This window comes from Zootoca vivipara, chromosome 10, assembly GCF_963506605.1.
Source record: "Zootoca vivipara chromosome 10, rZooViv1.1, whole genome shotgun sequence".
NCBI classification, from domain to species: Eukaryota; Metazoa; Chordata; class Lepidosauria; order Squamata; family Lacertidae; genus Zootoca; species Zootoca vivipara.
Window position 1 is genome coordinate 40,680,455 of NC_083285.1, and position 102,327 is coordinate 40,782,781.

The window sequence follows — 102,327 nt, forward strand, 5'->3', positions numbered from 1 at the left end:
AGAGGCTTCACCAAAATCGATTCCAGGGAAGAAGATTGTACAAGTAGGAATCTTATATCAAGTCAGGCCATTGGCCCATCTAGTTCAGTATTCTCCATACTGATTGGCAAACTGCTTGTGTTATGCTAATCTCCAACAAAGATATAGGAAATGCTTCACATCCCTTTTTTCTGATTACTTGGCAACAGTGACTTAAAGGTAAAGGTGCCCCTGACCATTAGGTCCAGTTGCGAACGACCCTGGGGTTGTGACGCTCATCTCGCTCTATAGGCTGAGGGAGCCGGCGTTTGTCTGCAGCTTCCAGGTCATGTGGCCAGCATGACTAAGCCGCTTCTAGCAAACCAGAGCAGAGCAAGTTTACCTTCCCGCTGGAGCGGTACCTATTTATCTACTTGCACCTGACATGCTTTTGAACTGCTACGTGGGCAGGAGCTGGGACCGAACAACGGGAGCTCACCCCGTCGCGGGGATTCGAACCACCGACCTTCTGATCGGCAAGCCCTAGGCTCTGTGGTTTAGACCACAGCACCGCCCATGTCCCAACAGTGACTTAATGTGATGTCAAAAACAGTGCCTCCATATCTGCCTAATAAGCCTTAGAACATCACCCCAGCATTTTGCTTCCTAGTGGTCTTTATACTTGTCGAATTGACTTAGCTTTTGGTTTTTAATGAAAACCTAAGAGCCCAGGCCTCCTGCAGAAATGAACATGAAAATGAACTCATTTAAAATTCTACCACAAAATGGGACTTCTGGTCTACTGCCAGTACAATCCTCGAGCTCCGAGGTTCCTGGCACCGTGAGGGAGGGGGAGAGCCACGAGAGCAACACGGGCCCCCAAAAGAACCCCAGATTGAGCTTTCTGGGGGCATGAAAGCTCGGCTGAGCCCAAAAGTGACTCCTCTGCTCACTGGCAAGCTCTCTTTGAGAGCTACAAGATAGAGCAGAGTTGCAGTCATGGGCGGCATTTTTGAGTCTACTGCTACCTTCACAGAGCGAAGCTCTGAGCCAGCAGCGGAAAGCGGTGGATTTTTCCAAAAAAAAAAAAAAAAAAAAGAAGGTATTGGACACCGTGAGTAAAAGAAAGAAATTTTTTAATTGAAAAGAATTGGTCACGGGAGGAGATTTAAGGAGGAAGTTGATCTCCCCCCATTGAGAGAACTGTAATGCAGTTAATTTGCCTGCAGCCAGAAAGACTGAAAGGAACCTATTAATTACCAAGCATTGAACTTAAAACCTTCCCCCTGAGGCAGGGTAAAGGGGAGAAGGGTTAAATTTATTAAAATCCCTGCAATTTTTTTTTTAATTTGGACTGGGGAAAGTCCTGCTGGAAACTGGAGTTGGGTTCCTGGAGGGATCAGCGAGCCGCAATTTGACATCACAATAGAAAGGAATTTGTTTACCTCCTTGAGGCTGAGAACTGTCAATTGTGAAGAGAGCGCAAAATATAATGCTGTGTATAAGAAGTTTGACAAATGTTCTTTTCATAAATGGACACAAGATTTTTAAGTCATGGAGGAGAATTAAAAATGAGACTATAACCAGATCGGAGATAAATTTGGTTTATGGTGCTTTTGGAAATATGAATCACGCCATCTCCTGCTCTGTTCCGTTCCCATGAAATCTGAGATGAACAGGATGCCTGTAGTCACAACATCAACTGATGACCTGGACTTTCAGAAGGAACTTTTGGAATTGCTTTTGGACTTGAGAGATGAATTATTGCAAAATTATATGCAGCTGCGTGAAATTGCGTGAAAGGAACCAGAATTGTCTGGACAGAGAAAAGGATTTAACTCTTTAACAGAGAATGAAGTCAAGCAAGAGGAACAATCATCAGTCTTGGACAGTGTAATTGAATTTTAAAAAGATGAGAAGATGCATGGAACATTGTTCCCCCAGTGAGAGGAGGGGAACAGAACATCTGTTTCATCCAAGGAGTCCCCAAAGAAGAACCAGCATGGAGTAATGTCCTCCCAGTGAGAGAGGGAGGGCAGGATCCATACTGGGGCCAGAACCTAAAGGGAATAAAAATGAGAAAGGGCTGGAAAGTGGAATTATTACTGGATGGTTTTGTACTACAGTATTTAAAGAATTGGGGAGGCATCAGGGGATGATTGAGGAAGAATGGTGGGTAGGCTGGGACAGGGCGGGAGTGGGGTGAGGGGTAATAATGGATGTAATTTTCTTGATTTAAATGGTCTGAAACTGGAATGACTTATGGAACTCGCTGAAGAATCTCAGAGACCCTGAGTCCAGGGGAAGGTGGGATATAAATGCAATTAATTAATAAGTGTTTGAAAAATATGTAACCCAGAGTCCCATTATCAGGTTGTGAGCTCATCACTATCCTGCAGCATTTGTAGGGACCCCTTAAGTAGCACATGGGCTTAAAGGATGAAAGCCATGTTGAAGCAAGCTGGGTAATTTTGAACCGATAGTCCTGCCTTAGTCTAACCTACCTCACAGGGGTGTTGTGAGGGTATGCAACACGGAGAAAGAACCACCCACAGCTCCTTGGAGGGAAAGTCGGATACAAATGAAATACCGGTAGATAAACCCTATGATGTCTACCTTGTCATGTACTGCCAATGTAGTGAAGGAAAACCCGACCTATCATTTGATAGGGACAAAGGCTGAAAAGTTTACCCATTTAGCAATTTGCCTGCCTAACAAATGATAGAGGACTTCAAATCATTTGCAATAAGCCATTCTGAATGTCGGCTCACTGGCTTCTCGTCTGATGCTTAGATAAACAAGGCATCTTTGACAATTTACACTACGGGCTACTTTGTCCTTCAGGGTCACTAGATACTTATTTGCCTGCAAAAGGTTGTAGCTTCAATCCCAGGAGAGACCTGGGTCTGAAACCTTGGAGAGCTTCTGCCTGCTATTGACAGTGTAGACAAGTGCTGAGCTAGGTGAGGAATGTGACAAGAAGCTTTTTGCACAAACGTCTTTATTTTACTAGGTTTTGTGTTGGCTTCATGTTTCCTCCTCTTTTATAAGGGAAAAATAAAGACCCTATGTAGACCATACTTGGCCACATCATGAGAAGAGAAGACTCCCTGGAAAAGACCCTGATGTTGGGAAAGATTGAGGGCACTAGGAGAAGGGGACGACAGAGGACGAGATGGTTGGACAGTGTTCTCAAAGCTACCAACATGAGTCTGACCAAACTGCGGGAGGCGGTGCAAGACAGGAGTGCCTGGCATGCTATGGTCCATGGGGTCACGAAGAGTCGGACACGACTAAACGACTAAACAACAACAACAACAAGACCATACTTGGAGAGGTGTAGGAGAGGAAGAAGCAAAGTGAGACAAATAGAAGGGAAATGGGGATGGCAAGCTGGTATACAATACAGGCTGTGTTAAATGCAGCTGTGGTGTCTGGAAGAGCATGGGGGCAGGGTCTGGGTGGCAGTAGCGGAGCTTCATGCTCTGGCACCGGGGGAGGAGAGCAGGTGGGGGCGGGGCTGGTGCTCGTTTGGGGGCATGGCATGCTGCCTGTAGGGGCGTGGTGCGCGTTCTGGGGGTGGGGACTGCTGCCTGCGGGGGTGGGGCGCCCAGGGCGGGCGGGGGGGCAGCCGCAATTGCACCCTCAGGATTGCGCTGCCTGGGACGGAGCGCCCCATCCCCCCCCTTCCTACACCCCTGCTGGGTGGAGTTCAAGCCCCCCTGGTCTGAATGTATGCCTAGAGACTCCAATGTGCAAAATAAAAATAAATCTCTTGGTAATAGGAAGTTCTGAAAGCAATACTTTCCTCATTCTCTGTGGACCTTACTTAGCCAAAAACACATTCTTCCTCCATGCAAGAGGCTGTGGGGAATCCCAATGTTTGCAGAAACACAAAACAAACAAAACCCCAATGGCGGAAGATCCCAAAACAGACCAATAGGAATTGAGCATGATCGGTGGCTAGCTTGTGGTTGGAGCAGTTGGGAACAGGAAAGGAGGGCAGGGGAGAGAAAATGCTTAAGGCAGTTCTTATCTAAATATAGTTGGAAGCTGCAATTTAATATTGTGCATGATTGCAGTATATATCAACAACAGATATATGTTCCACTTCTAGGGTATGTATTTTACCTAATATTGAAGTCTCATTACATCTGTGATAATGTCCAGAAGGGTAGCTGGGTTAGTCTGTTGTACCATCACTGTAGAAAGTAACAAGTTAGTTAATTCTATGATTCTATAGAGGAATGCTTTGGTGTTTTCTGCTTGGCAGGGGGTTGGACTGGATGACCTTGTGGTCTCTTCCAACTCTATGATTCTATTATTCTAAGGCACAATAAATAATTTATGTCTAATAAAAAGTCCAGACCCATTTTAAGGAATAAAAAGACTTTGTTTTTCCATCTGAATAGAGGGGGGGGGGAATTTATTAGTTTATATATCACGGGGGGACTAGAGGTCTTGAGATTTGTATTAGGGCTGCCATAAATTTGCTTGGATATCTTCAGACTAGCACACATGAGTGAGATTCTGCTGCCACCTAGTGGCTTCTATAGAGAATGCAAGAACTAATCAAAGCAGAGCATGAAAACTCTGCTGTCCTACCTGGTGCCTGCTGGTCTTTTTGTTCAGGTTCCAACCTGCTGGGGATTTTTGAAGATCTGGAACTTCACTGGAAGGAAGGACTGTTTGAATGTTTCAAATGTTTGAAATCTGTGTGAAGATATTCTCTCCTTTGCCTTAGTTCAAATAAAATCGTTCAGCAAGAGCCGCAGGTGCTCAGTCACAACGCGTCTATGCAATTTAAGCTGCCAAATGTCAAAAAGATAATTCCTGTTCTGTGTCGAGGAGTGATTACTATAGTCAAGAACACAAAGCGAAATCAGAGAGGCAAGAGGCAGGTACATCCAGCTGTGTACCCAAAAGTGTTTTCTAATTACACCAGAAACCATACTTTATCGCTTCTCTGTAAGTATTGTTCTGGCATAGAACCAAGTGTAGCCTTTCAGAGATGCTATACAAAGCCAGGAACTCAGCACAGCTGAAAGTGCGTAACTGTGTAGAAAACATAGGGTAGATTCAAGCCATCTCCCTGTGCCTATCATACGCTTGCTTTCAGAGCGACTGTGTAGTGAGACCCTTTTTCAAGCTAGGTTGCATAAAGGGGTGAAATTGGCTCGGAAGCTTTGTGATTGTCATGCTCTGGACAAGTTGCCAAAATCCAGCATCCTGAAAGCTGACCTGTGGGTGGTATTCCTCTCCTCTCACAGCTGTCTCTGTATTAGGGGTGTGGAGAAGCAAATTGTTCCAGTCTGTTCCGTGTATGCTCAATGTTACCTCGACAGTTGCAACACAACTTTTCTTGCTTGTTGCATGACTCTGTTGAAGATACAGAAAACGGGCTTGATTTGTATTCCACTGAAAGAGAAGGAGCATTATTCTTGCAGCCATTTCCTTGTTCAGTGGCTTTAAATACCCCTACAGTAACCAGGCATGTAAAGCCTATTCTGGGAACCAGATCAGGCCAGTCTGATCTGCACTTGAACCTGTTATGTCTAATATCAAGAACTGAAAGCCCTTCCCACAAGATAGCAACTACCTTTCCTACTGTAGAGATAAGTAAACAGCTGCAAAGGTAGCGAAGTTACTTGCTTTGGAGTAGTCTGCATCCCATTTTCTGCTGCACTTTCATTTTGTTGCAAGCAGGTGGTGTCATTGCATGGCATATTGGCCTACATCCATCTCACTAAATGCTAGCTTGGAAACCATGAGGCAGAATCCCAGGTGGGCACAGGCCAGTTTATTTGGTATGGAAGTAAAAGGGTAGATTTGATTTTTAAAAAAACTTTTCTCCCCCTCCCTAGATGTTAAAGCTTCTGGTGCTTATTTCACAGCACTGGCTTCATAATGACAAAATCAAAGTTATATGAATCTGGCAAGCCCTGGTGCTTTGTTTCATTGAAACGCGTCCAGCTGAACACAGGCAGGTCCTCTTCCACAGTTGGTCCATTGATGGCATAGGCTGCAAAGCTCGTAGCCATAGAGAGGTCTGATACCTGTGAAGGATCATAGGATAAAACTTCATTGTAAAAGGGAAGGGGGAAGTATCATCACGCCCCAAAAAAGTCTCAGAGCTAATCTCTCTCTCTCTCAACACCAGCACACTACTGGTCCAAAACTTATCTAACCTCTTTCCTTGCTCTGCTTCCGTTGTGCATGAAGAGTTCTGCACAAAAAAAGCAGTTTTAAAAATACCGTAAATGTGCCTTCAGCAAGATCCAGTGGGAAAGGGTAGCAGCATTCTTACCCAGGCCCGGATTAAAGCAACTGCAGGCCCTGGGCTATGAGACCTTGGGAGGCCAAAACTTAATAGCATCCAATCATAAGAAACAAAACCTCATTCTCTTCTTTCTCTACTATTCAATGAAAGTAGAACACTACTTATTTATCATATAACTCTATGAGAAGCTTTAAACCTCCACAAACTTTACTAAGCAGTAAATATGCACTTGTGTAACTGTTCTAGAGTCATAGACTCATATGTCACAGGTTGAATGTTACCAAGCAACTGAGCCTAGGTATCTGTCTGTCTTCTAACATTTTTTGGGCAAGAGTCTGAGGCCCTCCTAGATTATGAGGCCCTGGCCTGCAGCCGCCCAGCCCACATGTAAATCTGTCACTGTCCTTACCTTTGGGCTGCATATAATGATATACAGAGGGGGAAATGTGTGTTTGAGTGAGAGAAATAAAGAATGGATGAATGGATGAATCCACCCTCCCCACAAGCATCTAGAACAGGCCAGTTCTTCTGGGAGTCTTTACCTTGGAGTCATAGCAGCCAGCTGGCATTGGAGACTCCGGGTTCAGGTCTCCCCTGCAGCAAATGGTATTACAGGGATTGTGCCTTGTATAGGGATCTTTTGTGTAGTCTAGAAAACAAAGGAACCAGAGAATGAGGATTTAAGTGTTTGTTAATTTACATTTGTATCCTCCCGTCTGACCTCAAAGAGTTCAGCCCCTCACCAGCAGCACTCCTGTAAGGTAGGTGAGAGAGAGAGAGAGAGAGAGAGAGAGAGAGAGAGAGAGAGAGAGAGAGAGAGAGAGAGAGAGAGAGAGAGAGAGAGAGAGAGAGAGAGAGAGAGAGAGAGAGAGAGAGAGAGAGAGAGAGAGAGAGAGAGAGAGAGAGAGAGAGAGAAGCCCAAGATCACTCAGCCCAGGCTGATCACAGGGCTAAAAGGAGAGCAAAGGCAATGGTGACTCATAGGCTTGCATTTTGCATTGGAAACAAATGCTTCAGCCATTCTGTGCTAGATGTCAAATGCCTCAGGGGTTACAGTGCAAAATGCAAACAGCCTTGACTGCTCACAGAGTTAGGTATTTACAGACAGGATTTTAAGGCAGTTCAACTTGAGACTCATTCACACTGGGAGGTATTTTGACAACACTGTGGGGACTGCCAGACTTGGCATCAGTTTGGAGGGGATCCAAAATTTGGGGGTTACACATTAATGAAGCTCTCCAGACTGTCAGTATTTTGTGGGAGTGTGATTTGATTGCATACCAAAAAATTCCAGTCTGCACATTTAAAGTGGATGAAAAGCACTTTGTCACCCTAGCAAAAAATCTACTTAAAAACAACAACAAAGTTTTGGAAAGTGACATAGAAATGCTTTGAAAACTGTGGAATGAAGAAGTGTTTAATGAGAAGACATGTAAACACCCTCAAACAAATCAGACTGAATCTAACCTCTGTGTAAACTTTCTGCAAGCAAATCACAATGGATGCTGAATAAACCGAAATGTAAGGGACTAAACCTAAATATCTGAGTTGTTCTTGGGGGGGGGGGGCGAGGACATATTTTGTTGGATTTGGGCTCCCACCTCAAAATCTCAATGGGTTTTGAAAACTGTACCCAGGTAGTTGAAGTTCAACAACTTTCTTCCCTTGTCCCAGTTCGGTTCAGAAACCAAAATAGCAAAGGAAAACTCTTATGATTTCTTCTGAATTGCCTGAAAAGGCTAGCAAGCACACAGATGATGGCAGTGCTAATTCCTTGCAATGAGCCCTTTCACGTTGTGGAGAGATGGGATGGGAAATGTTTGTAAAATAGGGGTGGACAACCTGCACCATCAGCCTAGATTCAGAAGCCCCCTGCAAGTGATCATATCACATCTCTGACAAGAGTGATCCCTCCCTCCCCTGTCAGCCCACTGGATGGCAAGGAAGAGGGAAGAAATGGGTGGCAAGGACAAACAGCAGGCTATGGCAGAAAGAGAGAGAGAAAATTGGGATGGCTCCATCCACCATCAGCTTCTGCCCTGCCCTGCTGCTGGCATTTGGACCTCAATAATTACACCAGAGGAAATGTCATCCTAGGCAGAAAAAAGGTTCCCTGACCATATGTTAAAGGATAATTTAAAATGCCATACTGTTGTATCTCATTATGTGCTTCATGGTCTCCATGTCAGTCACTTTCCCTTGGTCCCGTCGGAAGATTTTTGCTCTAGGAGCCATCTCGTAAGAGAAGTCTAGGCCGTATTTTTCAACATAGTCTGTATATCCGCTCAGATTGTAGATATTTTCATGAAAAGGGACATTGTAAGAAGGCCAGTATCCTGTAAAAGTAGACACAAAAGGTATGGGGCATTGGAGAAGAGGTTTTGGACACTTCTTGAAAGTTCCCAAAGTTTTGAATTTGAAAGCTGAACTGCAAGAAACACAAACCGTCTTTCTAGAGCTTGCTGTCACTCACAAGGAAATAAATGAATGTGACAGAACTTACATTGGAAGGAATGTAACAGTTGTAAAAGCAAATTTCACTTGGAGAGGCTGAAATACCAAAGAATTCCAGCATTTACCAAAAAACAGTGGGAGTCTTTTGAGCATCATTTATTATCATTTACGCTGCTGTGTGCTGGAGTCACCTGCAAACATTACATTACTACATCACACACACTGCAAAAAAATTGTATTTTTGCACAAATACAAATCTGGAATTACTGGGGCATTACAAATTTCTCCTAGACTATTTTCTAATTCTCCCTAGTTAAGCAAAAGTGGTAACGTTCAGCAGAGACTAAACAAAAAAACAAAAAAAACCACCCAAACTCCAGAACTCCTATTGAAGCTTTTACCTTTACGGAGAATACTTGTCTGATCAGAATATTCCACAAGTTTTGGGATCTGTTCAATAACATAGAGGGTTCCTTCACCAAGACTCTCTTGCAATTTGACCCGGTTTGTATTCAGTACCATGTACTGGTTGTTATAAGTACCTAAAGTCAGTGAGGAGACAGTTAAACTTTTAACTTTTGGGACAAGAGGATTGAGAGAATCATACACAAAGAGCTTCCACTTCAAATATACCAACCAGAATTTTCCCTTTCGAAGGCTTGTGCCCAGGACTTTCCACAGTGGGCCATCATGTTGGCAATGCGAACTCTCTGCCATGCAAAGAGACTCTCAGGTACTACTTGTTTGAGAAGAGAATGGTTGTATACGCTGTTTGTGGTCTGCAACATGATCAAGCCATTGCCAAGTATGTAAAAGTCATCTAGGGATACCAAAAAACCTGAATACAAAATAAAAGGAGATGGTTTGTTATCCATAAATGAATGCTGCACAATGTTTATTCTGGGGCTTCTCCAGAATTCTCCAACAAATTTTGATGGGCTCCTGGATTTGTCTCTGACTGCTGCAAGGCTAGGGGACAAGCAGTCCTCCCTCCAACCTTGCTAAGAAAGGACACCCTCATAAACAATTTTAAAGGGAGAACTGCCACCTAAACAGTCAGGCATTCCTGACTTCATGGAATATTTGGCAAAAATGGACTATGGTCAAATACTAGGCAGTCAGTTCACAATATGGACATAATAACACACTGTTATGAGGCAGTCAATTGACTGGGATGGTATTTGTAAATTTAATTTATAAGCCACCTTTCTTGAGTGCAGTCCATAGATGTATAGCAGGGGAGAGGGGATGTGTCAGTTCTGCAAGATCTATTTCATATTTTAGTGGAACTCCAAGATCCACCGTCTGGAGCTAAGAATGAAAGGAACCAATAGCTCTGAACAGCTGAACACAGGGATTAAGGGAGTTCACAGACCTTCCACACAAAAATCCATCCCTGACTTGCCCACCTGTCTGTGGGAGTGCATCAGTCTAAGGAAGGATGGGGAAAGGGAAAAGAAAGACAGACAAGAGACTTTGACCTGCAAAGCTCTGGGGGAAAGAAGTGGGAGAGAGAGAGAGAAGAACTACCTCTGCACTTTGCCCAGGCTATTTTATTACATAAAGGAATTACATCACATAATTCAAAAGAGCCAATCAAATTCATCCAGCACCTCCCCACAGTTCCCACTTACAGATGGTGCCCTGCATGTGCCTTCGGGGCTGAAGGTGTATAATGCAAGAGTAGTAGCCACACTTGCCTTTGCTGCTCCACTTTGGGCTGCCCTGGCCAATCTCTCCTCCCTGGAGACCCTTCAAAAAAAAATTTACGCCGCCTTTTGAAACTTCCCACTTGTGTGAGTAATGTGGCTATATGTACAGAATTGAGGATCCCCTCTTTAGAGACAACCTTGTGGAAACGCGTTTTTAATTATTGGCTAACCCTTTGGCACAGATTACCCAATTACTATCTAGCCCAGGCATCCCCAAACTTCGGCCCTCCAGATGTTTTGGACTACAATTCCCATCATCCCTGACCACTGGTCCTCTTAGCTAGGGATCATGGGAGTTGTAGGCCAAAAATTCTGGAGGGCTGCAGTTTGGGGATGCCTGATCTAAACCAATGTTTATGGCGTGACGAGTTCACTAGTCCTTGGGCCAATAAAATACATGCTAAACTTTTGCTTTTTGGAATTCTCGCCCCTAGAATCCTTGAGTTATGATCTTACCACAGCAAAAAGATTCATCAATCAAAGATTGGATGATATAGAGATGCAACGCAATCTTATGCTTGGCGGGGGATCATGCTCCCCTCGTCATTTGGGCATCTCATGTACCAACCTATATATCTTCTCTCCCTATTGCCAGCCATCATTTTGCTTTTACTAAAGCACGTTTTAATGTTTTTCCTTCCAATGTTCTTTTGCATAGATTTTCCAAGGGTCGAGCCTCGGTTTTGTGTTTGTGCGATAATCGTTTGATTGAATACGTTCACCACATAGTGTTTTCTTGGCCTCTATATAGTGCTGCTTGGAGAAATCTCTTGAGTCCATTAGCCCAAAAATTGGTTGGGTATCTGGCAGAGGCCCATCTTGCCGCCTTATTGCAAGACACAGACCTGTTTGTAACCTTGCAAGTGGCAAAATTTTTAACTTCTGTCCTGTCTTATAAGAGACGTAATGGTCTCCTCTACGGAAACTGACACTCTTTTATTATATCCTATCCCTGATTTTGTATATTTCTTAAATATTTTATTTCTATCCATATTTTATTTTATTTTATTAATTGTAACCCAATTACGAGTGCCTTGGTTGCTTCTGTATTTTTATGAGCTTAAAGCTGAAATAAACTGATTTGATTTGACAGTTCCCACTTGGGACAGGATCAGGTAGCAAGGATTACAGGAAACTCAACTTTATCACCTATAAGGCTTCTACATTCCTACACATCAAAGCATGGAATAAATGTTGAGGCTAGATAAACAGGAAAGTGGAGAGAAAAGGACTCTAGAAATTCCTGAAAAGACTGAAGGAGAGCAGGCAGGAAAGCAGGTTTTTATCACCTCTAGAAATCTACTTCAAAGCCAGGAGCTTAATCTGCAGGATGCCTGACCAGGAAAGACAAATGGTCTTGTGTACATGCTTGCTTGCAAATAACTGACAGGGCTGCCAACGTGCCCTGTCCGTTTGTAACTAATGGAGACTAAAAGCAGCAAAACGTGCAGCCTGTATAATTCATGTCAGAAATCATATTCCCTAGGTGGCCCAGCTAGGAATCCATTACTCGACTGATCACCAGTCCAGGAATATTCGACTTGACCAGCACATTTGACCAGATTAGTTCATGATTTCTCATCATAAATTTTACTGAGATGCTACACCTGTCTTCATTTCTGCAGTCTAATTTAGAGTCATTTTGTTGCTGCTATTTTTAAGTGATTAGGAGCCCAGAAATCCTCCTAAATTATGACCAATCAATTAAGGCCCCATCACCTCGAGACTCTGACCTTCCCACAGCTACACAGGGCCTTTGTAGAACTAAGATTCCAACAGATGCCCTCAAGATATTTAGAAGGGAGTTATCAAATAATTCCCCATATGGATTGAAATGTACCGTGTTTCTCCTAAAATAAGACACGCCTATAAAATAAGCCATGGCAGGGTTTTCATGCCTTGAAAAAATATAAGACATCCCCCGAAAATAAGCCGTAGTGCCGTTCCGGAGGGCGCCAAGGAAGAGGAAGAGGCCTGTTGGGTTGGGGCCCGGAACTGCTGCAGCCCCGCCAAAACATCCAGCAGCGCGCGCCGCGTGGAGCCCCGAGCCAGCGGGACCCAGCAACGTCGCGCTGCTCTGGGGCCGGCGGCGCTCCCTTGCTGGACTTCGCTTCATGCGGGCGCAGCGCAGCTGCCGGACTGCTGGGCTGGCTCCCCCGCCTGGGTTCCTTGGCGAGCCCCGTGCCCGATCTCAGTTTCGCGCTCTCCGTCGCTCCCTCCCGGGCGCCGGCAGAACCTTTGAATCGCGGTCTTCTTTCTCATTCACATTTTGCCAGCCTCTCGCCATTGGCCGCGGAGATGGAAGGGGGAAAGCGCACGTGGCGTGTGTGTGTGAGTGTGTGGCGCAGTGTGGGGAGAAGCAGCGAGAGATGGTCCCGGAATTGGGGCACGAAGGCTTCCTCGGTGGGAAGCTCCCTGACAGCTAGACGCATGCAGTCAGGGGGCTTGTGCTGTGTCTGCGGGGCTGCCAACTTCCCGGCACCTTCCGGGTCACTTGGCCAGCCCAGGACGGAGCTCTGCAGCAACTGAGGCTCCCCTCCCACATCGTGCTCTTGCAGTGGAGCTGGCTCAGGGCTCCATGCGGTGCATGCTGCGGGCCCTGCTGAAGCGCCGACAAAGCGCCTAGCAGCGCCATGCGGAGCGCCCCGAGCCGCAGGAGGAGGGGGATTCAAAGCGGTGTGTGCTGCGGGCCCCGCTGAAGCGCCGACAAAGTGCCCAGCAGCGCCATGCGGAGCGCCCCGAGCCAGCGGGACCCAGCAGTGCTCTGTAGCACTTTGAATCCCTCTCCTGCTGCTGTGGCTCGGGGCGCTCTGCGCCGCGATGCTGAGCGCTTTGTCGGCGCTTCAGCGGGTCCCGCTGGCTCGGGGCTTCACTCGGCGCGCGCTGCTGTGCTCTTTGTCGGCGCTTCAGCAGCAGCAGCAGCAACTTACAGGTAATTAAAAAAAATAAAATAAGACATCCCCCGAAAATAAGCCATCGTGGGGTTTTTTGAGGAAAAAAATATATAAGACGTGTCTTATTTTAGGAGAAACACGGTATATATGGATGCAATCAGGTAGAGGACATCACACACTATCTTCTGATTTGCCCCCTGTATACAATGCCCAGAGGAAACTTTATATTGCCAATTCTTAATTGGCTTCCAGGTCGATCCACACAGGAAGTGACAGTTGAATCCTAGCAGATAAACATCTATATATTACACACCAGGGAGCCAAATTTGCGCTGGCAGCCAAGAAGCTCCGTTTCAGCTATGTGAATGCACTCCAATTTAAAATTTTAATGTTGTCAATTTCTTTTTATGTTGTAAACTGCTACAGGCTATGTTGTATGATTTCCGAAGAAAGTTTTCCTTTTATTCTCTGCTGTCCATTGTAAAGGCCTTTGGCTATATAAAATAAAATTGACCAGACTGACTTACACTACAACCATCCAGCCATTTACCATACCAGATGTGACACAACACATTTGAACTTTGCACGGTTTGGCAGCATTGGCCCATTGTTTTGGCTTTGGATTTACCATACCAGAGAATCCCCTGACATTGGATGAAACCTCTGTAGTCCATATAGGACCGAAGAATATTTTATAAAATACAGTATTATAGAAAGATTAAATGAATGCTTTGTTTAAGTTAAATGAACAACATCAAAGTCACAATTCAGTTCCATTATGAGCTTCACAATGGGCTGCTTATGTGACATGAGCTTATAACTCTCTTACAGAGACATCTAAAAACTGCAGATGGCAAAACAGCTGACATGACAATTTCCTAGGTGTTCACATTCACTGGTTCCACAAAGGTCTCTAAAAGGTATCACACAGAGACACGTACACAGCCCTTAGAACTAATTTTGTAGGTTGTGATTCTGTAACAGGTATGTGCCCTGGAAAATAGCAGGGGGAAATCAGCATCACTAAGGAAAAGCACTTGAAAATGAAAACTACAAGCACCACCGACTCTCTGAAGTTCTGCCTAGTCAGCATTGTGTTTCTCTATTTGCATGGGCTTATGAGAATTTGATGTACAGTAATTGAAATTGCCTCTTGACACGGTTTATCTACTTCATCTGTAAGCCAGTCTCCCTATCGCTCACTCTCAAGGATCCTTGAATGAGCCCCATCATTCTATCAATGCAAACAAAAGTGTTTCTGATTGCATCTTCTGGATCCAAGCCATGTAGCTACTCAGCAAACCTTGTAGAGAACACTGGGGCCTTGCAGCCTCATTCACTACAGCCTTATTAATGAGAGGTGATGTTAGTGTTTCAAGCAGTTCCCCCAAAGGGCCAGACATGATCAAAAACAGGAGTGACTGACTGTGCTGAAAATGGTACAAGCATGAAATATAATAAAATACAGTCCCTATTGCGATAAAAAAATAAAATAAAAGCATGCTCCATTGTGGGATGTTGCACATGCACAGGTGGAAAGGCAGCAGGATGTGGGAAGGCTACAGCAGGAGTACTACAAGCACTACACAAAGTATTTCCTGACAAGTTTTAAATTTTGTGCATATAAATGTATACTGCAGCATTCATCCATTCTCACCAGAGCAAGTGAACAGAAATCTTTTACAAGTGCCAAGTGTTGTGTAGTGGTTAGAGTGTCAGACCAGAACCTGGGAAACCAGGATTCGAATTCCCACTCAGCCATGAAACTCACTGGGCAACCTTGGGCTCATCATTGCCTTTCAGCCTAACCTACCTCACAGGGCTGTTGTGGAGAGTAATTGAGAACCACGTATGCCACCTCGAGCTCCGTGGAAGGGAAGGTGGGGTATAGATGCAATAAATAAATAAATAACATAATAAGACCAGTGGCACATTCACATATGGATCCCATGCCACCTCTCTGGACCCCTTCCTTTTCTTATGTCTCTCTTCTTATACCCACATCTCTTCCTCTCTTGCACACAATCATGCATGTACAATATTGCACTGTTGTTAAAAGCAGGCACACTTAACAATCAAAACCTTATACTCAGCACATGCAAAATCTTGCACTCACAAAGTTTCTCCTTCACAAAGTTTGGAGAGGTGTCGTTTTGTCCCCATCCCATGAGATTGCTAACCAAGCAGAGGAATTTTGTACCAGCACCAGTTCCCCACGCAGTGCTCTGCAGGTCCCTAGCACACTGTTGCCCGCACTGTTCAAAAGGCTTCCAATCACCCTTGGAGGCAAGGAAGGAGTGATTGACTGTTCAAGCTGCCTTCTGCTTGCACAAACGTAGGATGCAAGGTATTTGTTTATTAATACTACCTTTTATGCTGCCTTTCAACCATATTCCCAGGGTGGTTTATAAAAAGATTACAGTACACACACACACACACACACACACACACACACACACACACACACACACAAAGCTACAAAATTATAAAAGCAGCATAAAGCAGTCGACAGGATTACAACTGCAGTTAAAAATAAAAAAATAAAGTATCTGCTTGGCGCCAAAATGACAACAGCAGGTAAAAAAGCCAGTTAAAAACATGTTGTTAAACATTTAGGGCATAGCTTTAAAGTTATTCCATCTACCTTTTCCTACACACACTAACTGGAATTAGTTCAGGGCCAGCGAGAGGCATCTTGAAATATTTTGACTGGAGAATGCAGTATTCTCAATAGGTGCAACACTACAAAAACACTATTAGGCACTTGGGTGGATTGTAATGGTTTGTGGTTGAAGCTTGTGTGGCAGACTTGAAAAGCAGATGTCAGAGGGTCATTGTGGCTACTCTGGAGTAACTCCGCCTGAGTCCAGTTTGTCTTCAAAGACGTTTATTGTGCTATTTATTTACAGTGTAGAGACAGCTTAAAACATGACCTCTCATCCCAAATCAGAATCCAGCAATGGCGAACATCTGTTCCTACGCCAGCAAAGTAGTCTGGGCACCCCAAAACGCCGCACCCTTGACCTGCGTTGCGGCGCTCTCCTTACATCTGGCGCCGGAAGGGGTGATGCCCTTTCAGCTTCCTCCCTAAGCGTCTGCCTGCATCCCTCCGCCCCCGAGCTTTCCCATTGTTCCTCACTCTGATTTCTCTCCCCCTCCGAGTCTCTTCCTCCCCCTCTGGCTGCTTCAGAACCACTGGTGCTCTCTGTACTTGACGAGGTGGACGTCAGGATGATGGGGGTGGCTCCCTGTATGGAGTCACCCTTACAGCAGGCTTGTGGTATCCAGTATCACTGGGCTGGTGCCAAGATCACACACACAGGTAATACTATCTGGGGATGTGAGTCTCCTTAGGGCAGCACTCACTGGTACTGGTTCAGTGAGGGTGAGGGAGATTATGTCAGCTGGTGGTCATGCTATTAGTTTGTATTAATCAAATTTTGAATGGTCTTCCCATTTTTATTGTGCTATTTTATGAATGATGACCTTTGGCTAAGCAATAAAGTTTTGGATTTAGTCTGCTGGAGAAGCACAACCTCCTTACCAGCCCAAATCCAAATCCAATTTGTCTAACCATTCAGCAAGCTTTGCTACGTATTAATCCGCAGGTTTATTCGGATTATAAAGCCTTTGTTGCCCTATCTGCTTTTGAATTAAAGTTCCTACAGGGGGGCAAACTTTATGAGATTCTACACAGCATACAGGCAAGACTCCTGCATTCAAACGTAACAAACACACAGAGTTCCATTCACACATCTAAGTTACCTGGGTAACTGCTGAATGAAGCACGGCCTGAGCTCGTTTGTGGATCATCAACTTTAAAGTCCCAATGCTTATAGATTCTCAAAGTGGCCGCATATGTGAACCAGCTAGAATGAGCAAATAATATGTTTTCATATCCAGGGAGGACCTAGCCAAGAGAAGTAGTAGCCATGTTAGTCTCATGCAGTCAAAACGACAGAGTCTTGTGGCACCTTAAAGACAGACTAATTTATTGTGGCATAAGCTTCTGTGGATTCAAGCCCACTTCTTCAGATGCATGAAGCGAAAGAGAAGGACAGAGGAATGATCTACCTTGTTGGTCTTTGGCTAGTAGACTCAAGAACAGATGCAGCACAACAGCAGCAGCACAACCAACATGGTTTAAAAAAATTAAGACACAAGTTCTGAGATATATTGGGTAAATAAAACAGCATGTCTGATTGCAACTTGTTAGCATGACTCCAGATAGATCAGTAGTCTTTGACATTTTTCTACCTAGGACCTACCATTATAGAATCACAGAATCTGAGAACTGTAGAGTTCAAAGGGAGCCTAAGGGTCATCTAGTCCAGTGTTTCCCAACCTTGTGCCTCCAGATGTTTTGGGACTACAACTCCCATCATCCCTAGCTAGCAAGACCAGTGCTCAGGAATGATGGGAATTGTAGTCCGAAAACAGCTGGAGGCACAAGGTTGGGAAACACTGATCTAGTCCAACCCCCTGCTATGCAGGAATGTCAACTAGATTGCAGATGGCGATCTAAACTCTGCTTAAAAACCTCCAAGGAAGGAGAGTCCACCACCTCTCATAGGAGTCCATTCCACTGTCAAACAGCTCTTAAGGTCATAAAGCTCTTCCTGATGTTTAGTCGGAATCTCCTTTCTTGTAACTTGAATCCATTGGTTTGGGTTCTACCCTCCAAAGCAGGAGAAAACAAACTTGTGACAGCCCTTGAGATATTGAAAGATGGCTATCATATCTCCTCTCTTTTCCAGGCTAAACATGCCCAGCTCCTTCAACTGTTCCTCATAAGGCTTGATTTCCAGACCCATTTATCATCTTAGATTAAAGGTGAGTCTTGGATTGGAAAAGGTTGAAGACTGATGATCTAGAGTCCTACTCACAAGCTGCAATCCGGCAAAGCACTGCTAACAATTCATCCAATTATTTTTCTTCTTTTAAAAGGAAATAATAATAATAAATAATAACAAAAATTTTATTTATACCCCACCCTCCCCAGTCAAAACCGGGCTCAGGGCGGCTAACACCAAAAAAATTACAATAAGACATAAAAGAAAAGAAAACAATTAATTAATTAAAATACAGATTAAAATACAATATTAAAATTTAAAATGCAGCCTCATTTTAAGTAGTCCATAAATCCAAACCATGAGGGAGGAAAACACAGGGGTCAGACTGAATCCAACCCAAAGGCCAGGCGGAACAGCTCTGTCTTGCAGGCCCTGCGGAAAGATGACAAATCCCGCAGGGCCCTGGTCTCCTGTGAAAGAGTGTTCCACCAAATTGGCGCCAATACTGAAAAGGCCCTAGTCCTAGTTGAGGCCAATCTAGCCACTTTATGGCTCAGGATCTCCAGAATATTGTTGTTTGTGGACCTTAAGGTCCTCCGCGGGGCATACCAGGAGAGGCGGTCCCATATCCCTGAATCGGATATTCCTTGTTACATTTTTGTAACCTTTTCAGTTGCCTGTCAAAACACTGTCAGTAGGGCGCATCTTAACCCTTCCATTTACTTATATTTGAATTCTTATGTTGCACATCTGCTTAGATTCCATATCAGAATACCAGAATGTTCCATATCAGAACGTTGTATATTTCCAAGATGTATATGAATAATTTATAAATCCAAAATTCTCTCTCCAATAATATATTTTAGTTTGGTATTTGCCATTTCTGTGAACACCAGTTTTAGTAAAATATGCATTTTATGCAAATACTGGTCTGCTTGAGACAAGGCAATTCTTAGAACTTGACTTTTCTTTCGAACTATTGAATATCCAGTATCTTGATTACACAGAATTTTTTTTTTACTGGGACACTTCTGAAACTTTCTCCCAGAATAAAGTGGGGCTATTTTAGAGAGAACAGACGACAATTATTTTTTTTAAAAAAACAAGTATAGTAAAACCAATAGTATGAGATTAAATTATCAATGCTATGTATGCATGAGGCTTAGAAAAATGGGGGCCAAAGTATAAATTCTATTTTGGGGTGCAGGTGGTTACATCTTTTCGTTTAGGCCAAAACGTAGAAACAGGAATGTTGTTGGTCTCACCTTAATCAGAGCAGAGCAATGGCCCATATTCCATAGGTACTGTGTAGAGTCTCCTGTCATTAAATTAGTCATTGCTGAACCTGAGAATAAGGCAGGAATGAGGTCAAGCAGATCTCCAACTGCATTTAGGAAATAGACTTGGAAGGCAGTGAGAGGCTGGAAGTAAAGAGAGATATTTGTAATTTTAGACTCAAGTTTGCCATGACAGTGGTCCCAACACAGTAACAGCTGTCCATGCCTGAATGACTTTTTTTTCAAGGAGGGAGTCTGAAGAACTAAGTCAAGTGACAAGTAATGAAGTTTTAGTTCTAGTGCAGAAATCAAAAATTAACAAATTACCAGGCCTGGATATAGTACAGGCCTGAAATTTCTTGAAGATATCAGACGTGAAACTGCCGTTTTTCTGCAAAAGGATATGCAACATCACCAATGTTGGCCTTTTTACTCAAGAGCTGAAAATCAGCCAATGCAATGCCAATTTTGAAAAGGGCTCATTGAGGAACTCGATTAACAATATGGCTGCCATGTAGATGGTGAACATGGTTCTGGTTCCCTCAGAAGAGGTGGCTGTCCGTTAATGTCAATTTTGTATCCCATTCTCTTTATACTGAGAATGTAGCTGAGAGGGTAGAACACATGCTTTACATGCAAGGAGTTCCAGATTTAATCCCTGGCATCTCCAAGTTGGGCCAAGAAGGACTCCTGCATGGCAGCCCAGAGAGTCAAGTGTTGACAATACTAAGCTAGAAGAACCAATGATTTGACTTCCCACAAGGCAGTTTCCTTTGTACCTATGCAGAAAGATGTAGTAGCACAAAACTTCCCTCTGCAGTTATTCCTGTTACTAGGGTAGGAGTGGTGGAGGAGGCAGAGGGAAGGTGGTTCTTCCCTCAAAAAATGCACAACTAGTGAATGACAGAACCAGGGCAAGCCTCCCTCCTTCAGCATGGTTGATGGGCTGGGAATTAGGTGCTCAAGGAAACCATGTCAGCAGAGGAAACTGTAGCTGGTAGCTGTGAAAACAGCAGATTTCCTAGTACTGTGGAATAATACAAGCTGAGCATGTAATATTATGCAACAGCTAGAACAGAAGAGGACGTACAGCAAGTCAGTATGTTTCTTCTCAATATCATTTTTAGAATTAGTTTTTCCTTGAGAAACAGGAAATCCAAACACTTTGCTAATAATTCTTGCAGAATTATCATGACATGGTAGAAGTTGGTTTCCTAATCAAAATTACTGTGTAGCAATGAAGTTTTCAACAACAACAAAAAATCCTCTCTGTACTGTACGCTTCTTCAGAACATAGCAGGGAATAAGATTGTTTCCCTAGCCTTCTTTAAGATTAAGAAGGGTAGAGAATTTTGTGGAATTTGAATATAAGAGTTTAGATGCAGCTAGTTAACAAAATACACTATTTGCCAAGATATTTGCAGGAAGGGGTTTAAGACGGCGACTTTAAACACTGAAATTATGAGATTAAGGAAAGCAACTGTATGTTATCTATACATTGTTTCTCTAAATATGTTCAATATTTAAACCCCTCATTTCTTTGGAAAATGCGACTACAGTGGAACCTCGGGTTGCGGACGTAATCCGTGATGGAGGCACGTCTGCAACCCGCAGCGTTCGTAACCCGCAGCGCTGCGTCTGCACACGCACATGACACAATTTGGTGCTTCTGCACATGCACAAGTGGCGAAATCTGGAAGTAACCCTTTCCGGTACTTCCGGGTTTCCCGTGGTACGCAACCTGAAAACACGTAACCTGAAGCGTCTGTAACCTGAGGTACCACTGTATAAAGAAATTCCTTCAGCAAAGGGTTATACTTGGGTCCTAAAATCTAGACTAATGACAGAGCAATGGATGCTTGACAGTGCATTGGAAAGGTGGTGCTTTGCGGTTATTCAAAGTTAAGTGAGGTATCTAAACAGATAGAATAATAGAATTGTGAAGTAGGGTGGGACCCTGAGGAACATCCAGTCCAACCCCATGCAATGCAGGAATATGCAGCTGTCCCATACAGGGATTGAATCTGCAACCATGGCATTATCAGCACCTGCTCTAACCAACCGAGCTTGACTAAGGAGTGTTTTGCATGTCAGAAGTTAAAGAGTTATTGGATCTGGCAAGCATGGGGTGCTGCAGTAACAACTGACCTAACAAAGAGACAGATAAAATAGACATTTGTTTATATAGGCATATGGATCCTTGAAAAACAAATATAGGTGATTATTGCCCAGAGCTTATTTTGTGAGAAGGCAAAGAGAATGGATTCAAAAGCAACTCATGGAATTCTGCCAGATGCTTCTGATGCTCAGAACAGGTAGAAGACAGTTTATATACTGCTTCTAACATAGTCATCCAGAATATGCAAAGACAGACCAGCTGTTGTAACAGATTTTATTTTATTCTCTCTTCCTGGGTACCATTTTGCTCTGTGCTGTGTATAATTTCACCTCTTCAGACTGCTGTGCCTCAGATGCTGAAGAGGGAGTATGAATGACCCACTTTAAGAACTGCAGTGCTTTTAAGTACTGTACCATATTGACAAGTAAGGCACAGAAAAGGCAAGTACATCACTACTACTGACTCGATCAATGCAACACACACACAAACTCTAGGGGAAGGTTGTGCACAACAACGTGTGGCACTGGCAAATCTTGCTACCGCTGGTATCATAAGAAAAACTGCTCCTAATTTTGGTACACACAGGGTTAAGTTAATTTGCCAAGTGAGGGAGAGAATGGGATGAGTCCTGTGTACACATTATTGTATACTCTGGCTCCTGTGCACTCTCAGTTTTTGAATCTGTGTACACATAATGTTATCCGTGATGCAGTTCTATCCTGTAGTTTCTTGTAAAATACTGTGCTTGACATCAAAATTACCTCCATGCAAATTTTGTGAAACATGCACTTTGTCTGGATGTGACCAAAGTCAGAGAATGAGGACAAAAATCCTGCAGAGGTGGGATATGTTTTTCTTTTACTCTGATGGTGTCCCTACTTCATGCTAGAACTTTCAATGGGAACACTTCTTTGCAAGATTGTTTGCATGTCTAATTAAAAGCCAACTGTTGCATTTCAGCAGGTTAAAGTTCTTTTGTTCAAGATCAGTGTGTTTTACAAAGTGAACCTATGTAGTCAGAATTAAGCACCACTGAGTTCAATGCACCTTACACCCAGACATTATGCACAGGGTGGTAGTCATCCTAATTAATACATTTGGTATTACATGTGTGCACACACAGACAGCTATACAATAATGGATCAACACTCCTAATTTCTGAGAATATTTAGGGATAGTTCATTTCTGTACCACAGCCCTTATCCCCAAAATGAATCCTCCCTTATACACACCTGCAATCTCACCATTTGTGATAAATCATTTAGAACACTCACATTGATGGACATCATGATCAAAAGTCACCCTATGGTGACTTCACCACCTCAAACATCAGCTCAGCTCTTTATCTGAATCCACAAAATACCATATTGGCCTGAATATAAGCCACACCTTTAAAATTCAAGGGGGGGGAGAGAAAGACAATACCCAAATATAAGCCGCTCCCTTAAAATTCCGTAGGCACTCACACCCGTTCCATTTTACCGTATGTCTGTTTCAGCAGTGATACCGTAAAAGCCCATTTTTGTAAGGTCATGAATTTAAGCCGCACTTTAACTTTTCACAGTTGGAATTTGGGGGAGGGGGAGGCTTATATTCAGGCCAATACAGTACGTGAAGGTTGCAACATATTTGTGTTAACTTCTAGTATAATACACACATGTTCAAAATGTATTTTATCCAGAAGCAAGGTCAATGTATTTCAACTGTATTTTTACTTCCAAGGTGCTTAATAGGATCACAGATCTGGTAGTGAAACAATTCTCAACCCTTTTCATTTCTTCTTTGTTTCTGTAGCTTACTTTCAGAGAAAACTGGAAGCAAAACCATTAGGGGATAAGTGCTATTTGTTTTAAATGCTGCTGATCCTGCCTTCATAAACCCTGGGCTACATGTTTTCTTGCAGTGCTTAGACAAAGACGGAAAGGTCAGTTAGTTATTTGTGTCTCTACTCTCACAGTGTGAAATAAAATGGCTGAGCTTGGCAATAAAGGTGAAAGCTATTTGTCTCCAGTCAGTTCTCAACTTGCTAATTCACAATGCTGCCGCCTCATTGATATCCCAGAGGGCTGCCAGCCCACACAACAATTATGGCTACAATGACAGCAGCTGCATGTAGTGTCACTTCCCTAGAGCATGTGCAGACAGACCTTCATCACCCCCACCCAAGTTTCCTAAAAGCCTAGAGTTGCAAACAAGAGTTTCTGGAATTAATATTAAACTCTGATACTGTGCACCAATTTGATACGGTAGCTGTAATCTAAATGGATTCTATGATGTAAAGAAAGAAGAAAGCAGTAAAAACATCCTTTCAGTTTTTGTGTGTGATCTAAACTCTCTTTCCTCTTCTTCTTTTTTAATTGCTTTCTTTTTATTTCAATATGTATAAAAATGCTACAGAAAACAAAACATATAAATAGAAATCACGCACATTCATACAAAGAAAAATGAAATACATCAACCCAAAAGAAAAAAGATTTCCTCCCCCCTCTCCTCCCCCCATCCCACCCTCTTCTTTCCCTCCATTCCCACCCACTTTCCCCCTCCTCCACCCCCCATTCCCTTCTAAACTCTCTTTCCCCTTCAAGTGATGAGCCTTACTGTTTTTTGCTGTCGCTTAGCCCACTCCACTGTTCCCATGTACAGCCCATCCAACTGGGCAATGATGTACCCCGCATGTCTCCAGAAGGGGTCATTCTTGTTTTTTTTAATTTGTTGTCTGGTCCACTTATCTTGTTTCCTGTGGAGAGGGAAATGTGACTTTAGAGTGCATTTTTTCACAGGCCAGATAGCCTTAAGTCAACTGGGATCCGTTGGCACTTGTTCCTGTGTAAACGTGCTTAGCTCGGATCACACTTTTATCAATTAAACAAGCATTGTAGCCAGCTGACAAAACTCAGGTTGTGTTAATAAATGTTATTTTGTTCAGAGATAACTAAATCAGGTACCCTTTCAACTTGTTTCACTTATAATTTAATATGGGAACAGTTCATATATTATATACTCTCAGGGAAATTTACTTGCCCAAGAACCAGGGCGGGGCGGGGCATTCACTTGCATCTCTATAGACACCTTGCACTGCCAACTCTTGCAACATCTCCCAGGATGCTGCTAGAGGACTGTCCATTTCAAACAAAAATCCACTAATGTTGTGCAACCTTAAAGATTTAAGAAATTTATTGTGGCACAATATTTTCCTGAATCAACTTTTTCAGCAAAAACAATAAAATACCACCACGGCGACCAAAACTTCTAGGCAACTTTTGTTCCTACTTGTGAACATAGCTGCCAAGTTATCCCTTTTTTTAAGGGAAATTCCCTTATGCTGAATAGGCTTCCTCGTGAGAAAAGGGAAAACTTGGCAGCTATGCTTGTGAAAAGAGCATTTTCTTTTTATAACATACCGCATAAAATCTTTAACTTTTCTCTCAATGAGGACATTCTTAACCAGCTGTGTATACAGGTTTGCAAGATGGTCACACATGTGTCTGGGGGGGGAAAAGAGGAGGGAAATGTTATAAATATAAATACCCACTAGACCTCATGGCCCTGGCTACATTTGAACTTATGTTCATATAGACCTCAGTTTTGTGTGGATACCTATATGGACATTTGGAGAACTTATATTAACGTGCATGTTTAACCCAAGAAGTATGTGCTGATGGTTACTGAATTCACATTGTGAAGTGATGGCTGTTAATTTTATTTTTTTGCTTTTAAAAAAAGTTAAATTTGAAAATAAAAGGTCAGAAAACTCCATGCCTCCTGACCCCTTGCTCAGCTGGTCTACGGTCCTTGCACCACCACCTACCCACTTCTTGTAGCAAGCAGGACTTTAGCTTTGGCCAACAACTTCTAGAAGAAGAGATGGGCGAGCAAAGATATTGGCATAGTAGGAGGGTGAGGCAACTATAACTTCTCTCACTGGTTCATAGCCTACTTCTGAAGAAACAAGCATAATATCTAGGTTGGCATGTTATCTCCACTTCCCACACATCCAGTAGAGCATAATGACACACCACTCAGTATAGCATTATAGCACACAACTGGAAGCACTCCAGGAAAAGAAAAGTACCATTAGCCATGCAACACCCAGCTCGTTGGAACTTGTCCCAATCCGCTGATGAAACCCAGCGGGAGCTAGAACAGCCCAGCTCAAAAGGTGTTCCTCATCCCTCAAATTATAGCTCAAACTATGAAAATGCATTTTTTTTAAAAAAAAACAACAATAGACCATCTGCTTCTAGGCCAAATATCCGGCATGTATCTCAAGTCATGTCATACGTTGTGATACATTCATAATGAATGGATGCTGAGCATGATATGACAGTAATGAATGTTGATATGAAGTCCCAAATTGGCCTTGGCAAGATGGGCCCAGAACACTGACCAAATACCCAGTTTATCCCAAGTTTCCCATGTGAATAAGGTACCACATTTCATCTAATAAGTTTGGATGCCTCTTAAGTGCTACCATGTCAATACAGATCATTCCCATCCCATCCCCTCTACCCATTACTTTAAGGCCAAGTGAACATTAAGATGCTTTGTCCAGCCATGTTTAATAATACATTTGATGCCATAAACCACATTCAGAAATAAATTGTGGATAATGTGTATTTTACTTATAGCTGATCACAGACAGATTTCAGGAACCTGAAAGCTATTATAGTACAATGTAGCTCTCTCTCAATGAACGATTACATCCCCCATATACTGTACCTAGAATTCCCTTCCAGCTAATGTTAAGCATCTTCAATATTAAATTTTATACATTCACTAAAACTTACTATTCGTGTTCCCTGATGTGTGACTCAGCTATTTATTATTTGTGTATTACAGATAATTCAAATGTACAATACAGTACTGTATATTGCTTCACATGGTTCCATGTTTGTTCACTGAATACATGTTTTATCATTAAAAGGAATATAAATTTGTAACAATAAATATACCATGAGCTCAGTTGTCTCTTCTTCTCTTCTAACATGTATACTTGTAATGCCCCCACCAGATGACTCCATTTAGTTTTCAGAGGTACTTACGAAGCAGTGAGATAGCCCTCCAAGTAACCTGCAGCGTACATGAGGTCTTCATTGCTTATGGGCTGGTTACCATAGCCCGATTTGATCTCAAGAACCCCCCATCCTGTAGACTGTACAGTGTCATTATAATAGCCATAAGCATCACCATTCTTATCCAATACATCCTTAACCTGGAAGGTCTTCTCAGTTTTCTGCCAATATACGGTGGCATAGTGAATATCTGTAAATAATTCAAAGAGAAAATTAGAAAAATAGAATACCATACTGCAAATGGTAGTCACGGAAAGTACTGGATAACTGATTTCAATAGGAAAAGATAGATCCATGGGTGGTTCTTTTATGTTTGTTGTAACATGGCCATCATTTTCCAGGACCTCAATATATCAACATTAAGAATAATTAGCTCCCCTAACACCCCCCAAAAGGAACAGTGGGTTCAATCCTAAGAATTGCAAAGAGAATTTCGATCACTAAATAGGACTTTCATACCTCCCACTTCCAATTGCACCCCCCCCCCCAAATGCTCTCCTAAAGACTCAATTTTTCAATTCAATTCAATTCAACACCTTTACTGGCATATATAAGACTATAAAAACCATATAGAAAGCCCATATGTGTTATAATTCTAAAACATACAGTAAAGAGGGAATCCTCGGCAATCATATTATACAGGCCAAACTACCCCAGATTTAACTTCAAAGATCCTGGTCAAAAATTGTACCATAACTCTTGTGAGAACAGGAGAGTCATCTCTCAGTAGAGACTGCACCACGTGTTGTTTATTGGCGGGGGGCCCCAAGCCACAGAGAGGACATTGAAGGATCATCACGGAAGATGTTAAAAAGACTCTGACCCATTTGTAGCACAAAAATGTAGAAAACGCATGGTCTTTACAAAAAAACAAAACCACTTTAAAGGATGTTAAAGCTCAGATTTGGAAGTATTTCCACCAAAAAGGCATCATCCATGGCTCAGCCTTGGAGACTTCAAAAGGAAATGAAAAAGATGTTTTTGTGCCGATCAGAGATAAACGCTCACATAAAAATGTTGAACAATAAATGTTAAGACCAGAGGATGTATAGGCACCAGGCACTTACTCTCCACACACAAATTCAGGTTTTGAATTATTCTCTTTGAACTATTTCTGGATGATTGTGTAATTTTATGCTGCTTCAAGGTAGGCCTAATCTGTCACACTGATAGCTACAAGAAACCATTTTGCCTGAACACTTTGACATAGCAAATAAAAAGCTAGTTTCTTTTACCACTATGAAAATGTTCCTATCTGATTGAAGCAAGGTAACTTACTTTCTCTGTTCTCAACATCTGCATTTTCCAATCTCCACGGTATTCTTGTACCTAATTTTCTCATTAGTATGCTCTTTGTTACTACAGCATTTCAGTTTCATAGCTTCACACACCAGGAAGCACATTTTATGTGACAAAACCACTTAAGAGCTTCTATCTTAAACATTGTGAAATATGCTACTATTTAAAAACCCATATATAAACACACACAAACAAACATCTATACTTGGAAATAAGTTCCATATGAGCCTTGCTTGTTCACTGACGCCCACAGAAGGCTTTTGCTAACCTTCAACAGCTATTTCTAATAATGAACTGTAGCGCTAACCAGATCTGTCCCATTTAACTAGGAATATAACCAGACTTCAGCTGTTATGCTGCAGGATACAATCTGATGTAAACCAAAGTGATAAACTTATTTGAATTGATACCAGGGCCGACCCAATACATTTTTGCATCTGAGGTGAACCCCAAAATGGCAGGGTCCTCCATGCCAGGGAAGTTGGGGAGAGTGAAGATTTAATTCAGTAACTAGTGGGGAATAAAGATTTGTATCAGGAACAAGAAGGGAGTGAATATCTACGTCATGAATTTTGGGGGGGGGGGGTGAGCAACGAACTATACTTGGAACAAGTGGTGGTAGGTAGGAAGGAATCAAATCAAATCAAATTTACCTGGTGGTTGAAGTGAGAATCAAAGACCATTTTGGGGTGGGGCGAGTGCTCTGAATCATGCTGGGCAGGTGCAGAACGCAAAAGAGCACAGAGGGCAGCCCCCTTCGTTTCTTCCCTAGGGGTGGGGGGAGACCAGCTGTGCCTCCTATTCACCAAAAGGCTGCTATCAAGGCAACATTTGGGGTTAGAGATGGAGTGGGGCTGCCAAGGAGGAATAAGATTCAGCCTCCAAGGAACATGCCACAGATGTCATTAACCCTGAAGCAGCACCATGCCTCCTGGGTGGGTGGGTCCTGATTGATACCTCTAGTCTCCATTGTAAGCCACAGCTAGCAGAGACAACACACACTGCAAAACCTGGATGATGCAGCATCCAATTTAACACACAACATTACAACAACAGAAACTCTGCAACTAACCTATTTATTTGAAATATTTCACTTAGGAAATACGCCAAAGGATAAATGGACATAAATCTGACATCAGGAATCACAAGACAGAGAAACCAGTAGGAGAACACTTCAATCTCCCAGGACATTCTATACAAGATCTCAAAGTAGCTGTCTTATTACAGAAAAATTTCAGAAACAGACTGAATTACAACTCATTACCAAGCTTAAAACAATGGAGAGACCTGGTCTGAATAAGGGCATTGGATTCTTATCTCATTATACATGATAAAGCTTTCTTCAGCCATCTCACCCCATGCTTTTTCCTGCAAGACCAATTGCAGTAGTTAACAGGTTTACCACTCCTATCAGCCAATCACCCATTCCCACCACCCTTCTGAGTACTACCTCTCCCCACCCTCTGACTATACATAAGGGTCTGGTGACCTCTGTTTCAGTGTATCTGAAGAAGTGTGCATGCACACGAAAGCTCATACCTGTTATGTATTAGTGACCTATGACAAACTTAGTTGGTCTCTAAGGTGCTACTGGAAGGAATTATTTTTATTTTTTGTTTCGACTACGGCAGACAAACACGGCTACCTACCTGTAACTAGTATTTAGGATTTTGTTTAGCAGAACAAATGCCATTCAAGGAGAGGTGTATGGAAATATGTCCTTGAACACAAAGAAATTGGGAGTCATCGTAGGAGGAACTGACATTCATATTCAGGACATACACTTTCCCAGTCCACAGGATTGCAGGCCTTTCTTTTAATTACTCTAGCTACCAGGTTGTAATTACTCTTCAACGCAACTCCTATTTAATAGCAAGTACAGGCAGTGATGCATGTGTGCCTTTGGATCCAGAAGGGGGTAGAACAGGGGCAGGATGTAATGGGGCTTAGCAAGCTGATGCGCATAGGGCCCAGGAATGGAACCCCCACACAAAATGGCTGGCACCTGTATTTAAGTTCAGGGTTTTCTTTCCAAGAAGCACTTCAGTTTATCAGGCCACAGCATTCCAAGAAACAATTTGATAACTTCTCCTTAGTAAGCAGTGTTCCTCAGCAACTTTTGTTAAATAGACCATGCACAGAACTTTGTTTAGTTCAAGCAACTCCAGCCTCCAACTATTTTAAGTCTTTTTTTAACTAGTGTTGCAATCTTTTTCTTATTCCAGAGAGAACGGTGAGGGATCTGGGTTGATTTTACACATCTCTCTCTCTTTCGTTCACTCTCTCACAATACACCAAACAGTGTATGATGATGTTTGTGGTTTGATTGTTTTGCTATCTTGACAACAATACAGTTGATTCTTAAATAAAATAGATGGAATGGTAATAATTTAACATAGCTTTTACATGAGAGCAAGCTCTCCCAGAAGTGAAAACAGTCTATGTCTCGAGTCCTGCCGCACCAAATTTGCTCCTAAACCAGGGTTGGCTCACTTGTGACCCTCTAGATTAGGGCTGCCATACATCCAGAACTTCCCAGACGTAGCTGGGAAACAACCGTTGTAAACAGCGGACGGAAATATCTGGAATGTCTGCAAAGCGTAGATTGTGGCCAATTTTCAAAAAATTAGCTCAAAAACTAAAGAAATAACTTGTGCCAATCAGAGCTACAGACAACTTCAGATTCACAGTAGCTGACTGAAAGTGAAGCTTTATTTGTTTCACTTTCATCACATACTTTCTCCAAGGAGCTCATGACTGTGCAAATTATTATTGTTGTTGTTTATTAAATTTGCATACTGCCCTTCATCTGAAGATCCCTGGGCAATTCACTACATAAAAATACAAAATAAGAAGACAAAATACATGATAAAAGAAAAACAAACCAATAACCCCCTCCCCCCAAAAAACCCACATTTTAAAAGCCATAGAATGTCAGTCAGCCAAATGCCTGGTTGAAGAGAAACGTTTTCTCCTCTTATATCTACCACAACAATGTCCCATTCTAAAGCTTGTGTGAAACATCACTCTCTCAGTCTGCTTATAATTGCTTGCAAGCATAACCTGATGTGTTCTTGCCTCCAGGCTTTCACCAGGCAAGATTTGAGCAGTTATAAATGAAAGTGAGGAAAGAAAGAAGAAAACATGAAGGAGAAGAGAAGAAGGCAAGAAAATGAGGTAAACCAACACCTGCTTAACCACAAATACCATGAGGTGTTTTGTCATTGTTGTTGGCTTTTTACTGAACTGTATTACTAAAAAGCCTCTTAACCTTTGGAACTTAAAAAAAACAACACACACACACAACACACTGCTGGCACAACAAACTAAGGCAATTAGATATGGGACGACTAATAAGGCCTCAGACACACAAAAACAAACACACTCAGCTTTGACTTAAAAGTTTTTTTATGGTAACATGCATTTTTGAGAAGATCTTCTAAAAAAAACCCCACCCTTATTTTAAAAATAGATTGAAAAGTTATCAATAAGAGAAAAATGAAAATAACAGAAGAAAATGCATCCAGATAAAACTAGTCTAGCCAATATAAATTCAAATCCCTCAGTTCTGCTTGTAGATGTAATGGTAATGAACTTATTGTTGTTATTACTAAATTCAGAGGGTCATTTTGTTGCCATTTATAACTGCACCTCAAGGTTACCTGATGTTTCTGTCTGGCAAAGCTGAACCTTCACACTGTTTACATATGGTTGGTGTCTGTTGATTAACTTTTATAGCTACTTCAACTTAACTACAATAAACTTTCTCAACATTTCCTGTGAAGGCAGAACTGTTTGGCTGAGCAATTCACGTTGCCTTCCATTTCAAAAATACAGATGATGTTGCTTCTTTTGGGCAACCGAAGAACAGCAAGCATACCCTTTTATTTTATTTTCTGATCCCCAAAACCAAAATTACTATGTGCGATAATAACAATTTATAATGTCTATCAGGCGTGAGAGGTCTATTTTCCAACCAAGAACTAGTAATTAAAACATTTGCCACCTTGTTTCGCTGACACAGCAATGAATGGCTGGGTAGGTTGAATGGTGGCAAATCTGTATTAACAGTCCATTTGTATTTTTTCATCTATTTTCTCTGGTACTTCTGTTTCAGAAGTGAATGCCTATTCACAGACAAGGGAGGGCCAGTTACAGAAGCCAACTCTGGTTCAGCCTCTGAGGCAATTTTAACTGGCACGCCAACATAATTTTAATCAACCCGTGTTAATGAGTTTCTCTTAAGAAAGATATTTTCATGTTGGAAAGAAGGAAGCATTAGGAAGCATCAGAGGATCTTGTCTCCACAAACATGGCAGGCTCTGAGGTGTAGGGAGCAGTGAGGCTGAGGCAAGCAAGGGCCCGCAGTCCAGCTCCCTGCCTGGCCAGGTGGGACTCACTAGCTTTGGGAAGAAGAAGTACAGTGGTACCTTGGTTTAAAAACAGCTTAGTTTATGAACAACTTGGATTAAGAACGCTGCAAACCCGGAAGTAGGTGTTTTGGTTTGTGAACTTTGCCTTGGAAGCAGAACATATTCCGCTTCCTGTTGAGTGTGTTCCATTTGTAAATTGAGTCCCCCGCGGCTATGGGAAAGCATGCCTTGGTTTAAGAACGCTTTGGTTTAAGAACGGACTTCCGGAATGGATTAAGTTCGTAAACCAAGGTACCACTGTATGTGATTCCTCAGCTGAAGGAGGCTTAGAACAGGTGAGGGTCATATGCATCGTCAAGCCCAGATGCTGCAATCAGCAAGCAAAGTATAAAAGGGAAACAGCTGAGGTGATTTGTCTGACCAGACCTCAGCATGGATGCGCCAGGATTTCTGAAGGACTGTGCTTCAGTTTGGACTTTAGACATGTGGATTGACCCTGGACTGGGGACTTGACATGCTGACTTGCCCCAAAGTAGGCCAGGGGCTCAGGAAAGTTGCTAATTTTGGCGTATAAAGCCCTATACAGCTTGGGATAAGGACACCTAAAACATAAGTTGAACCCTTGTATACCGAACTATATAGTCTCAGAGACCCCAGAGATATTGAAACAGCTGATTAACTCTTACGTAATATAAAACAAACCCACTATCTATATATATAAAAATGTAAAAATCGTGAAATTCCGTTTGACACTTTTCTCCGTAACCGCTTGACTGATCGTCCTGAAATTTTGACACAACGATCCAGGCCACTCCTAGAGCGTTGTTGGGGACAAAAATCCCTCAAATCGCACACCTGCCCAGGTGCAGACCTGCTTTTCCACCAAGTCAAACAGCGCCCTCAAGTGGCGTAGTACCCTCCTCCAACCCCTCCCTTCCTGTGAAATCTAAGCCACACCCACAAACCAAATGACATCATCATCAACCAAGCAAATCAAACCTCCAAAGCGGCCATTATCACACCACTAGGCTTTTCTTTTATGTAGGCCCCTGAGAGGCCGGGGGGGGGACCCACAGCAAACCAAGGCTTCCACTAGGGTTTTCTTTTATGTAGGCCCCTTACAGGCGGGGGGTGGGTGGGATCCACAGCAAACCAAGGCTTCCACTAGGCTTTTCTTTTATGTAGGCCCCTTACAGGCGGCGGCAGGGGGGGGGAAACCACCACTAGGCTTTTCTTTTATGTAGGCCCCTTACAGGCGGTGGGGGGGGGGGAAACCACCACTAGGCTTTTCTTTTATGTAGGCCCCTGACAGGCCGGGGGGGGAACCCACAGCAAACCAAGGCTTCCACTAGGGTTTTCTTTTATGTAGGCCCCTTACAGGCGGGGGGGACCACCACTAGGCTTTTCTTTTATGACAGGCCGGGGGGGGGAACCCACAGCAAACCAAGGCTTCCGCTAGGCTTTTCTTTTATGTAGGCCCGTGACAGGCCGGGGGGGGGGAACCCACAGCAAACCAAGGCTTCCACTAGGGTTTTCTTTTATGTAGGCCCCTGACAGGCCGGGGGGGGAACCCACAGCAAACCAAGGCTTCCCTATTCGCTTAGCATTCGCTATCACCATCAACAAATCACAAGGCCAATCATTACAATTCTGTGGATTATACCTAGAATCGGATTGCTTCTCACATGGACAACTATATGTTGCATGCTCAAGAGTCGGCAAACCAGATAATCTCTACATCTTCACAACAAATGGAACAACTAAAAATATTGTCTACCCACAAGTACTATCACATTAAAAAATAAATAAACAAACCCAACCCATAAACTAACAGTTCCTTCTCCAATGGTGGGGGCCAAGGTATGGAGATACATGGGGGAGGGGGCAACACTCCCCAGGGACAACAGAGGAAAGGCTATCCTACCGAAACACAGGAATGAGCTGGGGTGGAGGGAGGAGGGGCAGGATACGTCATGGATCGGGACAGGATTGGGGGGGGATCACAGGAAAAAACCACAGCAACGCGTGGCCGGGTCAGCTAGTTACCTTATATAAATGTATATTTGTAACAAACTACGGTAGTTTGATACACACTTATTAGAGGAGGAATGGAATAAAGAATTGGAGATCTCAATCTTGACCAAACAATGGGAAACTGTTAAGTTCTATAACTAGGATGTCAACCTCAAATTAAGACTCAAAAAACAAAACAAAAAACTGGACTCCATTATGCTTGTTTGTGAAAGGACTATCTAAGATGTCAAACAGCTGGAGATGTAACAGGGATAATGCCTCGTACAATGTTGTATATTGATACATTTTTGGCAGAAAGTAATAGAGATTATCAACACGAGTACAGTATATGAAACAATATTAAATTTGCCGAGAAAAATATCCTTTGAATTATCTACCCAATGCATAGAATCTAACAAAGGAACAATATGAAGGGACTCTCTGCACCCACACTTATGGCAAAAAGTCAGATATTGATGAACTGGAAAAATAAAAATGTAGCTCTCTTCAACGATTGGATTGAAGATATGTACAAACTCACTACACATGAACAAGTGGTGTACAAACGTAGACTTTCCATGGACAAATTCAGCAATATTTGGAATTCATTTTTATAAATATTGTATTAGGTTAAGGTTGGGTTAACTACAATAACATTTTTTTGGTAATGTACAGTATACAATTTTGTTTTCTACATCGGCACTATTTATTTCCCTTTTTGTGTGTATCTTATCTTACTCTGTACACTTGTAATTAAGTAAGACAAGAAATAGGTGGGGGAGGCCCTCCCTCAACAGATAAAGCCAGAGTATAAAGCAGAGAGTTTTAGTGTGTGGTGTAAGTTAGAAGTAAAGCAGCAAGCTGGAAACAAGAGTCAGAGAACAATCAATGTCTCATGTCTGTTTGAATCCAAAGCTGTGGCTATCAGGTTTTAATGCTGTGAACCTCTCCATTGCATGCTCAAGCTGTATATTTTTGTCAATAAACCAGGGCTCTTTTTCAGCTGGAACTCACTGGAACTTAGTTCTGGCACTTCTAAGGTTGGCGCCATTGCTGTTATAAGAGAACAAGGGAGGTGTTCACGGTGAGTTCCAGCACCTCTTTTTCTAGAAAAATAGCACTGCAATAAACCATATACAGTATTATAAAGACTACCACAGTCTCTGCTGTGCCTCATTTCGAAAGGAAACATGAACGCTGGGTAAGTGCCTAGAATCCCAGGAATCTCATACCACTTGGAGATTGGCATGGTGGGCAACAATATACTTCCAGCCTCTGCACTATCTGGAGAGCACGATAGCCTGTAGGAATACAGCAGCTGGCATACCTGGTGGATTTTTTTTAAAATGTACTTGTAGCCTGCACTTCATCAAATGGTGCCAGGGTAGGTTACAAAAAAAATCACAATTAAAAACAAGAACAGGGCACATCAATACAGGCTTGTGTTTTTTAAGGTACACTGCTTTATAGATAGATCTGCTACACCTTTATTTTTTTTAAAGCAGGGCTTCTGTGCTTTTAACACCTGCAGGCAGAAATCCAAAAGGTACAGCTTTTCTTCCTATGAAGACATACTGATGGAGAAAGCTGCACTTTTTGGATTTTTAAAGGCAGAGAAATAGCTGCCAGTATCTAGACTTAGCATAAATTTAATGTGGTTCAATTTCTATCCTTCCTCTAGATCTTTTTGCAAGGGCATGGACACTTTTTTTCTGGCAAGAATTGCACAGCTAAAAATATTCTGCATGTATTTTCCACCCTCTAGATATTCATCTTGAGAATGTGCAAAGTTACGCAAAGACACAAAGCGTGCACAAAAAAGGAAAAACAAGAAAAACTGCAAACCACCCTTAGACTCAAAGGGAATGGACAACAAATGAGACCTAAGGAGATAACAACATGCATTCCAGACAAGTCACAATCCTCCATTTGCAGCTTTTCCATCTACACATATGTTAAAGTGTGATAAACTAAAGAAAGAACTATGTTCAGCATGGTAGCACTACTTTGACACTTATTTTCAGCTTATTGTGGTAATCTTAACTCTACCCAGATAAATATACAAGTGCTTCAAATAAGCACTAACAAATGTACTTTTTTAAATCTTCCTTTTTGGTCACTTATGTTTTTTAAAGTGTTAGCTTTGATTTCAAAAACATGATCAGCAATCATTCTTCCCAAAATCTCTTTGCTTTTAAAACTTACGACAGCAAAGGAACTAAATGGTTCCCCTTCCCCATCTCCTTTTAGAGGAAACCATTTCTGAATTGCTGAATGGCCACAATTGCAGAACTTGCTCAGAGCTACCTGTTTCACTTTCTGCCACAAAAACAACACCCTGAAATTAAAGGACATGCTTAACATTTGTCATCTTCAGAAATGCATGGTTCCTTTCTGTTATTATTACATTATTTGTACACATTAAACAAAATTTTTGTAACCTTTCGGAAATTGGATGTACAGGCAGAAATGACTGATGGTGCCAAATCAGATATTTCACTGAGCATTTAAGTAGCTCAGCTAACTATCCATTTATCTACATTTGTACAACATTGAGTTTGCCAAATTCTGGCTTCAAAGCATTCCGTAGCTTTATTTATATTGGCTGGTCAAGGTTATGATTGCAATTAGATCCGCTAAAGAGGGGTAACTGGTGAACAAATAGAAAAGGGTTTCCTATCCTACTTGTGGGCTTCCCTGAAGTATCCAGTTGCTGAAGTTTAATTTTTCTGAGGTGCTGTGAAAGCACAACTTTTTCAAGACTACTGTATGACTTTTTTGCCATGTTCTAGTCCCACTGCAGTAATGTACACCCTTTGAAGCACTTTCTCCCCCTCAAAGAATTCTGGGCACAGTAGTTTACCCCTCACAGAATTACAGTTCCCAGCAACCCTTAAACTGTAACTCCAGAAATTATTTGAGACAACTAATGTGCTTCATGTCAACCTAGCAGTTCAAAAGCACGTCAAAGTGCAAGTAGATAAACAGGTACCACTCTGACAGGAAGGTAAACGGCATTTCTGCGCACTGCTCTGGTTTGCTAGAAGCGGCATAGTCATGCTGGCCACATGACCCGGAAGCTGTACACCGGCTCCCTCGGCCAGAAAAGCAAGATGAGCGCTGCAACCCCAGAGTTGTTCACGACTGGACCTAACGGTCAGGGGTCCCTTTACCTTTACCTTTACTGTGCTTCAAATATGCTTTAAAGTTATAGTGTGTACATAGTCTATGTCAGTGTTTCCCAACCTTGGGTCTCCAGCTGTTTTTGGACTACAACTCCCATCATCCCTAGCTAGCAAGACCAGTGGCCAGGGACGATGGGAATTGTAGTCTGAAAACAGCTGGAGACCAAAGGTTGGGAAACACTGGTCTATGTCTCTACTGAAGCACTAGAATCAAAGAGTTGGAAGGGACCCCCAAGGGTCTGTTCTACTGTCAAACAGCTCTTAATGTCAGAAAGTTCTTTCTGATTTATTCACTGGGTGCAGAGGAAATTCCTTCTGCTAACACTAGGTTGCATACTTTACACTCCCATCAAGATGCTTAAGTTTTCACACATCTCTTAGATACTAGGGCTGATAGGAAGAAGTTAAGAAAGCCAGGCTTTTTGAGTTGACATGCACCTGTATCCAAAAGGTTAGCATGCCCTTCAAAGGAAATACAAAGTGAGACATCAGAATAATCTGGCCAATGGAAATATGTTGATATGCCATAATATTGTGTATTAACTATTTTTTTGAAGACAGCAGCTCTAAAGGTGCGTCCAAGTTGTTTGGGAAATGTTAAATAAAGATTTAAAACAATAGAGACACGGGGGCGGGGGGATATGTTGAGGCAGAATAGATGGTGGTCACGTAAACGGTATTGGTTGAATGTATAATCGAACTCACTATGCTAGCTTGCCCATTCACCCATACCGGTAGAATTAATACACCAGCAGTACATATCTGCTGGTGTCCTGATTCTCCACACAGATGGGCCAATTTGCATGGTGGACCACAAGTGAGGTACAGTATATATGTGGCTGCTGTCACATCTCTTTCAGCTCTCATTAAAGCTGAAGGCTGTACAACATCGTTAATTCATAGCTCCAACTGATTCATGCAGTTTAATAATATATTCGAAGATTACAAGCACCATTGTTAATGCCATGTGATAGTTATGATGGCGATGTGCTGTAAAAATACTTTACATTAACACAGTACACTATGCTAATATTGGAATCAGTGGCTTTTCTTCTATTTTGCAATGCTTCTTTTAAAAGTACAGGAAACACAACTTCATCTACAAGGCAATAGCTAGTATTTCCAAGCTTTGATGTGGGCTCTTGAGGCTTTTTCATAATTCAGAATACAGAGTGCCCTGATGGTGTCTCACATCCCCTTAAGTGTTGTGTACAATTTGTTCTCCAACTACAGTAGTAGAAGGAGCAGTTGAGGGATGGAAGACTTTATGCAAGCTATGCAGGCAGCTTTGCTTAACTGCAGCTTATGCCCACATTTCTTTTTACTGTTGGATGCCCCTTTTTCAATCCATGTGACCTGACAGCCGCTAAGGTACGAACATTAAAAGTTACAACTGCAAGGAAAAACGCCTTTTTTATAGTATACAGTAATATTACCAAGATGGTGGTGGTGGTTGGAGATGTCTCATTTTGGGATCAATCAAATCACACACACACATCCTCTTATGACAAGACATTGGGTCTTTCTTGAGGACCAAAACAGCTGCATGGGTTTGGAGACCCTGCAGCCCCACAGCAACCTACAGAGATGCCATGCACCCCCGACTCCTCCAGGAGAAGCCCCTTTGCTTTTGAAATGTTGGAACCTGGGCAGCCTCGACCTATCAGCGCTCGGCGCCGTTTCAGCTCCGAACGAGCGGCGTCTCCGTGAGCATTTTTTAAAAATGTTGCATCTCTTTCAGCAAGGGCAGGCTCTGGAAAGGGGCAGCGGGGGGTGAAAACAAGAGACAGCCTGTTCCAGAAAGGTGTCCGGCTGCTCCTCCCTCCCTCCTTCCTTGGAACAGGGTTTCCCCTAAACGTATCCTAGTACCGAACCTGAGCAGGCTGTTCCCGGGGACTTTCCAGACACGCGTCTGTGGTCGTTCTCACCTGCTCGAGTTTCTGCCACGGCCCAGAGAAGGAAAAGCCCCCAAGAGCAGGACCACCAGCGGCTGGAGGAGGAGGAGAAAGAGGGCGAGAAGGAGGCGCCGCCGCCGCCGAGCCGGGCCATGCCGAATTGCGCTGGTGTGCGTGTGTTTGTATGTTTGCGTCTGTGTGTTGTGTCTCCGACTGAGGCGGCCCCGCGACTTGGCTAACTTTGCAGTCCTTAGTCAGGGCATGGCCCGCCCTCTGCCTGCCCCGGGGTAGCCACAACAGGTCCGCCCTAGCAGGCTTGGCGGGGTGGGATTAGAAAACTGGGAACGTCGCCACCCACCTCCTCTCCCGCCCCGAGCTTTTTCGCCTTTTTCATTTCTTTGTATATATTATTATTAGTTGTGCAAGGAGGCTGAAGGCCAGTCAGGCGCAGCTGTGAAGAACGCGTTTCTCTGTGAATGAAACACACGGTTTGTGGTTTCCCTAAACCTAAACTGAACGCGAAGGGATTCGCCCCGCGTGCGCTTTCGCTTCCCTGTGGTAGTTGCTAATCGGGGTGGATAAAATAAAGTGTTTTAAAAGTGGGTTACGCGAACCACTCCTCCAAACCCTACTAAGGCGTGCTTATGAGTCTCTGTTCGGGATCACATCATACAGAATTAGCTATTATTGAGGTGCTGTTAAAAGAGTGGTAAAAAATATGGGTACAGTATTTCAAGTTCTCCAAAGCTATTTTTTCAGGCTAGATACTCTTAAATAAGGCAAGCAAAACACACGCGCACAGATACATATGAAAGACTCAAATGCTATCTGACATGTTAGCAAAACTGGAGATTAATTTTAGGTGGTTAAGTGAGAAAGAGCCAGTAAAGCCAAATCCAGGTAGTGTTACCCATTGGCTGGAGAGCAGCCCACCCTCCCCCAAATTCCTATCATTAGACAGTGGGAATTCATCTTCTTACAATAGTAGAGTGGGATAACTTTCTGGAAAGCTAAACTTGTATTTTATGAGAAAAACAAAAATTGCAGGTAGTCATGCTCTGTAATACTGTATGTTAGGGTTGGAGTTTCACTTCTTTTAGGGTTGGAGTTTCACTTCTTTTTAAAATCCATTTTGTAACAAATTGAGGTCATTTCTAAATTTTATACACCACACTAGAAAACAACTATTGTTCCACCAAATTAAGTAGGGATTTGAAACCTCTCAGGTTTAAGACCATTGGACCATTCTTTGATATTTATTTACTTTACTTTACTTAGTTTACATAACAAAAGCATAAGTTCATTCCACGTATCTTTACAATTTGCCTTTTTTTTCTTCCCCCCCAGTCCTCCCCCCTCCCTTCCCACCCACCCCCCCCCCCCCGGATCGGGTGGACCATTCTTTGATTATCCAAATCCATAACTCACTAAACATGAAAAGAAAAAGCATTACTTTCTATAGATCTTTGTGTGTACAAACCTATTTTGTGCTGTTATATTGTAAGAGACCCAGCATTTTCAGTTGTCCAAACAGCGCATGGATTGGCATTTTCTGATAAAATATCCAAATCATGTGCTCTATGAAGAAAAGAGTCTCCTATCAAAGTTCCACTCTAAAGACACCAAACAATCTTGTGATTTAGTCCAGAGGCAAGATAAAATGATATTTTTGTTCCAAAGGTTTGTTTAGGTGGTGGTAATTTTAATCCCCAACTTCATGACAGTTAAGGAAAACAATCAACCCAAGGTCAAATAGATTTTCTGTTGTGGGGGAGAGGGTGCTGTTCTGTTCTCAGTTGCAAGGAGCCAAAATGGTGAATATATGAATGTACAGTAGAATGGTGTATAAAACCCATGGTTACCATTCTAATTTCCCTGTAGTAATCTCACATGTGGGTCAGAAGATCACTAGTTCAAGAGTGATCCACATTGGACTTATGCCCCAAACCGATTTTATTGGGAGCCTGTGGGAGGAAGAATGCAGTCTGCTACAGATGTTACCCATAGGAAGTGCTTGTGTGCCTTATTTTAGGTGTTAAGGATAAAAGTCCTACTAATAAACCGTGACATGTGTATGCAGTTGCTAATGGTTTTGTTTTCTTAAACCAAAACATGATTTTTCAGCTATAAATGTACTTTATTTCACAGCAAAGCAACTTTTCTTGTTCCACACTTCTCTAAATTACAAGTTCTTGGCAAGGAAGAAATAGATGAGCTATTACATTGCAGCTTCAGTTTATGATTTACAGCTGACAAATACAGATGAAAAAAATGTTCATCACATTATATGATACAGCTATGGAATTTGTTCAATTTAACTGCTTTCAGTTACTTGTTCCATTGCAGCCTTTGCCCATGATATTGAGGGTTACTGCCAAAGTATATTCAGATACGCTATCCAAAATGTCGTTTTTTCTTAGCATATTTATACCCATGGACTGTGGCTTAAATGGGTCTCTAATAACTGAAGTCTAACGTGACTATAAAACTTTACACTGGCTAGAATGTGACCCATAGTCAGTTTTATACAGTGCATGTACTGCTTGCTTATTTGTTTTATGTAAAACACTTCCTCCAATTCTCAAAGTGGCTTACAAAATATCTGTCGGATGCAGTCTTCCCATGCCTCTAAATTGCACCAGACTTCACTCCAGCTGTATCCATGACAATGTAGACTATAGCAAGAACTGGACTGCCCTCTGACATCCACTGTACCTTTATCATAGTGCAAAAATGGTATCTGTATTGTGCAGGTGTCTGCTTTGCTGTTTTCCTTTACTGCTACTTTAGCCCACAAGCACCAGACTGGATGTGAAGGGAGGTGCCCTCTGGGGAGCTGCCCTGTTTCCTTCCTCTTCAATTTTAGGAAGCAGTGTATCGGTAAAGCTTCCAATTCATCAAGAAGCATCTTGCATTGAGTCATTTGCAGTTTTGCCAATGTAGTAGAAGGAATGTTCTTCCCTCAGAATATTAACTACAGAGGACTCGCAAAGATAGGATCACATTTCTGTCCTCAATCCGGATGTGAGGGACAGGGGATATCGCGAAGTCCCTCCCCTCCTGAGTTCAAGCCCGTCCCCGAGCAAAGGGGAAAGCAGGGAGAGTTCCGATTCCAGTGGGGAAGCAGGAAGTCGTGTCCGAGGCTCAGGCAAGGTAGAGGAGCCAGGGTCCCAGGTGGGACAGGAAGGGGCAAGCAAGGGGGGAAGACCCATCCCTCCAACTCCAGAATTACGCAGGAAGAGGAGGGGCAAGAGGATGGGTCTGCCAAAGCTTTTGTGTTGGAGAAAGACGCGCCAAAAGCCATTAGGAGGTTCTGAAACCGACTGACAACATCGCTCCGTGTAAATAGCAATGACTTGAGCACTGTAAATACGCAGCACCAATAAAAGAATAAAATGCAGAGCTGCGTAGCGTCGTTACTCTGAAGTAGTCCACTCCGGCCACTGTGACAGCAACCTCCTAATCATTTTTGGGCTACTTCGGAGTTGCCGGGATGAGCGTGTCCGAGGCGGAGAAGTGGCGGCAGATCGCTGAGCAAGCCCAGCTAGAACTGCAACAGCTGTCGCTGCAGGCGCAGGGAGAATTGAAGGCAGCTAAAGAGGAGACTAAGAAGGTCCAGGACGACCGGCTACAACTTGCGGAACAGGTGAGAGAGCTCCAGGAAAAAGAGCAGCATTTAAGGGCGGTGGCGGTAGACCTCCAAAACAAGCTGGATGCAGAGAAAAACAAGGCGGGAGGGGCTCCCCAAGTCCAAGTGCTGCCAGGAAGGAGAGCAGGGACCCTTGTAAGCAAGTTCAATGGAGACCCGAAGGAGTTTCAGGGCTTTGAGACTGAGATCGTGTATGCTCTTGAGCTGCACCAGAATGAGTTCCCCGATGATGAGCACAGAGTAGCGTTTATTGTGGAACATCTCACCGGAGCAGCCAGGGAGTGGCTAAGACCATTAATCGCAACCAAGAATCCTTGCATGAAAAATGTCCAACAATTTCTAGAAGGTTTGAGGACGATGTATTCGTCCGATAGTCATTTGGACCAGACTAAGGAGGAACTGCATAATTTACGCCAAGGAAATATGACAGTTCGCGCATATTGGGCGAAATTCACCATGCTGGTGCACAGACTGGGGTGGGTTTTGGATTCGCCTCCCATGCAAGCTGCGTTTTACTTGGGTTTGAGCGAGGAGGTGAAGGATGAACTCTCGAGAGGTCCAAAGCCCAGTACTATGGATCAGCTGAGCAAAGCAGCTCTGGCGGTGGGGGTGAGGCAGGAATCCCGGTGGAACGACAAGCAAGCGACGCGCGCAAAGCGGGCTTGGTTCCCACGGTCGCAGGAGAAGCCACTCCCTCAACAACCCTTTCAGGCCACGCCTGGAGCCAGCCAGGACCAGGAGCCCATGCAGATTGATAGCGCGCGCGCGCGGGCTTTTCAAACCCCAGCGGCGCCAAGACGCAAGGAGGGAAGGGGCGGGAATTGCTTTCTCTGCAACTCACCCCAGCATCTCGTCAGAGACTGCCCACATCGCAGGGAGTGGCAAGGAAAGGCGGGAACGGTGGTGCCCTCCCCCACTGACGCAGCACCACAGCAGGGAAACGGGAAAGCCTGGCTGCAGGAGACAAGGGGCAGCAGCCAGGCACAGTCAGCAGACAACAGCCCCAGCCCGCCCACCCGCACAGAGAGGTGCAGAGCCAGCCCACCCCTCCCAGAGCAGGAGTGGTTCTAGAAGTGACGCTAACGCTCCCAAATGGCTATCCCCTGACGGTCCTCGCCTTAATTGACAGTGGGGCGTCCGCCAACTTCTTCTCGAGAAGCTTTGCAGAAGAGCACCAAATCCAGCTTTTGCAGTTGGATTTTCCTCTGCACGTAGCAACCATTGACGGCAGGGAGCTGCTGGGAGGGGCCATCACACATCAAACCCCCCCCATGAGAATGACGGTGGGAAGGCACTCAGAGACACTGGCGTTCAACGTCACCACCATCTCAGACCCCCCCGTCGTCTTAGGCATGAGCTGGCTGGCGCGCCACGACCCCTCCATCAGTTGGCACCAGAGGTGCATCACGTTTGGGTCAGACTTTTGTCTGGAACATTGCATGCAGCACCAACCAGGGGAGGGGCCTCCGATAGCCACGGTGGCCACCATGCACGTCAAAGGTGGTGAGGCGATACCCAAGCAGTACTGGGACCTGCAGGAGGTCTTCAGCGAAGCGGAGTCCGACCACCTACCCCCGCACAGGCCTTTTGACTGCCAGATCAACCTGGTGCCAGGGGCGACGATACCCCCAGCCAAGCTGTACGCCATGTCAGACCAGGAGCTGGAGGATCTGCGCGCTTTCATCGACAAGAACCTCAAGCGGGGGTTCATAAGGGAAAGCAAGGCAGCAGGGGGCAGCCCGGTCTTCTGGGTGGACAAGAAAGACACGCAACAGCGCCGTCTTGTGGTGGACTTTAGACGGCTGAATTCGGTGACAGAGCCCGTGGCTTTCCCCATGCCCAGAGTGGATGATCTCCTGACAGCGGCACGCAGGGGCAAGATTTTCACCAAGCTGGACCTAAGGGGGGCGTACAACTTGATCAGGATCCGGGAAGGAGATGAATGGAAAACCACGATGTTCACGCCTCTGGGCTCTTTTGAATATCTGGTGATGCCCTTCGGTTTGCAAGGGGGCTCAGCATGCTTCCAGGCCTTCATGCACCACGTCCTGGGGTCCCTCCTCTTCAGGAAATGCTTGGTCTTCCTAGATGACATCCTTATCTACTCGAATGACCCAGTGCAGCATGTGAAAGATGTCAGAGAGGTGTTGCAACGCCTGAAGGAGCACCACCTGTATGTGAAGCTGGAGAAGTGCAAGTTTCACACCAAAGAGGTGGACTTCCTGGGCTACAAGCTGTCAGACAAGGGGCTGGCGATGGACAAGGACAAGGTGCAGGCCATCCTAGACTGGCACAGCCCCAGGACGCGCAAAGATGCCCAACGCCTACTAGGCTTCGCTAACTTCTACAGGAAGTTCATCAAGAACTTCTCTCGCGTTACGGCTCCCATCACGGACTGCCTGAGAGGCAAGCAGAAGTTCAAGTGGACACCAGAGGCGCAAGCAGCGTTCGAAAGCCTCAAGAGAGTGTTCGCCTCAGACCAAAACCTGTTCCATGTGGTGCAGGACGCGCCCCTACGCATTGAGACAGATGCTTCTGAAAAAGCTGTGGGCGCAATTTTGTTGCAACTGGACGCCAACAGGGAGTGGAGACCCTGTGCCTTCTTCTCCAGGAAGCTGACACAGCCTGAACGCAACTACACAGTGTTTGATAGGGAACTTCTTGCGATCTACGCTGCGTTCCAGCACTGGCGACACTTCCTGGTGGGCGCGAAGCACCCCATCCAGGTGTGCACAGACCACAAGAACCTGGAGTTCTGGAGAACTGCCAGGGTGCTCAACCAGCGGCAGATACGGTGGGCGGAGTTCTTCTCGAACTTCAACTTCTCCATCCACTACATCCCGGGGGAGCAGAATGTCAGGGCGGATGCCCTCTCCCGCAAGCCAGAGTACATGGAGGAGGAGGCGCCACCAGCCCCAAGGCACATTTTCCCCCCGTCGGCATGGTCCTGCGGAGCAGCTGTGGTGAGCGAGGCAGAACTCACAGCACTGACGGCAGCGGATGAATTTGCCAACCGCATATTCAGAGAACTGAGAGGGGGGAGGGAGCAGGCAAAAGACTTTGCAGAACGCAGAGGGCTGCTTTTCTACAAGGGTGCGCTGTACCTACCCACCACCCAGCTTCGACGTACGGTCCTCAAGCAGATGCACGACAACCCTACAGCGGGGCATTTTGGAAGGGACAAAACCGCTCACCTAGTCATGAGACACTTCTGGTGGCCAGGGGTGCGGGAAGATGTTCGAGACTATGTAAGGGGCTGTACCACCTGCCAGCGGGCGAAGGTGGTCAGAGCAGCGCCACCAGGGTTGCTGGAGCCCTTAGCCACACCACACAGGCCGTGGGAAGTGGTGTCCATGGACTTCATCACAGATCTGCCTTCGTCCAGGGGTAAGACTGCAGTGTTGGTGGTGGTGGACCTTATGTCCAAAATGTGTCACTTTATACCGTGTGCCAGGGCAGTCTCGGCAGAAGAGACAGCCAAACTGTTTGTTGATCACATTTTCAGACTGCATGGATTACCTTTAAGGGTTATTTCGGATCGTGGCCGCCAATTTGTTTCCAGGTTCTGGCGGCGGCTCATGAACCTCCTGCAGGTGGAGGTCAGCTTGTCGACGGCTAGACACCCGCAGACCAACGGACAAGCGGAGAGGGTCAACGCCATTCTGCAGCAGTACCTGAGATGCTACGTCAGCCAGCGGCAAACGGACTGGGTGGATCGCTTGCCACTAGCAGAATTTGCCTACAACAATGCAGTGCACGTCTCCACAGGGGTGTCGCCCTTTAAGGCCAATTACGGGCGCGACCTCAGATCTTTCCCAGAGAGGGAGAGGGAGGAGGAGGAGGAGGAGGGCCCACAGGCTGAGGATTGGGCAGAGGAACTGGAGACGGTGCACCAGCAGCTCAGAGAACACTTGGAGAGGGCCAAGGAAGCGTACAAAAAGGGGGCAGATCGCCACAGGCGACAAGGGGAGGTCATCAGGGTGGGGGACAAGGTGTGGTTGTCCTCGGAGGGCCTTCCCACCAGAGGGAGGTGCAAAAAGCTGGCACCCAAAAGGCTGGGCCCCTTCACGGTCACGCAACAGGTAAACCCGGTGGCATACAGGCTGGCACTGCCAGAGGACATGAGGGTGCATCCAGTGTTTCATAGATCGCTGCTGTCGCCGTACAGGGAAAGCAGCAGGCTCCGAGACAGCGCACAAACCCCCGAGGGAGGGGGGGAGAGGGAAGGCAGGGAGCAACTCAATGAGGCCACGGCCATCCTGGATTCAAGGTGGGGGGTGGGGGGACTGGAGTACCTCATGACATGGGAGGATGCTCCACCGTCCCAGAATGAATGGGTCCCAGCCACTCAGATACAGGAGGAATTCTTGGTGGAAGAATTTCACGCCCTCTTTCCCCACAGACCCAAGCCCTGGCACATGGAAAGGGAGGGGGAGGAGGAGGAGGCACGGGAGAGCAGCTCACCATGGCGCTGGGAAGCGGAGTTTGAGGAACCAGAGGATGAGGTATGGGTGTCACCGAGATCCACCCAGTCAGAGGAAGGAGCAGATTGGCAGAACGTTTTTACCCCCACCAGCTCTGACGCCACGGACTTTTTGGGATTCCCGTCCGCCCAGGCGGAAGGGGGGGGCTCGCAGGACTGGGGGGAGGTATTCACACCAACGGGCTCGGAGAGCACTGAGTTCTTAGGCTTCCAGTCGTCACCGACACATGGGGGGGGCCTGGGGAGGGGTGAAGGAGAGCTTGGGAGGGGGGTGGATGTGAGGGACAGGGGATATCGCGAAGTCCCTCCCCTCCTGAGTTCAAGCCCGTCCCCGAGCAAAGGGGAAAGCAGGGAGAGTTCCGATTCCAGTGGGGAAGCAGGAAGTCGTGTCCGAGGCTCAGGCAAGGTAGAGGAGCCAGGGTCCCAGGTGGGACAGGAAGGGGCAAGCAAGGGGGGAAGACCCATCCCTCCAACTCCAGAATTACGCAGGAAGAGGAGGGGCAAGAGGATGGGTCTGCCAAAGCTTTTGTGTTGGAGAAAGACGCGCCAAAAGCCATTAGGAGGTTCTGAAACCGACTGACAACATCGCTCCGTGTAAATAGCAATGACTTGAGCACTGTAAATACGCAGCACCAATAAAAGAATAAAATGCAGAGCTGCGTAGCGTCGTTACTCTGAAGTAGTCCACTCCGGCCACTGTGACAGCACCCATACAATACTGCAAATATGTAGGTTGTGTAAAAATTTGTCTTATATATTATTTAAATCTAACTTTCAGGGATTCTTGAGTCGTACTCTTTATCCAGTTTTACAGGTAGGTACTGGTTTTTTCTGTAGCCAACTGCAGGTATTCCAGAGTGCCTTTGCGACAACTAGGCACACGTGTAATCTCTCGCACCTGAAATTCTTCTGTTTGCTTTTTCAGAAGACAATTGGTTATCATCTCAGCAAAGTCAGCTTGCAAACGCTGCTGATTCTCCCTGGAAATAGCAGGAGAAAATTGGTTTAAGTGACGAGATATATTTACTATGATTCTTAATTATAAGGCCTTCAAAGATTATTCTATTCAACCTCCTTACTTGATATTTGAAATCCATTCATAATGCTGAAGGCCAACTACACATTATTCTGGAGCTCTCTGTTTGGAGCTCTTGATGGAGAATGTGTCAGATCATCACTGCTGCACTGCAACAAACTTCCAAGGACTGCCACCTTCCTTAGAAGTTCCACTGCCATTACTTCCTTTGAACCTTAACCTCTGGTCAGAAAGGTCCCAAAGGTTCTGGGATAACCACAAACCAGGACCAGAGCAAGCACCAACTATAATCCCCTCATTATTGTAAGGTGACTCCAGCCTGCCCTTGGTTTATACAAGTATTGTAACATAAAATAGTAATGTCATATGAGACAGGAATACCCCCTGAGCTTACAAAGTCAACCAGTCAAAATCCCAAATGGAAGAAAGATTTATTTACGATCAGAGAGCAATAAAAACTGGGGTATTAGGAGCAAACAGAGATCAAAGAGCACCATCACAAACCAAATTTAAAGTATAGTTTCTATCTACGATGCAGCACCTAAATTCTCATAAATCAGAATGCTAGTGAAGGCCAAGTTGGATGTTCAAAAGTTTCCAAAGCACATGATTGGATTTAAGAATTCTGTGGACCAAGCTAAGGGGCACGCTGGGGGAGCTGGATCCTCCAATCATCTTATGACCTCAAGAAACGGGGCCTTGAGCTTTGACATGTATATCAGTTAAATGGTGTTTTGACACCTCCATAGGGAGCAGAAGACTCCCTATGGATTGCAGATGAGTAGCAAAGGAATGTCGCCCATCTCTGCTGCTACACAGAATAGAGGGAATTTCCTGTCAAGGATGAATGTGGATGCCCAGTATGTAGGATGGAAGCAAGGTAGAAATGGTGCAACTGAACCATTTTCACAGATAACTTCCTGCACTAATTTTTATTTATATTTCTTATTGTCACAGGATGCCGGTGGTGACTACTCTAGAGTAACGACTCTCCACATTCTTGCCTTTTAAGGTTTTATTATGTGCAGTCTATTTACAGTGATTCAGCTGTACAAGATACATCCTTCAAGTCCGAACCAGAACCCGAGAATGGCGCGCTCCGCGTTCTCTTCCAGCATAAGAGTCTGGGCACGCCAAAACGTCCTCCCCGCCTTCTCCTGCGTAATTCCGGAACCGGAGGGGGAAAGGGTCTCCTTTCCCTGTTTTCCTTCTCCCCCTTTCCCCCCCTCTCTCTTCCTCCCCTCTCCTATGCTGCCAGAGCCCTGTCTCCTCCTTTCTCTTTCCTCACTCGACTCCTCCCCCTCCCCGCTGGCTTCGCTGCTGGTGGAGGAACTGCTTCTCAGGATGGGAGGGGGCTGTCTGTACTCCCTGCCCCTTACACTTATATTTATAATTCTTATTTATATAAGGGAAGGACTAAGTGCAGGGCTCCAGTATAGGGGAAATCTAATCCCCTCCCGCATGTCGCAACCCGAAGCTAAGTCTCTTTCTCTTGGGCTCCTTCCTCTTCACTGCAAATGGAAAATCTTGCAGCTACAAGTTGTTTTGCTCTGCATTTAGTAGCTCAGATGCATTGTGTGATCTGGACTGGGGCCACAGCCTAGTGGGAGAGGATTAGATTTGCCCTACTTAAGAGCATACCTAGAAGTGCCTGCTGTATCGGGTCAGGGTGCATCTAATCCAGCATTTTGTTCTCAGTGACCAACCAGATGCCAATGGGAAACTTCCAAGCAGGATCAGGGTGTAATGGTGCTTGCAATTCCCTGTACAGTATCTGATATTTAGAAGCATAGTGCCTATGACAGTTAAGGTAGAACATGGTGATCCTGGCCATTGATAGCCATATCCTCCATGCATTTGTTTAATCTTTTAAAGCCATCCAAGTTGGTTAACACCATTACCTCTTGTGGAAGCAAATTCCACAGTTTAGAAATGCATTGTATGAAGTAATGCTTTCTTTTGGTTATCCTGACTCTTCCAATATTCAGTTTCATTGAACTCCCCTGAGTTCTAGTATTATGGCAGTATGCTAGTGACACTCAGATCTATATCAGAGGCTTAGCTGGGCTTGCCTTGTGCATGGATAATATCCCTTACTGTACCAAGTCAAGCCCAGCCAAAATTTAGCTTCTAGATCTTGGAAGAGCAGCTGTCAAATTTTATTCTCTGTTTCCTTTTCTCTTTCTGTATCTTCTATTATTTGAAATATAAAATAGATCAATATATCAACAACATTAACATATGAATATAGAAAGCCTATTACTGCAGATGGGGAGACAGGTGGCGCTGTGGGTTAAACCACAGAACCTAGGGCTTGCCGATCAGAAGGTCAGCGGTTCAAATCCCCGTGATGGGGTAAGCTCCCGTTGCTCGGTCCCAGCTCCTGCCAACCTAGCAGTTCGAAAGCACATCAGAGTGCAAGCAGATAAATAGGTACTGCTCCGGCGAGAAGGTAAACGGCATTTCCGTGTGCTGCTTTGGTTCGCCAGAAGCGGCTTAGTCATGCTGGCCACATTACCTAGAAGCTGTACACCGGCTCCCTCAGCCGATAACGCAAGATGAGCACCGCAACCCCAGAGTCGGTCATGACTGGTCATAATTTACCTTTATTATTGCAGATATTCAAAGTAGTGAAGAATTACTGTATTTTTCTGTCTATAAGATGCCCCCGTGTATAAGACGCCTCCTATTTTTTAGGGACTCTGATTTAAGAAAATGGGGAGGGGATCTATCCATGTATAAGACACCCCAAATTCTGGACATTATTTTTAAGGGGGAAAGCCTAGTCCTATACATGGAAAAATCTGGTACTTAATATTTCAACCCTATAAAAGAAGAAAAATAAAAAGGAGAGTGACTGGGAAACAAGTGATGCAAGAGAAAGATGGAAGGCACAGTACAGAAAACATTCCAAGAATTATAATCCGACACCAGTGTCACTTGAGCAAAGGATCCCATTCCCCCTTCATTGAATAACCTCATATGAACAAAGCTATACCACTCACAAATTAAAGGCAGAGCACACACTGATGTATGTCAGTACAGTGGTACCTCGGGTTACAAACACCTCAGGCTAGAAACACTTCGGGTTACAGAGTCCGCTAACCCAGAAGTAGTACCTCGGGTTAAGAACTTTGCCCCAGGATGAGAACAGAAATTGTGCGGTGGCGGCAACAACAGGAGGCCCTATTAGTGGTACCTCAGGTTAAGAACGGTTTCAGGTTAAGAATGGACCTCCATAACAAATTAAGTTCGTAACCAGAGGTACCACTCACTGGCGGAGGAAGAGGAGTGTGGGGGGAGCGCACCACCCCTGGCAATGCGATCCCGGTGGGGTGCCATTGCAGCTGCCCCCCTGTCCACGCTGGGCACCACACCCCTGCAGGCGGCGTGCCAGCCCCGCCCCCGCCTGGTCTCCGCCCCTCCCCCGGTTCCGGAGCATGAAGCTCCGCCACAGGTACCACTGTATTAACATCACATCTTTCATTGACCCACAGGGTCAAGATGCCAGATAGAAAAAATAATCACAGTGGTATACTTCCAAATGTTGTTCAAAACAGAACACTTTGTGTTCATATTGTATTGTAATGGCCATTGGCTATAAACAAGAAAAATGATTGAATTGAATTGAATAAAGGAAATATATCCTACTCTCTCCCCCAATCTTTTTCCTTTTCATAAGAGCAAACCTAATCAAACATTTTTGTTTTTAAAAACATGCTTATTTTGATGGATATTGTGTTTGTATTGTATATAGTGTGTGCACTGCTTAGCAATTTTAAAAACACTAAGTGGTTTAGAAATGCTTTTTAAATAAAATGGCGGTCATACCACCACATGTGTAATTCACCTTAGGTCAAAGTGTTGCCTACTTATGGGCCCCTCCCAACACTCCAGTGTGCAAGCCTGTAAGGAGTAGCAAGATGTTCACACCAGGTGTTAAGACACGTGACTGACAAAATAAAGAGAAGCCTGAAATTACTGAGTTAATTGTTTAAGCTTTGTCATAGATCTGTAACACAAACTAGAGAAGCTCATCTTCAAGAGCAGAATGACTGGCAAGACCTATTATATAAACCAAAATACCACCTTAGTTCTATAATATATATTACAGAATGCAAATACCATGAAAGCCATATGCAGTATGTTAGAAAAACAACTAGAGTCTTTTATGCCTATTTCAGAAATCTCAGTAATCACACACACACAACAACCCTGAACAACCTGTTACAAAACATTTTGACCTTTCAGACTTGGGAATATTTCCAGTGGAAAAAAGGGCAGTCAAAACAAGAGGACTTCTGTAGATACAGACTTAACATCATAACGCCACATGGCTTTGCCTCAGAGGATAATTCTTAAACTTTTACCTTTGCCTTTAGTTCTTTTTTTAATTATCCCACTTATAGAACAGCTTCTACCTTGCTGGAAATTCCCTGTGTTCTCAGGGGGTTCTTAGAACACCTGGACTACCAACTTGCCTGATTTTACCGTGTTTCTCATAAAATAAGACACCGTCTTATATTTATTTTTCCTCAAAAAAACCCCACAGTGGCTTATTTTTGGGGGATGTCTTATTTTTTCGAACAGGAGCCGACAACAGCGCACTGCGCTGAGCCCCGACCCAGCGGGACAGGGCTCGAGGCAGCAGCACTCGCCGCGCGGGACCCAGGGAGAGCTGGGGAGCAGAAAATTAAAACGGCAAGGCTGCCCTCCCATTTGCGTGCTGCTGGGGAGCAGAAGAAACGCCGTGATCCAAGGAGCACAGCCGCGTTGGCGGAGCAGGAAGCAGCCGCGGAGGCGGCTGTGAGAGAAGCGGCGGCGGAGGGCCCAGCAAGAGGTGGCTGCATGGGAGCCGCTTCGGGGAGCGCAGCGCAGCGCGAAGAGCCTGGTGAGAGGCAGCTGTGGCTGCAGGTGAAGCCCTTGATCTGCGTGGGTGACTGGGGGCGAGCGCCCTGAGCGCTGCGGCGGCGAAGAGACGCCCGATCAGCCCGCCTCTCAGCTGATTGTCGGGAAGCCCCTGCCCCCGCAAAACACAGGCGGCTGTGGGGGAAGCGCCGAGAGCGCCCAGGAGCGCGGCTGCAGCAATGGTGATCCCAGCGGCTGCGGAGGTGGCTGTGGGCATGCGCCCAGCGCCAAAGCACAGCAGCGGTGGCAGAGACAGCCACTGCGAGTGGCATGAAAAGAAGGCCACCAGCAAGCGCGCTGTTGCCTCTTGCCGGCTCTTCTGAAGGCGCTTAAACGCCTTCCTTTCCTTGCCAGACCTGCCCCCCCCACTACGGCTTATTTTGGGGGTATGTCTTATATTTAATCAACTCATGAAAAGCCTGCCATGTCTTATTTTGTAAGTACGTCTTATTTTATGAGAAACACAGTAAACCCAACCAAATGTGTTAATGAAGCAGGCAGAAGCTGAAATGTTTTAGCTAAATAATTTTAGGTTGGGAGCAGGGCAGTCTCGAGCAGGTCACGCGCCCTGGTGCTGAGGGGCGGAGATCACTCCGGCGCCCCCGCCCTCGCAGGGCGTAGCATGGTTTCCGCGCGGCCTACCGGCCCAGCGCCCTGGCACACCGCACCACCGGGGGTCTACCTAGAGCCGGCCCTGGTGGGAAGGGGTATTCAACTAGTTTTACTCAGAGTAGACCAACTGAAATTAATGGCTCTAACTGGGTCATGTTCATTAGTTCTGATGGGTCTATTCTGGGTAAAAATTAGATGACTAACATCCATTGTTATCTGTTTCATCAAGTCATTGACAGTGTGATCCTACAAGTTTACTTGGAGGTCTTACCAAGTTCAGTGGAGCTTATTCCCAGAAATATGGGTATAAATAAAACTGATTAACACTACTCGGACATAACTTCTGTCATATCAGATGAAGAGAGTAACACAAGGAATTGTGAACCTAGGATTTTGGAGATTCGTGAAGTAGCGATGTATCGCCTGAACTCTGACCTCTTCACAACCTATGTTCAGACCAGTCATCTGCTTTAGTATGCTTGAGTAAGTGTGAATAGATAAGGATAATGTTTAGACCTTGTTATTCAATAGAACAACAAAAAAATTGACTGCAGTATATTGGGTGTGTGTTTGGCCGTGGCACTCCTCTTTACAAACTCATAATGCAACACTCCATCCTCCGGTTTTTCCCGCTGGGAGAAGCTGGAAGGAGAATAGTGGATTGCACAACATTGAGGATTCATGAGATCCTAAGATATGTGCATGTGTCCCCATGCACATTTGCACAGTTGCCATATTGATCTCTGCCAAGTGCATACCAAACAAGATATTCACAGAGAGAGAGAAAAGAAAAGGCTACTGTAAATATTGATTTGTGCATTCTGTTAACAACAAGCTCTCCAAGAATCACTTACACAGAAGGAGGTGTTGGAAGATTGTATTTCTGGTCTTTCACTCCTGTCAGCCAGTAAGTGATCTCAGTTCCTTTGCCCTAATACAAAATAAGGAATAATACATTTGAGGTTAGATCAAATATTAGATTGCTGTATTGTATGTTTTTCTATTCTTTATATATTGCAGCACTTCATTATCTTTGTATAATTTACTTAACGAACATGGGGAGCATAAGGCATATTCCTACTGGGTGTTTTAAACTAAAACCAATACATATAGAAAAGAAACCAGAATAAGCTATCTGAGGCTACAGTTCTGTTCATAGAATTAGAGAATTGTAGAGTTGGAAGGAACCCTGAGGGTCGTCATCTAACCCTACCCCCTGCAATGCAGGAATCTTGTCTAGCCTCAATGGCAACAAGTCTTGTTATAGATCAGTGGTTCCCAACAGGTGGTCCGCGGACCCCCAGGGGTCCGCGAGCTATGCCAGAGGGGTCCGCAAGATGCTATTAGAATAAAAAATATATTAAATATATTTCGTATGATAACAGATTTTTTGTTTTGGCCGCTTCCTGCATGAGCAGAGTCTAGCGCAAAACTAGAATTAGATAGAGGCAGTAGTTCTGCTGTATGCCGTTGGGTGGCGCTTTACAAACACTACTGTTTTGCAAAGAGGCAGTGCCGCATTCTACTAACGCTCACCTCCCCAAGATGCTTTGCGCGCGTCGGCCTCATTTGTGCCCTACTGCGCAGGTACCCTGTCTTCTCCATTCCCCTCCCTCCTCCCTGGCGCGCGCTGCCTCTTTTCAAAACAGTAGTATTTGTAAACAAAGCGTTGTTTTTCGCGGAAGCTACAGTTCGTGTAGTTAAAAATGGACCGTTGGTTAAAAAGTGGTTCATCTCATCTCATTAAGAACTGAAAATTAAAACTAACTGTATACTGATGGAGTACTATGTTGTAACTGTAAAAAACATATAAATATAAAATATAAAAAGACTCTTAATTTGGCTCTCACTTTTTAATTTTAGGATTAGGATTAATGGGGGTCCTTGTCACAATAGCGGCTCGATGAGGGGTCCTCGAGAAAATTTTGTTGGGAACCCCTGTTATAGATAACAGGAAAGTCAGGGTGATGAAGTAGTTAAAAGCTTGGGCTAGATGTGGAAAATGCAGGTTTAAATGCCTACCCACCTATGAAATTCACTGGATAGCATGGCCCCAACTAGTAATTTAAAATGTTTCCTCCTTTTAGACATGTGCCACCTCTAGATTGATTTTGAAAAATTATGGCTATTTGAATACATGCTGTGTGTGTTTGAATGTGTTAGGCCAACCTTCTATTAGGCAGAGTGAGGCAACTGCCTCAGGTGGTAGATGCTGGGAAGAGTGAAGTATTGGCAGCAAGTTGTTGGAAGACAGAACTGTATTTGCCATGTGCATTGCCCTGCACTCCCCCCCCCAGCCTAAACTGCCTCCAAGTAGGGTGGATGTTGTTGAACTAAAATTCTACTGTCCGCCCAGTCAGCTTCTCTGGATAGAAGTGGAGGTTGGTACAAATTTTGTCCTTCGCCCATGTCAGCAAAATGTTGTGGGTCACCGGGACATGCGTTTGTTTGTTACCTTCAAATATGTCTCTCCTCGCTCTTCATATTGGAATTGGCAGTCTGTTCTCTTGAGGATAGCAATAGTGGAACCACTTACATGAATCCGTAGAGCTATAGGCATGCAAACAAACATACAGTGTTTCAATTTGCTTTTTCAATGTTTGATTTTGTGTTGTGCCAGTCTATAATGTAGTTAAGATAATGAGATTCTTGTGTTCCATTAGTAAACATGAGCTGACGCAATTGTCTCAAAAACATGCTCATCTTCTGAATAGCATTTGCAAACAGAGCAAGGCAACTGGCAACATAATCCGTAAGGCATTCAAGTAATATTGGACTTGTCCTACCAGCTTCAGTGAGACTGGTAGTCCTGAACTACTTTAATCTGAATATTTATAGCTGGAAGGAAGGTTAGATGTCTCACCAAGCAGAGGGAGGGGACAAAGAAAAACATCTAAAATACAGCAGAAATAGAAACTATAGCAGTCCTTTGAGAAAAACATTCTAATAGTGTGATTGTTTACTAAATGTTATCCCACCCTTTGAAGACAGGAATGCCTGGCATGCTCTGGTCCATGGGGTCACGAAGAGTTGGACACGACTAAACAACTAAACAACAATATCCCACCCTTTCTCCAAAAAGCTCTGGGTGCTGTATGTAGTACACCTCCTCCCAGTTTATTTTCACAATCCCTATATGGTGTGGGTTAGGTTCGGCGGTTCGAATCCCTGTGACGGGGTGAGCTCCCGTTGCTTGGTCCCAGCTCCTGCCAACCTAGCAGTTCGAAAGCACGTCAAAGTGCAAGTAGATAAATAGGAAGGTAAACGGCGTTTCCATGTGCTGCTCTGGTTTGCCAGAAGCAGCTTTGTCATGCTGGCCACATGACCTGGAAGCTATACGCCGGCTCCCTCGGCCAATAATGTGAGATGAGCGCGCAGCCCCAGAGTCGGTCACGACTGGACCTAATGGTCAGGGGTCCCTTTACCTTTACCTTAGGTTCAGAGAAAGTGACTGGCTCAAGGTCACCCAGACAGCTTCTACTTTATTATGATAAGTAGGTATTTTTTTCTGGGTAAAGAGCTCTGGATTTGATCATAAAAAGTAATGTGTAGTGTAGACGTGAATTTGTCCTTACGTAATCCTGTAGATTCCATTCTTGAAGCTGTGTTCACAGTATCTCCAAACAAACAGTAACGAGGCATCTTAATCCCAACCACACCAGCTGCACATGGACCTGAAAACAATAAGGCACAGAGCAGGAATTAAGAGGGAGAGGGAGTGTTTGCCTAGGAAAAGATTAGCCCACACATTCTCGAGGTCACATCATAAACTGAGCAGGAATTAATTTGAAGTCATCAATGTGACTCATTAGGAATCAGATTTCTGAGGTGCCAAGATCTGACCAGGCTAATACAAGGTCTGTCCTGTCTGAGTATGTGTGTATATTTCATCTACAGAATTTATAGCTTGGAGCAGGGAACTAAGTAATAAGGATAAAAACACACAAGATGATATACAAAAAGTTTCAAAAACACAAAAACAGGTCCAATAACAATAAATGGACAATTCTATGATAAGATAAACAAGCAAAACTACAATGAAGACATACAACAAAATTTCCTATTTAACCAAATATCTTGATAGAAGCAAGCAAAGGATATTCAATCATATTAAACAGCACTCACTATATGTCAGAGTTTAAGGCTAGCAAAGGTTTTCAGGGACTGACTACCTATAAGAAGTCTAAGGGCTTTTTCTGCCCAACTAAGCACAACTGGGACTGTATTCAATTTAGTCCAGCTCCAAAGGCCTTCTGGAAGTTCCCTCATTGCAAGAAGTGATGTTACAGTGAACCAGGCAGAAGGCCTTCTCAGTAGTCACATCCACCCTGTGGAATGCTCTCCCATCAGATGTCAAGGAAATAAACAGCCATCTGACCTTTAGAAAACCTCTGAAGGGAAGACATCTGTATAGGGAAGTTTTTTAAGATTGATGTTTTACTGTGTTGCTTTAATTTGTTGGAAGCTGCCCAGAGTGGATGGGTGACATATAAATAAATTATTATTATTAATCCCTAAGTAGACCCACTGAAATGAATGACTCTATAATCATAGTCATGTCCTAGTTACAGGTAGGTAGCCGTGTTGGTCTGCTCTGCTGTAGTCAAAACAAACAAACAAACAAACAAAAAATTCCTTCCAGTAGCACCTTAAAGACCAACTAAGTTTGCTAAATTGCTGAATTGGGACTCATTACCAAGCTTAAAACCACGGAGCCACCTGGGATGAACAGAGATATCAGATTCTTACCTCATTATGCATGATCTAGCTTTCTTTTGTGCCTCATTATGCATATCTAGCTTTCTTTTGTGCCTTGCTCCCCCCCCCCCCCCGCAGGACCAATTGCAGTCATCAGCAGTCGTTAACAGCCACCAACAGGTTCACCACTCCTATAAGCCCATCACCCATTCCCACCCCCACCCTCTGAATATAAATAAGGGTCTGGTTGATTCTGTTTCAGTGTATCTGACGAAGTGTGCATGCACATGAAAGCTCATACCAAAATAAAAACTTAGTTGGTCTTTAAGGTGCTACTGAAGGAATTTTTTTATTTTGCTTCGACTCAGACCAACACGGCTACCTACCAGCAACCAACTAAGTTTGTTATTGATATGAACTTTTGTGTGCATGCACATTTCTTCAGATTCTTCAGGTTTCTGAAGAAGTGTGCATGCACACGAAAGCTCATACCAATAACAAACATAGTTGGTCTCTAAGGTGCTTTTTTATTTTATAGTCATGTCCATTAACTTTAATGGGTCTACTTTGAGTAGGATGAGCAGTGAATATAACCTAGAGATTGAATTAACTATTAAAGACTGCTATTTGTGATTTTGAAACAATGCTCCTCTCTGCTTCTACAGCCAGGGACTAAGTTGGTTCAATACCTGGCACTTCAGGAGCCAGACAAGGCAAATCTAGAGCTTTGCCACAAAGCATACCCACATGGATCCTGGCATTCACTTTCACAGATTGCCTTTATCCTGTCCCCTACATCCACAGATAATGCCACTGCTGACACTTTTTCTATGATGCAGTGAAGACTACTGTTTCTGAGGAGGAACTTGTCAAATCATGAGAGTGGAGGCAGTTGGTAGACACATGAACTCCATGGATCTTCTTGGCATCCTATCCCACCCCAGAACAGACTTGCAGCTATTAAATATAGAGAATAATAAATGAAGGTGTTGATGGACGGCTTGCAACAGGCTACAGACATCTGCTGAATCAACTCACTCTGTCCTCTCCCACTACAGTATTGTTATTGTAGAGTTTTGCATTATAGGGGGTTGGGCCTTTGGTTCCCTTTCAACTCTATGGTTCTATGTTATAAATTTTCAGGGCCAGAGTCTCTGGGTGCAAGTCACCCATAAATCCTGGAATTAGTAAAAGTTAGAATTAATCAAGGTTTGATTAAACTGTGCCAAACACAGAAACCCCTGGATTTAGTTTATGCTAGTGAGCAAGGCCAGCTCCAAAGAGGGTTTGCAACAGGCCCCCATCCAGCTAGGCCTTTAGAAGAACAAAGGCTGGTGATGGCCGATCATTAACCCATCAAGGAAGCCATCAAATGTTCATCATTGGAATGGCCGAGCCATGAACCCATTAAGAGGGCCATTAACAGAGACTCTCTGGGCAGGCCAGAAAATGGGAGGAAACCCTTCCCTGACATCATAGGTAGTTAGCAGAGACAAAAGGCCTACGGTTCTGGAGTAAAATAAAAAAATTCCTTCAGTAGCACCTTAAAGACCAACTAAGTTTTTATTTTGGTATGAGCTTTCGTGTGCATGCACACTTCTTCAGATACCACGGTTCTGGAGGAAGGGAAAGAATTGCACTGGGCGATGAGGTAAAGCAGGCATCCCCAAACTTCGGCCCTCCAGATGTTTTGGACTACAATTCCCATCATGCCTGACCACTGGTCCTGTTAGCTAGGGATCATGGGAGTTGTAGGCCAAAACATCTGGAGGGCCGCAGTTTGGGGATGCCTGAGGTAAAGGAACAGGACAAAAGTGTCACTCTTGCAAGCTGGAGTGGGGGGGGACAGAGCATGAGGGGGCTGTCTGTTTTATGCTGCAGAGAGGGTAAGACAATGTTTTGGTCTCTTCAAATCTGTGGCTGCAGCAATGGAAGGAACAGGAACCTCTTAGGATGTGAATGCTTTGTATTCTCTGCATCTAGGCTCAGGTTGTACGTATGTGTAAATAAGCCAAATATTATAAAGACACCACAGTCTCCACAGTGCTTCATTGCCCAAAAGAAAACACAGACCCTGGTAAGCGCGCCTGGTACTCCTGAAATCTCACACCGCTTAGAAATTTCAGTAGCATGTAGCTGTATTAATTTCAGAGTGACTAACTTCCAGCTGGGCAGAAGCTATAAGGCAGTAGGAGCATTTGTGGATTTAAAAACCCTAGCACCGGCCCTGACTGTACTTTTTTTTCTTGTTTCCAATGCTTTAGACCAGGCATGTCCAACTCCCAAGAGATTGTGATCTACTCCCAGTATAAAAAAATCTGGCAGTGATCTACCCATTGTCATTGGAGGGAGGAGGAGCATGCGTGGGGTGGGTGGATTGCCCAGTTGTTGAGCTTTTTTTTTTTTTAGAAGGGAAGTGCCCAGAGTTGTTGAGCTTTTTGGGGGGAGGATTGCACAGAGGGTTTTTTAGCCTTCTTCCCGTAAATTTTTGTACACGGTAAGGATCCCGCGATCTACCAGGATCAGCCAGGGATCTACCGGTAGATCGCGATCTACTCGTTTTGTTGGCCATCCCTGCTTTAGACTCTAGAGATTGAATTTCCTTTCCATTGTACCTCTCCAACATGCGAGTGATCAGCAAGCCTTTTAAGAGAAAAGTGGTGAACATCAGGAAAGATACCTAGTTCCATGTTGAAATGGCCCCATAGTTTTCTGAGTGTTTTGCTTTACTTTTTATTTGCTTTATTTCATTCTCTAAGCACCCAAAGCGCTGAAGCATACTTCCCCATATATTATAAAGAAATTTCCCCTAATTTTATGGTTTTTAATGTAATTTTCACGCTGTATTTTTCATTCAACCCCCCCCCCCCAATATACTCATTTCTGAACACAGTATTTAGTTGGAGAATGGCTTTGCAAAATTTGGAGAAGTACAAATTTCAAAGGGTAGTGCATTTTGGTTCATGTATAGTTTCAGGAAAGGCAGATTGGGTAGGCTCATGTCAAAGGAAGCAAAACCAAGTTTCTCTTCCCATCCTCATTCCTTTATTTTATTTTGATCAAATATTTGATATATATCACACCATACCAGAGTGAATTCCTATTCGAATCCATACTGGAAGACCTGGAAGATGTCCGAGTTCAAAGGAGCCCATGAAGCTGAGTATATCTAATGCCATCATGGAAATGTCCACTGCGTGACGGTTGCCATTTCTCTTTGGTAAACCGCTTACTACCATATATGCATCTCCAATGGTCTCTACCTGTTGAAACAAGATCCAAAGTCATTATTTTTTATCTAACCAAAAAGTAATCCAATAAGGGAAAAACCTGGAAGGTCCTGTTCTTTCCTGCTCAGGGAATGCTTATCACATTCCAGTTAACATGTTCACACAGGAACCAGAGGCCTTCTTACTTGGAATAGTTGGGGAAGAAATCCCAAAAAAAGATGTCAATTTGTTTATGTATGCCACCACAGCTGCGAGGATTTTAATTGCGAAATATTGGGAAAAAGAAGAACTGCCCTCTCTACAGGAATGGCAAATGAAAATGCTGGACTTTATGGAACTGGCAGAATTGACAGGAAGACTCCGAGATCAAGCGGATGAGAGAATGGAGGAAGATTGGAAAAAATTCAAATTATATTTAGGGAATTACTTTTGAGAATTGAAAGTCTGAATATCTAGGGAAACATTGAAGTTAAGGCATTAGGGGGGGAAAGAGAAGATTATAAAGCAGGAAATTGAGTTATAAATAATAGACTGAGATTAAGATGAATTAAGAAAAATATGGGATGATGAAAATTAAAAGTAATGAACTAGAAACTGTTACAGATGAATTTAAAATGAAAATCAGATAGAGGGGACTTGGGGAAGCAAAAGGGACAATGATTTAAAAAGATGATATAAGATGATGTGTGTGTTTATTGTTTTTATTGTTGTGTTTTTTTGTTTTTTTGATGTTTTTGATGTTTTGTTGTGTTAATTTGTTATGTTTTCTAAATGCTATATAAAATTTAATAAAAAATGTTTTTTTTTTTTAAAAAAAAAACATGTTCACACAGGTATTTGGAGTAGCAAATACCGGTAGTACTCAGTATAATATCTATAGTTGACTATGATTTTCTCTGAGGTGAAGAACTGTTCTTTGAAAATGTTAAAGAGAAACAAGCCTTCTTCCCTATTTTGCACAATAATTTTAAACAGCGAAAATAACTACTACCTTTTATTTTTTGTTTTTCTTATATGCTTTGTTTTGCTTTCTGTCTCAGAAGAAAACAATCCCTGCCTTTTATATCATCTCTCTTAAACAGTGGGAAATTCATGCACATGAGGTTCGCTGTTTCCTTACAGACCTTTGCCCAAACATAAATACTTTCTGCCTCTGAAATCTATCACAATGTTTCCTGTCCACACTAATGGGTGAAGCATGGAGTAGCCCCTTAAAGGATTGGTGGCAATGCTCTGCTACCTGCCTCTTTTCACCTCAAATCATTCTACCTAGCCTTCTGTTCTCTCTTCCCAGTTCTGGTCACCTTATAGACATCATGAGGGTCAAGAATATGATCAAAGTTCTTGTAGATTTCATTGAGCATGTCCACCACTTCCATAGGGGTGCTGTATTTACAAAGGGTTGTAAAGCCTACAATGTCACTGAAGTAGATGGTTACTTCTTTAAACAGTTCTGGCTCTACCCGCCCGGTTTCCTTCAGGGACTTTACCACAGGCCTGTCAAAAGGAAGAAGATAAGTATCGTAGGATGAAGCTTCTCAATTTCAAAGTGCACTTTAAAAAACTGAGAAAAATATATGGCAGTACAGTAGTTCTATTAATCCTGGTAGTGATAAAACACAACACCATTCTAAGTAATTGAGATTTTAAATCGCAAATGATATGGGCAATCACTCCATCTCCTTTCAAAACATGTTAGAAGTCAGTGAGTAGGTGGTCATGTTTTGCAGATTTGACAGGATGGCCTTTTGATCCTCTTTCATGCCCAGGGACATTTCAGCTGTACAGATATATAAGCTATTAGTGCTCATGTTATAATTGAGGAGACAAACCTTCTTCTGCCTGACTCTAACCTACCTGGTCAGAACTGGAAACTGGTGTTGGAGCTGCTTATTTGTATGCACAAACTCAAGCACACAATTCCTTTCTCTTAACATGGAAATTCTGTTTTCTGGCATAATTCCAGGTTGTATATTTCTATTCTGTTTTACTAAATTTCTGTCTCTGCTACATCATGGCAGCTGGTGGCTGGGGCAGGCAAATACTATTCTGTCTACTTGCCCTTCATTATTTAGCAGTCATTTAAATCTCCGTCTGTCTGTCTCTCTCCCTCTCTCTCTCTCTCACACACACACACAACAGAGCGCCTGCAGTTTTAGTTACAACTTCTAAAAAAGAACATAAGGCTGCAGATGATCCAGAAAATGTGACCTAAGAAGGGAGCATCTTTCCTACAAAATGCTTAAGAGGTTGGAGCATTTTAGTAAAGGGCAACTAAGACAAAACGTGAGAGACATTTAGTAAATGAACTTCAGGTTGGCAGAATCCCACAGCTGCTGGGCACACACTTGCAGAAGGCTGCAACCAACATAGCGTGCCCCTGACATAACCCCCATAGCTGCCAAGTTTTCCCTTTTCTCGCTAGGAAGCCTATTCAGCATAAGGGAAAATCCCTTAAAAAAGGGATAACTTGGCAGCTATGAACCCCTGCTGGGGGTTTTATTTGTGAGTTTTAGCCGGGCTGGAAGCTCGGCAGAGACACTTGGCATTTCTCTGTGGGCTGAATCCAGAGTTATGGGTTTGTGGGGCCTGGAAACCTAGTAGGGAAGCAAGGTCTGCTGGAGTGTCAACATTGTAAGGCTTTTTATCCTATGGTCAGATTGTGTAAACAAAGCCATATATTCTAAGTATATCAAAGTCTCAGTTGACCTTCATTCCAAAGAAACCAAACCTTGGCTTAATGCTGGAACCCCTTGAGTTACATGCTGCTCAGAGACTGGGGTGCATGCAATCCTAAATGAGCAATAATGATAACTTGTTTAGACGACCCTCCCCCCCCCCGGGTGATTTCTTGTCTGAGTGGACAGCACTCACCCTGGAAGAAGCATGAAGTTAAGCCTGTCAGCTCTGTCTCGCTCTGCTTTGTACAGCTCAGTTCTCTCTTCTACCAGGTGCTCCAGGTTCCGTGAATACAGCTGCAGGCGTCGGATTAAGGTGTCCATGTAGCTTTCATTGGTTTGGCTGTGGTAGTTGCTGGGAATGTTGTAAGAACAAGGATGAATTTGAAGGCTGACAACACAAGGAAGTTCATGTACATGACACCAGTGTATGGCTGCCGTGTGGCGAGAGTGGAAATCTGCCAAACATCTCCCTCTGAACTATTATTCTGGTTTAGCAGAATTTTTTTCTATCAAAGTAAATCACTTTCATACCTGAATATCTTAGCCAAGGTAGTCTCAATTTTCTTAAAATCCGGTCTCTTTTCTGGGTCTTCCTCCCAGCAGCTTTCCACGAGGAGATATACCTAGGGATGCACAATCCAATACAGGACTACTTTAGATATTTTGGTTTCCATGATGAAAACCAATATAGTGCTCCCCCACCACATAATCCTTAGCAACCCAAACTGGCTTCAAAGACTATGTTGTAACAATATCCAACCTTCTTCCCACCATTTTCATAACTCAATCAGCCACTCTCTGGAGCACCAAGTTCTACTCCTTGTTTTTGCAAGCTCAGGTAGATATGCCCTTTCCAGGTGTAATGGGTTGTTGCTGGTCACCTATTCCAGATAGGCGTTCATTGTGGAATTGGGGCTGCTCATGTCCAGTTTTAATCCAGTTTTTCCTTTGCCATGGAAAATCTGATTAGTAAAATAACTCATTTTACATCTGCAGTCACTCCTGGTATGGAAGCTTGTTAGTGTGTTTTATTTATTTATTATGGTAAGCAGTTTGTAATGTGTGTGGTGAAGTTTTAGTGGGTGATCTCCATAACCACAAATATATCTCTTTTTGTTCCTCACCTAAGCACAAACTATCCAATTTTTCCCCCTGGTGGCCCATCAATACCAAAGGGGGGGGGAATCGTATTTTCACCAGTTGCCAGATGCCCTGTTCAAAGTATTGCAGATATTAATAATGTGCAGCTTGAAGCAACTGGATGCATAAAAACTTACTCCTTTCGGACTAAAACATTGTCCAGGCCCATTGGTTTGATTCAAGCTTTACTTAACAGAATTTTATTCAAAACAGAACAAAATAACAAAGATACACCCAAATAGTCCCATACAATATCTTGTGCATGTCCAGCACAGGCTCAGCATTTATAAGAAATAAAATGTAATTCCAAACAGACCTAGAAGCAAAGGTCTCCCTCTCCTTACAGCCTCCATTTTGCCTGGAGCTGTAGTCACTCTTGGAGAGGCTCATTTGCACACCCTCACTCCCAGAGAGCCTAAACTGGAGATTTGAACCCAAATACCTTTGCCACTTGATCAAAGGCAAACACTCTGTTTAAGAGCAGACAACAAAGCAATGCAGACATTGGATTAATAATAATAATACTACAGAGGTCTTGCACAATACCTCTTTATCAGTCTTATGCAAGGCCTTAGCATTAAATTTAAAGTACTGTAAACAAACAGAAAATGCCCCACCATCACAAAAAAGGACACACCTCTTTCCCCCCAGTTGTGAAACGTTAACTAAACTGGCTGGATAACTCTGGGAATTTTTGCTCTTGATCACTTCCCAGATTTTTTTAAAGGTATGCCCACAGGACTTGTCCATTCTGGAGTTTATTGTGTGTTTGCAGCTATTCAATTTGCATTGTCCAAATGACATAATCATCAAACCAAATGACATCACAGTCTGAATGCTTTTCCCTTGTAAATTTGGGTTCAGGTGATATGGGATTTTTTTTTAAAAAAAAATCCATTTTATTTCATAAAGTTTATACACCACTGTTAAAATAACCAGCAGCTAAGTAAGGAGCTACTATGATGTATGAAAGCTCATTACATTGGCTTCTGTGCATTGGAATTGTTAATAGGAGATGTTACTATGGTGTAAAGGCAAAACACTGGAAGAAAAACATTGGTTACACTCCTCTCTGTCAAACTTGCTAGTTTTAACCTGTGCATGCCGTGGGCATAACCTCTTACTACTCACTTGAGCTTGGCTTTCTTTCAACATGGCCTTACCTCTTGCTTTTTCTCTCCCTCTGAATGCAATAGAAGATCCGGCCGGAAAGGTCTTGCTCCTTTATTGCTTTCTACTCTGCAAAGTTTCTCTAGAACAGGAGAGGGTAAAAAATAACATACAGAACAATTCAGCACATGAAGAAGACACTTTAACACAAGAAGCAGAGCTATTCTAGGCAAGCGGATTGTGTCAAGGCCGTATTTTATAACCCAAGATGGGCTCAGGCCAAAATGCTAGATCTGAATGAACACGCTCATTCTTTGATAAAGGTCTGCATATGGTGGTTTTTCAATTTGTGAGACATGCGAAATTAAGAGTGCCTACTAGGGTGAACTGACAGGTTGAGGAAGATATCTGCATTTCTTCTGCACGGCACCAAGATAAGATGCAAGATGAAAAAGAGGAATAAGAATCTACATCCCCCATTACTCCCTCCCTCTTGTTAGAGATTCATTCCCCGTGTTTGCATTCATGGGATTGTTGTCTATCACATGTTGGTATATGTTTTCATTCCACAGTGGGAAGTGATGAAGACAGGATGTTTGTGTTACTGTGTTCCCTGAAGTGGGACTTGTCCTTTGTTCTCTCTCTTTGCTGCCTGATGCTAGAGAGAAAGGGAGCCATGTTGCAGTGCTCCGTGTGTGTTTATATGTAAATAAACATAGATTAGCCAAATGCTGTGCTACTGAGTTCTGTTATGCAACTGCGCAAACTCTACGGATCTGTAAGTGTGCTGATATCAGTTGGCATCAGTCGCTGTGATGTTTGGGCAGAAGAATGCTTTTGAAGCTCCCAAACGATCGACTAGGAGGGAGAGAACATGCCAGTCGGGCATGTGTCTCTACCAGGGTCCTACTTGCGAGTAAGAGATCCTGACACCTCTGCCCAGCCATCTCACATCCTGCGTGTCCCACCACATTCCTGTTACAAGTATTTGAACATTTGTGGTCAAGCAAGGTTCTTATCCCCATGTTGGAAAGTCTAAGTAGATTTATAATTAACAAGTTCCACAGGTAGAAATCCTACATGAAAGCAAGGCAGCCTCCTTTAAACTAAAGGCCAGAGCACATGGGCGGGGCATTAGCCCAGCGCATGCAGCCTCAATGAAGGGGCATGGCTTGGCCCATGCTCTTTCGTTGCCCCTTCACATGTTCAAACTTTCCCCAGGAAAAATGGCATTTCACTGCTGAATGGCAAATGCAAATACAAATGGCAATCCCTGGAAAACCTGTCATCAAGCCTTTTCATTATGCACAATGTTTACCTTTATGATCCCGACAATTGTCAGTATAGAAGGTCTCCTTACGCAGTATGATCTCTTGTGCTATAATTCCAAAGCTGTACACATCACCTTTCTGAGATATGTCACCATGGCGGAGGTGTTCAGGAGCAGTCCAGAGATCTGAGGAGCAGGGAGAGAATTGTGTGTGTGTGACAGAAACAAGCAGATGAAATTGGTTGACAATTGCCCTACTCAATACCTGTCTCTTTCCCAAGCCTTTAGAGAAGTTGGTTGTTCTGCCCTGTGGTTTTAGACTGCCCTGCTGCTTTTATTGTTGTACAGTATGAAGTTGATTTTAATTGCAAGTTGTTGGAAACTGCTTTGGGGGCTCAGCAAAAAGCAACTTGCGAAATTTATGAAATGAACTAAAACCAAACAAAACACTGGCATCGGTAGGGTTGGCCCAATACATTTTACTTCCTGAGACAAAGGAGAATGGCTGGCCATGCATCTCAGAAGAAATGGTTGGCCAACATTTGTCACCATAGGCTGTTGCTTCAGTCGGCCCATTTGTAGGGTTGGCCCTGGGCACAGGCATACCTTCCACTTTCAACTGTTTCTGATCCTCATGCAGATGGCATCAGAAATCTCATCATACCACTGTCGGATTCTCATAGCTACACTACCGCTTCAAGCTGTGGTGCTGTGTGGCTTAGCAGACGCAGTTGGGGAGGGGGGAATATAGTCATACCATAACTATAGTGCTATACTGAAATAACTCAAGTTTAACAGAATATTAATGCCACATTTTCTGACAGTTCTCCTATAAGATGCAGTCAGCCTACAAATATTCATGAGGAATTCCCGAGCAAGGAATTCATCTTCCTTATGTACCTTTTTTTGGTGGAAGAATAGAATTGCAGCCAAAATCGGTTATCTTCACAACCATGCGGTTATCCACAACACAGTTTGTAGATTTCAGGCGACCATGAAGCTCTGTTTTGCTGGAATGCAGGTAGGACATTCCCTAGGATATGAAGGGGGGGGGAACAAACAAACAAATGTCTGTCTAATTTTAGTGTCTGCCCCAAGTTTCCTAGGGAGAGGGAATGACTGTTCTATCTGGCTGCGGCAGAGGAAGTCAGAGGACTGAAGGACCATTTCCATAAGCTCTGCTGAGAGATCAGTTCCACCAAGCTCTTCCCTCCAGCAACAGTCACCCAGCAGTCATTCCATTAGGCTGCAGCAGCAACAGAATTGGTAACATAGGCCCACCCCATTGGCTCTGCTGAGAGAGGGGCATCAGGCTCCTCCATCCTTATGAGGAACGGTTGAAGGAGCTGAGTATGTTTAGCCTGGAAATGAGGAGACTGAGAGGGAGATATGATAGCCATCTTCCAATATATCAAGGGCTGTCACATGGAAGCTGGAGCAAGCTTGTTTTCTCCTGCTCCGGAGGGTAGGACTCAAACCAATGGATTCAAGTTACAAGAAAGGAGATTCCATAAGAAAGAACTTTTTGATGGTAAGAGTTGTTAAACAGAGGAATGGACTCCCTTGGAAGGTGGTGGACTCTCCTTCCTTGGGGTTTTTTAAGCAGAGGTTGGATGCCCATCTGCCATGGATGCTTTAGTTGAGATTCCTGCATTGCAGGGGGTTGGACTAGAATAACCCCTGGGGTCCCTTTCAACTCTGAAATTCTATTATAGTATGATCTGAAGCAACCAACCTGATTGTCTTTCAACCACTTTCCACTTCAGCTGAAAAGCCTTTTCCTACTGAGAGCATTATTTTTACATTTCTAAACAAAAATGGTAACCACAATCTCAATTTCTTAAATAAAGCTCACTCTTTCATTTAGGTGCAGTATCATTATTTTCTCTCTCATTTCAGCAAAATGTCAGAATTTAACAAGCATTAAGTGTCCCAGCTCTCAACAGAATAAATATTAATAATAATCAGATTTCCTATCGAAGGGCACAGTACTTATAGAATCCTGTTGTTAGACATTTCAGCAAAATACCTTATATCCCATCATTCACTCAAGGCAAGATTATGCCTCATTAAGTTCCTCATTGCCACCCATCTACTTACTTTTGCAATATCATACATGACAGAAATCTTAAATTCCCAGTCCATGAAGGTGCCATCTGGGTAGGAGATTTTATCATTCAAGACATCCTGAGATGGAAAGATGACAAAGAAGCTGTGGTAAGAATCTTCACTAAAAACAAAGGAAGTAGTGTTGTTTCATTTTTTAAAAATAATAATCCAAAATTCATATTTTAGAACCAACCAACATGTCACAAAATAGTGATAAATCTTCTGAGCCCTCCAGAACTCTTCATCACGCTATCTAGTAAACAAAAGGGTGCGAAGGGTTGCTGGAGAGAAAAGCTGGCTTTATGTTGAAGCCACAAAGGGCTCATCCAAACTTCTGCTTGTCCTGTACCTAAAAAGGAAGGTGTTGAGTGGTTTTGCCTTTGCTCCACCGCCTTCTCCGGGAAAACTCACTCTTTGCAATAAATTGGAACAAATGGCAATCATTGGAAAGCAATTCAGCGCTAAAGGTTGTGTTTCTCCAGTTGCAATACAGTATTGATGATAGTACTCAGAAACTTACAAGACCAACAAACTACCCTTCTTCCCCACTGCCTATTTCTGGCCCCAGCAAGGACTTGTCTTTAGATGTGATAGGTTATCACCTGTCTTTGTACAAACTGATGAGTGAGCTACAGTGCTAATTACCCGCAATGATCCTCTCTCGCAGTATTCAATCACTCCATAGATCATCATGTCCATCTTGACAGTTCCATAGAACTTAGTCAGATTGTAATAGTCAATCTGAAGGAGCTAGGACAAAAATAATGGGCAAGTTAGTAGCAGAATGATGATGTGGAAAATTAGTTACAGTGGTATGGGAATATGATGTCCTCCTATGCTGCTTGGGGATATATTGTTCAGCTACTATCACTCAGTGCTTTCCAGTTCAAAAGTGTATGACAATGCCCGCAGGGTTACATTGAATAAGTTCTGAAAAGTGAGCTTTCTACATTGCCTCTGCAGTGAGATCTGGCACACTGAAGAAGGCTTACTGGAAAAGGAAGCGCTTAACATCTGCAATATGAAAGAAATAAGAATAAAGGAAATTGTGGTCTACATTTTTCAGTGGATGTGCGGTGGTTGTGGGTTTAGTGTTTACCTTGTTTAGGTCTATTCTCTGTTTCTCTGTAAAATTCCCATCATTGTGCTTTAAATCCTTCAGGATTATCACCTGGAAAATGAAAAGGGTTGGTAGGAATGAATAGCAGCATCACAGTAATCCATGCATTGTATAATGTCATGAGAGGTCTGGATATGTAGGTTATATTTTAGAAATACATTTACATGAAATGTTACATTACTTAACCAATGATGAGGAAATGGACACCATTATCCTTTGCAAGGGTTGTGATATGATCTATACGTTGAAACTAAGTGCAATGACAATCCTTTATACATACAAAGAGGTAACAAGAGAAGAACTATGTGAACAAAACATTTCATCAGTCAGCTTTATCCAGTTCAGGTCCACACAGAGCGCACACACACACACACACACACACACACACACACACACACACACACGCAAATGGGTTTTTCAGATACAAATGACTCAAGTCCGCCCACTCCTGTTTTCTGAGTTACAATATTCATTGCTCTTCCACCACTTGCCATTCATATTAGTGAGTAGAGCTTGGTGGAAAATATCCCAAGGGTTTATTATTGTTCCTTCCCTCAATCACTCCTTCCCTGCCTTCTTTATGGAATGGGCACGAGCTCAGGTATTTCTGTAACTGTGTAAGCACCTATTTTAAAAAACAAAATTCCCAGTAGTGCACAAGACTACAAAAGCAAATGGTGCCAACCTAAGCAATTATGCTTCACAATATGCAAATTGATCTTTTTAGGAGGGGGATATCCATTTCCAGTTGTTTGTTTATTTTAATCTTTAATAATGGAGGTCTTGCACAAGACTGGTATTTGCCTACCTCTCTACAATTGTGTGCAAGTTCTCCCAAAATCCACTCAAACCTCAATACCTCAATGAGACCTCCTTACCCCATAATGTGCAACTGCTCCAGTTGCTCTTCAGTGATGATTATTTTATTTACAGGCATAATTATATTTCTTTTGGCTGCATCATAGTTCAATTGAGCTGATGTGGAGGGCAGCAGAACTAATCACAGTAAGAGATAGGTGGTGGTAGCTTGCTTCTTGGGCAGCAATCCTGATCTCAATTACCTGACAGTAAAACCACCCTTAGAATGAAATAGGATTTAATTCTGAGGACACATAGCTAGGACAGCAGCCTTAGAAGGCTGGATAGACCAAGAGCACAAAATGTTACACTTCAAATATGTGAAGCTGAAAGGAATAGGAAGGAAGGAAGGAAGGAAGGAAGGAAGGAAGGAAGGAAGGAAGGAAGGAAGGAAGGAAGGAAGGAAGGAAGGAAGGAAGGAATTGTGACAATATTCTTGAAGAAGCAAGATCGGGCAACCAGGAGCCTCTTTTATGGAACCCCTTCTCAAAGAGCCTTTAAACTGCTGGAGTTGTACTGCCTGTACCTCCCGACGCCTAGTTACTTCATCTTCTTACCCAACTGGCCACATATATAGACACACATATTTCACAGCTGTACCCCTCCACCCCCTGCCTCACCCAAAATTCCTTCTGCCAGGATACAGTGAAAAATAATTGTGATGGGAGCAAAATAAAACAACAGAAACCATCCATGGCTGGACTTGAACCACCAACCTTTTGGTTAACAGCCAAATGTAGCAAAAAGCACTACAGACGCTTGCAGGAAGCTATCATGGAAAGTCAGACGATCTAATCGTCTCTCATGAAGTAGACCAGGAAATCTTAAGTCAAATTGTTCTTTTAGAATATAAAATGTCTCTGATGGGTCTGATGACTTAATTGTTATCTGTCCATTTGGTTGGAATTTTCTGAAAATGAACCCAAACTTTTTTTGTGCTAAGAAAGAGTAGCACTTCTCCCCTTGCCCCAACTCCCATTTCAGGGAGCTTGGCAAGCACCCTCTCCTCCTGCAATTCTTACCCCTCTCAGTGTGCTTAGGTTACCCTTAACCTCATTGCTTCCACATTCCTGTCTCCCTTCACTGCCAATCCCTCTTTATATATTTTGTCTGCTGGATCCTATTTATGTTTATATTTGTAAAAAAATTAATCAACTGCAAGGCCAAGTATAGATAATTTCAACAGTTCTGCAGCCTTTCCAAGGACTACCTAAATAGAGCAGATAGACCAAAAATGGTTGGCACACCACAAGAACCTCTGCTCTATTGTATCCCTGTGGTTTGCAAGTAACTGGGAATGAGCATGAAATGGCACCTTATCTTGTACAAGATCATTTCCAGAGGAGAAAAGCAGAGATGCTGGAGTAAATGTACCTTCTTGTCATATTTGCCTTGACGCAGCCTCTGGCTAGTGTCACGTCTTGTGTCGTCATCAATCTGAGAATCAAAGAAGGCTTATTTAGCTGACTTCAGGAATGCATACTGTAGTTTTAGTGTAGTTTTATATTCAGAAGAGCAGGGTCCCTTCATGATGGTCACAGCCACATTCTTTCTAATATTATACAATAACCTTATAGTTATACAATAATAACCATTAGGGATGTATTGATCAATGCAGGTGCTCTTGTGTTGCCTTTCAGCTATATCTACTGCTTCTGTGCACATTATATAGGCAAATTATTTTGAATGCTCCAATATCATATTTCAGAGTGACTTGTTATGTTTTCCTTGCACACCATTCTCTTGAAACTAAGCATCTTGTGTTTTCTGTGTTCCTAAATGCTTGGCTTTGGAGCATGTAGTGGCTGGAAAGCTCCCGTTTCATGCAGATTAGGTGGTTCTAGGATGCTGGTGACAAGGACTTGCTGCAGAAATAACAGGTTGCACCCACTGCAACCTCAGATTACAACACCACTGGTAATATCTCCCATCCTGGAGTGTGCAAGAAAAATGTAATATAGCACCTATGTTTCCTGCAATTTGTAAGGGCATCAGACTCCAACATACTTCTCCAAACATGAGTTGTGTTGTGGTCCTTTGCACTTGAAGAGATTTTAAACAATACATGCATACCTATTTACCATTTCGAACTCACAGTTCATAATTTTCTCTGCTGTGGGGCAGAAGACTGTATTTCTAAGCATTTAGATCATGACATTTAATATCTGGAAAAAGCCGGTTCCTTCCTCAACTGCCACTCCAATAAAATATATAATTGTAAGAGTAGCAGAATTGTGAATGTTGTTTGGAATGTAAGTCATATAAGATCATAGACATCTACTAAATATTGTTATTGTGAGTGCAAGAAACCCTAAATTCCAGATCAAGTTAGTGTTAGAATTTAATTAAGGTTGGGATGTTAGAACTGGGAAATAACCAGACTCATGTGTGTTAAAGATGTGCATTTGACCTGTGTACCAGGCGCCTCTAATCATTTAATTAGCATGTGTGAAAGCAAATTATGCTGGGCAAATTTACTAAATCCAAGGAAATCAACCTGAGTTGAAAGGAAATGGAGTCAGCCTAATTTCCTCTGAGGCAATGGCCTGGGGGATAATGATCAATTAGCACATCAAAAGTGTGAGACCCCTCCCTAAGTTAGAAAAACAGAGACCATGAAAACTGAGTAGGAACTGTGTGATGTAAGCGGACAGGAGGAAGATAGAGAGACATGGCTGATTTGCTGCTGGGCCACAAGACTACAGTGAGGAGAGAGACAGAAAACTCTTGGAATGTAAAGCTTTGAACAGCTCTCCATCTAGGCTCAGGTTGTACAGAGATGGTATGCTTGGTATGCTTATTTTCTCTCCAGCTATTTTCCCTCTCATCTTCCGTCCTAGCCAGTGTGAGCCCATACACAGAGATTAGGATATCACAGCGCAGTTTTCTAGATAGCGTCTATGGTTCCAACATCATTGTTTACCATGTTGAGGAGACACCCAGTACCACTTTATTGTGAAGGAGAACATGTGCCATAGACGGCTGCTGTTTCCTACCTTCAGACTAACATGGCTTGTCTCGTTAGTCTCCAGAGGAACAATCTTGTCAGGTGGGATGTGGGACCATTTTTTCTGGAGTTCAATGGCTCTTCTATATTTCCTGTACCTCAGAAAGACAGGTATACTTGCAACAATTTTTGAAGCATTTGAATCTGGAATTAGAACTATTCGTGGACAGGCAGGACATTTAAAGAACTTCAGGCGCTAGTTGTCTGATAATGAATGGAAATATTGACCTTTTTGACGAGTCAGTTTGAGTCAAGCTGAAAGCAGACTTCTTAGAAGTAACCTTAAAGTGTGCACTGACCTCAAGCCAGTATCAAAACTCCCAATGACTAAACTGCTACAAGTCAAAGACGGGATGCAGATATTCCATTACTGAAGTATATCTGCTAGCACGCGTCAGGTGGAGGGGGAAAGGGGAATGAGAAGGAACCTTTCCGACCAGGTAGGTGAAATAGTCAAAGCAGCAAATCCACCACAGAGGACGTGATCAGCTGGGAGAGCAAGGGGTGCCAGAGCTTATACAATTTAGCTCATCTAAGTGGCTGGCACTGTAGCTTAAGCCACAGAGCCTAGGGCTTGCCGATCAGAGGGTCGGCGGTTTGAATCCCCGCAACAGGGTGAGCTCCTATTTCTCGGTCCCTTCTCCTGCCAACCTAGCAGTTCAAAAGCATGAAGTGCAAGTAGATAAATAGGTACCACTCCAGCGGGAAGGTAAACAACGTTTCTGTGTGCTGCTCTGGTTCACCAGAAACGGCTTAGTCATGCTAGCCACATGACACGGAAGCTGTACACCGTAACGCGAGATGAGCGCCGCAACCCCAGAGTCGTCTGCGACTGGACCTAACGGTCAGGGGTCCCTTTACCTTTACCTTTATGCTAGGTGACCTTTGTACAGAGACTTCAAAAGCATAAATTTCAGAAAGGATTTGTGGACTTAGGTCAAGGAAGGACAGACGAAGAGGAAATAAGGACTGTACCTCAGTAGTAGCAGAGCGATGATCAGAACTACCACCACAACCGCAGCAAGTGTGAAAACAGCTATTGTCAGAATGTGCGGCCCTGTAAAAGTGAGAAATGGGAAATCAGGCAAACCTAAGAAGAAAGTTCAGGGTCATCAGGAGTGTAATTAACCCTTCTTGGTGTGCTTCCTCCATCCAAGGTCTGGAGGGTGGCAATACGGAAACGGGACTTTTCTGCAGTGGCTCCCTGTTTGCGGAATGCTCTTCCCAGGGAGGTTTGACTGATGCCTTCATCGTATATTTTTAGGCGTCAGGCAAAGGTGTTCCTCTCCAATCAGGCCTTTGGCTGATTAATATCCTACAGCTTTTTAAATGTGTTTGTGGGAAGGGTGAAGTTATTGTTTCATTGCTTTTGTTTTAACTATTAACTGTGTTTTTGTTGTTGTTTAGTCGTGTCCAACTTTTCGTGACCCCATGGACCAGAGCATGCCAGGCACTCCTGTCTTCCACTGCCTCCCACAGTTTGGTCAGACTCATGTTGGTGGCTTCGAGAACACTGTCCAACCATCTCTTCCTCTGTCGTCCCCTTCTCCTTGTGCCCTCCATCTTTCCCAACATCAGGGTCTTTTCTAGGGAGTCTTCTCTTCTCATGAGGTGGCCAAAGTATTAGAGCCTCAGCTTCAGGATCTGTCTTTCCAGTGAGCACTCAGAGCTGATTTCCTTAAGAATGGATAGGTTTGGTTTTCTTGCAGTCCATGGGACTCCAGCACCATAATCAAAAAGCATCAATTCTTTGGTGTTTTTACCTTGTTTTTATTCTGTGACCCACCCTGAGATCTTGTGAAGGGCAGAATATAAAATAATAAAAAATAATAATAATACCTGCATCCCTCTGTCTCAGGAATTCAGGGAGACAAACCTAAAGACTGAGAAACACTTGACATCTCGTTAGATAAAGGCCTGTCTAACCCTCTTGAATTAAGAGTGACATAAGCTGATCAACAGGTGGGCATGATTTTTGAAAAATGGCCTTATATGCCAAATTTGACCCCAAGGTTGGCCAAGATTGGCCTGTGGGCTGGAGTTGTCCTACCCTAGGTTTATAATATCAGTCTGAATGGATGCCTGCCAGCCATTATCCCTTATTATTAACAGCTATGCATGTTATTATTATTGGTCTTCTATTTGAAGCTTCCCTCAAACAACATGCTTAAAAATCAATAATGTAAAGCAAATATCAAAACAAAACATCAAAAAGATAAACCCTACATTCATACAATCCAGCAGCAATCTATCTTTTATATCAGCCAAAACCATAAACACTGAAAAATAAATTCATCTTAAGCTGATGATTAAAAGTAGGGTAGAAAACAGGGAGCTCACTTCTGTCCCCTTCAGAATGGCCCGGAGTACCTCCTGCTTTCCTAAGTGAGGCATTAACCACTCTCTGAATCCATCCTGTCAGACAATCCTAGCTAACTTTTATTAGCCATGATGGGCAAGGTTCAGGAGAACTGATAGTAGGCTAGACACTATCTGCATCTTCAGGCTGTAACAACTGAAACTGATCCCCACAAACCAGGACAAGGCAGTGCTCTGAACACTTCTACCTCACATGTGCTGGAAGCAATATACAAAAATGTGCAGTGTAATTTTATACATGTCAGAAGCCAGCTTTGTGGAAGACTTGCCTCATGCCTTCATTACATATCTTTAGGTGCCAGGGGGAAACTTTCCTCTTCTCCCTGGCCACTGGCTAATTTAACAATCTATGGCCTTTTAAACTGGGTGGGGGGGGGTAATAGTTTTGTTTCCCATTATGTTATGTATTTTTTGTTTTTATGCTGTAAACCACCCTGTAATCCTCAGATGAAGGGTGGTATATAAATTTAATAAATAAAATAAGCTCCATTGAGTTAATGGTGGACAGGTCTGCTACCTTAGCTGCAACCCTGTATTGTTTCCTCAGAGTAAACCCTATTAAATGCAATGGGATTTACTTGCGCATGTATAGATTGCATTGTTAACCTTTGAAAAAATTAAGCCTGTACAACCAGCTCAGTCTAGGCGTAATGATTTCCACTAAACTCTTTTGAAAATGCTTGCAGCAACTACTTGACAAACACTTGACCTTTGCTGTTTTTGGCGTATGCCCATGCTTTCCATCTACCTCTTCATCGAAGGCCAATCTTATTTTCTCCTTAATTCTCTGACAACAAGGTCATCCTTGTCAGAACACCAGGGCTGGCTGATCCTGCTCAGAAAGCAGGACATTGGGTCACCAATAAATAAATCAGTTAGCAAGCAAATGTCTTTGGCAAGTTACAAGATGGTTTTCTGTCCTGCACCCCGGGCTGAGTGACAAAAGGCTAAATAGCTCCAAGCACGCTTTAAACAAATTACAAGCTGATGTCTGGAATTTAGAAATTGGATGACATATTTATATTTCTGAGGTTCTGCTGCCCTCTAGGGGTTTCAGTCATCCCTTCATGAAAAAAAGAGCCTTCACAATACTACCGGTACTTTCTCTTGCCCTCCACATTTTCTGCACCCAATTGAAAGCAAAATATTCAGGTTTCTGCCTATCACATTGTTACTGTGGTACATGGCATTATATTTCTGAATTTGAGATGAAATTTATGAAAGGGCACTTAATAACGTCTGAATTAAACTAGGTATTGAAAAATAGAAACATTATGTTCTTTACAATATGCTCAGGTTTTCATTGTTCTTTTTCTTTTGTATTGCATTGTATTACTTCATTTCAATTTAACATCTAGTCTGAGAAGAAATGCAATAACATTTGCAGCCAAAAACAGAGAAACCACCCTTGACAGCCAAGGCATTTCATTATGTAATTTGATTTGGATATAGAAAGAACAATGTCTAGGTAAATTAAGTAATCATGCTTTTAGAATTCGAAATAAATAAATAAATTACCAAGCTGAACCTATGCTGAAAGTTTGAGACATTGCATTCTAGCTAGGCAGCACCATATTTATTCTCTGCTCAACCTCTACACTTAAGGCGCCATATACTTTTAACAGTCACAGTATACCACTAGGGTAATTTATTCTTGCCAAGGGTGTGTTAAGCATTCAATATCTATGGCATTTATCTCAACAGTAGCAAAAACTGCTATTGGAAATGGGAGAACATTTCTGGCGTTAATGGGAATTGCATTATACAAGCTGTGAGCTCATATGCAATTGTGGGGGGAGACAATCAATTGGAAAATTCACACCACACAGTGCTACAGTGGGAAGCTGCTGAGCTCTGAGGCTAGATGTGTAACTTTCTGCTTAAGTGCTTTAGTACATTTGCCCTAGTTCACAAATTCCTAACATCTAGGTCCAGGTGAATAGGAAACTGCTCATTTAGCTCCGAACTTGAGCAGTACAATACAGGACAGGGGGTATATTTAACTGCTTCCCTGTGGTGTTTGGGAGAGTTGGAGAGCAAGATTTGGGCCAAATGATCTGGGTCAAATGATAAAGAAGGGATTAGTGTAAGTGGGTGAATTTACACCATGCAAGAATGATAAGTAAGGTGGATGGGGACACTGGGAATCCTGCAAATCAAGTAAACTCAGAATGGGCATCAGCACTGCCATATTCAGTCTTTTTGAACTGTATGCTCTCTGAAAATACTCCCATGGCAGCTACTGCTGCACACATTGAAGACTGTTTAAGTTGACAAGTTGATTCAGAACTCGGCATTCAAAAAACAGAAAAAGACAGGTTTGGAATTTTTTTAAAAAAAGGTAAATTATTGGTTTACTACCAGCCTAATGGTTCCTGTGTTCAAATTGTATGTACAAGTCTCATTGACTCTGTGCAAGTCCCCTTCCCAAGAAATAAATTGTCTCACCTGTGCCAGGAATATCACTAGGGAGGGTGTTTTGTTTCCAGATGAATGATGGTTTGTCTGTCTTTGGTACTGTCTCATTCAGATGAGTGTCAAACCGTAGGAGGGCCTTGTACTAGAATGAGAAAATAGAAGAAGGTTTTAGTCTGAAACTCCTTTTCCCAAGAAAACTCATGGATGTGAATATAATGTCAGCCAAGGACCTCAGTCACTCTCCCCACACTTTTCATCCCTCCATCCTGGATCCCTTGCATCTCCACCATATTGAGCTGGTTTTGGTTGGCTTGTTAACAGAGTCCCTTTGCTTCTTTCTTCACACAAGCTGTGATTGAACCAGGAAGCTTCTAATTAACCATGGCATCCCATTTTACCTGAACCCTGGTTTAATATCCTGGGTTGTCCCATAGCCTGTAACCATAGTTTCCTGCCCAACTTCTGAGTCACCAGGGGAGATTTCCTTCCTTTTTCCTGTATGCATTTATCCCTCACATTATTTTCCTTCACTCAAAATAGATTGCTTTCAACGACTATCACTCTGCTCAAGCTAGGTAATAACAGCACTATTCAACTCTGTGGGCCAAACTAGAAATGAAAGCATTCACACAATTTAGTAATTGCAAAAATTATTTCCCAGCAGCAAATAGCATCCATGGCAGAAGGGGGACCTCCATCAGGACCACGGCATGAGCTTTATCCCATTGACATTGCTGTGGCCGTGATTTAAAGCTCTCCCTCTCCAGCTACTTTTTGAATCTGGTTAATTGCTCCCCACCCCCACTGTTGTCAAACTTGACTGCTATTTACTTTTAAAATATTATTTGCATGGTTACTAATTGCCTGCATTAACAACGTGTCTATTTTGGTGCTGTGCCTACAAGATTGAATGGGTTGGAGCTAGCTAGAGATACGGTATATAAATATAATTCAAGAAGTGTGCCCATCAGCTCTGAGTAGGAGGTACACAAAGCCTCCAAATTCTTTTTTTTTTGAATGGTAAATATATGAGAAAACCTTTTTGGAATAACAGAGGGCAAGGAGAAATACAAACTGGCACAGTTAGGCAAGGGGAATCTACTGCAGTGTTTTCCGGTGCACCATCTAATAGCTGCCTTTGACGCTAACCATCCACTTCCCCACACCAAAAACCTTCAACAGTCCCTTGGGTTACTTGCAACTCCAGCTAGAGGCATGGTTTGTTTGACCCTATGCTTACTTCTAAAGTACCGGTATTTGTCGTGTACATAAGGGTGAGATTGACATCAACATCCCCAAATTTATCCAGCACTACAGGACCAAGAATACCTGTAAAGAGAAAAATAGTGTAATAGTAAAAGCCTGATAATTTTCCCTGAACATGACGGGGAATCCAGCAGCCCAATATTCACCATTCATCTCACAGTACCTTTCTTATACTGATAATATTCAACAAGAAGAATGAGACTAGTGAGGAAAGACACACTTTGTTAAGGAAAAATTTCGATCTCAATTTCTGTAGGAGGAGCAGGGCATCAGAAGCCACAGCCTGGAAGAGATATTAGATAAGGCTGGGAAAACATGGCAAATGCAACAGGAAGTGGGAATTGAAGATACAGAACTTGGTGCAGACCAATAGATACATAATAAGAAAAACATTATAGAACATTATCTCAATATATGATCAGAACAGAGAGACTCTTACATGTGTAAAGAGGGAAAGCATTACAGTGGTACCTCGGGTTAAGAACTTAATTCATTCTGGAGGTCCGTTCTTAATCTGAAACTGTTCTTAACCTGAGGTACCACTTTAGCTAATGGGGCCTCACGCTGCTGCCGCGGCGCAATTTCTGTTCTCATCCTGAAGCAAAGTTCTTAACCCAAGGTACTATTTCTGGGTTAGCAGAGTCTGTAACCTGAAGCGCCGGTAACCCGAGATACCACTGTATTCAATATGGAGGCAGGGTTGTTAGAGGTAAAGTTGATACATTTAATTAGAGAAAAACTATTGCTGACGTTTATCAATATTTTTAACCCCTTTGGGGTCTTTTTACTGAAATCCTTCTGTTTTTGCTTCCAGTAATCTACTGTATTGCCTTGCCCATTAATGAGAATTAAGAGAAATACATATGTGATTACCTTTAAAAGTAACATTCCGAAACTGGCTGTTGAAGCTGGTCGGAGTAATTAACTCTCTTGCAAGAGAAAGTTTTTTCAAGGCATGTCCAAAGAGCAAGACAGCATCCAAGTAGGCAACAGCAAAGTCATTTTTCACCTATAAGAGTTAGCAAAAGGAGAGGGATTAAGCCACTGCTTATCATATTTTGGGACCCAATGTGTTCCTGAGTGAGTTGCTCAAAGATGGCCTTCTTCCCATTCTGGTTTCCAGAGGCTTCACCAGTCACTTGGCTACAGCTTGTGGTTAGGAGAGAAGTTAATCACAAGTCCCAGTTTGGATGATGTGCTAAAGCAAAGCAAACCTTGGCTTAGCTCAGCACAGCAGTAAAAAGGGCTGGGGAAGAACAGGGTGGCTGCAAGCTCCTCTCTGGGAACCTGCATGTTCCCACATGAATGTAGATGAGCATATTCTTAAACTGCTCCTGCCTGACTGCCCTGGCTGCCAATTAGTTTCTGGGCCCAATTCAAAGTGCTAGTTTTGAGCTATAAAGTCTTAAAATGACTCAGAATCACTATACAGTACCTCAAGGACTGCCTCTCCCCATATAAACTAACCCAGACTCGATGTGTTCATTATCTGAGCATAGCTGCCAAGTTTTCCCTTTTCTCGCAAGGAAGCCTATTCAGCATAATGGAAAATCCCTTTAAAAAAGGGATAACTTGGCAGCTATGTATCTGAGGCCCTTCTTCATGTGCCTCCTCCACAAGAGGTCCGGAGTGTGGCAACACGAGAACACGCCTTTTCTGTAGTGGCTCCATTTGTGGAATGTTCTCCCCAGGGTGGTTCAGTTGGCGACTTCATTATACACCTTTAGGCACCAAGCAAAAACGGTCCTCTTCAACCAGACCTTTGGCTCACTAACATCCAATGCCCTTTTAAATGTGCTGTGGGAGTGGTGATAATTGGTTTGTTTGTTTTCTAATTTTATTATGTATTTTGTGTTTTTAAATATTTTTTATACAGTCGTACCTTGGTTCTCAAACAGAATGCATTATAGGAGTCCGTTCGACTCCCGGAACCATTCGAAAACCAGGGCGCGGCTTCTGATTGGCTGCAGGAGCGTCCTGCAGCCAATTGGAAGCCACACCAGACGTTTGGCTTCCGAAAATCATTCGAAAACTGGAACACTCACTTCCAGGTTTCGATCGTTCAGGAGCCGTTATGTTCAGGAGGCAAGGCATTTGAGATCCAAGGTTCAACTGTATTTATATTTTTATACTGTAATTTGATTCTACCAATGCTACTTCTACTCCTACAGAGGGATGCCAACTGGAATGTGCTTATTTATTGAAGGGCTGCTCAGACACAGTTTTGTACATTCAAAATGCTTAAGTATTGGGCAGGCTGGGTGACTGTAGGAGTGGGGGCTTGCACAGATTCAGGATGTGTGGAACGGAAAAGGAAAATTGACGTATTTGCTGAATATCACTGGCAACCCATTGCTTCACTGTTGCTTAGTTTGCATAGTGAAAATCGGCATTCAAAGATACTGGTCTGCTGCTGCTGTGTTTAACTTTGCCTTCAGACCTGTGGAACAATTATGATCAGAAAGAGCTCTTTTTCCAGGGCTGTGATGTAGGAGCACAACAGAAGTGAGCAAAGGAATTATTATAAAATAAAATCACCCAAGGCATCGTATCTGGAGTCCAAGAAATCCCGCTACTGTTTGAAACTGCAGTGAAGTTTGATGGTTCCAGAGTCAGGACAAGGACATTCCGCATGTAACTGTATGAGGGAGCATTTTCATAGTACACATTGCTGAAAATAGAAAGCACAAGAGTCCCAAATGTAGTAAGAAGCAAGAGCATTTAGTCAACCGAATGACAAATGAAACAAATGTTGATTCAATAACTTTTTTTCTTTTTTTAAAAAACAACCACAACCCTGCTGGTTTAATATAGAGACATGTTTATTCAAGCTACACTAAACCAGGAAACTGGAAGCCAAGATAGAGGCCTTACAACTTACCCTTAATGCACCCATACCTTGGTCTTTCAGACCCAAATCCAGATGGGTCTGTATCGCTAGAAGAATGCCTATGTACATAGGTGTGTAGAACCAAACAGTGAAAATGTTCTGAAAGACCAGTAAACGCCATCTTGGTAGTCAAGATAACCCCGGGACTACCGGTAATTGGTGCGAGCTGTAAAATGATATCATATATGCTTATCTGTTTGCTTTGAAGCCGTAGTTTTGGTTCAGTCAGCTACTCCCTTATCCGAGAGAGGGATGAAAGGTGGGAAGGGAACTATAAGGCAGGGGTGTTAGTTGGGCTATTGTTGCCAGCTTTTGTTACTTGCTTTTTGTATAAATAACGCTTAACATATTAGCCCCCCACAGACAAAGCCATCATAAGGTGTGGTAGCAAGGAATCCTGCATTGCGTTGGTGTGTGATATAAGTCTCTTGCTATAGCTTCACAATAAAGCACTAGAACTGATCACTTGGGGCATTTTGTGCATCTTTCTTTGGAATCCCTGCAACTGGGTCCTTTGGGGCATCCGTCTATCCTTTGCCTGGTCTGTATTTGGACCCGTGGGGCAGAACTATAGTAGCTGGCAAGATGTGTTAAAGAGGGAGAAGATCAGAAGACTCCTCTGATGCAGTAGGACTGAGACCAGGGGTCAGCAAACTTTTTCAGCAGGGGGCCGGTCCACTGTCCCTCAGACATTGTGGGGGGCCGGACTATATTTTGGAAAAAAAAATATGAACGAATTCCTATGCCCCACAAATAACCCAGAGATGCATTTTAAATAAAAGGACACATTCTACTTCTGTAAAAACATGCTGATTCCCGGACCGTCCGTGGGCCGTATTGAGAAGGTGATTGGGCCGCATCCGGCCCCTGGGCCTTAGTTTGGGGACCGCTGACTGAGACTGACACTGCTGCCAATGACTTGGGGTGTGAGATGTGTAGCCCTGTTTCCTAGCACTGTTGCAATTGCTGAGTGCATTAATGAAAAATGTGAAAGCAAGTTTTGAAAATCGCTCACCCATTTCGCAGATTTTTAAAAGTCAACAAGAAAAAGTGCATGGTGAATGTATTGATTTTGCGAAGGAATGGGTTGCTTATTTATATTTCAGTGTATTTGTATGATTGTTACCTTTTAAAAAGGCCTCTCAAAGGGACTTGCCTAGAATATAAAGTTAGACAACCAAGCCTACACATTGCTTTTGTGCAATTTGAAGCAAAGTAGTGGTGTGCTAGAAGAGGGGCCTAACCTTTCCACCTATCACTATATTTTACCTCCAACACTATATACCTAGCCTATGTTATCACCACCAAAAACAAAGCTGTCTTGTAGCATGCCTACTGGTGGAAATCTCAACATGGTAATGAATAAACATTTTCTCTCCTTCAGTTTGCAGTTCCAAATCCAGAATAATAATAAAAATTGAACTCTTATTATTATCTCATCCAGCATTTTACAAATTATTCTCTTCTTAGAACCCCTTTGGTAGTAAATAGTGCTTAGCTTCACGGAAACGTAATCCAGCAGAAAGCTTTGATATTATAATCAAATTCCTTAATGATTTATACTTGTTAGGATATTAGAACAATCTAAAGACATCTGAATGAATGGGCTTCAATTTGGAGGTAATGGAAAACAGATTTACTAAGCAAAACTTTCATAATCCCCTGCTGATATACACCTATTCATTATTGAAGACGTGCATTTCAATCATAACAAATTATGGAAATAAGTTAAAACACAATTTAACAAGCAGCAGCAGTTTAAACGCTCACACACAGTCTTCTCTTCTAGACCTTATGGTGGCAAATTTATAAGTCAATGAAGGGATTCTCTGTGCTTTGTCCCCCCTCCATTTCTAGCAGAATTGGAACCAGTGACAGAAAATCATATTTATAAAATAATATTGTTTACAGGATTTATATGGGTCTCAGAGTAACACACACACCCCATTCTTAAGTGTAGTGCAATTATTAAAATGAAAATATATACTCAGCACTCAATGTGACTCTTGAGGGGGAAACTATTCCACATATAAAATGGCCTTTTTACTCATTAGATTCCAACCCCAACCCCAATATTGTAAGGTTTTTACCTGTGAAGATCTATCAGGATGATAACTATGTCCTCATCCACCTCTGCTTTTCCTAGGACTCTTTTAAGGTCACCTGGAGACCTACATGTGATGATCACTGCAAACAAGAGCATGATAGACAGAGAGTCAGTGGATAAGCCATTTTTATTCCTACTTTGAAAATACTGGATTTAGAACAGAGGAAGAGGTAAAAGCATCAGAGCAGATCCTCATTGCAGGCATGTGGGTCCCAGAAAACGTCTGCAGGATCTAGAGATCAATAATATAAATTGGATGGCACAACAATGTGATGATTATCAGGAGAGGAAGTAGCCTTCCAGTAGTTTTACCATTTTGGCATTTAAAAGTCATTCCCAAGAGCAAAGGAAAGAAACAATAGGTTCATTTCCTGCACTGGAGTTGGAGTTCAGCTGAGTGTTCTATGAGACAATGAGAAAGCGGAATAACATAGTTGCATAAAAACATAAAAAGAACATTGCTGGATCAGACTAATGGCCCATTCCACACTTACCTTTTGCTTGGCTCTTTCCAGACACAGGTCTTCGCTTAAAAGCTCCATGTCTGAGCGTGGGTGTGTCCCCCCCTCAACCCACCCCTGGGATTGTTGCTTGCTCTGATTGAGCTTTAAAGAGCAGGTTTTTGCAGGGAAAGCTCCAGAGCAAAAAGGGGGGGGGCACTTAGACAGAGCTTTAAAGGGTGGACCATGTCTATAAAGAGCAGAGGAAAGGGAAGTATGGATAAGCGCTACCATCTGGTCCAGAATACTCAGTGCTTTTTTCTGGGGGTACTCAATGGTACACAGCACCAGTACCGTTTTTCTGGGAGAAAAGCACTGGTTTAAAATGTGGTACTTACTGTAGCAATTTCATGTGAGTACTGGGACCCTTTTTTCTAGGAGGAAAATACTGAGCATACTTACTCCAACAGTAGTACTACCTCTGATCCTGGAGGCAATAATATATGCCAAACATGGCTTGTAGCTATCAAAGCCTTATCTTCCACGACTGCCTAATCTCCTTTAAAGCTATCTAAGTTGATCGCCGTCCCCATGTCTTCTGGAAACCAATTGCACAGTTTACACAATGCACAGCTAAGGAATATAATGACGCTACGTCTTCAGAAACAATCTATGCAAGAAGGTCTTTAGAAAAAGAGTCTTAATACTTCTTCTGGAAAGCAGCACCTTGTTTGAGCCCAGTATCAGCAGCGAAACAGACAAGTGTTCAGGAAATAGCAGCGGGGGAAATCTGTACAGCATAGAAATTCTCTCTATCTCTCTCCCTCCTTCTTTCCTCTTCCATTACAGTGGTACCTCGGTTTACAAACACAATTGGTTCCGGAAGTCTGTACTTAAACTGAAGCGTACTTAACCTGAAGTGAACTTTCCCATTGAAAGTAATGGAAAGTGGATTAATCTGTTCCAGACGGTCCGGGGAGTACTTAACCTGAAGCGAACTTTCCCATTGAAAGTAATGGAAAGTGGATTAATCTGTTCCAGACGGGTCCATGGAGAACTCAACCTGAAGCGTACTTAACCCGAGGTATGAGTGTAATTGGTTCCGGAAGTCCGTACTTAACCTGAAGAGTACTTAACCTGAAGCGAACTTTCCCATTGAAAGTAATGGAAAGTGGATTAATCTGTTCCAGACAGGTCTGTGGAGTACTTAAACCGAGGTATGACTGTAATAGAATTCGCCATTTGATATTCAGATTATAAATACCCAGAAAGTATAACCAAATGGACTTCAGAGACAAAGTACTCTTATTTTTTTCATTTTTTTCATTAATTCACTTTTCTCCCTTTTTCCCTGACGGGACTCAAGGCTGCGTGTAAATAAAAATAAGAACCACTTTAAAAAATAGGGGGGGGGGGAATAAAAAGAAACAACTAAACTTTTCTTTTCTCCTTACCATTACTTTTTCTTTTTGGATTATTCACAATGCTTTGTAGGTCTATTGAGCTCCTGAAGATCTCCCGGAATTTCATGTTTGCAGAAAAGTAGGTAACTGAAGCTTCCAGTGCATTCATATACCTTGAAATTGGAATAGGAAATAAATGTTGCAAATCAGCTTGTGGCAATGGCATAGATTTGGGCTAAAGATTTGGTGTGAGGGCCTCTAAGAAGTAAGGTACCTCACACATATCAGTCCTATTAGAACAATTAATATGTTGAACAAACCAATATATATTTATTCTGTAAGCATGGGTTAATTAAAAAAATTCTACCATCCCCACTAGCCTAGCAGTCATTTACATAACAGTTAATATAGCAGGAACAGGTTCATAGCTTGTGGGTACTTCTGGATCAATTAGCCTTGGAAGTGCTGAGTGCTTTCCATCAGTTTCATTTGGTGGCCCAGCTGTACCTTTATCTTGACAGGGATAGCATAATTTCTGTTGTCTAAGCTCTGGTAACCTTTAGGTTGGACTATTGCAATATGTTATACAGTTGGGCTGTCTTTGAAGACAATTCGGAAACTGCTGCTGGTGCAGAATTCAGAAACCAAATTGTTGAACATAGTATCATAGAATTGTAGAGCTAGAAGGGACCCTGGGGGTCGTTTAGTCCAACCCCCTGCAATGCAGGAATGTCAACTAAAGCATTAACCTCTGCTTAGAAACCTCCAAGGAAAGACAGTCCACTACCTTCCAAGGAAATCTAACTGTCTAACAGCTCTTACTTTCAGAAAGTTTCTCCTGATGTTTAGTCAGAATCTTGTAACTTGAATCCATTAGTTTGGGCCCTTAATCCATCCCCAAGCAGGAGTAAGCAAGCTCACTCCATCTTTATGTTTCTATACAAATAATTTAGAAACATTCACCACTTTGCAACCTAAGTTTTACTGCCTGTATTTTCTAAAGGGTAAAGGGTCATGGCCGACTCTGGGGTAGTGCCGCTCATCTCACTTTATTGGCCAAGGTGTACAGCTTCCAGGTCATGTGGCCAGCGTGACTAAGCCGCTTCTGGTGAACCAGAGCAGCACACGGAAACGTCGTTTACCTTCCCGCTGTAGCGGTACCTATTTATCTACTTGCACTTTGACGTGCTTTCGAACTGCTAGGTTGGTAGGAGCTGGGACCAAGCAACGGGGATTCGAACCGCCAACCTTCTGGTCGGCAAGCCCTAGGCTCTGTGGTTTAACCCACAGCGCCACCTGCGTCCCACTTACTGCTATATAAAAAGCACATGAATCCGACCCTTGAAGAGTTTGTAAGTAAATCATTTTTAACTTACCAAATGTGTGGTCTCTTTCTATGCTAAGGAAAGGGGAAACTTTGGAAGCAGCTTAGAAGCGAATATTTTAAAGTTCTTACATTTCCACACTTTGCTGTATATTTTGTGATTTTTAAATCTCTGCTGGGGTTCTCTCGCCAAAGTACTTGCCCCAAACCTGGATCTTAGGCATCCAGGGAATTCTCTTTTTAATACTATACCCTAATCCCCCCCAACCAATACTTACCTTCAAGGGCTGTGGGATGTGATAATAATTCTGGAACACTGAATTTTGGTTCTGTTCTACATGTGAATTCCCAAGATGTTTTAGAAAATCCAATTATTTCAAACAACATAGAAGACTCTGGCAAGCAGGAAATGGCATAGCCAATTCCCATTGCAAGTAGTCAACGATATTATCAATATGTGATTTAAGTCTTTTATGGAAAAAACAGAAAAAGTTTGAAAAATAATTGAAGCATTGGTTATACTGGGAAGGTTCCCTACCAGAAGCAATCTTCAGTGTCATTGTCTTCCTTATAGATGTAAGTAGTTTCCCATGTGACACTTTTGAATGGCAACGTGGAATTCTTCCAGAAATCAACCAAGAAGTAGTTCAGCTTCCTGGCTGGAGTCAACAGCCTTGTTAACTTTTCTTGGTAATCACAAGTCAACCCAAAACTCCCTGCAGAGATCAGAGGTGGGACTGACTCTGTCTCTAATCTACAAAAGAAAAGTTTTTAATTTTTATGATTTTAAATTATATACATTTCAATAGTTTTACAATCATTCTAACAAAACTGGACTTCCTCTTCTTTCTGCAGTTCCTTAAATTTATTTTTTACATTTCCTGCACATTCTAAATTTACTTAACTTACTCTTTTATTCATCTACTTTTAATATATGCTCTTATGAAACTGCAGGTTATTACAACAATCCTGCCAATGTTCTCATCTGTTTACAGTTTGTTTGTAAATATTCAATAAACCATTTCCATTCTTTTATAAAAAGTTTGTTATTTTGATTTCTTATTTTTCTAGTAATTTTTGCCATTTCTGCACATTCCATAAGTTTTTGTATCCATTCTTCTTTTGTCAGGACTTCTTCTTTTTTCCATTTTTTGGCAAATAACATTCTTGCTGCTGTAGTCGCATACATGAATAAACGTCTATATAATTTAGGTAGTTTTACCTCTAGAATTCCCAAAAGGAAAACTTATGGGTGTTTGTTTGTTTGTTTACAAATGTTATTTTAAACATCCTTTTCAATTCATTTTATATCATTTCCCAGTAAGTTTTAACCTTACTACAAGACCACCACACATGAAGAAAATAAAATAATTCCAGTATGGCTTCTACATTGATAGATGGCTTATCATTATGGGCCATATTTCCAATCCTTTCTTCTTTTGTTTTAGTTTTTCTGCAATAATCTTTATTAAATTTGTTAAATAATACAGTTATTCCACTCATTATTCAAAACATAAGGTACATAAAGAAAAATCAGAACATCTCCACTTTAAATAGCATTACAACCATATGTCTTTAAAGATGACTTCCCCTCCACCTCGCTACAGGTCCTTACATCTTCTTTTTCTTTTTAATTGTGCCCTTTTTCACCTTTTCGTTCATTGCTCTTACATAACATACTTTATCTATCTGTTCTTTAATTTGCAAAAATTAATCAAAGCATATTAAAGATTTTGTTTGGGAGCAATGTTTTTCTAAATATACTCTATAACACTCCCACTCACTGTTAAACTTTTGATTTGTTTGGTTTCTGATTACCTCCGTCATCTTCGCTAATTCTAAGTATTCACATAATTTGGTTTCTTCTTTTGTTTGCCTTGATTTCAAAATAAATATGAAGCCAAAAAGTTATGAGTACTATACTACCAGGCAGATGGCTCTGAATAGTTAATACCTGTGTGTGAGAGAACAAACATAAGGGAAAAATGCTCCAGAGTCAGTCCCATCACTTCGAACCCAGATGTCATCCTATGAAGAATATGCACTAATTAAACCATTAAGAGTGCTCAGTTCTTCTTTGTATATGGTGCTGATAAAGAGGATTGATGCAAGACTTGCATTTCATTTCCTCCTTCATGCTTTAAAATGGGCAGGGAACTGTTGTGACGTGGGGTTTGTGATTTCAGCTCTCTTGACATAACATGCTGGAGACAGTTCTCTAGTAACAGCTCTTTATTAAAGTGAACAAGACTGACTCTGAGGGCAGGAAGGCTACATTTATAGGGACAGGGAACTAGCTAGAAAGGGATACATTTTGGAGGGAACAATATCAGGCAATCACAGTGCTGCCTTTTGGAGGAAACCAATAAGACAGAGCATCCAAATACAGCAGCTTAAATGAACCAATAGTAGCTGTACCCTCTGGAACCAAAAGGCAGTTACTTTATCCTAATGCAAATACAGACAATAATAATACAGATATAAAATCCTTTGACTCAATACACAACAGGAACCATTTTTTCTCTCACTGCATTCCTGCATCTGTTGGGAGTCACATGTTGGCAGTAGGTAGGGCAAGAGCCAAAAGTGGTCAGGGCACCCCTTTTTACACAAGTGTTTGCTAGGCTCTTAAGCAGACATCACATTTATTCAGTATTTAGCCTTATTTGAATAGAACACTTCAGCTGATACTTACGAGACCATCTGGAATGTGGCAAAGGTGCACGTTGGGCCTAGAATAGTACACCCAAGTTTATTACCAGCCTGAAATAGAAAAGACCAACATGAGGCGAGTGGTGGAGAAAGTTTAATGGATAATCATGCATATGCAAATTACCGGTAATACTGTGGAAATGGAGCAAATGGCTGGAAGATACGAAGACATTGCAATAATAAAAACAAGAAGAGTGCTGGATAACAGAGCCCGCAAATGGAGATTAAAAAGTAAGAGAGACGTTATGGCCTCTACAGGGGCATGAATTAAAATTATGTACAGTAGGTGCCTGTCTGAGGAATGACTGTGCCCTTTAAGTATTAAAATGGTAGCACAAGCAGATTTACAGTGAGTGAAGCACACTGATACATAACTGGAAGGGAATGGAACAGTTTCTAAATCATGGATTATCATGAGATTTTTAAAATGTGTACAGTACATCAAGCCAGTGCTTGATGTACAGTATTTGGTTTCTAGCCTGAACACTTGTTCTTTATTTGGTAAGGAACTCCTAGTTTATGGGAGCAACTAGGCCCACCAGGACTCCTCATTTGCCCCACTAGGCCATTGTGGCTAAGCTATCCCCAGATGCCCCACACCTGACATAATACCTGATGCATAGCTGCCAAGTTATCCCTTTTTTTAAGGGAAATTCCATTATGCTGAATAGGCTTCCTCGCGAGAAAAGGGAAAACTTGGCAGCTATGACCTGATGTCAGGGGTTTGGCAGGTAAAGACGCAGGTCCGTGCCAAAAGTGAAGTTTGTGAATTGCATGGGCAGAGGAGAATGGTTCCCCTGATATCCGTGTTATGTTATGTGACTGACAGGTGGGTGGTCCTGCCCGCTGCTAAAGTTGACATGCAAGTGGAAGGGGAGCTAAGGATTTGGCCCACCGGCTGCATCCAGTTCTCCACTCCTGACCTAAAAGGATGATTCCTACATATGCTCCTTAATACTCACATAGATCTGCTTGATGAATTCCACACCTTCACACGTGCTGGTGCGGCAGCCATTGGAGACGTACAGCGACGTGTCGATGCCATCAAGTGCGGCACTGACATTCACATTCACGTTGTTTGCTGTAACACAAAACGCAGGAGTGTTAGGTATTGAAAGTATATGATGTTTTTGTAAGAACAAATGTCATGATGCTGCAGCCTGCTGCAACATGAGTACAAAATAGCCAGTGGCACAGGCAGGCAGGTGAGTAAGCAAGTTACAGTAGTGAGGGGTGTGGATGATGGGCAGCCCAGACATGCTGCAGAGGAGCAGTTAGGACAGTTTGTCAAGGCATGGGTGGTAGCTGGGTGGTAAGTGGGTGGCAGGTGAGCAATGCAAGCAGGAGGCATCCCCAAGTTTAATAATATAATAATATTGATTTAAAACATACTTTTAAAAATAAAGTATGATTCCAATTCATAATTTTATTTGAAAACTTTTTAGCTGTTTTGATTTTATTGATTTACAGATGATAAACTTGTGAATCTTGCAAACCAAAGAGCAGAGTGTAAATAAGTAAATAAATACTGTAATAAACAGTTGATCATTATCTGACCAGGTAAGGCTGCCTGATCAAGTATGTAAAATTTCTCTTTAATAATAATAATAATAATTTGCATACCTCCCTATACTTGTTGATCTCAGGGCGGTTCACAACATAAAATCACAATATTAAAAACACAAAAGCATTTCTTTATGAGAAATGTTAATGGAATAGCAGACTTTAAACAAGGGACAATCCCCACTAGTTTTGTCATGTGGAAGGCAAATTGGCCACTGTGCACTTCTTATGATAGTCATTCCATGCAGTAGGATCATATTCTCTGTTTGCTTGTTTTGACGGGTAGCAACATTTGTTTCAGTTGCAGATAGGGAAGTGTCTTTCACGTAACTAAAAACAGTTTTAAAATAGACACTCATGGAATAGTAGGGTGGGGGATTTTCCCTGGACAGGAAGTAGCCTTGCTCAGGTTTGTCACATTTTAAAGGAACACATAAACACCCGATTAGTATAGTAGTGAATCATCGTCATCCTCATTTTATTTATTTTATCCCACCTTTCCATAGCTAAAACCATGCTCAAGGCAGCTTACAACTTGAAAATATTTACATAATGGCAACCATAGCCAAAGTAATCATAACCATCAACCACCTTTCTGCCAAGGCCCAAGACCCAAAAGACAATAAAACAACTGTGGCTACCACATGGTTCACGTGGTGAAAGACGGATAATACGTGAACAGCGGTGCTAGGTAGAAAGGAAAACAGCCTGTGGAAGCATTCTGTTGTATAGACTCAGGGCCTGACATTTGACCCTCAAAAGATACTGAAGTGCTCTTACCTTTCAGGTCATATTTCACCAGTTCCATGCCCTGTTCCACAGCTGGTTTTATTTCTCCCGCACTCACTGGAAGCATAGAGTCATTCATGAGCATTACATTGATCACGTAGTCATCTTTGCCACATCTGATCACAGTACCAGCATTCCACAGAAGCTGGGTCAAGAAGAGCAGTGCCCCAAAAATCTGATCCACTTTTTGTTCTTTCATGATGCCTCGTAGTCCATGTCAGCGTTGCTTCTTGCGTGTACTGCACGCTTGATAATTTAAAGCAAGGATATTTGCTCTATGCCCACCACTTGGTCAAGTTTTTCTTCTCTCAAATACGTCCTTCCCTTCCCTTTCTTAGCTCACTTTCCATCCGCACCTGCCCAGCTGGGACTTCTGCTTGCAAGCATATAAGAACAGTGAAACTTGTGAAATGCGAAGGGGCCAAAGGTTGGTTGTTCATGTTTGCCATTGAGAACATTAGAGCTATAAAACCGAGGCATTAGTCACCGCGAGATAAACACACAAGATGATGGGCAGGGGGAAGAGGAGGGGCCAAGAAGATAATGGAAGAAAACCAGTTAAAATGGAAATAAAATTAAAAGACCATTAATGCAGAAGGATAAATCAGATGGCTGCCTCTTGTTTGTTTTGCTTTTCCAAGTAACTCATGGTAGCTATAAAATGGGAGGCAAAAAGGAAGCTCCCGTATGCACTAAATAAACACTATGCTTTACTTTGAGTTTTCATTTTCATTTTTTGTGTTTGACCTGCTGCTAACAAAAAATGTCTGGCTGTATCATTCTCCATACGCGCGCGCACACACATATTCCAAAGAACCAATCAATTAAAAATGCCCATGAACGATCTACCATTGATCCGTTTGTCAAAATTCAGATAAATTAACTCAAATGTATGTATTATAAATGAATGCAAGTTCTCAACCTCTCCTCACTGCCTTTAGAGAAAAAATTAGTGTCATGATTAATACCGGCAGCTGTATTTATATTTGAAGTGATGGAGTTGCTCACAAATTAGATATAGTAAAAACAAACACCAAATGGCACAGAACATTCTTAGAGTGACTCCAATATATTGTGCTACCCTGGCCTAAGCAACTGTACAACATGATCTAAGTAGGATTCCTTGCAAGCCTGGTCTACTCATGAGGCAAGGTGAGGTGACTGCCTTAGGTGGCAAGATCCACAGCGGCAGCAGATCCCAATATAGATCTTTAATCCCCCTTTATTCCTGATACCAATCTTCACTCCCAATTTTTCCCCTCTGGCAATGAGGAGAACACAATTTTGTGGTTCACCTCGGGTACCAAAATGACTTGGGCCACCCCCAATTCCATGAAATGTATGAAGGGAGTGTGATCTCTTCACCTAGGTCCTTTGGGGGTGAGGAGGGGGAGCGCTGAGCAGATTTGACCATTATGAAATAGTTGCTTCAGTTAGCTGCAACTGTTTTAAAGGTTGCAGATGAATTTATGGTTTCATAATTGATATTGTGGTTTGTACTCTGTGACCTACCCTGGGATCAGAAACTGGCAAAGGGTGGGAGACCAATTTAAATAAATAAATATGTTGGGAAGCACTTTTAAAATCCTGTCTTATCATCAGCCTTGAAAATACTGGTTCTTCTCCTGTTACCACAAAAAAAGTGTTTGTTTGGCTTATTTGTGCCTTTAAGATGATCCTGATTTTACTCAGGACATTGGATTATTTCCTTTTTAGAAACCTGTATGAGAATGTTCGCAGATCAGAGGAATGGGAGAATGAAAGAAGAAACACCACAGTAGCAGTTCCAAAAAGGGAGAAGAAGGTAAAGAAAGAGAAATAATGACGGAGCCCCTGTATCATTGCATGAAGTTATAAATGTGTTACTAGGTAGGAACTCAACTGCTTACCTTTAGCTGTGACTGAGAAAGCTAATCAGGCTGAAAGATGGAAGACTAGAAAATATGTAATGCAGTGTCTGTATAAGAAACTATCATCTCCAACTGAAGCTGCAAACATTACATACTCTTTGTAAGGATAACTGTCACAGTGGCCGGAGCGGACTACTTCAGAGTAACGACGCTACGCAGCTCTGCATTTTATTCTTTTATTGGTGCTGCGTATTTACAGTGCTAAAGTCATTGCTATTTACACGGAGTGATGTGATCAGTCGGTTTCAGAACCTCCTAATGGCTTTTGGCGCGTCTTTCTCCAACACAAAAGCTTTGGCAGACCCATCCTCTTTCCCCTCCTCTTTCTGCGTAGTTCTGGCGTTGGGGGGATGGGTCTCCCTCCCTTATTCGCCCCTTCCTGTCCCGCCTGGGACCCTGGCTCCTCTACCTTGCCTGAGCCCCGGACCCGACTTCCTGCTTCCCTACTGGAATCGGAACTCTCTCTGCTTTCCCCTGTGCTCGGTGATTGGCTTGAACTCAGGAGGGGAGGGACTTCGCGATATCCCCTGTCCCTCACATCCACCCCCCTCCCAAGCTCTCCTTCACCCCTCCCCAGGTCCCCCCCAGGTGTCGGTGACGACTGGAAGCCTAAGAACTCAGTGCTTTCCGAGCCCGTTGGTGTGAACACCTCCCCCCAGTCCTGCAAGCCCCCCCCTTCCGCCTGGGAGGATGGGAATCCCAAAAAGTCCGTGGCGTCAGAGCTGGTGGGGGTAAAAATGTTCTGCCAATCTGCTCCTTCCTCTGACTGGGTGGATCTCGGTGACACCCATACCTCATCCTCTGGTTCCTCAAACTCCGCTTCCCAGCGCCATGGTGAACTGCTCTCCCGTGCTTCCTCCCCCTCCCCCTCCCTTTCCATGTGCCAGGGCTTGGGTCTATGGGGAAAGAGGGCGTGAAATTCTTCTACCAGGAATTCCTCCTGTATCTGAGTGGCTGGGACCCATTCATTCTGGGACGGTGGAGCATCCTCCCATGCCATGAGGTACTCCAGTCCCCCCACCCCCCACCTTGAATCCAGGATGGCCGTGGCCTCATTGAGTTGCTCCCTGCCTTCCCTCTCCCCCCCTCCCTCAGGGGTTTGTTTGCTGTCTCGGAGCCTGCTGCTTTCCCTGTACGGCGACAGCAGCGATCTATGAAACACAGGGTGCACCCTCATGTCCTCTGGCAGTGCCAGCCTGTATGCCACCGGGTTGACCTGTTGCGTGACCGTGAAGGGGCCCAACCTTCTGGGCGCCAGCTTTTTGCATCGCCCTCTGATGGGAAGGCCCTCCGAGGACAACCACACTTTGTCCCCCACCCTAATGACCTCCCCCGGTCGCCTGTGGCGATCTGCCCCCTTCTTGTACGCTTCCTTGGCTCTCTCCAAGTGTTCTCTGAGCTGCTGGTGCACCGTCTCCAGTTCCTCTGCCCAATCCTCAGCCTGTGGGCCCTCCTCCTCCTCCTCCCCCTCCCTCTCTGGGAAAGATCTGAGGTCACGCCCGTAATTGGCCTTAAAGGGCGACACCCCTGTGGAGACGTGCACCGCATTGTTGTAGGCAAATTCTGCCAGTGGCAGGCGATCCACCCAGTCCGTTTGCCGCTGGCTGACGTAGCATCTCAGGTACTGCTGCAGAATGGCGTTGACCCTCTCCGCCTGTCCATTGGTCTGCGGGTGTCTAGCCGTCGACAAGCTGACCTCCACCTGCAGGAGGTTCATGAGCCGCCGCCAGAACCTGGAAACAAATTGGCGGCCACGATCCGAAATAACCCTTAAAGGTAATCCATGCAGTCTGAATACGTGATCCACAAACAGTTTGGCTGTCTCTTCTGCAGAGACCGCCCTGGCACACGGTATAAAGTGGCACATTTTGGACATGAGGTCCACCACCACCAACACTGCGGTCTTGCCCCTGGACGAGGGCAGGTCTGTGATGAAGTCCATGGACACTACTTCCCACGGCCTGTGCGGTGTGGCTAAGGGCTCCAGCAAACCTGCTGGTGGCGCTCTGACCACCTTTGCCCGCTGGCAGGTGTCACAGCCCCTTACATAATCCCTCACATCCTCCCGCACCCCTGGCCACCAGAAGTGTCTCATGACTAGGTGAGTGGTTTTATCCCTCCCAAAATGACCCGCCGTTGGGTTGTCGTGCATCTGCTTGAGGACCGTACGTCTGAGCTGGGTGGTGGGCAGGTACAGTGCACCCTTGTGGAAAAGCAGTCCCCTGCGTTCTGCAAAGTCGTTTGCCTGCTCCCCCCCCCTCTCAGTTCTCTGAAGATGCGGTTGGCAAACTCATCCGCTGCCGTCAGTGCTGTGAGTTCTGCCTCGCTTACCACTGCTGCTCCGCAGGACCAAGCTGACGGGGGGAAGATGTGCCTGGGTGCCGGTGGCGCCTCCTCCTCCATGTACTCTGGCTTGCGGGAGAGGGCATCCGCCCTGACATTCTGCTCTCCCGGGATGTAGTGTATGGAGAAGTTGAAGTTCGAGAAGAACTCTGCCCACCGTATCTGCCGCTGGTTGAGCACCCTGGCAGTTCTCCAGAACTCCAGGTTCTTGTGGTCTGTGCACACCTGGATGGGGTGCTTGGCGCCCACCAGGAAGTGTCTCCAGTGCTGGAACGCAGCGTGGATCGCAAGAAGTTCCCGATCAAACACCGTGTAGTTTCGCTCTGGCTGGGTCAACTTCCTGGAGAAGAAGGCACAGGGTCTCCACTCTCTGTTGGCGTCCAGTTGCAACAAAATGGCGCCCACAGCTTTATCAGAAGCATCTGTCTCCACGCGTAGGGGCGCGTCCTGAACCACGTGGAACAGGTTCTGGTCTGAGGCGAACACCCTCTTGAGGCTTTCAAACGCTGCTTGCGCCTCTGGTGTCCACCTGAACTTCTGCTTGCCTCTCAGGCAGTCAGTGATGGGAGCCGTAACGCTAGAGAAGTTCTTGATGAACTTCCTGTAGAAGTTGGCGAAGCCTAGTAGGCGTTGGGCATCTTTGCGCGTCCTGGGGCTGTGCCAGTCCAGGATGGCCTGCACCTTGTCCTTGTCCATCGCCAGCCCCTTGTCTGACAGCTTGTAGCCTAGGAAGTCCACCTCCTTGGTGTGAAACTTGCACTTCTCCAGCTTCACATACAGGTGGTTCTCCTTCAGGCGCTGCAACACCTCCCTGACATCCTTCACATGCTGCACTGGGTCATCGGAGTAGATAAGGATGTCATCCAGGAAGACCAAGCATTTCCTGAAAAGGAGGGACCCCAGGACGTGGTGCATGAAGGCCTGGAAGCATGCTGAGCCCCCTTGCAACCCGAAGGGCATCACAAGATATTCAAAGGAGCCCAGAGGCGTGAACATCGTGGTTTTCCATTCATCGCCTTCCCGGATCCTGATCAAGTTGTACGCCCCCCTCAGGTCTAGCTTGGTGAAAATCTTGCCCCTGCGTGCCGCTGTCAGGAGATCATCCACTCTGGGCATGGGGAAAGCCACTGGCTCTGTCACTGAATTCAGTCGTCTAAAATCCACCACAAGACGGCGCTGTTGCGTGTCTTTCTTGTCCACCCAGAAGACCGGGCTGCCCCCTGCTGCCTTGCTTTCTCTGATGAACCCCCGCTTGAGGTTCTTGTCGATGAAAGCGCGCAGATCCTCCAGTTCCTGGTCTGACATGGCGTACAGCTTGGCTGGGGGTATAGTTGCCCCCGGCACCAGGTTGATCTGGCAGTCAAAAGGCCTGTGTGGGGGTAGGTGGTCGGACTCCGCTTCGCTGAAGACCTCCTGCAAGTCCCAGTACGGCTTGGGTATCGCCTCACCCCCTTTGACGTGCATGGTGGCCACCGTGGCTATCGGAGGCCCCTCCCCTGGTTGGTGCTGCATGCAATGTTCCAGGCAAAAGTCCGATCCAAAAGTGATGCATCTTTGGTGCCAACTGATGGAGGGGTCGTGGCGCGCCAGCCAGCTCATGCCCAAGACGATGGGGGGGTCTGAGATGGTGGTGACGTTGAATGCCAGTGTCTCTGAGTGCCTCCCCACCGTCATTCTCATGGGGGGGGGTTGATGAGTGATGGCCCCTCCCAGCAGCTCTCTGCCGTCAATGGTTGCCACGTGCAGAGGAAAATCCAGCTGCAGAAGCTGGATCTGGTGCTCTTCTGCAAAGTTTCTCGAGAAGAAGTTCGCTGACGCCCCACTGTCAATTAGGGCGAGGACCGTCAGGGGATAGCCATTTGGGAGCGTGAGCGTCACTTCTAGAACCACTCCTGCTCTGGGAGGGGTGGGCTGGCTCTGCTCCTCTCTGTGCGGGTGGGTGGGCTGGGGCTGTTGTCTGCTGACTGTGCCTGGCTGCTGCCCCTTGTCTCCTGCAGCCAGGCTTTCCCGTTTCCCTGCTGTGGTGCTGCGTCAGTGGGGGAGGGCACAACCGTTCCCGCCTTTCCTTGCCACTCCCTGCGATGTGGGCAGTCTCTGACGAGATGCTGGGGGGAGTTGCAGAGAAAGCAATTCCCGCCCCTTCCCTCCTTGCGTCTTGGCGCCGCTGGGGTTTGAAAAGCCCCCGCGCGCGCGCTATCAATCTGCATGGGTTCCTGGTCCTGACTGGCCCCAGGCGTGGCTTGAAAGGGTTGTTGAGGGAGTGGCTTCTCCTGCGACCGTGGGAACCAAGCCCGCTTTGCGCGCGTTGCTTGCTTGTCGCTCCACCGGGATTCCTGTCTCACCCCCACCGCCAGAGCCGCTTTGCTCAGCTGATCCATATTACTGGGCTTTGGACCTCTTGAGAGCTCATCCTTCACCTCCTCATGCAACCCCAAGTAGAACGCCGCTTGCATTGGGGGTGACTCGAGTTCCCACCCCAATCTGTGCACCAGCATGGTGAATTTCGCCCAATACGCGCGAACTGTCATATTTCCTTGGCGTAAATTATGAAGTTCCTCCTTAGTCTGGTCCATATGACTATCGGACGAATACATCGTTTTCAAACCTTCTAGAAATAGTTTGACATTCTTCATGCAAGGATTCTTTGTTGCGATTAACGGTCTTAGCCACTCCCTGGCTGCCCCGGTAAGGTGCTCCACAATAAACGCTACCCTGTGCTCATCATCAGGGAACTCAGCGTGGTGCAGCTCAAGAGCATACACAATCTCAGTCTCAAAGCCCTGATATTCCCTCGGGTCTCCATTGAACTTGCTTACTAGGGTCCCGGCTCTCCTTCCTGGCAGCACTTGGACTTGGGGTGCCCCTCCCGCCTTGTTTTTCTCTGCATCCAGCTTGTTTTGGAGGTCTACCGCCACCGCCCTTAATTCCTGCTCTCTTTCCTGTAGCGCTCTCACCTGTTCCGCAAGTTGTAGCCGGTCGTCCTGGACCTTCCTAGTCTCTTCTTTAGCTGCCTTCAATTCCCCCTGCGCCTGCAGCGACAGCTGCTGCAGTTCTTGCTGGGCTTGCTCCGCGATCTGCCGCCATTTCTCCGCCTCTGACACGCTCATCCCGGCAACTCCAAAGTAGCCCAAAAAGGATTAGGAGGTTGCTGTCACAGTGGCCGGAGCGGACTACTTCAGAGTAACGACGCTACGCAGCTCTGCATTTTATTCTTTTATTGGTGCTGCGTATTTACAGTGCTAAAGTCATTGCTATTTACACGGAGTGATGTGATCAGTCGGTTTCAGAACCTCCTAATGGCTTTTGGCGCGTCTTTCTCCAACACAAAAGCTTTGGCAGACCCATCCTCTTTCCCCTCCTCTTTCTGCGTAGTTCTGGCGTTGGGGGGATGGGTCTCCCTCCCTTATTCGCCCCTTCCTGTCCCGCCTGGGACCCTGGCTCCTCTACCTTGCCTGAGCCCCGGACCCGACTTCCTGCTTCCCTACTGGAATCGGAACTCTCTCTGCTTTCCCCTGTGCTCGGTGATTGGCTTGAACTCAGGAGGGGAG

At 43.8% G+C, this 102,327-nt stretch overlaps 2 protein-coding genes across 3 annotated transcripts; both read right to left on the minus strand.

The window, feature by feature from the left end:
- Window positions 1-5,736: 5,736 nt before the first annotated feature.
- Window positions 5,737-39,609, minus strand: PLBD1 (phospholipase B domain containing 1). 2 transcript variants are annotated; one of them, XM_035127642.2, is made up of 11 exons: window positions 39,304-39,609; window positions 26,530-26,749; window positions 24,889-24,972; window positions 24,086-24,224; window positions 19,357-19,512; window positions 17,064-17,208; window positions 9,330-9,530; window positions 9,094-9,234; window positions 8,389-8,574; window positions 6,781-6,887; window positions 5,737-6,014 (listed from the first exon to the last, which is right to left on the minus strand). In XM_035127642.2, the coding sequence occupies exons 1-11, from the start codon at window positions 39,476-39,478 to the stop codon at window positions 5,847-5,849; spliced, it is 1,722 nt and encodes a 573-aa protein (XP_034983533.1). In that variant the 5' UTR covers window positions 39,479-39,609; the 3' UTR covers window positions 5,737-5,846. The 2 variants fall into 2 exon arrangements, with proteins under 2 accessions (XP_034983533.1, XP_034983535.1); XM_035127644.2 differs by having other exon boundaries at window positions 39,358-39,605.
- Window positions 39,610-48,167: 8,558 nt separating this feature from the next.
- Window positions 48,168-94,945, minus strand: GUCY2C (guanylate cyclase 2C). The gene is made up of 27 exons (XM_035127020.2): window positions 94,518-94,945; window positions 93,137-93,255; window positions 92,158-92,225; window positions 90,001-90,216; window positions 88,190-88,311; window positions 86,279-86,375; window positions 83,837-83,969; window positions 82,172-82,307; window positions 81,273-81,361; window positions 80,063-80,174; window positions 76,211-76,292; window positions 75,225-75,327; window positions 73,603-73,665; window positions 71,350-71,421; window positions 70,896-71,000; window positions 70,242-70,328; window positions 69,042-69,174; window positions 68,190-68,327; window positions 66,925-67,013; window positions 65,153-65,244; window positions 64,815-64,973; window positions 63,245-63,437; window positions 61,799-61,973; window positions 57,588-57,686; window positions 56,468-56,562; window positions 54,867-54,943; window positions 48,168-48,436 (listed from the first exon to the last, which is right to left on the minus strand). Exons 1-27 carry the CDS (start codon window positions 94,723-94,725, stop codon window positions 48,265-48,267), a joined length of 3,234 nt encoding a protein of 1,077 aa, XP_034982911.1. The 5' UTR covers window positions 94,726-94,945; the 3' UTR covers window positions 48,168-48,264.
- Between the last annotated feature and the right edge of the window lie 7,382 nt (window positions 94,946-102,327).

Excerpts from the sequence above, each read along its gene's own strand:
- PLBD1 (XM_035127642.2), bottom strand. The coding sequence starts at position 39,478 with ATGGCCCGGCTCGGCGGCGGCGGCGCCTCCTTCTCGCCCTCTTTCTCC. Across the intron at positions 9,235-9,329 it reads CTTCGAAAGGGAAAATTCTG|GTACTTATAACAACCAGTAC; the intron begins GTTGGTATATTT and ends CACTGACTTTAG. Across the intron at positions 8,575-9,093 it reads GACAAGTATTCTCCGTAAAG|GATACTGGCCTTCTTACAAT; the intron begins GTAAAAGCTTCA and ends CTACTTTTACAG.
- GUCY2C (XM_035127020.2), bottom strand. The coding sequence starts at position 94,725 with ATGAAAGAACAAAAAGTGGATCAGATTTTTGGGGCACTGCTCTTCTTG. Across the intron at positions 92,226-93,136 it reads AATTCATCAAGCAGATCTAT|GCTGGTAATAAACTTGGGTG; the intron begins GTGAGTATTAAG and ends TTTCTATTTCAG. Across the intron at positions 48,437-54,866 it reads CTTCCAACACCTCCTTCTGT|GGAGAATCAGCAGCGTTTGC; the intron begins GTAAGTGATTCT and ends TGCTATTTCCAG.